The 114,852-nt window shown below is 34.3% G+C and overlaps 7 protein-coding genes, 1 long non-coding RNA gene and 1 pseudogene across 13 annotated transcripts; 5 read left to right on the top strand and 4 right to left on the bottom strand.

The window, feature by feature from the left end:
• The first annotated feature begins 5,396 nt into the window (after window positions 1-5,396).
• On the top strand, window positions 5,397-9,642 carry LOC128226276 (glycine receptor subunit alpha-3-like; annotated as a pseudogene).
• A 6,597-nt stretch (window positions 9,643-16,239) lies between these two features.
• LOC128226275 (uncharacterized) lies at window positions 16,240-17,238 on the top strand. The gene has a single exon (XM_052936156.1). The coding sequence runs from the start codon at window positions 16,240-16,242 to the stop codon at window positions 17,236-17,238; it is 999 nt and encodes a 332-aa protein (XP_052792116.1).
• Window positions 17,239-18,018: 780 nt separating this feature from the next.
• Window positions 18,019-19,753, bottom strand: LOC128226274 (uncharacterized; the record flags this gene model as incomplete). Its single annotated transcript, XM_052936155.1, has 2 exons — window positions 18,019-19,325; window positions 19,522-19,753. Coding segments are annotated over 2 exons (1,254 nt in total), but the record flags the coding sequence as incomplete, so codon positions are not given.
• A 15,064-nt stretch (window positions 19,754-34,817) lies between these two features.
• LOC128227843 (ribosyldihydronicotinamide dehydrogenase [quinone]-like) lies at window positions 34,818-37,503 on the bottom strand. Its single transcript, XM_052938725.1, has 4 exons — window positions 37,001-37,503; window positions 36,601-36,768; window positions 35,991-36,172; window positions 34,818-35,474 (listed from the first exon to the last, which is right to left on the bottom strand). Exons 1-4 carry the CDS (start codon window positions 37,170-37,172, stop codon window positions 35,190-35,192), a joined length of 807 nt encoding a protein of 268 aa, XP_052794685.1. The 5' UTR covers window positions 37,173-37,503; the 3' UTR covers window positions 34,818-35,189.
• A 7,711-nt stretch (window positions 37,504-45,214) lies between these two features.
• LOC128227842 (uncharacterized) lies at window positions 45,215-50,164 on the top strand. 2 transcript variants are annotated; one of them, XR_008259860.1, is made up of 5 exons: window positions 45,215-45,746; window positions 46,380-46,544; window positions 47,419-47,537; window positions 47,862-47,937; window positions 48,264-50,164. It is a non-coding gene; the product is annotated as an uncharacterized LOC128227842 (long non-coding RNA). The 2 variants fall into 2 exon arrangements; XR_008259859.1 differs by lacking the exon at window positions 45,215-45,746 and having other exon boundaries at window positions 45,753-46,544.
• An 8,295-nt stretch (window positions 50,165-58,459) lies between these two features.
• Window positions 58,460-72,468, top strand: LOC128227841 (glycine receptor subunit alpha-2-like). Of its 3 annotated transcripts, XM_052938722.1 has the most exons (10): window positions 58,460-58,568; window positions 58,702-58,838; window positions 65,088-65,152; window positions 66,042-66,109; window positions 66,526-66,752; window positions 68,853-68,935; window positions 69,561-69,710; window positions 70,307-70,537; window positions 70,954-71,114; window positions 71,471-72,468. In XM_052938722.1, exons 2-10 carry the CDS (start codon window positions 58,744-58,746, stop codon window positions 71,642-71,644), a joined length of 1,254 nt encoding a protein of 417 aa, XP_052794682.1. In that variant the 5' UTR covers window positions 58,460-58,568; window positions 58,702-58,743; the 3' UTR covers window positions 71,645-72,468. The 3 variants fall into 3 exon arrangements, with proteins under 3 accessions (XP_052794682.1, XP_052794683.1, XP_052794684.1); XM_052938723.1 differs by lacking the exons at window positions 58,460-58,568; window positions 65,088-65,152 and having other exon boundaries at window positions 58,711-58,838; XM_052938724.1 differs by lacking the exons at window positions 58,460-58,568; window positions 58,702-58,838 and having other exon boundaries at window positions 65,088-65,175.
• A 1,168-nt stretch (window positions 72,469-73,636) lies between these two features.
• Window positions 73,637-76,334, bottom strand: LOC128226272 (ribosyldihydronicotinamide dehydrogenase [quinone]-like). The gene is made up of 4 exons (XM_052936154.1): window positions 76,035-76,334; window positions 75,608-75,775; window positions 74,886-75,067; window positions 73,637-74,160 (listed from the first exon to the last, which is right to left on the bottom strand). The coding sequence occupies exons 1-4, from the start codon at window positions 76,198-76,200 to the stop codon at window positions 73,906-73,908; spliced, it is 771 nt and encodes a 256-aa protein (XP_052792114.1). The 5' UTR covers window positions 76,201-76,334; the 3' UTR covers window positions 73,637-73,905.
• A 7,307-nt stretch (window positions 76,335-83,641) lies between these two features.
• On the top strand, window positions 83,642-99,904 carry LOC128227987 (glycine receptor subunit alpha-2-like). 2 transcript variants are annotated; one of them, XM_052938990.1, is made up of 11 exons: window positions 83,642-83,765; window positions 83,954-84,091; window positions 90,082-90,132; window positions 94,045-94,109; window positions 95,002-95,069; window positions 95,505-95,731; window positions 96,229-96,311; window positions 96,843-96,992; window positions 97,868-98,098; window positions 98,396-98,556; window positions 98,921-99,904. In XM_052938990.1, exons 2-11 carry the CDS (start codon window positions 83,997-83,999, stop codon window positions 99,092-99,094), a joined length of 1,305 nt encoding a protein of 434 aa, XP_052794950.1. In that variant the 5' UTR covers window positions 83,642-83,765; window positions 83,954-83,996; the 3' UTR covers window positions 99,095-99,904. The 2 variants fall into 2 exon arrangements, with proteins under 2 accessions (XP_052794950.1, XP_052794951.1); XM_052938991.1 differs by lacking the exons at window positions 83,642-83,765; window positions 90,082-90,132 and having other exon boundaries at window positions 83,828-84,091.
• Window positions 99,905-102,374: 2,470 nt separating this feature from the next.
• On the bottom strand, window positions 102,375-114,332 carry LOC128229266 (ganglioside GM2 activator-like). 2 transcript variants are annotated; one of them, XM_052941082.1, is made up of 4 exons: window positions 113,792-114,332; window positions 105,218-105,422; window positions 104,319-104,499; window positions 102,375-103,173 (listed from the first exon to the last, which is right to left on the bottom strand). In XM_052941082.1, the coding sequence occupies exons 1-4, from the start codon at window positions 113,910-113,912 to the stop codon at window positions 103,060-103,062; spliced, it is 621 nt and encodes a 206-aa protein (XP_052797042.1). In that variant the 5' UTR covers window positions 113,913-114,332; the 3' UTR covers window positions 102,375-103,059. The 2 variants fall into 2 exon arrangements, with proteins under 2 accessions (XP_052797042.1, XP_052797043.1); XM_052941083.1 differs by having other exon boundaries at window positions 104,325-104,499.
• Between the last annotated feature and the right edge of the window lie 520 nt (window positions 114,333-114,852).

The raw sequence follows: 114,852 nt of genomic DNA, 5'->3' as shown, positions 1-114,852 counted from the left end.
GCTTATATGTGATTTGAATGTTAGAACGGGATCAAACTTCAAAAAAGTGAAACATATCAAATTAATACTCATCTCAACTTAACTCAACTAATCGTTATGACCACCACACGTGGTGACATTCATAATATATACAAATTTAAATTAATAAAAGAAATGACAATACTGTACAAATTAGCAGATAAGCGTTTCACTTTGGCAATGAATACAATTCTGCAGTGCACAAAGCATTATGTCTTTTACCCTCGTACATGTTTTAAAACATAGCTTTATGTCTTAGACATTCAGACACTTATACAATAACATAAACGATCGCCCCAGGAACTATTTGCGGGTCTGCTGTTAGTCAGGAACTATGAGTTCTGTGCCAAGAAGTGCGGGAAAAATGTTTCTCCGTCCATTAATGCTAGTTCATGGGCAAGGTTGAGGTCAAGTTCTGTGACGTCAGCGATGAAACATCACCTATCCCGTTCATTTACACTACATTCACATACGCTGTGTATTTCTACGTTATTAACGTCTTTACCACAGTAGTAACATCGTTGAAAACAGTTTGTTGATTTTTTGCACCAGAGCTTAACAATTAACATTTGGAGGTGTTTGAAATAGTTCGTGCCAAAATTATAATACACTGTTGCTTTGGAAACATTTGGGTGTAACACATTGAAAAGTCTAAAACATTCGTCCGACTTAGTTCTTTCTGCCCACAGCAAAGTTTCTTTAAAACGCACGAGACGGTTCACAGTAGTTTCCCACTGCTTGATGGTATTTGTTCAGGGTATATTAAAGCATGGTAAATAAAGTTATGAAGTTGAAAGGCACATACAATTTTACAGATGTCAGGTATAAAACCTAGAGTTACATTATCATCTTTAACGTACTGGAAGTATCGTCTTAAAATATATTTTATTAGTACATTTAGAGTCAATACATAGAAGTTAATGTAAAAACAACACTTTCATGATTATTACCGACGAATGTAACTTGTTAAGTCCAAGCATGGACTCACAAATATCAGGTCTGGTTGTAAGGTGAAATCCTTGGAATTTCTTAACAATAAAGGATTGAAGTCGATTGATAGTAGAAATGTCACTAGCTGTAATTTTATTCAACAATTCGCTACAATATAGAACAAGTGGATTTAAACCATATGGATGGACCCCTTGCGCCGTCATTGCGTAAAATGTATTTTTTCACTGAAATTCTATTATCCACCGGAAAGCATAAAATAAATATGAAATGATACATGATTTAATAGAAACTTATGTGATTAATCTCAAAATCCTCTCCCCCTAAAATGATCCTATTTTGAATAAGAATAGAAAATTATGAAAACGGTATTTGACTCTACTAATACAATCTTTATATAGTATACATGTGCAATAAATGAGATTTATTACATTATTGCCTATCGAGTAACTGTTTTTGTCCCTCGTATCATAACTAGATAAGAAAACGACATAAAACTAAAAGCTTTTACAGCTTAAATGATAAAGTTTAGAGTGGACTTTTTTTATAGCTGATATGTAATAAGTATATACATATAGTAAGCATGTAATGCAAATGTTCCGATATTTTTCAAGGTGTTTTTTTTATCGAAGCGTGAGTTTAAACTTGATATTTTGCAAAATATTAAAACAAATGTTGTATTCATTTAAAACTATTTAAAAGATTTATAGTATAGCAAGTATTAAGTGCTATATGGCACATGGCATAAACATTATTTATATTATGAAAGGGAAACGTGTTTACGCCCTTCACGTGATTTCGGATACAAGAGGCGTGCAAACGTACCATTATAATATTATGTTCCCAACAGACACTGTTATTATACTTTTTGATTTCGATAGAATTGTAGAAGTCGTATTTATGTTATTCATCAACTATATTTAAGTATGTATGTTGTATTTTTGTGATATTTGACTTTGTTATTCGATAGTTGTGTCATCAAACAAGATTACCCTATGTTACTGGTTGCAGGGTGTCCCTGTAGTCGTCATTGCATTGTAATGCGAAAGAAACTGAAATGATTTCATAAAAGCGTTTCATTGAGTTGATGAATAGCAATATATTGCAAGAACTACAGTCGAAACCCGTTATGTCGATATACATTATGCCGATGTGTGCTTTATTTAGATTTTTTACTAGTCCCAATTTGAACTTTCAACTTTTAGCTTTTTATTTATATTAATGCAAACTGTATGTACATGATTACAACAGTTCAAAGAATAATGAAACAGTCAATGGCAATAACTACAAAAACTATTTGAAATCATAATAACAATATTACAAAACACGTTATGTAACCACATTAATACTAATACTGAGATCAAATGGTAATTCGTATTTCTAAATGACATCATTGCTGTTTTTACGACATGAAATATTCTAAGAAATGTTGGATGGTGGTTGGAAAATGTCATTTGGTCCAATTTAGGATATGTCGAAGGTTCATTATATCGAAGTAGTTATACAGTTCCCTACAACTTCGATATATCAGGTTTTTAAAAATGATCTGTTTTTTGTCCTGAAAAAGACAAGAGTCGTAGTTTTTAATTCATAAATACACGACCTCAAATGTAGAAGAAAATACGAACTCTGGTTCTTGATAGAAACTTTCTAGTTAGTTTTAAATATAACTGAGTGAATACAATGAGTTTGGTTGCGTCTTGCATACTCAATGTGTTTTCGTCTTGGGGAATGGGCATACGGTCTTGATGACTTGGTTAACCTATAAACGGTGTCTTGTCACCGAAAGGTTTTCTGCTATTATGCCCCCTTCGAGGTTATATTGCTTTGCACATGTCGGCCTTTCGATCGGTTGGTAAACCAAACCTTGTCCAATTTATAACTAGAGTACGCTTGGGCCTAAGGTCCCTAAACTTGGTTAAGAGATTGGTCATGAGCAGCAAATGACCCTTATTGATCGAGTTCAGTATGTCGAAGGTCACAGTCGGTTGTGGTGACCTTGAACACAAAACTCTTGAATGATATATACCTGGAGTATGCTTAGTCCTACGATTCTGAACCTGGTCAAAGGTTGGCTATAACCAGCAAATGACCCAATTTATTGTGTGGTCAGTAGGTCAAAGGTCAAAGGTCAAGGTTGTGATGATCTTAAACATCAAAAGCTTGTCCGATTGATAACTAGAATATATTTGAAACTACGATCCTCATACTTGGCAGGGAGGTTAATAATGATTAGCCGATGACCCTTTTCTATTTTGAGATCAGTACGTTGAAAGTCATGGCCACGGTGATCTTGTGCACAAAACGCTTGTCCGATTAATAACTTGAGTATTCCTAGGCCTACGGTTCACAAACTCGGTAGGTCGGTTAGTCATTTTTCTGAAAATGAGTCATATTGATTGTGAGCAGATCAACCTTTAGTGCCACAGTGACCTTGAACACAAGAACCTTAACCGATCAATAAAAAGTGAACGACTTCATTACTCTAAGGACGTTTTTGGGGAAATTACTTATTGGCTGCCATCAATGGGGGCAAAGATGTTTTACAAACATCTCATAATGGTTAAGCGTCCGACAAAGCGAACTCGGGGTCATTTGTCACGAGACTGTGACATCTCATTCCATTTGAATAGCAAGTATTCCTCTTGCATGAAACCACAACGCTAGGGCTTATGGTGTCTGACTTTTATTATTGACTGGTTGTTCTTCATGACGTTTGCACCAGACAAAATCCTGAGTGAGTGAATATCGAACCCGTTCTCCTTGATTATTGTTGTATGTTTTAATGCCGACATAAACCGTAAAGCAATTTTATAATCAAAGCTGTTGCTGGAAAAAATGGGGATCTAGATAGTAATAAATATTACACCTGTTTTGGCTATATATAAAATGATAAGTTCTGTATTTATACATCTTTCAGTCTCTGTTTCAGTTCACATTTAAATATATTAATATCACCAACACTTTGAGATAACCATATATTTTAAAATCCTAGAAATTGTAATATATCTCTAATACTTTTTCACCCATGAATTACAATTTGCCAATCTGTTTTAAATCTCTATACACTGTTTTCAAAACGGCTTTAACATATTTAATATCATCACATTGTAAAATCTTAACCAATATTTAATCCTATTTACAACTCTTTTAGTTAGCAATGGTGTTCGTCAGCGTTTTCCATAAATTAAATTGTTCTGATTTTGGGTTCTACACCCAGTATTTCTTTACAAAACTTCTAATGAACTCCTTCTTACTGAATGCTATCTCGTAGACCCCGTACTTCACAATCGTTGTTTATTCCAGAGCCAAGCACTTTCTGTTGAAAAATTAAGTATGCTATAAAATGTCCGGTTTGAAACAGAGAAGCGTGTCTTTTACAACAGATACAATATGATAAGAATATGTCAAACCGTTTTCACAACATTAAACAGACAAATTATTTATATGTAAAAGATGGTACTTACGAGTCGAACGTGTGGAACTCCATGGCGAATGTAAAATATGTTCAGAAACGACCCTTTTTTACGCGATGATCGCATTGAAATATTTGACATTTCAGGGGGGAAACATAATTTTATACGTAATATTAATTAAATAAGATATTTCATTTAAGGACCTGTTGGGACTACCGCAAACACCCTTAACTATGAAAAGCTGGGTTCATTTGCTGTATTTGCTTTATTTTAACAACCGGAGCATTATAATAATTATTATCATGCCATAATTTGATATTAATCACATACGAAATATAATAATTATTATATTACACGTCCGGTCGGTATCGATAATGTATGATACGTGTCAGAATAGATTTTACCGTGTTGACTAGTGTATAAGGAGGGGGTCAGATAAATCCTGGTGCTTAAACTTTTAGCTGTCTTTGGAACATAGTTACAGTAGTCATAAAATAAAAAAGACGTGTTTTAAAGGTAAATACATTGTTATATTAAACTATAAGCTGGCGGTTTAAAAGCAAGATTATAAAAAACAACCTAAATTGAGCATATTTAATTTTTTACACCACGGTTATACACATAATAGAAAGGAGGGGTTGATCATTCTTCCTTTTCCGTCAAGGCGATCAAGCCCCTTGTCACGAGTCTTCCAGGGGGTGTCATTTCAAGCTCCTCAACCTTTTCATTGAAGCCAGGGTTTTCCACCACATGAGGAGGAGGAGGAGAAGAAGGAGGAGGAGAGGAGGAGGAGGAGGAGGAGGAGGAGAGGAGGATTGTTATCATTAGGGGGGGGGGAAGGAGAAGAAGTTGGTTATGTATAGTACAGAGATATATACGCTATATATGGCACATTTAAACAGCGCTTTGGTTATTCGTTATTTAACAGTCATTGGATACACTTGTCACGTCTGTCACAGGTCATACACACGGTCAGATAATTATAGAAGGCATATGCGGGGACACGAGAAAGACATGTCGGCATCCAAAAATAACGTTGACACTCACGACCATGACTTGAGTGAGAGTAAAACCATTTTTGATCGCGTAAACAATGAAAAAAGAATGAAATGCAACTCTGAACATGTAGATGATCTGTCGAAAGAAGAAGAAGAAGACGAAGACAAAGAAGAAGAAGACGAAGAAGAAGAAGAAGAAGAAGAAGAAGAAGAAGAAGAAGAAGAAGAAGAAGAAGAAGAAGAAGAAGAAGAAGAAGAAGAAGAAGATGATGATGATGATGATGATGAGGAGGAGGAGGAGGAGGAGGAGGATGCGGCGGAGGAGGATGCGGCGGAGGAGGAGGAGGAGGAGGGACATATGACGGCGACCAATCACATGACCTTTATGTCGATCCTTGGAAAGCAGTTGTTGAGACAGCTCAAAAAGATTGTCAGACTTATTTTGAGGAACGCGTTAAATCACTTTTATGTAGAAACCCTAATATGTGCAATGAAGACCACTTTTTCCATGTAGGGGACGCTAAACCCTTCAAGATGCACCCCTCGGGGTGTGCGGGATGATAGTTGGTCACTGGTTTCAAGCGCGTCAAAGTATGCGCAAATTCGCGACATTTCGTAAACAAAACGCGCTCCCATATAGCTCATAAGAGGGAGCTAATCTCGTACATATCTTCGGAACCAATAATGATAGGAGGTTGGTTCTGGTATTGAAATTTACGTCTCTCCATACCCTACGTCACGCGCACGTCGGCGCAGCGCTGACGTTATTACGTCACAATTTCCATTCGCCTATAAGGTTATTTTATACGCTAAATTGCAGCACAAAATGCCCTAAAATGGGCTTGGCAATCTCGAAGATATCTCAGCATCCCTACACGTGACCAGGCTGGGACCAATTTTTCCATGTAAGGGGCGCTAATTTTGAAAATTGTTTGCATAATTTTAAACATATTTGGAATGGCTAGCCTATAAAATACCGCGACCACTTTGTACGGCTTGTTATTACAGTTGTATTTAACCTGTTAATGGATTTAAAGACATTTTTTTTTGGAAACCAGCAAAAATGGATGACAAAGGGGAAAACAATCGCGAAATCAATTTTTAACTTTTGGCACACGGTTTACGAAATAATCACGAACGGATATGCTTCCTGAGACTGTATAGTGCAATCGGCTTTATTTATAAGACTGTGCAATGCTATTATAAGAGATGCATGTCTTTTTCAACAATGACTAGTCTATAAAAGCAGAATCCATGAATGAAAAAAGGAAATGAGCTCCAATAATCACGAACGGATATGCTTCCTGAGACTGTATAGTGCAATCGGCTTTATTTATAAGATTGTGCAATGCTATTATAAGAGATGCATGTCTTTTTCAACAATGACTAGTCTATAAAAGCAGAATCCATGAATGAAAAAGGAAATGAGCTCCAATAATAAGGTAAGGTATAAGGATGTTTTACTCAAAATGACGTAGCATAAGATATAGTTAAGGCGTGAAATACTAACCTCGGACAAATAACTGGGCCAATATGAAACCACCTAATTAATAAATTATATTATTAATCAACTATAACGTCTTTGACGCGACAAGGGGACACTCGTAGTATCAAAACCAGACAATTGACGACTGATTCGATTTTTATTGCCTGTAAGCATTATTGTTAATAAGTACAATTACGCTTGTCACGCCTACAGCCTTTCAACGCTCATAGCGCTTTCATTTAACTTTAAGCTTCATCGTCTTAAAATAACTCATAAACTTGATAAAATTCGGATCAACATAGCACAAACATTGTTAAAACTTGATTAAATTGACGTTTTGCTTGTTTTTCAGAATTGCAGCTACTTTGAAATGCAGCATGAATTTAAGGAAATACCAGTTAGACCACCAGTTTTGTTACATTTAATATGATGGAAAGCTGTAATTATTTTAATACTTCTTTTATATACATATATTTTTCTAAAGGATAATCACATAGATAGTAATGCACTGACCTATGACGGTAATAAATCCTATAAAAGGAAGATTTTTTTTATCAATATTGAACACTGTTTAAACTTTCTACTGGGATCAGGAAAATACTCCAAAATTGTTGTGCCCCTACTTTGTCACTATTGTAAGTTTATTTGTATTTTATACACAGTCAGCACTAATTGTTTCGTTCTTATTTATTATAAGTGGATTTCTATATTAGATGCCACATTAGGTAATCTGATTAGCGCAGCGCAATCGCTTCTCACTAGACGACGAGGGTTCGATACCCGTACTGGCTGAATGTAAGATTGATTTATGTTCTCTAAGCCTGACGAGTGGGTTTTTCTTCAGGTACTCTGGTTGCCCTCACAACAAAAAAAACACACTCTCACGTAACATCGTGCTAACAGGAGAAATTAATATATTGTTTGTCATATATTTTTTACAATCTTTATTGAATGAAAACAATTAAACTTACAACGTCACTTTGAACCATACCTAGTACTAGTATATAAGCTCGATCTTTGAATGTTTTATCCTGTGTTGTTCTTGTTTTGTGGCGTAATTCGCTTAAGAATGTTAATCAGAAGTGTTTATCTTAATTTTCTGTTCTGCACAGACGGGTACAGCACAGACAACCTTGTGTTTGAGTGGAACTCCATTCCGCTGGAGATAGACAGGAGCCTTTTTCTGGCACAGTTCGATCTCGGGGAAATAGAAACTCATAGGTGTGACAAGTCCTATACTGGCGATACGCATGGCAACATAGGTAACGTCAAACAAAGCCTTTTCTTATCTTGATAGAAACCATCAACACCCAACAGTCTCGCAAAAAAGCTTTCCTAGAATAATTTCCATACCCATGAAAACGAACGAAAAACATCCTACGGATGTGTAGAATACCAGCGAGTACGATGCCCATCGTTTGCAAACGTAGTGTGCTTGTTAATGTCTGTCCCTCAGTAGGTGACGCGCTTATTTTCTCTTCATGTTTCTATGATCAAGTTTTATCTTCCACTACCCCTAAAAACACAGATCGATTTAAGAAAACGATATTTAGCGCGTTGTCAATGCCGGCGGTTTTAGTGCAATGTGTTTCTTTTGCCTTATGTATTGTATAGTTTCTTTGATGCTTCCTTTGATAGTTAATCGTTCATTAGAATTTTCAAAATTAATTCGTAAATCCTCCCCTATATTTAAATCACCACTACCTTTGTGTTCAGCAATTTGTTTTATGGGTGGATGTATTTGAATAAAAATCACGGTTGTTATATTCCTATTGTTACTAGTACTAAGACAACTCGGTACGGCCCATACTGAACACGTCATAAGGGTAGATAACTGTACACTTTTTTGGCGATAGTCAACATAAGTTATTACACCCCTTGATGTTTACTTTTCAGTGAACTACACGTGTATAATGATGCAGTTTGAATTGATACGGAACTTTGGCTACTACATAACACAGGTTTATATCCCCTCAATCCTCATTGTGATTCTGTCGTGGGTCTCCTTCTGGCTGGATATTCACGCCGTACCGGCCCGCATCTCTCTCGGCCTTCTTACCGTACTCACCATGACGTGCTCGCTCCTCCCTCCCTAAGGTGTCCTATATCGAAGGTAAGAATGTGCGCTGATCTATATTCTTAAATCCTTACATTTGTACAATCAATACTCAAGGCAATATTGGGTAAATTATGTCTTATTATAAATTGTTGTACAATACGAACATGCATACAACGATAACGTGAACTATGAACTTGACACTAAAGGAAATAGGACGTTATCAAAGAAACAGTATCTCTAATAGAAGAATAATGTGGATGGACCAACAAACAGACAAACAGGATATGAGTATGAACTACGAGTAAATGAAGTGTTACGATACAGAAAGTATACACTTCTTAACACCATTTAAATACTTTGTTAATGCTTTGTTTATGTTGTATGCCTTTATTTCCTGTATTTCATGACTTACCCTTAATTCGAAAAATGCAGCTACATTTCCAAATGACTTATAATATTGTATTGACTTTTGTTTCAGGGATAGATGTTTGGATGGCCGTTTGTATGGTATTTGTCTTTATCGCTCCGATAGAGTTTGCGTTTGTGAATGTGAACACAAGAGTAGGCAAGCGAAGAGACAACCAGACAAAGGAAGAGACAACCAGTCTGGTAAAGAAGGATGGCGAACTGAAAAATGATGTAAGCTATAAAACATTAAGGCATAACCATTACAGTTGGCATGACTTTTCCGTTGTTGATGGTCGTAAGCTGATCTGAAGTCTTTATCTCACGACCAGTTCCATCTTACTTGCAAATTGTCAAAATCTAAAACCATTGTTTATTTAGCTGATTTGTAACAATGTTTGAGCATACTTCAGTAACATGAATACAAAATTGGCTCGTATGTTTTCAAACACCCACGAATACCTATTGGTGTACATGCAAATTCGCCTAATGAATGGAGTAGAGCTGGAACACACCATTATTACAAAAGTATATACGTTGAGCAAATACTACTACTATTTCATTCTATCCGATGTGCATTTCAGACTCCAAATTGCGGTCGATTAAATAATTGGAATGTGTTTGCCTTCAGTCGGAAGAATGCTCGTATAATGGACCGTTTTTCGAGAGTTGCATTTCCTGTTGCATTTATTGTTTTCATCATCGTTTTTTGGAGCGTTTACACAATCTGGCAACCAAGCAAATCTGACGTAGCTTAACAACTACAACAACACGAATTTGTCATGTGGTCAAGATGAATGATTATAACTGAAAACAATGACGAATGCGGTGAAATGATAAATCAAAGACGGCCATTAAACCGGACGTGCGTTAAACAGCCTTTAGCAAGACAATATACGTTGTGCTTACCTTTTATATATTTTTACAGATATATAAAGAAAGGGTGATAACACCAAGAGGATACATACATTGTATATACTTGCCTATCGCTATTGTTTAAATGATTTCTCGCATAACATGAACAATATATTAGTATTGTGTGTACAAAGCTTAATTGGTATTACTAGGATACATGCTGAATAAATGTTCATAAAACCGTGTGTACTTGCTCTGAGCAGAGAAACGTCCAACGTCTGTACGGAACGGTCTGGACGGAACAGTATCATGGACAGAACAGTAGTTAAGATAAAAATGATTTTCAATTACACCTACCCGAGTCACCAATCAGAGTCATAACGTTAAATTCCTGGTTTTTATCAAACAACTCACGTTTTTTCTCTTAAGCTGGTACCTACGTTTTTTTAAACATAGCGGTGAACAAAACAACAACCTAAGTCTGATGTCAGATAATGAGTTAATTCGTAACTCACGTTTTGAAAGGTATCACGCTTTAACTTTCATTCCTTTTTATTCGGCAAAAAAAATTCCTCATGACAAACCGAAGGTGAATGGATGTAATACTTATTTACATTTTATCCCTTATGTCCTTCCAAAGATATATATATATAAACAGCATAAATGAACATATTGATTTTTCGAAACATATTTGTCGACGCTCATTAACGCTGTACCGAAGCCTTTCTTGTCACGATTGTTGTAAATTTATCTTTAACACTATTTATCGAACATCCATTTTAACAGTCATTATTTTCAATAAAAATATGTAATGAACGGAATCGGTCATGCAGTATATTGTTCCATTTCTATCTAGCATCAAGTTATGACTCTCCTTGGGCAAAAAACTGTAACAATACAATGAAAAGCGTAGCGGTACATAGTCGCTCCATTTATCAAAATCACCAATCATAACATTAGATATCAATGAAAGGCTACACCCATGGCCTTATTAGTAATCAATGACGGAAAATCCGTTATCTGGGTAAAATGGATGTTTACAACGGTTATAATGCTATACATGTAGATAAACAAAGATATAGCAATTATATATGATGGTTGTTGTGTTCATTTACTATAGAGGCCCTAAGAGAGTACATGTAATAGCCAGGTATATTACCTAAATCGTCATACAGAACATTGACACTGTCATGAACAATAACCCCACATTTATTATCGACCCTGCTTTTTTGTTCACCATCCGTGTTCAATTATGACAAAATGTTTACAGACTCAAATGTTTGTTTTCAATCATCTATACTCTGCAACTTTAAGACGCAATTGTCTTTGATTAAAATCAGGGCGATAGAAATGTTAACTCAAACGCATACTTCGTGAGAGAGGGGACGCCTATAAAGATTATAACTCAACGACAGATGAAGAAAAACAATACTTGAATTTATAGACGATTACATACCGGTTTCACAGCACTACATTCAAGGATATCATTTCACCAATCACAGTCTGGCATTCATATATTAAAAATACATCAGGCTGTAAATTTGGAATGAATGCCCGCAGAGTTTGATCTTCAGTGTTTCTTTCGAATAAACGTGCTTAACTTTCGACAGTAGCATGATTTTTAAACCTTGTCTGGATTTTTACGAACATTTGTAACTAGACTTTATAATTTTTGAGTCATTCCGTATTAGAAACAGGCCTTCAAGTGTGAATCTAACCAGTATCTAGGTTGTCGAACAGAGGATAAATCGGAATAGACAGCATATAAACAAGCGGTCCATATACGATGGACTACCTCCCTTCGGTTTTAAACGGGTCGAAAGGAAAATAGATTAACCGTACTACTGATTTATGGAAGGGTGTCCATTTGGTTAATGTATGCTGCAATTAACTGTTGTGTGCCTAAGAGGAAATTTGTTACAGTAGCAGTAAAAATATATATTATCTAAGCGATTAAGCTCCTTTAATTTATTTAACACGGAGGGGCGGGTTATCGGTCCACAGTTCGCATCTTCTCCAACTGTACCGTAATAATGTTTGTATTCAGAATTTGGATGAACGGTTTTGCTTAAATTTAATTTGCCCTTGTTACTTTCAATCATTTTGTCAAAATAAAATCAACAACACAAGCTTTCATCTTTTTGTGGATAAGATAATATAAGATAATCTTTATTTAAAGTCGGTTATGATAAACATTAACAACACTAGCTGAGAGCTATTTTCCGACATAATGGATTATCCAATAACAGACAAACAAAAGTACTGAAAATATGCAAGATCATAATATCACATGTTAATTAAAATGTTAAAACATAGGTTATAATGAGATTATAGGCTTCGTTATAAAGAAAAAACAACCAGATACATCAAAAGTTACAAGATAAAACATATTTATGGTTTAAATACTGGTCCAATGCATTAAGTGAAATTTAAATAAAAGCAACAGTAAGACACAAACCATGTAATTCAAACAGCAATACATATTTAAGTGATAAGATAGTTGTTAGCGGCTATTACAAAGCAATTCAACATATAGGACAGATTTTTTACTATATACACAAATAAGATGCTGGAGGTGAACGCTAATCGTTTTCTAAAAAATATATAAGACAAAAAGAAATTAAGACACTGAAGAAATATCACGCATTACGATGCATAGATAAAACATGGGTATAAAAGATCCTATTATCACCACGGTCAGACCTGTGGTGAACTGATTAGCATTCACTGCAAGCATAGGAATATAACCAGACTACAGAAAAGCAATAGCTTTTTGCTAAGAAAAAGATGATGCATTACTTACATACTAAAATATTCTTCTAATAATCAAACAGGAAAGAGGTTATTATATTGGTCATGCACATCATTTGGAGAATATATAAACAGATAACAAAAGCACATAGTTCACATTTCATGCATAAAGCAACTAAGACACATTTCATCTACAGCTATACATTTGTTATACAAGCACAAGCAGTGGTTAGTAAAGCTTACAAGCACATAAGGTAAAAGGTATAACAGAAAAGCTGTTAAACTATACACACATAGAGCATTTACATTTGCTGCCACTCCAGTAGGGATCAGTCTCTTAAACTCTTTGAAATCAGTAGTTGTTCGTAATTCGTTTGGCAGACTGTTCCATACTTGGTTGGCCTCAAAACGAAAGCTTTTCTTACCATAAGTAACTGTATTTACACTTGGAATGTCGAGCATGACTGAAAGAGTAATGTTTAGATTTAACAGAGACAAGTTCTTGTATGTAAATGGGAGATAACTTGTGTAAGCATTTGAAAACTTCAACAGCGATTTGTCTGCTTATATGAAGGGTTGGCATATTTACCCTTTCTAATAGCTGTTTATAACTCGATGTGTAATCATAAAAGACTAATTTCAGAGCTCTATATTGCATTTTTTCTAGTTTTGCAGTGTTTTGTTGATTACAGAAATGCCATACTAAAGGGCAGTAGTTAAAATTGGAACGGACAATACATTTGTAGATAAGTAATTTTGTATCTTGTGTGAGATATATAGACAATCTTGACAAGACATTTATTTGCCGGGCTGATTTCTTACAAATAGTTGCAACATGAGCATCAAAGTTTAACAGTGAATCAATTACTACTCCTAAGAGTTTAACACTTTCTTCACATTGTATTTCTGAGTTTTCAATTCTGAAGGAATCTAGTTTACTTAATGTGGACTTTCCGATACATATTGATTGAAATTTATCAGGATTTGCTTGCATTAGATTATCTTCAAACCACTCGATTAGGATAGCACTTTCAGATTAAAGAACTTGTTTTAGGTTGTTGATGTTGGAATCACAGTGAGATAAAGTATTGTCGTCAGCATAGTTGTAATCTTTGGCTTGATGAATGAAATAAAATATATCATTGATAAAAATATTGAAAATCAACGGTCCCATGATCGATCCCTGTGGTACGCCTTTTGATATATCCATCCACTCAATATGAAAATCGCCCAGTTTTACTCTTTGTTTGCGGTTAGTCAAATAATCATGCACGAGGTCGGCAGCTTTTTCGGAGAGCCCATAGGCTTTAAGTTTTAGGACAATAAGATCGTGGGGGAAGGAAGTCGAAGGCCTTGGATAGGTCCATCAGTTTAGCCGCTACATACTCATGGTTGTCCAGGGCCCTCTTCCAATCCTCAATTAATCGGAGTAGAGTAGTTTGACAACCAAAATATGTTCTAAAAGCTGATAAAAAATTATGAAAAATATTTTCAAAATGAAAACAGAGTTGCTCACTAACCGACTGCTCAAAAACTTTGGATATAGTAGGGAGAATAATGACAGGTCTATAGTTTTTCTTTTGGAATCGGTCTTCTTTTTTAAAAAAGGGTGTAACTTTAGCAAGTTTGAGAGCATTTGGGAAGTTTCCTGTTGCAAAAGATGTGTTGACAATATTTGTAAGGGGTTCTGTCAGTGAATCTGCACCTGCTTTTATAACCCTTGGTGGGAGATTATCCACACCAGTGGCTTTCTTAGAGTCAATACTGCATAACAGTTTATGAACATATTTGTTGTCTACTGGTTTAAAATCAAAAACATTAACATTTGGATTTTCTCTTATGATAGCTTCTATGCTTGGGTGAGTATTGTCTACAATAACAGAACTGTTAATACCAATATTGTTTGCTATATTGACATAAAAATCATTCAGAATATTACAAACAGATTTTGGATCAGATATGAGTGTTATTTTCATTCAATATTACTTTGGCCTCTGATTTTTGAACATTTTTATTTGATAAGGCCACACCAAATTAATATTTCGTTTCGCGGATTAACCGCTCCTATTTTTTTTAAAATGTAAAAAAAAATATTTTTATTTTGTTTGTGCGCCCGCACCTCTATTTTGATCGCCAAGCAGATTTTTTTCAGGTAATAATTTATTAAAAGGCTAAAAATAATCAACTATAATTTTTCTACGCTAGTTTTCGTGTTTTTGTAAAGGGAAGTTACCGATGCGTAGTGTTTTTATACTGTATATCGATCGGTTTAGCATGGGTTTCAATAAATTCAATCAAAATGGCGGCTTCCGGTATAAACAATGTGGCTCGAAGTTTGGATATTAAATCTTATTTTTGACAATTAATATGATTTGAGCTTGCTTGAAGTCATTGTTGATCGTCTCATGCACTAAACGATCATTATTTAAAGCAATCATTATGCAATAAAGCATGTGTATCCGAGACTGGTAGCGATTATATTGCGTAATTAGTGACTCGTTTTAAATCGAAATCGGAATGATCAACTTAGTATTTTATTCAAGTCATAATACAAGGGACCAAAATTTTACCTCGTTACGACGATGCTGAAGATGACAGGTCAACTTAACTGGAACATTAGTCATTGTTTGGTCCAAATTGATGTATCAAGCTCATTTTTGATCAAATTCTGACAAAACAACAGTTTTGAACAAATATCTCTTCACAAATAGCGATATAAACACTGGTCTGGATATCCCTCTGCATAAGTAAGCCTAAAGTTTATCACCTTATATTTTTTTTATTTGCAGCATAATCCGGGAGTGTAATGCACTTGTCAATTGTAACCACTGCTGCGCCCACCCCTCGCCCTTGTTCCAGGGGTATATGTTTTTACCTTTCAGGTGGCCCCGCAGTGCCTAGTGAATGTGGTTTTGTCTTCATATTGAAAATAGTCGGGAATGGGCCTCACATAGGTATTCGGGGTTGCGGGGCCATTTGGCAGGGATTTTACCAGCAGTGTGTCCCTGCAGGTCGGGTATTTTACCCGGGTTTTGAGAGACCGGAAGTCGAAGTCCCCGCTATTCCGGACTCGGGGGGGGGATATACAATTAGCCTAAATAACCAAAATAAATGCTCTCAAAAATACCCTTATTCTTTTTGTTTTAATAAGCACATGTCATTGCATTTCCTGTGATAATAAAAACAAAATTTAGTCTATGTTATATGATGTCTTAATAACTGACTTCAAAACCAGCACTACTCTCGATTGTAGAGCCGTATGCTGATAAGTATGTGCCCAAACCAGACCTAAAGGAATACCCAATGGTATTAACCAAGTTGAGAGATGTCAAATGTGATGACATAAACTATAAAGAACTTACTGACAAATGTGCCGGTATCAGTGTGGACTGTTCCAAACAGCAAGCCGATAATGTCGAAGAAGAGACAAGAGGTCAGGCACAGTCGAAATTGTGGCAAAGGTATAGAGCAGGAAGGGTTACAGCGTCAAAGGCAAAAGCAGTCAGCTCAACAAATAAAGCTTCACCATCCCAGAGTTTGATTAAGGAAATATGCTACCCAGGCGAGAAATGTATTCAGACAAATGCAATGAAATGGGGATGTGACCATGAGACGGATGCTCTACAAAAGTTCATGGAGGAGATAGGGCCATTGCATAAAAACAGCAGGCTACAGAACAGTGGATTTGTAATCAGCCAGGATGTTCCATTCATTGGTGCTTCACCTGATGGAATATTTATTTGTAACTGCTGTGGACCGGCATATGTTGAGGTTAAGTGCCCATTCAATGCTCGCTACGAAGATATTAATGAGGACACTGTTGACTGCTTACAGAGAAGAGATGGCGAGCTTGAACTCAAACCTGAACACAAGTATCAATATCAAGTCCAAACACAACATGGTGTTTCAAAACATGAAGTCGGATACTTTGTTGTGTGGACAGCAAACGACCTGCATGTAGAAGCTATCATGTTCAACATTGAATTGTGGGACAAGATTTGTGCCAGTGCAAAAGACATCATGTATGCTGCAGTTCTTCCAGAACTTGTTGGAAAATTTTACACTAGGTTGCCAACAACAAATTCAGTCGGAATACTTCAGTCTGTAGAAAAAATCACTGCCAGTCAGAACAGTCCGCCTTTGAAAAAATGCACAGACAAACAAGACAACACGGAAGAAGTCTATTGCTATTGTAGCCAAGTGGAACATGGAAAAATGATTGGGTGTGACAATGAAGCCTGTGAGATAGAGTGGTTTCACTATAGATGTGTTAACATTGAAAATGCCCCAAAGGGTAAATGATAATGTCCCGATTGCAGAAAGTTACCATGTTTCAAACGAAAGCGGTTAAATTAAAACAGACCATAGAATTAGAAGGGACTATGTACTTTTGACTTGTATTGAACACTACATGTACATATTATTATAATTCTTATTGTGACTTTAACTTACATAATAAGAACTTGTTGTATTCATGTAAATATATGTTTACTTTATTATCTAGACTGCCTAAAAATGATAACTAAGCCAGTTGTTTATGTTGTTCTTGCTAAATCCAATGGATTTAAATGAGATGCTTTTAATAGCGGGTCTAACCAAACACGCATACCGTACTCATTACTTGTTAATGGTCACTATTATGGTTGATGGTAACCTTATGGTCAATGGTCACCTCAGAGTTAATGGTAACTGCATAATGGTCTCCTCACGGTCAATGGTCACCTCATAGTCAATGGTTACCAAATGGTCAATAATTACCTCATGGTTAAAGGTCACCTAAAGGTCATTGATCCCCTCATGGTCAATGGTTACCTCATGGTTAATGGTCTCCTCATGGTCAATGGTTACCTCACAGTCAATAGTCACCTCATAGTCATTAAGTCTATGGTTACCAAATGGTCAATGATTACCCGATGGTTAAAGGTCACCTAAATGTCAATGATCACCTCATGGTCAATGGTAACCTCATGGTTAATGGTCACCTCATGGTGAGTACAGAATTGGGAAAAAAACAAAAGCTGAACATATGCATATCAGTAAATTTTATATCAGAAAAGCATGTGTAGAATAACTACCCAAACAGTGGGCAATATAATAACGTTAATAACATTATGTATGTACAGAAACTAAACAAAGATGAAACACTTAATTAAAATCTACAACGGAATCATTCAAATTCACAAGTGAACAGCAAACATGAGCAATTTTGTAAATCACTGTGAAATCGCTGTCTTTTGTCATTAGGAAGCGGATTGGAATAGTTCCGTTAAGAAATGAGTATTTCTGCCGCACAGTTCCAATAACAAGTTCAACATGAATGCGAACGTTTGCTATGTTCCTTGTGGTCTCTACATCTGTTGGTGAAAGCTAATTGCGTCCTTTGGTGAATGCAGGAATATTAACCAGTGCACATAAAGTGCCCACACTGTCACGAATGTCAAATCCCCTGTCTGCCAATATCAAATCACCTGGAACTATATTATTTAAAAAGCCGGAATGTTCTGTGATATATTTGTCACTCACTCTACCACCCCAACCTCTAGACAAATAAAGGTAACAGATAAAGGACACTGTTCCTTGGGGAGTAATCCCAATTAGAAATTTGATAGTGTTGTGATGTTTGTACGATGACCAGGTCTCGGCGCGGGCTTTTAGGTTGGACGGCCTTTCGATGAAAACCTCGAAACAGTCTATTATGACACAACAACGCTTGCCAAAATGTTTTCTAAACTGCATTGGCATTGTTTTTTGCAGTGTTTCTCTTTCAGGCCAGTGTATGAACGGTTTCATTCTAGCAAACATTGTGTCATTAACACTGCTGAATATCCTGGAAACAGATGACTGAGAAATGCCAAACTCATATGATAAAAATAACACAGACAAATTAAGTCTTAGTCTCATTAGTGTTAAAATCATCATTCTAAAGTGGTCAAGCACACCTGAAGGCTGTAAATGTGGTTCTAGGTAACTAAACAGTGTCATCAGTAAGGCAAATGTGGATAGTCCTGTAAGATGCTTCACTTTCTCGCAATTGCCTTCAAAGTCTTCCTTTGACAAACGAACAACATTGTCCTTTTTCAACTTTAAGTTCTTTTCGCGCAATCTTCGAATTTCACTGTCCAATGAATTAATGAAGATACCATCCATGTCTGTTTGAGAAGCAACACATTCACATCCTGAATCACTTGATTCAAACGTGCTTTCTTCATCGTTCTGTATTAGCTCAAGGCGTTTACGCTTAGACCTCTCCTGGACTCGCGTATACCGATCTACATGTGGTGTGGCACTGTGCAGTGGTGTTGAGACAACTGGTTCAGGGTTGGATCCTCCAAGCCGCAGAGTGGGACACCAGTCTGGGTTGGTTCTGTCATACAGATCTGCCTTCTTTCCTTCAATTAGAAAAAATAAATAACATAAGTAGAATTTCTTTCTGATAAATCTAATGGATTTCTGGTATGCTTCTGTGTAAAACAATAATTTTGGTTGGCTAGTGAAGCTTCATTTTAGTTTGAAAACAATCTAGTAATAAGTCATTAAAAACGTTTATCTGATAAGATTCTTACAATAATTATTTTCTGTACATACCACTGACAAAATGCTCTGAACAAATCCTCACGTTATCCAAGTTTTTGTTTTTAAAACACTGGTTCATGTTAGCCAACCATTCACGTCTCCGCTCGCTAGACAGTTTCTCACACTCTTCACCCTGATTGCTGACAATTGCAGGCAATCTATAGTATTGAAAGTCCTTTTCACGATCTTTCCTATTTGAACAGCCCAAAACAGCACATTTAATCACCAGTTTGCCGTAGGATGTTTACCAATTGACAGCTATGGTATTGTATTTGTGCACTGTACTGTATCTATGCGGAAGCGTTATTGCGCAGTTGCCTCCAAGATGGCCGACTTCCGATTATTGCGTAATCGGAAATTCCTCTATAGGAATGACGTCACCATTACGTCATATGTACTTCCGTTGTGTGGAAAATTCTCAATAAAAAAATTGTTCTTATGATTGATAGACATGTTTTCACATGCTCAATACACTGTAAATCAAAAATATCATTATTCCTGAAACTTTTATACCTTAAGTATCTATTATTGCTTGATTTATCATTTAGAGTAGAGATTAAAGCATAAACCGCTGCCCTATAGTTGAAAGGTCATTTTGGAAGAACTGTCATGGCGGACGGTGCAATTTTTAGAGTTTGTTTTTCAAGTGGAGCGATTTTTCTTAGGAATAAGTTGACCCCCATTTTTATTGGCTTAAAATGTAATTTAAAGCTTGTACTTTAAGAATATATATGGTTATCATAGCCTGCATTCGCTCGAAATGCCTTTAAATGTTGTCTAAAAATTATAATTTTACATTGAATTATATAGGGAATAACAATGGTGGTGTGTAACCTATAGTTTTATGACCCACTGGCCATGTGGTGTTTCAAAGCAAATGATCATGTCACTAATTGACATAACGCGCGCTGTCAGTCAAACTAGCCGGCCAATACCCGACCGACCAATCAGCGTCCAAATAAGGCGTGGCTTATCAGTCGCCCTTTGTTATCCGCCATGACCTCCGACAATCTGCACATCAGTTGTATAATACTCTCTTTTTTCTAAATATTTATTACAAATGAGTTCTTTATGATTGAGAGAAAGATTAAACAAATAACGAGCGCCAAAAACACTGACATTAACACAATTGCATTGATTTTGACTTCCTCTGCATTTCTTTTACATACATAATAATAAATGAGTATTAAAACTGCACTCTCACAGATTGACCGTTTTGACTACTTTTTTGTCTTGGAATGAGCCAATTTTGCGTAATATTCTGGAATTCAATGATATAAGACTGCTGACAAATGATCAGATCACAATTGTTCATATTTAGGTTTGAAAATTGATGTTTTATGGCTAAAAGCGTTACAATAATACTTAAGTTTTAAAAAATCTAAATATTTTGGCAGTTTTCAAAACAGTTGAGATCTGTTATACTGTGAGGTGTCTTATATGACTGAAATGAAGGCATTGATGCCGAATTCATCAGATGAGACCAAACTTAAAAAAATGTTAAAATTGTCAATCTTTAAAGAGCATCTTTATTTCAACTCCCTCATACTCCCTCATACCAATGGGAAGATTAGGGTAAACTGCTTTTAATGAAAAGGACGTTCATAATAGGAATCAAACTATGAAGAAAGTAAGCTAACAATTAGAGCCATTTTCAATAAAATTAAGATCAAAACAAATCTGGTTTCTTCAAAATTATAACTAAATGCAATTTTAATAAAATGCAATTAGAAAACTTAAAATTGATGAATATTTTTGTTGTGTTTAAAAAGTAATCGGTCTCTTTTGACGCCTTATCTTAGATATGATCTTCTTTTATCAAAATTCATCAAAGCAGATGTCACAGATAATATAAAATCGTTTGAATACAATTTTAAGTGAGATAAACCTGCTGGATATTTGTTTACTTATTTTATTCATTTATTTATTTACCATTATTCAATTCATGCATAATATGATAATAATATTTTCCGCAGCTTGTCGATGAAATTAATTAATAATTTTAATAATTCGTGTTTCGTAGATTTATGACACACTGGCCATGTGGTTATGAAAACAAATGATCTCCGCGCGACATGCACTTATTGAAAAGGCCATAAAAGTACCCGAGAAAAAGACAGTGATGACACTGCTTAATTATATTAGGTGCCACCTTTCAATATAAAAACAACATATATTAGTTATGCACCAAATTTCTTCGGTCACCCATCAATTGAAACAGTCGTCTGTGGACTTAACTGAAAAATGTATTAGTTAATTCCTACGATTTACTAGAAGTGATATAGCCTTATGTGTTTATATATACGAGGGAACCGATGTTTCAAACGACCCAATTTTCAATTCTCCAGTCTGTTATGAACTATTTCAGTGTATTTTAAGTTTGAAGTCGTCTGTTTACTAAGACACCGATTATGTGTTGCGTTGTGGAAATCGCTTATATGTTCAAAGGCTGTCGTATTCTATATGTATACTAAATATAAACTGTAAAAGAAATATCAATAAATTAATAAATAGAAATTTTATTTAAAATTGCCATATTGCAAAGCAATTTTCATAAGATTCCGATGTTGGATCGACATGGTAGTGTTTATTCATAATCTTATTACTCATTTACATTTCTCACAATTAACTTGCCATATTGCAAAGCAAAGTGACAAGTAGGAATTATATTCATAAGATTCCGATGTTGGATCGACATGGTAGTGTTTATTCATAATCTTATTACTCATTTACATTTCTCACAATTAACTTCTCGTCATTAACTTCTCATAATTATCATCTCAAATGCCCATATCAACTAATATCGGTCATGCGTTAACAGTAATAAACGTTTTTTCACACCTTATCAAATTGAGTTTCAACTGTCATTGCAATTTTTACAACTTGCGAAAATTTTAATACCTAGCAAATGTTTGTTGGCGCCACACTGGAGTGCGCGCCTATTATGGAATAGGAATTTATTTTAGTTAGTGGTAGGAGCGGTTTTTAAGTTGATTGACAGTTGGGTTTTACTGTTATTTTATTATGATTAAAAAATGCAAATGGATGGCGATTGCATGGGTGTTAAAAATGTTATTTATGGTTGAATAGATTGTCTTCAATTTATCTTCAAAACATTATATCGGAAGAACGACAAATAAGTTTAATAACTGTTCCCGTTTCGTTTACCTTTTCCGATTGGTTAACTGTAATATCATGTGCCGGAAATGTAAATATTCGGAGGAGTTCCGAATGAAATGTAAAATGTGTGGACCGGTAATTATGTGAATGGGAATAATTATGTTTTATGTTGTTTTGTTATGTTTACTGCATTAATAAACCATGAGGTAAGCTGTTTTCTTTAATTTAATCGATATTGGAATTAAATGTTCACCTAACTTTATTTGTTAATGTGTTGAAGGTGACATTAGTAAAATTTTATTACGATTGCCCCCGAGTTGTTTTATTTTTAGAACACTACACATATCCGGATGTTGCTATTTTTAGAACCAAAAGGTATTTCCCCGCTATTCATAGGTCATAATGGAATTTCTACATCGTCGATTTATAGTTGGAAACTCGGTGAAGTTTTGTCATGAATATACGTTTATAATAAGTAAACACTAAAAGTGCACACTGACAGTGAATTATACGCGTAAGAGAAGATTTTCTGTCGAATTTTTTTTTTCAACAATCAGCATGGAACTGGGATATTTGTATCAAAGGGCTATTCATGTAAGTATCCTTGACTAGTTGTGTAAGTTTATGTGTTCATTTTTATTTGCTAAATGTTAAGACAGAATTTTAATATTTCTACATGTTCTATAAATATACATGTTACATACTTTACATCTACTTATAATGCACCAGTCAATTGTAACCACGCCCCCCCCCCCCCCCAGGCCCGAGGAATAGCTGGGACTTTGACTTTCTATCCAGCCATCCCCGGGTAAAATCCTCGTCCTGCGGGGACGAACTGTTGGTCAAATCCTCGCCATATGCCCCGTACCCCAGGGAGCCTAGGTAAGGCATATTCCCTGCTAGATTTTGCTCATAGACAAAACCACCGCATTCACCCGGCACTGCGAGGCCACCTGAAAGGTAAAAACACAGCCCATTTTTCCGGATTTCCCCGGCATATCCCCAGACCTGGGGGGCCGTGGTTACAATTGACTGGTGCATTATGTGCATGTTACATATTTTTAAATGTACTTATGTACATCATTTATGTATATGATATGAGTATGTAATCTTTTATTTGATTGTTTTATCTTAGAAAAATATTAGACTTAAAAATACCCATTATTTGTTTTCAAACTGCATATTTTCAAAATAAACCTGTATTAAAAGATGTACATGGTTTCGGACTGTAAGCCACAACAGCTTGGACACAAGCGACATTCATTTGCTTGGTGTAGGTCTCGTTGAACGCCATACTGTTGTGAATCATTATCAACCAAATGCACAACAACTACACATTTGTGTCTACCAACCCTTACTCTTGGCTAAAACGGATATTAGTGCAGAATGTATAATTAATACATGTGCATTTGTGTTTTACGGTTGTAGTTTCTGTTGGTTGATAATCAGAAGTCTAATTTCTTTCAGGCAGGAAAAGGACTGAATATTACTATTATATGAAGAATTCCAGCCTGCATTAAATACTTTGTTGGATCATTGAGACAGATTTGACATCCATGTCTATCCACAAGCCAGTCACATCTGATAGAGATGATGTGATTATTTCATATAAAACATATTTGATTTGGTGTTTGTTGTTTTATAAACTCACTGTTTTCAATAATCCAGTGGTGGTGGTGATGGTGGTGGTGGTGTTGATGAATTTTATTGATAAATTTAGTAATTTTCTTTATATTATATACATGTATGTATCAGCTTATTGTTGTTGTTTTTAAATAATGTTGAGAAATATTAAACTGTTTATATTTTATTTTGTATATGTATGGCAGTATTATTATCTATACATATTAGTTAGAAAGTACTTTTTTTTTCTTTTACAGCACTAAACATTCTAGATGGGTAAAGAACCTGAAGGGGCATGAAAACCAAATCAGCATTGACTCAGCATTGAGTAATTTTCAACTGTGCACACACTACAAGTACAAACGCATGGGAACAAACCAAACTTCAAATGTTGAAGAGTGAAGAATTATTGTGAAAAATTCTAAATGTTAGAATACCATTGACTAAATAAAACAAATAGACATCGATTACCAACAGAGACTGTTTACATGTTAAAATATTAAAAAGACATTAGTTGAGAACTTTCACTCTGACATTTTTGGAGGGGCATTACCGCCTACTTAGTGTTCTTGTTTCTTTACATATTTTAATTTAAAAGTACATTCATTGTTTTTAAATCTAAATTCTGAGTTAGTATCACAAGTAAAATTTATTTATTTGAATGATTACATTTTATGAATAAGTCCAATTAAGCTTTTTACAAGAAAAAGGTTGATTTTTAAGCATTTTATTAGTTATAAAAATGTATAGTTACATGACATTATGTATATTTCCTTCAAAACTGAACGGTAAACTATCATAAATTGCCTTTTAAATTGTTCATTAGACATCATAGAAAATATTTAAAATGATTTCAGCAGGTTGTCTTGTTATTAACTATTTTTTATGAATTTATAAAACTGTTATATATTTTCAAACATCGAAATACTGCTCTGTTCCGAAGACTCACAAGATCAATCAAAATGATTTTTTCCATGTGTATCAATAATATGTTCAGTTGAACTTTATTTTTCTGTTAACTAAAGTTTATTTTACCAGAAACTGTTGTGTTTATTTCATAATCTCTGATAATGTGAAAAAAAAATCAAATATAGACAAAATATTTTTAATTCACAGTAAAAAATCTTCAAAATTCGGATAAAAGTCCCATAGTGTACCATGATAATAACTATGTTGTCGGTAAAGCTTTATAAAAGTGTGTATTACTTATACCTTTATTCAGTTTAAATAATTATGGCCTTTAAGGATTTGTGTTTTCATATAGATTTCCTGTTATATTGAGCTTTGTCAATTTTTGTTGTTGTTTTGTATTATGTACAATTACTACTTCTATTTCCTAACTTTTGTCTCATTTGTCAAATTGAATTGTTACATATTTAAGTGAAAAAACACACACACTATTTTTAAAGATGCACTCTTACTCCCAAATAAGACTTATGATAATTAATATTATTGTTTTCATTTTTCAAAATGGGTTGATAGATGTTTCTAATGAAGGATCTTGAGTTCAATTTGCTAATTAATAAGAATGAACATAAAACATGGTATTTCTGCCTTGTGATACTATAGTAGACCACAGTAAATCTTTTAGCAATCACCAATCATTTTATATTTGTCATGCTTTCTGCTATTATAAACAGGGTGACAAGCTTGTTATCAGTAAACGATATTTCAGTAAATGGATTATTTAGTAAGTAGTTATTGTTTTTTCATTCAATTTGATATGTGTTATAAATACAATTATATGTATTGATTTCAAATAAGAGTTTCACTTTAAAGATGCTCATTTAAAGATAATGAACAGACACACAAAAACTAGACACATTTGATACTAATTATATGATTGATTATTGTTTTATATAGGTGACCTCTAATTTGTTTTGGAGATATTCATAAATGGGTGTTATTCTTTATTGTCTTCAGTTTCTTATACATTTAAGGATTTTTATAATTGCTTTTCTGGTATATATTACAATGTAATTTAATGCAAATGAAAACACACTTTAAACTAGACACATTTGATACTAATGATATAAATGATTATTGTTTACATGTACTCTGATTTGTTATGAAGATATTCATAAAGGGGTGTTCTTCATGTTATTATACATTTTGGACTTGATTTAGTATTGCTTTTCTGCTATATATTCATTTAATGCACAAAGAAATAATTTTAAGTGTTCAGTATCACTTTCACACATTGTTTACTATTATTTTTTTTGCATATTTGGCCTATTTATGCTTATATGTGCATTGTTGTATTTCAAAACCTTTGTGAAAAATAGAAACAGTATTATTTCTTTCATACATAGTCTGATACATATTCAGTTTGAATGCGTTATTTTCATCATATTTGAAAAAATTGCCATTGTCCAATAAGACACATGCTGTTTTTGTGTTAATATCAACTAAAACATCCATTTTCAACTCTTCTTTACTATGTAAATGAAGAAGTTATCATAATAACTCCATTGACTAGATTTTTATGCAATTTTACATTACATTTTAGTATTATTAAACAGCTAAAAACAAGGCATGTTATGTTATAAATGCATTTCATCTAGTAAACAATGTTCACTTTTTATATAACAGTTCAATAATTATGTTCTATTTATGTTTGCGACTTTACAGTTCAATAACTATGTTCTATTTATGTTTGCAACTTTCGGACGAAATGATAATGTTTATCAAAGTACTACACAAATTGTTAAATTGTTATTTCATATCACTTATTCTTCCCTACAAGTTGTCATTCCAGCATGGTGACGTTGCCCCCTCCCCCTATATGATTAGAACTGCAGTGTACATGAACAATAACTCTATTTCAGCGTATTGCAAGAGTTATTCCCTTTGTATCTTTTCCTGTCCGGAGCATAACTAGAAAACTACTTTTTTGGAATTTCATTAAACATCATTCAATGGTATTTAACACAACGAGAGGAAGTGCAGTGCACAATGACTATAGCTGTTTTTAAGCTTATTACATAATTATTGCCCTTTGCCGCTTTTTCTTGACCAGAGCATTACTTTAAAACTACTTATGGTATTGAAATAAAACTTGGTATATGGGTATGTGGCAATGACAAAAAGTATAGTGCACAAGCACCCTAATTCTGTCTTGTTCATTAATGTACCCTACCCCTAATGAAATGTTCAACTTGAAAATCTTCAATTTCAATGCTTTTGCCTATGTTGTTATGCAGAATACTACAAATATTTTGAGAATTTCATAGATGCGGTTCAATGCACCATAATATGCTTGTTGGCCTTGACATTCCTTGTTTTTCAACATATAACAAGTGCATAAACTATTAAACGGCGCCCTTTGATGCTTTGCATCAATGGTCTTTCTTGTTTATTTTGGAACACGCGTTCGGGAAAAGTGTGAAATTATGACCTCGAGGGAGCCATAAGGTTATGTGCACGATTTGTATACTTGGGACCGAGGATATTGCTCGACTGCTCGACATAATTAGGTTTCGATGCAGCGTGTGTATATTCTATATGAAAATGGAAGGAACAAGTTCGAGACCAAGCTCCGACTTCGAGGGAATGCCGGTTCTCGAACGAGGGATCGCAGTTTCACTGTAAGTCCTAACATTTAGGAGTGAACCCCTCCACCCATAACCTATATGCCCCATTGGTATATTCAGCATATACGGGGAAACTAAACACTAAGCATGTACGGGAAACACAACATGTCCGTGTATCCGTTTTGTACGGGTAATGTTACTTGTATATTTCCGAACATCCATAATATACGGGATTTGTACACGCCAGTATATTCATCATGTACGGGAAACTAAACATTCCCGGGCCCTAGCCGTGAATTTATCCACCCAGCATTGTCGAATTCAATTATTTTGTATCATATAGATGTCATTGTAATTTCTTCAACGGCTGTTAAAACACATAAAAGCGTTAATATTTCTACAAAACGTGACTCCTGTTACTTTGAAACACGGAAAAACGAATAAGTCAATGGTATATGTAATAATGTTGATCGTATCATATAGCTGTCAAATGTAACACTACTCAGCATTGTCAAATCTTATTCTTCTGTATCATAAAGATATTCTTGTTTCTCAAAGTAACACGGAAAAATGTATACACGTCAATGGTATAAATGTTGTTCGTATAATATATGCTGTCAAATGATAACAAATTTCCAAACTTTTTTGCAACATGGGTGTACGGGAAAAAGTACATTTCCGTATATCAATAGTGTTCGGGAATTGTTACTTTTCCGTACACTCACCGTGTACGGGAACTTGTATATTTCCTTACATCCATAATATACGGGAATTGTACACGCCCGTATATTCATCGTGTACGGGAATTGTTACTATTCCGTACACTCAATGTGTAAGATATTCAGCACATTCTATCAACCCTTCCAGTGTTGAAAGATGACCTAGATAACTGAATACTCATACTATTACTATATTCAATCAGGTACTCGTGAATACATTAAAGTTCCGGAAATACAATTCAATTCCAAAATGTTATAATTTTATCTACACTAACCTTTGTTACATTTTTCGATGCCAAAAAGGTTTTTTCTAAAGCAATTACTGTTTAGTATATTTATTATTGATTATATGATTAGCCTGAACATGTTGTTGCACACGTTACTTTTTCCTCACAGAAAAACAAATTCGTGTCAATATGGAGCGAATTACTCTACTGGACAATGAAACCATCACTGACATGACGGATTCTAACGTAATTAGCCGACTGTGCACTGACGTAGTCTCAGTCAATGAATACATCTCCTAGTGAAAGACAGTAAGCGTAACAATTTAATCCATAGTAATCAATACATATAATACATGCTTTATTTATAATGTGTTGCAATGAAATTAATTACTTAAATTCCATTTTTTAAACGCTATGTAATTGTTACCTTTCCAAACTTTTACCATTCCGAGGAGAGATTTAAACACATTTATGCTTACTTCTCAATTCTGTAATGTTCTTTAATTGCTAATAGAACTAATTTTTGATATCGCATACTTACAAATATTGACTACCATGATTGCTTTGTTAATATATGTCTACTTACTATCATGTGTGTATTTGAACTAATTATATTATCAAAATCAATACTGGTTTAACCAAACGTATATTATTGATCGGTTTATTGGACCAGATCAACGAGCCAAAATGACTAACCATAGGTGATTTCCTTTAAGTAATGATCTCATTACTAAAATCCTATTCATTAAGAGCGAATTCCGAAAAATATTTCCAGACCAGGAGGCCAACGCAGCAGTGGCGTGTCCGTCAGTGTTCCAGGACGACTTCCACTACAGTGTTAATGGGACATGTGGCCAGGGGATCGAACACTGGGAATCTTGCCAGGATACCACCAGGATGACCTTCAACTACACCCTCTGTGACACACAGATAGCTTATTCTAGTAAACAAATACTTGTCCCTTTAAAGGTTGTACACCTTTTTTTTATAAACAGTAAGCAAAATGGACCTTTCTCATACAATATGTGCTGACGTCCTCAAAGCAGTGTAATTACGTCAGGCTAAACTCAATATCACCGACGTTGTTGTCTTTCTTGCAATAGTTTATCCCGAAAATTCATTTGCATACTCATTGCCTAGGTGGAGGAAGCGTCGTGTGCATGGTGTCCATGGATTCTAACGGCGTTGTCCTAACTACAGTCTGGAATGAAGATGCTGGAACGACGCAGTACCAGTTCACATGCTTTGTTAGTATATTTAGTTACTTATTATTCCTAGAATATAAATTCCACTTCCAGCCAACGAAATCGCTCATCGGTCTAAAATATAAACCGTACTTATGGCAGACATTACGTCGCCATGCTGTTAAATGCGTTTATACACAGGTTTATAATCTTGACATTGAGACATAACGGGTAAAATCTTAAAGACTACGAAAAGGCTCGATCGCTCTCCACTTCTAAATAAGTATGGCTTTACCTTATCTATTCTTACTAACACATACCATTTTAGAAAAGTCATATCTGCTTGTTGTTAACAAACTTCAATTAGTAGGATGAGCGAATAATGGTCTTTCTATTCAACGTACTGAGTACTTAGTTTTTATTAAAGGTATGACGTAGAAAAACCATTAGAAAAGCAAATGTTTGGCACAATTACCAAAAACAATGCACAATGCGTTTGTTAAACCTGGCGATTATGCCTATGATCAGCTACTAGATACTATGCTATCTATTACATTATATATCTATCATTTTGTTATAATTTGTAGATGAACTACATTTAATTTTACAGATGGCAGTGCAAAACTCGATGGGTCAGTTAGAAGTATCTTAGTCTCCAAACAGTTGCACGGAAATCAGACCCCTATTGACGTTCCAAGTCATGAGGATGGTACTACAGGAGTAATCATGATCCTCAGCCCACATTCTACCTGTAAGTGTTTAAATGTCCTATTCAGTTACATTTTACAAGTCTGAAAGCATATCATGTTAATGGAAATCTTTGTTTAAGGTGGTAAAATACTAGTTGTCCGAAAGAAATGAGCTATGTTTTTTCTATTTTAAAAATCAGATTAGTATATTTGAACTTCATTGAGGTATTGCTCTATAGATGTAATTATGCTATACTATTGCAATCAATACAGTTATCTCTCTTTGTGTTTTTCAGCTGCCTGTGGTATGTAGTATCAACGATTCTCAAGAAATGTCAAATAACTTGCTTATTGTTTTGCACTGACTTGAATGATTCAAACGCGAAATAAATCACAACAATTTATAAAAATGGGTAAAGAATACGAAAATGATCAAAATATTACATAAACCTTAAACCATTAATTACCCAGACCCTACCACAACAAGCACATCCACCACAAGTAGTACGACCACATCCACTACCTCTTCCACAACATCTTCAACCACATCAAGCACCACATCTTGTACATTTACGAAAACGACGACTCCAGCGCAAACTTCCACTACTGCTTCGCTAACAACCACCGAGAAACCATCGAACACTCTTCTAATAGTGGTGATTGCTTTAAACGTTGTCGGAGGACACCTGTTGTTGTAGTCAATCACCAACGCCTGAACGTAAGTATCGCTGGTGACAATATCCATACATATTTATTTCCATACCAGAATAATACAGATATCTTCTTCTACTGCTACTGCCACTTCCACTTTCACTACTGCTTCATCACAACCATTGTTGTTTTTATTATTATTATTTTATTATTTTATTATTATCATTATCATTATTATTATTATTATTATTATTATTATTATTATTATTATTATTATTATTATTATAAGAAGAAGTAGTAGTAGTAGTAGTAGTAGTAGTAGTAGTAGTAGTAGTAGTAGTAGTAGTAGTAGTAGTAGTAGTAGTAGTAGTAGTAGTAGTAGAAGTATTATTATTATTATTATTATTATTATTATTATTATTATTATTATCAGAAACATTATTAATTATCATAAATAATGATAATTGATCTTAATCAGTTTTTTGTTTATTTCCTGACATCAATTTATAGCTGACCTTGTCATCGAAGCGATGCCACATAAACTAATTGGTTACTCAGTTGCCGCATCAGAAATAGGACCGAGCGAAACAGCCATAACAGACGACAATAGACCGACAACAACCTTTCATCTGACAACTAGTTTTCAAACTTTTCACGATAAGAAAGCTAACTGAAAATTCACCATGTCGAGGTCCAAATCTGTCCACACTCACGGATCTAATAGGGAACCAACATCACACGAACGTGCTCGACTATTAATACACAGTGGACTTAGCCGAGATGTGGACCAAGGAGTGTCTTTATTCGGAAAACCTGTTCGAAGTCCTACTTCGCTAGAATTTCCCTGAAATAATTTTTCTCGAATTTCTCACTGTGTAATAGGCTCATCAGCTGAATATGTTAGATATCGCCCAATATCTTGAGGATGAGACAATAAAGTCGTAGGAAAATGCGGAAGGAAAACATATCTCCACTTAAAACAATCACTGTATCAAGTATAGAAAGCAAAAATAACGCAATTGAGGATAAAATTAACATGCGGCTGAAGAACTGGAAAAATTTCAAACTCGGAATTAAACTCTTAGTATTTTCTTTATGTCTTCAGCAACTTACGAAACAAAACTTCAAATTCAGGATACAAGGATGAAAAAAACGTTACTGACAGGCAAGAGGAGTTTAACGAAAGAAGCAAATATTGTTTTTATAAATTTTCACAAAGAAGAAGTTAACGAACTCATCGCTCAAACAAAGAAACCGACCGTTTTCAAAACTGAAGGGAAAACCATCTCGAATACATCGAAGTCTGAGGAAGACTTCATTTTAACATATTTACCTGATTGCGTAATATCAGGAATGACAACAGTTAACGACGTGACTCTTCCTGATATCCCCACTAGTGTCGGCATGCATAACACTGAGGGTCGGGTTGTCGGGCCTCCACAGTTCGCATCTTCCCCAACTGTACCGTAGTAATGTTTGTATTAAGAATTGTAGCATGTTTGCTTAAATATAATTTGCTGTTGTTTAAAACAAGGGTAAGTTTTCACGCATTTGTCATTTTGTATGAACACAATAAACAACAGTGTCTTTTTGACTTTATAGCTTATTTTCAAATAGTCAATACATGATATATATTGTTTAAATGCAAAGTAATAACCAAACCATCCTAAGTAAGTTAGCGCTTTACTGTGATAAGTCCTTCAAGTAACGTGATTCCTTAATACATTATAACCATTTGCTATGTTTTCCCTCTGTGTATTGTTGACTGTATCATAAACTGTAATGTTTAACCTTAAATCTGTAGATCCTTAGGACATACGAGATGTACAAATATTCTTGATTCTTTTGTGGTTTTTTGTTGTTGTTATACCCCCGACAAACGAAGTTTGAAGGGGGTATATTTAAGTCACCCTGTGGTCGGTCGGTCGGTCGGTCGGTCCGTCGGTTTGTCGGTCGGTCCGTTGCAATTTACCTTGTCCGGAGCATAACTAAAATGCTAATGGATGGAATTGGATTAAACTCCATACAATGATAGAGCATAATGAGAGGAAGTGCAGTGTACAATAACCATAACTCTATTCTTGCTTATTACTGAGTTATTGCCCTTTGTTACTTTTTTGTCCGGAGTATAACTTGAAAAGTACTGAATGGAATTCATTGACACTTCATACAATAGTAAAGCACAATGAAAGTAAGGGCAGTGTTCAAGAACCATAACTCTACTTTAGCTTATTACTGAGTTATTGCCCTTTATTTGTTTTTTGCTGTCAATTTTATTTCCAGACATTAACTTGCAAACTACTGGATGGAATTTATTAAAACTTCATACAATGGTAAAGCACAATGAAAGAAAGTGAAGTGCACAAGGACCATAACTCTATTTCAGCTTATTACAGAGTTACTGCCCTTTGTTACTTTTTTCTTGTGCGGAGCATAACTTGAAAACTATTGGATGGAATTTAATAAAACTTCATACAGTGATAGATCATAATGAGAGGGAGTGCAGTATAGAGGAACAGCAATTCTATTTCAGCTTATTACAGAGTTACTGCCCTTTGTTACTTTTTCTTGTGCGGAGCATAACTTGAAAACTATTGGATGGTATTTAATAAAGCTTCATACAGTGCTAGATCATACTGAGAGGGAGTGCAGTGTACAGGAACCGCAATTTTGTTTCAGCTTATTACAGAGTTACTGCCCTTTGTTACCTTTTCTTATCCGGAGCATAACTTGAAAACTATTGTATGGAATTTAATGAAACTTCATACAGTGATAGATCATAATATAAGGGAGTGCAGTGTACATCAACCGCATTTCTATTTCAGTTAATTACAGAGTTACTGCCCTTTGTTACTTTTTCTTGTCCGGAGCATAACTTGAAAAATATTGTATGGAATTTAATAAAACTTCATACAGTGATAGATCATAATGAGAGGGAGTGCAGTGTACAGGAACCGCAATTCTATTTCAGCTAATTACAGAGTTACTGCCCTTTGTTACTTTTTCTTGTCCGGAGCATAACTTGAAAACTGTTGGATGGAATTAAATAAATCTTCATACAGTGATAGATCATAATAAGAGGAAGTGTACTGAACAGGAACCGCAATTATATTTCAGTCAATTACAGAGTTATTGCCCTTTGTTACTTTTTTTGTCCGGAGCATAACTTGAACACTACCGGATGGAATGTAACAAAACATCAAAAAATGGTACAGCACAATGAGAAGGAGTTCAGTGTACATGAATCACTACACTATTTTAGCAAATTACAGAGTCACAGTAATTTCAGTTTTTCTGTTTTGTTTTTTTTTGTCAAACTTTTGTCCGGACAGTAACTTGAAAACTACTAGATGGAATAGCATAAAACTTCATAAAATGATAAATTATAATGAGAGGCGGCGTTCGGGGGTATTAATCACCTTCAGTGATAGCTCTAGTTTGTTTTGTATTATTAATATCCGTATACAGTTAGCCACAAAGTTGTATGTACCACGCGGCATGAACCTTGCGGCTGTTTTAATCAACGAGGAGCAGTACATGTATATGTATACATATGTGTGTGTATGTTTATATATGTATATATTTGTGTGTATGGAAATACATATAGATTTATATATCACCGAAGTCATTACCTTTTCATATTATATCTTAATACCGATAACAATCTTGTTATTGTTATACACAGTCGCACAATATTTATATCAAACGTATGATTTATTTATTAATCGAACTTATGTTGTAATTGTCACATGCCATGTCTTTTGTTACTATACATATTGTTGCAACGATGAGCTTTTTATGCTTAAAATGAATATAATTTCTGTTCTGTTCGGTTCTGTTCTGTTTATGTTTAAAATGTTTTTTTAACATGTGCAATAGGCATGATAAACTCTGATATTTATCACAAGTGTAAATGCGCCTTGTTTAAATCATCTCATTTTGTTTTCATATGATTGAAATCTTTTCCCATATTCTGCCCAGCTGTTGGTCCAAGTGTAGCATCTTTATGCTCTTGTACGTACATTTCTGATAGTTTAAAACCCAAATGTGGATCAAAGTTGTCAATATGAACAAATGGTAATGGGTCCTCTTTCCAAATATCTCGCAATCGTTCTCTCCAGCCATCAAGCATCCGTTTCCTGTCATCACTAGCGATCTCACCTGGGGCGTAGAATATTTGAGGGGCTAGCACTTGTAAACCTGTCACGCGAAGAGAATTCTGAAATGTTACAAATACATAAACTTAATTGAGTATGTTGGTTTAAAATCAAATTCCAGCACATGTATTTCCTCTGCATTTCCTCTAAATGTTAAAAATTGAGAGAATCATTTCAGTGATTGCAACTGTATATCACTGATGTATCTTGACGCGTTTTTGCCAAATCATATGGTTTTTGATTGTTAAGTCAAAATATTATTACAAATTCATCGCTTGACATCGGACGTATGTGAAGCGAAATACTCAATGTCTTGCTTAAAACAATCCATCAGTCGATTTATTTAATAGGATTTTTAGCGTGACGTCGTAAATGGAAAGCGTTGAAAATGTGAGCGCCGTGTATACCGAAATTATAAGGAAATGGCACTGTAAATAATCAAATTAGAGTTCTATGATTTAAATTGATAATAACATTCACTGTCATTCAAACCAAAATAAAAACATGTAATATCTTCTGAATTATATGTAGTATTTTAATTAATGCATTATTAGATAATTTCTATGGAAGGTTATTACGTGAATTGGCCAGAGAAGTACGTCCATATCTCCAAACACGCCAGTGTTTGAAAAGTATGACGCAGAACCACCAGTTGTGAACGACAGAACAAGTTTCTTGTTGACAAACGGCCCATGGTCATACCATTTCATATTGGTTGTGTCAAAACACACACGTTCCGCAAAGCACTTGTCTATCCAACCTTGAATTAGAAAAGCCAAAAATTTCATTATTTGATATAAGGAAACACTTATATTTTTTTCAAAAGCATGAAAAGTTGTCAAACTTAACGAATAATGTTTTACGAAATGATCGAACAACTCGTTATGGTAATCCATGCGCTTTGGTAAACATTGTAGAAAAAGTATATCGTCCTGTATAGATTATACGTGTTTGCATTCATTGGAGTAATTTCCTTGTTGGTCGAATGCTTAACACCTACCAATGTATGTATACGAATACAATTTTTATACCTAGAAGCATGCTAAAATCAAATATCCGAGGCAGTCATAAAAATATACTAAAAAGGTTTAGTTATCAATAGAAGGTGCTCAGTAAGCATGACTGCACAATGCCCTTTTAAATTCAATATTTTTCTTCTGAGCATTAACATTCGTGTTGCTAACCCACCTTTCAATATTGCTGGTAATCCTAGCCAGTACATCGGAAATTGAAGAATGATCAAATCTGCTTGCAATATTTTCTTCATTTCTCTATCTAAATCGTCTGCAAGTTGCCCAGTGTCTGCTGCGTGACTTAGCTCGTTTTGAAAATTAAAATAATTGGGGTCCTTTAAGTCTAAAAAAGAAAAAGTTAACCAGAATATTCAACCCAGCTAACAAGAATAATATAAATGAGTTAGAGAACGTATCAGTACCACTTTTTAGCATATAACTGTATACAACTTCTGGTGTATTTTAGTCGTTCAAACAGTGTTCATAATTGATAACTTTAATCGTAGGCAACGACAAAATAGTTAACAAATAGTTCCTAATTACAATTTTTTAGACATTATGGTTTTTTTACATACCTTTAAATATGTTTCTTGAAGCCACCGGGTCAAACTTCATGGCGTACAGATCAGAGACATACACGTCATGTCCATCTTCCTCCAGCGCAGACACCGCAACGTCTCTTAGAGCGCCGTTAAATGACTTCGGTTCTTGGTGAGCGTACACTATTAACACGTTTTTCTTTTCCATTTGTAGTTATGAAGTTAAGCACTTCTTCAATCGTAGAATTTTCTATTTAATGTATATTTTCTATTTCACTTTATTAAGACTTAATCCAGCGTGTTTTATGCATGTAAACAAGCGACATGTTTACACTATCCACACTATCGATCGCGTATTTTTGCTTGATATTTAAAAGGTTAATGGCGTGATAAACAAGATATAAGGAGATTAATGTCGCTTTGATAAAACATAAATGCCACGCTTTAGTGATGACCTATAATTCCTTCTTGTTGAGATAAATAAAGCTTAAACAGAATATTTCGATTTGAGACGCTTTCAAATGTCTTTTCTAAAGTGATTAAATTATGTAGATTTCATTGCATAATAATACTGAATAGAATTAAGCTTGCATACAAAACAGCAACAAAAAATCAAGTTTGACAAAGATTTACAAAAACAACAACAACGTATTAATCATTTGAATTATGCATACATTATTTAAGGTATAACTACATTGACAAGTGATGAAAATATTTAAACTTGATTATAACAATAAACAAGACGTATAAAGCTTATCGTTTAAATACACAAACTGATTAGGAATACATCTTTTGAATGTTTTACATACATGTACTTTAAAAACGTTGTAAATCAAACCTCAATGTTAATTATAAAAAAATGGATATTTCTTCAAAGCTGTCAGACCAAATAATCTAAAACATTCAAAACATCTTAGTTAGCATCATATGGTTTTTACATGACATACGCATATATACGGCTGATGTTGCCCGGCGTCTTCGTCGTACACGTTGTCGCAGTTTTATTTCCGCTCTTTATCTTACTTATTTGTGATAGAAACTTTACCAAACTTGGTAAATAAAATGTGGTAAAAAAGCCAGAGCAAATTCTATCGTAAGTCAGATTGCACTATTCACTCTAGATCTTTGAAACTTGATTCATCAACTTTTAACCACATTATGTCCGCTCTCGAACCTGAGCATTCTTTTGGGCGACTACCCCAACATCTATTCATAGACGTATTTTGATGCATCAGTCTGTCTTTGTTGTTTTGTCGCACTTGTGCATCGCGTTCAGGGTATAAGGCTTTTACATCGGTCCTCTTAACAGGATATTAGTTTTTTTGCTTTGTCAGATATTTTTCCGCGTAGAGAAAAACAAAACGCATTAAAGCTACACTCTCACAGATTGAACATTTTGACATTTTTTTTTGTCTTGAAACGAGCAATTTTTTGCGAAAATCCATGGAAACAAGTTATATAAGACTGCTGACAAAAATTAGATCGCAGATTTTTAAATTTAAGTTCAAAAATTGATGTTTTATGCATTAAGCCATAAATATTAATTTTCGAACGGAAATATGAAAATCTACGATCTGATTTATTGTCAATAATCTTATATCATTGGTTTACAGATATTTACGCAAACATTTGCTCTTTCCAAGACAAAAAATAAAAAAAAGTTGTAAAAATGGTATATCTGTGAGAGTGCAGCTTTAATAGTCATTTCTAAATAATACATGAATACAATTCTATGCTTGTTAAAAAGAAAATCTAAGCGCAGAAACACCCACACCGACACGCAGTTGCACACGGTCCCCACGTACACGCACACACGCACGCACGCACACGCACACGCACACGCACACGCACACACACACGCACACACACACACACACACACACCAATAACCCCAACACTGACATACAATGTGTTTATGAAAATAACAAATGACAATTTGTTACTCAATTAAAAGTACCTTTATATTAATATATGCCCGAAAATGGCTCTACCAATACACGGACGCCAAATGTATTTGCCAACCCGTTCTCGTGTATTTGTATACCCCCCCCCCCAACACACACTCGCATGCACGCACGCACGCACGCACGCACGCACGCACGCACGCACTCTCTCACACACACACACACACACACACACACACACACCTGACGAACACACACACATTGCTACTCTTTATTGAGAGGAACGATATTATGGATGCAAGAAAAAACTGACGCCGGAAAATTACACATTGTTAAAGATTAAGTATACTCAAGAAGCAGTCTTTGAAATATCCACTTGTCTGAAGCCCAGGACGATTAAAAATGCAGTAAGGCAATTAGAAATTCCAACTCATCTGCCCGAACGGGCATGTCGTGTTGATAGAAAAAATATAAACAGAACTAAACATCTAAATGTATTTCTCAATTACTATTTAAACCTGTTAAGTTGTATCTATTGTTTCATGGTATTAATATTTATGCAATAAAATTTCATTCAATTAAAGCGGAAACAAAATGTACAATAAAATGATGACAACGAGCTTTCTACGTCGTCACGTTTATCTTGTGGTGAAAGATTCGTTCCTACTGTAGTATGCAGACGAGCGTTTCTGAGATTGTGTTTTACTGATGTCTTCTCTTGAAGACGATCGTATTTGATATGTTGTATGGTAAGATATCGTAATAATGTCTCATATGTAAATCAGTGTAATATCATATAATGATTTATATACCAAGACAGCTGTTTGACATTTGCAGTGGTTCTCAAATCTAAGCCATTCTAATTTTTCAAAAATTCTTGAGATATGAAGTCCTGGTAGGTTTGAAAGGAACTTATGCAGCTAGTATTTGTAGCAGAGTTATTATTTTCACAGTGTCACACGCATAGTTACTTGGTATTTGGACTGCATTTTTTGGCCAGCCGAGCGATTGGTCCCTAGGGTGATCTCTTGGATTGAGAATCATAAAAAATGTGTTTTAGTACTATACGATGCTTGCTGAGCGATTGCACCTTGGAGATAACTTCCTTCTGAACATGCATGCGACGTATAGAGTTGTTTTATCAAAAAAATATTGTAGATTTGAGCTCGTTTCCACACATATGTCTCAACCCGAAATCTGCTAACCTTCATAACTTGTGAATGATAAAGAATGTATGAAATTTTCAAAATATTTAATGTATAAAAATAAACGACCAAAAGTTGATTATTTGTTTATTACGTGTATCATAGAGTACTAAAACACATTTTTTTTATGATTCTCCGTCCAAGAGATCACCCCAGGGACCAATCGCTCGACTGGCCAAAAAATGCAGTCCAAATACCAAGTAACTGTGGTCACAGGCTGCAACCTTAGTCAAACGTTGGAAGTTTATATGAGGTATTCATCAGTATGCTCATTTGACTGAAATTAAAATGTTGTTTTCTTTAAAATGGATTTCTTTGCATTCATTTTCTCGCAAATAAGGAAAAATTGCAACATCCATGAAAAGAATGAATCGATAACATTTTCAAGCAGTTTCTTTGAAAATAATTCATTGATAAGAACATCATTTACATATAAATTGAGAGCAATTGCATTCTTAGCTTTTCATTTGATCATAACAAAATGCATATGATTTTCAATGGATGCATTGGTTTAAACAATATTTATTTCGTTATAATAGTTTAGTTTAACTAATTTGAGCATAATCAACGTTAACAAAGACCAAATATGTAATGCATATAAACAACGAATATGTTAATTATGCACAAAACAATAGTGTAAACAGAATTGAGAAGAAAGCCTTAAGGTTTATACTATGTCTTGCTTCTGTAGGTCATTTACGCTGCTTAGGCTGGTGCGCAAGTTGCGGTGACTCGAATAAATATAATCTAATAGTCGCATTGTGTAAACTATGGTATGTAAAACAAGTTGTTTTAGTCTGAAATCATTTAGTTTGAAGAAGGAAAAGATAACGATAGAATAAAAGGAAGCTGAACGAGAGAGGTGGTACAGGCACTGGTCAGATCGGGATTGGGATAAGGTTTGTTATAATGTGAATTAAAAAACGTTTGGATTGGCGTATGTAGTTCTGGGCGCTACCAAAGATAAGTTTGTTCTTTTGATATCAGGCTTCCTTCGACCCAAAGAGTAACAGCTGAAGAGACTATTGCCCAACGGTGGATAACTGAAAAATCAGATGATTTCTTTGGACGCTATATAATGGACAGGTGAAGAAAAAGTGAAAGGTGTCCTCAATTTCACCGCATTGACAATTAGGACTGTTTACAATATTTTTTGAGAATAGATGTTCATTAAGATTGCTACAGTGCAGACGTAACCTCGCGTGATTGACACAGGATTTGCGGTCACCTTCGTAGTAGAAGTCAGGAACTTGTTTTGTGTTCTTGTTAAGTTTGTATTTGAAAGAAGGTACGGATGGCGATGAACGAATTTCTTCCGGGAGTGCGTTCCATGCGGATATAGTTGATGGCAGAAATGAACTCGTCAACAACTGTGATTTGCATGAAATGTTCCGAAGGTTAACTGCATTTCGAAGGTTATACGAGGTAGTATCGCCAACTCTTGTTGGAATTAGTGAAGTTAGATATGCTGGTGCAAGGGAGTGAAACATCTTGTAAAATAGGATAAGTTTATGTTTACGTCGCCTTTCTTTGAGTGGTTCGATTCCAGTTTCAACATAAAGATTGGTTAGAGATACTAGTCGAGTTGCACCCGATATAATTCTGGCCGCCTCATGTTGTACTTTTTCTAAGTCATCCTCATCAGCTTGAGTCAGATTATTCCAGACAACATCGGCATATTCCAACAAAGGCCTAATAAATGTGAAATACAGAACCTCAAGCGATTTACGATCAAGAACGTATTTGAATGATCGCATGAAGTGAATTCGCTGCCAAGCCTTCTGTTTGATGGATTGAATATGATCGTGCCAGGAGCATGTGCTAGAAAGAGTGACGCCCAAGTGTTTATGAGTTGTAACTTCGGATAGTTGGGTATTATTCATGAATATTGAGGGGTGCCCTTGCCTATTAGACTTCCTAGTGAAAAGTAGCGATTTGGTTTTCGCAGGATTAAATGTAACAAGCCATCTGTCAGCCCACATATGGATTTTTTCTAGGTCATCAGTAAGTTGCTGCGCGGCAAGCACGGATGGATGCATTGCCAAACTGTTTGTTTTGCAATTCTCTGGTGTTAAAGTTATTTGCAATATACGTTCAATTTCTAGTGCATTTGCGTGTTTTGAATTATAAGTTATTTATTTTGCCATTGAAAATTAGTTTGTTTCTAGCATTCCCGTATCTTTAAATGTTGCAGCAATTTCCGGCCAAATCAGAGGAGATTGATCGATACTTCATAAATGCAGCAGTTTCTTATTCCAATATTCAAGTCTATTTCTTGTCTCTGGCGGTTGGAAGCTTAAAAGTAAAAAGGTCTTATTGACAACCTTGCGATTCTTTTGAGGGTAGAAAAAATCTACGCGTCGTTTTTCACAAATTTCGGATTTTGTAAACGTTAAAACTGATGAAAGCTGAACATACTCAAATATTTGTTAATCCTATTATTTGTTGGGTTTTTATAAATAGATAACCGTTTGATACTGAACACTTATTACTTGATATAACATCTCGGGCGATACAATGAAAAGGACGAGCCACTAAGGTGGCACCCTAAACAAAGTATCTATAGCGAATCTATAATTCCAAAAAAAAAAATCATGAAATTAACCTTAGTTTTCCATTAAATGTGTAAAAAGGCTTCAATATAAAAACGGGACATTTTCATACAATATATGTTTAGTGGAAATCTCTTCAAACTGCGTTGGATAATCCTTGACAGAATAACGATGCACTGAAACTAAAGTGTACAAATATGATATGAAAAGAATCTATTGGTGGGCGAATGATAAATTGTTAAATACAATAAAACAGGGAAGTCGTTTCAAGATATTTAAACAGGTAGCCAGTACATGCATTTAAATACATAACCGATAGGTTTATGGTTTAGGCCAGGCAAATTTAATCTTGACCTTTTTAGGCTTTTTTTTAAGAAAAGGAGAAGGTTACAGTAGATTGATATTTTTTTCAAAACTACTGTAATTTCAAAACTAACGAATAATGCTCTTAAAATGTGTAAAACTTACGTATTATATTTTGTGTGTGTTTGTTTTTAAAAATTAAGGATATTTGATTGCTTCAGTGTAAGATCTTAATATAGTTCACTGAATGGTGCGGTGTTCACGAGGTCAAATATATTCCTATTTAACACTTACACAAACACTTTTTTCTTTTTATTATTTGCCTTAAATTGGAATTCAAGACGTTTTATCACAAGTTATTAGAAAACGCGAGATTTGTATAACCTAGTAACGTCATTTCGGAAATTACGTCGTCGATACTGTGTCCCAGCCCTGGGAGCGTTTATATTTGATTTGAATGTTAGAACGGGTTAGAATTTAAAACAGTGAAGAATATCAAATCGATACTTTCTCTGTTTATAACCCTAAAATATCATTTTTATTTGACTGATATTTTATTAACCACCAGAAACATAGAATAAATATATAGAGGATATTTGTTTATTTCAGTTTTCAGCTTCGCCACTCGTGAAAATATGTTCTTCCATGGCACTCGTGAAATGAAATACGATCTTACACGGAAAATAACAAATTTTCTGTTTCTTTTATGCTTATTTTCCGATTTTATCGATTTTTTTTTATTTTCTAAACTACCCCCTTTGATGAAAAGGGTGTTATTTACGCCGCTACCCGTGGGGCGCCCCTCATGCAAAATTATTGCTGTCAATTTTCTATTTCCGGTTTGTTGAGAAAGATTTTTTTGATATTTTTTTTTATAGTTTTATAGTGTAAAGATTTCATGAACAGTTTTCAATGACGTTTTAAAAGTGCACCAATGTTCCAAAAAATAACGAAAACACTTTTATTTTAAGCGTGGTATGAATACATAACCAAATTACTACGCTGACATTTATTGAATGAAAACTTGAAAGGTCGAATGTTTTATTAAAACAATTTCGGATAATAATTGAATATCAAACATGTTTCTTAGTTTAAAGGGACTGTACACCAGTTTGACACCAAAAAAGGTTTTTTTCTGTAACGAATCTCATGACAATTATTTAATAGAATGTGTTTCGCTTTGATATCATAAGTGTAAAAAAAATACCAATATGTAAAAAAAAATGTGTCGGAGACCGGGTTCGAACCCGTGTCGCCAAAATTGCAGTTCAGTGTTGTATCCACTGTGCTGCGAAGGCTTACTATAACCGAATGGTATATTTAAGCTATATACCTAACTTGGTAATATCACGTGATAACATCGACTAGCCAATCACGCATTAGAATGAATTATACTAGGTAGACATACCCAGTAATCTTTTTAATGGAAAAATACTAAATAACTGTTAAATTTAAATAAATTAAAAACTATGTAGTAAGTTTTAATGCATTGCACACATTAATACCAATTTTATGTCAGTTTTCGACAATTTTCTTTTTTTCTTGCAAATTGATCATCTGGTGCACTGTTGCTTTAAGAGTGTGTTTTATAGATATTCAGTCATATCAATTTGATATTTTCACTGTTGATATTTCACTAATAAAACTCCCTATTTCATCGAAAAGCATGAAAGAAAAAAAAATGATACATGATTTAATAGGAATTTATCTGATTAATCTCAAAATAACTTAAAATTATCTCCCCCTTAAATGATCATGTTTTGAATAAGAATAGAAAAATATGAGAATAGTATTTGACTCTACTTAATATACACTTTTTATTTAGTGTACATGTACCATAAATGAGATTTATTACATTATTGCGTATTGAGTTACTGTTTTTGTCTCTCGTATCATAACTATATTAGAAAGCGACATAAAACTAAAAGCTTTTACAGTCGAAATGATAATGTTTAGAGAGGAATTTATTTCAAAGCTGATATGTATGTAGGCAAAGAGTTTTACTGCACATAATTATATATTATAAGAATTCAATGGAAATGTTCTGATGCTTTTCATAATGTTTTTTTTTTATCGCAGCGAGAGTTTAAATTATATTTTGCAAAATATTAAAACAAATATTTTATTCATATAAAAGTCCGATTTATAGTATACCAAGTGTTATGTCAGTTTTTGCACATGGCATAAACATGAGTTATAATTTGCTATGAAAGGAAAACGTGTTTACGCCCTTTGCGTGATTTCGGATACAAGAGGCGTGCAAACTTATTATTAGTGCATATGTGGATGGGAACGCGATTTTGATCATTGTGGCGCTAACGTGAATAACGAGAAAAAGCGAGAATCAAATCGCGCACTCTTTTCCCCTTGATTTTTCATGGTATTTTCGAGCTTAAAACTTAGTTATTTGTTGTCAACATAAAAAAAAACGTCAATTTCAGCAATAAACCCTCTGCAACACTATTTATTGACGTTTAGTTGATCATAACCTTTGAACGTGTGTTTAATTTACCGAAAGAGTTGGTCAGCTGTTCGGCTTTTGGACTTTGGTAACTACGTTTGTATGACGGTAAGGTGCAAACATTTCTGGTCGATGATGTGAGGCGTTTTTGAAATAAAAACAGTATTATTTTATTTTTTTGAAACGAAAGAACATTGATCAGAATATGCTTGATCATGAAATGGTTGTTTATAACCGATATTTGTTAACATTCTGACAAACAACGTAGTAACCGAGACACCGTTTCCCAGTTTATCACGAGGAACATCCGGTGTTAAACTTCAACGTTTCTTGGTTTAAATTGTGGAATATCAAGTGGTAAGTACAAATAAAATGTTATTTAATCATTAATGATTATTTTTAATCAGTATAACACAATCTACAAGCTTGATAAGTAATTTGACAGTACTTTCACATGGCAATCAAAGTAATTGTCAAAACCCGGAAGTGAATTCTGCGAATTGTTTTGTTGTTAGCAACCGATAATGACCGCCAAGGTTAAATGTTAAACGTTGTCACAGGCCTCGACGGTACCTTATGAAAAAGAATATATTCAAAATGATGATCCAGATTTTGCAAATGAACAACTTTAACTTGACAATCTTTATTATAAATGAATTTGTGCAGTCTTCTCAAAGTCAAAATATAAAAGATTCAGATGAAAGGTCAATTTTATGTTTGATAAATAATGATGATTTTGATTGTGAAATGAACAAGAGTCTGATAGTGGACATGATGTTTCTGAGACTAATTTCAACGACATAAAAAAATGTAAAATAATTATGATGGTACTCTGAGAACTGAAGATGTCAAGGAGATTCAAAATGTAAACAAACTGCAGTGTGCATACTACTATCATTTGAATGTTACTGAATAACGGTTCGGATCACCTGTTTTCATAAAGTAAAATACTATTTGATTTTTTATTTGCTATCATTATTGTCTTTGAAGGTGCTGAACCATGTAGCCAAGATGTGCACTACCACTACTCATGGGATTTTGCCCAGCAAGTCCACTATCCACATCATGCCAACAAGTTGGGCCGATATATTTCGCCACCCCACAGAAGTGTCATGTGGTTCGCATGTGTGCCTTAGGTTCAGCTATGTTTTTATGGTAAGATGTCACTCTGAATTAAACATGGAGTAACAGAATAAGACAGATCTTATACAATAATGATGTACCTGTAAAAATTGTCTTTCCAAGTCAGAATTAATTTTTTAGGTTAGATTTTTTATGTTGTCAGCTTTGTATTCCTGTTCAAAAACTTTTACCTTGGCCATACTTAGAAATCCTTTTAAAAGATTCAACGTAAACAAGTTAAACACTCTTGATCTTAGCTTGGATTTTAAAAATGAATTTTAATTAGAAATAAAGATCTGTAAAAGTAATACAGCTATCTGTTAGTGTCATTTTGGGTTGTCTACATTATCTTCTTGCTGACTATTTCAGTACAATTTTATTATTATTTGTGAAATCAATTAAAGGGGCTATACACCATATGATGAAATAGCGGGAAAAAAAGAAGAAAATTGTCGAAAACTGACATAAACTTGGTATCAATGAGTACAATGCATTGAAACTAACTACATGTAACTGAAGTACCACATAGTTTACAATTATATATTTGCAGTTTTTTCGTATTGTACCATTAAAAAAGATTACTAGGTATGTATACCTAGTAGAATTCATTTGTATGCGTGATTGGCTTGTCGATGTTATCACCTGATATTACCAAGTTAGGTATATAGCTTAGATATTCCAAAGGTTTAGAGTAAGCCTTCGTAGCACAGTAGATACAACATTGGACTGCAATTTTGGTGAATCCGGATCGAACATTTACATTTTGGTATTTTTTTTACAATTATGATATCAAAGAGTAAAACATTTTATTAAATAATTGTCCTGAGATTTGTTACAGAAAAAAACTGTTTTTGGTGCCAATCTGGTGTATAGTCCCTTTAACAATAGTTAACATTTATTTGTACAGGAAAGTAGACATTTTATCTGGTGGACGAGGACGAATTGCCGGGGAAAGGAAGTGACAGTGTCGTGAGCCTGGCCCACCACTATTTTCAGCACTATGGTGTCGGTGAAAAACATGCTGAGGTATTTAGTGCTTCACCCATTTAAATTATCTATAGAATTTTAATGGATTAAAGGTTCTAACAGCTTATGCAAACTTTATCCTTATTGCTGAGAAGAGATTATGAGAATCAATAGTGAATATAAAAGATGATGAAACTTAACATATTTTACACCATGAAACACATTCTTACTCAGATTTTTTTTTCCATTTCACATTCGATGATTGATAACGATTGGATATTTGGATTCAACCATGGCTTTTGAAATGTGTCCATCAATATAACATTGCTTTCTTCATGTACTGCATATAGCTTAAAAAAGAAAAAAATGTATTAAATTTTCCAGGTTTATTTCGATAATGCTGTCGGCCAAAACAAGAACAATGCTGTGCTTTGGTATGCCATGTGACCTGTAATGACAGGTAAGTTTTCTTATCTGTTAATAATTGTTTGTCTGATTTTTTAGGACAAATGCACTGTCTTTTGAAATCAATCACATCATTGATATCTGCGATTGGTGCTTTAATTTTAAAGGATGCAGAACTGGATGAAGTTAAAGTGTAGTTGGCAGTAATTTGATATGAGGAATATGTTAACTAAATAAACATATGTTAACACTCCATTATTGTAAGATTTATATGTCTTGAAAACTTTATTATACCCTAGTTAAAATCATTTGCTTAGTTATATTTTTTGTGAATATAGATAAGTTTTATTTACACTAAACAGATCTTCCAACAATTTTCAGGATTGCATGAGAGTGTAACACTAAACACTATGTTGGCTGGGCACACCAAATTTGCTCCTGACTGTCACTTCGGCAACTGGAAGGTCCAGTGGCGATGTTGTAATGCCGAGAATCTTCAAGAAATTGCCCACACTGTTTTCACCTCTTCAAAGTCCGGCCACAACATCCCACACTTGGTTTATGACCCTCAACAGCCAATCACAGTTCACAGTTGGAAATCATTCCTAGATACATATTTCAAAACTCTAAAGAATATTACCAAATACCACCATTTCTATGTATCAAAACATAAACCAGGAGTTTAGTATGCAAAGAGTTTGTAGATTCCTCAGAAATTGAAGTTATTCTTTTGAGGATGAGTCCAGAATGTGGTGTTTTGCCTGAAATAAAGCACGCAACGTGCCTAGATGCTGAACGTCAATCGTACCTTCAATATTCTTTTGGTCCATTCTTTAGATCTGAGTCATCAAGATCTGCAGTATGCCCTAAACCAACTGTGTAAAGTCGAAGTTTACTCATTTGTTGGTGAAATGTCGATTGTAGATCAAATGTTTGTGGCAAATATGAAAGTCATTGAAAGAAATGAGTAAAAAATGGCTTATCACATGTAACCATAGCAACAGGCTGTTGTTTTATGTAGTTCTTTTATGTCATTTTGTACATATAATGAGCAATGTGTACTCTTTGTGTCTATGAATTAGTTTATGTGTTAGCTATAACAGACAGTTAAGTTAGTATTTCGGCATGGACACTGCATTTAAAATAAGAACATTTTTAGTGGACATTGTTTTCAAACTGGCTTACCAATGTGTAACAGAATGATCCATATCTTTTGATTTCTTTGTACAAAAATGACTAGAAACTTTAGTTTTTATACCTAAGATACTTGCTATCATTTACATGCCAATAACTTAAAACGCATTGTATATTGAGAACACATTATTTGTGGCAGACTTTGAAAATGATTGGAAATAGCATTTTCATTAGTAACCATAGCAACCGATTTTTGCTTTGACCTTTGTGGCCAATTTCTATGTCATTATAGACATTAGCAATGTGTACTTGCTATTTTAATGTTGAAGTTTATGTAACACTAGTAAAGATAAGTGATATATTTAAACAGGTATCTTGACATATATATAATATTTAAAATAAGAACAGTTTTGTTCACATTGTTTTTTATCCCTGTATTTCATAATGTTTCATATGTTTTATAACTTTTGTGAAATTTAACGTGAAACTTTAGAGTTAATTTCTGTAAATACTTAGTATCATAAAGATGTCAATAACTTATAAATAAAAAAAAATTGGTAATTTCAAAAATGATTGGTAATAGCATTTTCATAAGTAACCATAGCAACTGAATTTTGCTTTGACCTTTGTTGTAAGTTTCTTTATCATTATGGACATTAGCAATGTATACTTGTTATTTTCCTTTTGTAGTGAATGTGATACTAGTAAAGATAGTTTTATATATTAATATTTTGACTTGTGTACTTCATTCAAAATAAGAACAGATTTAGCGAACATTTCGTTCAAATTGTGTTAAAGCTCTCTGTTACGAAATGTTCCATATCCATTGTTGTTGTTTTAATATTTGACTGACTAGTTCAGATTTTATTTCTGCAATTGCTTGGTATCATAAAAATGTCAATAACTTAAAACACAACTTTATGAAAAACATTATTTTTTGAGAAACATTTAGAAAATGAGTGAAAATGGCATTATCAATAGTTACCATAGCAACCAAATGCACTTATGAACTTTTCGTTAACTTTTGTAATCAAACTATGAGTGCTTATTGTTTCTATGCTAAAACTTATATGTTACATGTAAATAGTCCTTGACATGATACTTATCTGACATGGATATTTCATTCTAAATAAACACATTAGACCATACATTTTGTTCATTTCGATTTCTACACCCGTGTTACGAAAAGTACTATATTTTTTTAGTTTTTGTGAATTTTGACTTGAAACTTTGGATTTTTGTTCTAGAAATACTTGGCATCATAAAGGTTACAATATCTCAAAATGTCATTTTTGGGCCAGAATGATCATATTCCCATTCCCATCCACATATTATGTTTCCAACAGACACTGTATTAAAACGTTTTGAATTCTACAGAATTGTAAAATTCGTATTTTTGTTATTCATAAACTTAATTTCAGTATGTATGTTGTATTTTTGTGCTATTTGGCTTTGTTCTTCGATAATTGTGTCATCAGACAAGATTACCTGATGTTATTGGTTGCAGGGGTCGCAATTGCATTCAAATGCGAAAAAACTGAAATGTTTTCATAAAATGCTTTTCATTGAACTGAAGAATAGCAATTACTATTGCAAGAGCTACAGTCGAAACCATTTTATTGATACATATTATGCCGATTTTCGCTTTATTTAGACTTTGTCCTAGTCCCTATTTGAACTTTCAACTCTCAATCTTTTTATTTATATTAATGCAAATTGTATGTACATGATTACAACAGTTCAAACAATAATAACACAGTCAATGGTAACATATATATAAACTATTTGAATGGACAAGTGTCTTAGTTTTTAATTTATAAATACACGACCTCAAATGTAAAATTCTTTGTGAAAGTGAATGAAAAGACGAACTCTGGTCCTTGATAGGAACTTTCTAGTTCAATATAACTGTATACAATGCGTTGGGTTGCGTCCTGCATACTTAATGTGTTTTCGTCTTGAAGAAAAGGGCATATGGTCTTGATGACATAAAGCTTATCCTATGTGCGGTGTCTTGTTACCGAAACTGATATTATGCCCCCTTCGAGGAAACGGGGTTATATTGCTTTGCACCTGTCGGCTGATCGATCGGTCGATAAACCAAACCTTGTCCAATTAATCACAAGAGTACGCCTATGGTCCCAAAACTTGGTTAAGAGGTTGGACTTAAGCAGCAGATGACCCTTATTGATTGAGTTCAGTAGGCCGAAGGTCACAGTCGTGGTGACATTGAACACAAAAAGCTTGATCGATACAAACCTGGAGTAAATTCGAAAAAGTCGAATTAGTTTTATATTATTCAGCAAATACATTTGTCAAACAACATATTTTTGTCTGTGAATAGTGCTTATCTGATCAGAACACCAATTCCGAAAGGAATATACATTAACGAGAAAATAACGCGACCATTACAACAACTAAGTACAATTTATATGGGTGTCTCGTCAGTTGCTCGATTTGCCAAGGGCAATTTAAGAATCGCTGTTCATATGTAGCATTGACATGTCTTTGTGATTTCTTCGCGTTTTCAAACTATCGGTATTTTGATTACGGTGATGGTTCACTTCTGAAAGTAAATCTTCGTTTACGGCTGAAAATGAAATATTTATTTTTTCTTGATAAGGTTCCCTGCGGCTGGAATTATATTGCTTAAGTAAACGCCAACAACAACGAGATGTGTTGATGTATTTCAGGCGGCCCGATCTGGCTAAAATGCATATAAAATACAGAGACAATTCAAAAAGTCAAATTCGTTCCTTAAGTAAACTAATGACCCTTAAAACAAACCCTTTAATACCATTTACCTAGATTACGCTTTTAATTTTCTTTGTTCAAAACACTAGCTGTTAAAAACTGGTATGTTTTTGTATTTACAAATAAAAGAATAATCTTTCTCATATCTCGTAAAAAATATTTCATTTCGACTTCAATATATGGCAGATTGGTGTTCATTTACTCAAAACACTTTAGTTATTAAAACTGGTATGTATTTGTTTTTGCAAATGAGACCATAATCTTTCTCATACCTCGTAAAATATCTTCCGTATCGACTTCCGAATATAAGATGTACTTTGACTAGTAGCATCTTAGTTTTAAATGCATAATACGATACAAAACACTCTAAACATTTTTGACAAAACAGCCGGTGCGTAAATTAAATTAAAAGTAGGGTAATAATAGTTGTTTAATAGTTTATTCAAATGCTTACAGGTAATAGGCCCATGAGCGTACATCAATGGAATTCATAATATACATGATTATATACAAATCGGTCAATCGATCGTTGGTCACAATATATATGAATACATGTATACTTATTCATTCTAACAAGGTACAAACGAAACACAAATTATACATAGACATATAGATATATAGTATATAATATAATCATAGTGAGGAAAGATTGGCTACAATTTCATTATATCATTATTAAGTGTTATATAACATCATTATAAACAGAACACGGAGTTTCTAAATTAAAACGCCTTATGAATAAACATTCCTAATTTTCTTTGAATAGTCTTATTTGTTTTTGTACACTGTTCAAGAAATTTGAGTATTTTTGATATATTTCAATAGTATTTATGTATGTATTATCTTCTTAAATAAGTATATAAAGTACATTCAAACAAGGCATGAAATTCATCTTTTAGTATATGGTAAACTTAACATTTCCTTTCATTAACATATATATATAGGAGTAGGTTTGGGCCATCTACCGGCCTCAATTTCTAATCAGTGTGACGAAAGTCTAAGTCTCGTCAATGCTTTCCAAAATTAAACTATATTTACATCACATGAAAATAGTTTTAACTTAAAGTCTGCGAACAATGCTCTTTTGGCTCTAGATGGATTATTAAGTTCTGCATACCATTTTTTGTATATATATACATCGTACGTCTTTCAGTCTCTGTTTCAATTCGCATATAAATATATTAACATCATCAACACTTTATATAACCATACATCTTATTATCCTAGCTATTGTAATATATCTCTAATACTTTATGTCTTAAGACTTAAGTCTTAAATCTCTATACATTATTCTATAAATAGCTTTAACATATTTCATCTAATCACACTGTTAAATCTTCAACCACTACTTTATCACATTAACAGCCCTTCTAGTTAGTATGGTGTTCATCCAAGTTCGCCTTAAACAAAATTATTCTGAGTTTGGGTTCTTACACCCAGTATTTCTTAACAAAATTTAAAATGAAGTCTTCTTTACTTAATGCTACCTTTTAAACTCCATTCTTTACAACCGTAGTTTAAAACAGGATATATTAGTTTGTCAAATAAAGAAAATAAAGGCTGATTGATAAACCCGGAAATTTAATGAAGTCTGAATTAAGTTTGTACAAAGCATTCATAGTTCGTCGTGACAAAGTGCAAAACGTTATACTAAATGACCCACCAGTGGTAAAGACTATTCCTAGATAAGTTATTTTATTCACAATTTCAAAATTATGCCTTTGATACAAATATTTTATATTTCGCCTAATGATTCCGCATCTAAAAACAATGATGTAAAATATGTTATTCTAAACACGTCTTGATCAGGTTCGAAATATCAGACGATATGATGGAGATATTATCACATCCATCATGCCATTCACAAGAATACAATTTCATATTAGCAATACGGGATACCGTTAAATATTTCAGGATGCCGCTGTTACAAATCACGGCGAGATTTTGGGAAGACACACCTTGACATTGAAAAAATCGACATAAATACAGTAACAGCAAATTTTTGAACATTTGAAGGGGTATATTTAACAACAAAAAGTCCTTTTTCTGTTACACAGGGGAGTATCACGTGATCACTATAGTACATTGGCCGTACAAGATGGCGAATAATTCGACCGCATCAACACATAAATTCGGCGTTTACGGATGGTAAATATAAAGGTAAGATCTTAAGAATAGGCGCAGAGTATCCGCATTGTAACACAGTTTACTCGCGTGTGATTTGTTTTTCGAAGGTTTGCTTAGTTTAAGCCTGAAACTCGATACAGATTTTATTTCTGTGAGTACATTGTCCGTATCAGTCTGATTTCCGTGTGTTTTAGGGCAAAAAGCAGGAATATGAAACAAAAGTCTACAAAATATTGATTAAATTTGCAAATATTTACTTCGTTGTAAGATTCAAGTGATAGTTCCGTGTTAAACAAAAGTTCAGGACAATTTTCAAAGCGAGTACATTGTCCGTACAAAATATATATGAGTACATTGTCTGGACGATTTTTTAATTAACCTATAAGTGACATTCACATTACTTTTTCTTTATTATGAAATGATTTCTTTAAAACAAATAAGTTTGATAATCAGATTTAAATGTGTTCTTTATTATTTCACGATCTGATCACTATTCATTCACCACAATGGTACGTAAATGTTTCAAATATACATGTCATCGTATACGTATGCCTGTTTAAAAATTAAAAAGGCTTTCATTGTCGGAATTAATTTCTTAAGATAAGTTTATATCAGAAAGACCCCAATACATACCCCATGTAGGATGAGTCACGCGCAACAACGCGCCACTTTTTATTTCATTTATTGTATGGTTTATGAAATATAATTATATTTTGCCATTTCAATAAAGCGCAATCAAATATATATGTTTGCAGGACTTTTAATAAAAATTGAACATAAATAATCGTTAAAAACGCTTTTTTAGGTATTCAAAATTATTACGCTCTATGACGTAAGTAAACAATGTCGCAAGAAAAAATAGCAATTGTGTTTTTCCGATCGGGTCGGTTTTTTCTACACTGAAAACGCCTAAAAGATATTTATATTATAAGTATTTATCATGCGTTTCCGGTAGGGCCAGAAAAATGCGACCCGAGGGCACCTGCATTAGCCGGTAACGAGGCTTGCCGAGTGTCCGAGGGTCTGAATTTTTAATCTGGACCGGAAAAAACATGATTTTATCTTTTTCTTGCATATAAGTAAATTTATCAATTTGTGGAGAAAATGACGTTGAAAACGAACTTTTGTACTATTACACCAAAAGCGCGTGCTGACGTCACAGAGCGCAGTGCTTTTAAATAACTTAATCTAGCCTTTTTTAACGATTATTTATGTCAATTTTAATTAGAAGTCTAGAAAACATATATAATTATTTGATTGTGCTTTATTGGAATGGCGTAATATATCTTTCATAAACCATACAAAAAATGGGAAAAGAAGTTGCGCGGGGGTTTTGCGCGTTACTCATTTTACATGAGGTATGTAAGATGGGGTTTTCCCGCACTGGTCACTTGACCGGAAACACACGTCAGGTATGCAAGAATACGACACATGCAATATCGACACAATATGCGAAAGGAGACAAGAGGGGTTCGCCTAAGTCTGATCATTTTTTTGTTAATCCAACGTATTTTTGGTGTGTTTTTAAATTCATTGCCACCATCTATCATAAACATGCAAATGTGTAATAAACCAATTGAAATTAATTTCAGGAGTCTAGAAAAGAATTGATGTGCCAGCATTGTGGGAAGGTATTTCAAAGCAGATCGGGGCTAAACGAACACGAGCACGTCCATGATGGAAAGGCGCCATACCATTGCTGTGGAAAGCCGTTCTTCAGCAAATCAAAAATGCAGAGACATTGGTTTGCACTTTAAAGAGCATATTAATCTAGATGTAGTAAATTTAACGTTTATTGATGTGGTGCCATGCAATGCCATATATTTGCCATATAATTTTACAGGATCATATTTATGCATATAGTTTATTGTTCACATTGTTATTTGATCCCACTTTACAACACCACTAGAAAAGTGTTGTGCATGAACTGTTAATGTGCAACTATAAATTTACAAAATAGTGATAAATAGTCTGTGATGAATAAAATCAAAATAAATACATATTATAGTTTCTTTTTATTCACCTATTCGTCGGTTAACACAAACTGAATATATCAAAAAGCAATGTACTATTATGCTTGTGGTGAAAAAAGAAGACATCACACGTAAAATATTTGACGGTTTCGAATGGCTTACATACACGTGACAACACAGCGACAACGATAACTTCAATAAAATTGTCAAACTAACATATTATACATTGATTCTAATTCTCACTATTACAGTTCAGGCAATTTAATTTGTATTTTGGTGGCGAAACCTTGTAGAGAGGGGAACGGAATGGTGATTTCAAAGGAGATAGAACTGGTGTCATTCCTTGGAGAATTACTTGTGTATGGCATTTTGCTGAAGAAAACAATTTTGCTGGGGAAAAATGTTTTCCGCTTTTTTGTTTCACGGTTTAAATCATTTTGCATGCCTCGTTTAGTGGTATTTCTTCCAGTTTGATTTTGTTTGGGTCTATGGAGCGAAAGTGTGGACTTCTTCTGTCGCATTCTGAAATAAAATGCAAAGCATTGTACGCCTATGCATCGTTTTACTAAACAAGATCAAACGATAACCCTCGTATGTTGTTTCAAAGTCGAAAACTGAACGTAAATAAAACAATGTAGAAGTATAAATGTTGTTGTTGGACATGCGTATACTTTATCGTGCAATATGTGTACCAAAGTTTGGCTGAATATATAACCGGTTCTTAAGGAGTCGCAGTCAACGAGCAGCCAGACTCTCAACCCACAAACAGACGAACTAATACAAATCATTTTAATAGATGGCATGGATTTACATGTACTATACATTAAATTAGCAACACAAATGAGTATGCCAATCATAGACGGTGGAATTATTCTTAATTAAGCATCTTTTCAATAACTTTACATAATGGATGGAGGTATAATATATTTATAAACTCAAAATACTAAATTTCTAGAGAAAAAATCGAATTTATGGCATGTTTTGTACTGTTTTCTTACTGTATGTATATTATACTATAATTAAAATGCATAGTACATTTAATATCATACAATAAGTGTTCTCCGTTCACTTTGCACATCGAAAGTTGTTTAAAGAGGTAAAGGGGTTTATTATAATAGGGAACATTTCTATTAAAATACACATCGAAGAAATTTAATAATAAAGAGATAAAATAGTGCTTACTTACACGAAATATTAATCCGACTCTCTTCAGAACTCGTCTGGAAAGCGTTTTAAGTAGGCCGGACAGACATGTAGTGCAGCATAATCTACAAAGAAGGGAACAGTATAAAATTATTAATGAGAAATGCTTTAAGCATGAAATCGTTCGGACAATGCACTCATAAATATTTCATAATAAAGAAAAAAGTAATGTAAATGTCACTTATAGGTTAATTAAAAAATCGTCCGGACAATGTACTCATATATATTTTGTACGGACAATGTACTCGCTTTGAAAATTGTCCAGAACTTTTGTTTAACACGGAACTATCACTTGAAACTTACAACGAAGTAAATATTTGCAAATTTAATCAATATTTTGTAGACTTTTGTTTCATATTCCTGCTTTTTGCCCTAAAACACACGGAAATCAGACTGATACGGACAATGTACTCTCAGAAATAAAATCTGTATCGAGTTTCAGGCTTAAACTAAGAAAACCTTCCAAAAACAAATCACACGCGAGTAAACTGTGTTACAATGCGGATACTCTGCGCCTATTCTAAAGACCTTACCTTAACATTTTCCATCCGTAAACGCCGAATTTATGTGTTGATGCGGTCGAATTATTCGCCATCTTGTACGGCCAATGTACTATAGTGATCACGTGATACTCTCCTGTGTGTTATTACAGTGTGTGTTTTCGTATTCACAAATGATTGGAAGGCTGCACTATTTTATCATATGTTTTATTCTCGTTTAATATTCCCTTAGAATATTCATTGAATGAATCGCATTTGGCTTAAATGATAAAACCCCCGAAAAAAACATGTTTTATGTACAGCTAAAAAGCGATATTTTTTCACGTTTTTATTCGAGAAAGAATATGTGGGCACTTGGCTATTTATTAAAGGCTAATATTTAAGAATTATATGATTTTTTGTTTTTATCATTGAAGTCAAATGGATTAAACATGTTAATACAATAAAATATAAAACATATTTCAATCTATTTTGTTGGCGTTAAACGTTCAATAAAAGTTAAATATATACATATATATTGGTATAAACGAAAACAAAAATTCAATTTTAATGTATACAGAGTTTGAGCATAATCAAAGTGTTATCTGGCAAAAGAACGTGAAAAAAGAAATGTGATATCTATGCTTAAAACAAACAAAACATCAATTCAGAATTGAATAGGAACCTTATAAGCGTTATCAATGTTTCGCTTCTCTGATATTTTTTATGATAAAGATTTATGTAAGATTTTCTACTATTTCCAATAAGTGCAAGAAATCCCAAGAAAATCTTTGATTTCTGTGGTCTAGTGTATTTTGCTGAAGCATTAGTAATGGCTTTTCAGATAAATAATGATGTTAATAATAAAAGAGAAATCTTCCTCGCTGCAGATTGCAATTCTCATCAAACGGATATTGTCAGAGCGCGAGTAGATTTCTACTTGACTGGTCGTATCGTTTCGGATGAAAGTGTTGAGCATTTGCTCTGGTGTACGAGGAAATTTACATGACCAAGTGGTAAGTATTAATTGTCTTTTTAATGAATGCAGTGTCTTTACTGAAATGTTTATATGATATACCCTATATTAATGCATGGCAAAATTCACATTATTTAATAAAATAATAAATGTATTTGAATATATATCTACAGTTAAAAACCAAGACCTTCAACCATAGTGAGCACTAGTGGAATATGCTGACGTTACTTCTCTCGTGCTTTATGGTTGCGGCACCAGTTTCCCGAGCAGAACAATTCCGAAGAAATACTTCAAACCCATCTGGTTCAAGGTTGGTTACTCCTGTTAAAGCATCTGCTGCTACTCCTATTACATTTCTACTGCTGGTACCACTATAGTAATGACAATTAACATGACGCTGCTTGAAAGTCAAACTCGCGGTCGATACCCGACTGATTAGGCGGGGCTTATAAATTGCGCGTTGCAATTCGCCATGACTTCCGACAATCTGCACTAAATAAAAGTACAGTAATTGCTCGGTTTTCCATATATTTAACTCAACATATGTTTCTTAAAACTGAGAGATGTCTAAATGTAGACACGTATAGTTAGTCTTAAAACAAGAAATATTATTATGGGTATTAGTGTATAATATTAACGATATCTTGCAATTAATTTTTATTTTGAAATTTGTCTTTGTCTCCTCCTTGTCAAGTTGTGCGAAAAGTTTTAAATTCGAAGCAAATGCTTTTGCTTTTAAGTTCGTTTGGACATCATGTAAGTGAAAAAGACAATTCAGTTGATTTGGGTTAATATTTTTGTTAAATTTAGATACAAAATCTAATATCATATAACTAAAGCTCACAAGATGTTTATACGTATACAATGTAGATAAACAAAATCATCTTCGTAACTGATACAAGTAAATGTCTTTATAATAGCTATGATCATTTCTTACTCATATGTTGCTTGTAAAACAGTTTTGCATTGACTAAAATACGGATATTAAATCATTGAAAAATCATTACGGTAGTTATATCAATAATGAAATGAAATTGTATAAAAAGGTGATTCTTAACGGAGAAAGGAAGAAAAACAGCAACAGCAATTTGATCAAAACAAACGACGTAAATTGTTTACTGTTTACTGTTTAAAATAAATACATGTTATGTTTCCATTGGTTTGAGTTTTACAATAGAGACTGTCTTTCTATTGTAACAACTTTCCGATGTTTTTAGAAATAAATTATTTAAAGCCTAGACATAATTTCTATCTAAATCAGACATTGCATTCAAATAACAAAGTTCAAATATATATTGTATGAAGGCCTCCGGCCCATATTCAGATATGCATACATAAATACATATAAACAACGTGGAGTTGACCAAGCATAGAATTCACAAAATATTAGTTGTTGATATGGCATCATACATGTTAATTAACTATTGATAAACTGTCTTTAATTTTGTCTGCATAATACAAATACAAAGCTAATGTTTGCAAAACTTGTTCATTTTTTGTAGCTATTAATAGAAAGAACTTGTGACGACTTGGGTAATCATAATACCTAGATGGTATATACACTTTTCTTATATCTTTATACAATGGACATTCGATAACAAAATGATATTCATCTTCAACAACATTTTTACAATATAAACAAAATCTATGGTCCCTATCCATTCCGGTATGCCTACCTGTTTCAAAGCAAGGCGATGCGATGAACATCTAAAATTTGCTAAACATTTATGAAATTTATCAACTGTAACACAATTGACATATAATTCTGCTTTTAAACATGATTTTATATGTATGTAAAATTTATTAAGTTTCATATTTTCAGAACAAGCTTGACTCCATAATTGTAGATGTTGATCTTTTAATCTCGTTACATATTCTTTAAGAAAGGCACTTTCATTTACTACATGCTGTGACTCCCAAAACCATTATCCAAAACCATTTCTAATCAGATTCATACGCAATACACTAACCCAATTTTCATGACCTAGACTATCATACAATTTTAACATATTGTAACACAACTTTACATATCTATCATCAGGAAGTTTCAAAACTTTTAACCAATATTTAAGACAAAGTTTCGAAACATATATATGTAAAGGTAAACAACCTAGATCATCTAACACAGCATCATTACACGCTTAAGAAGATACATTTAAATACCTTTTACATGCATATAATTGGACATTTTTATAGCATTCATTGAAGTCATTCCCCAAATTTCAGCACCATATAACATTATAGGTGATAGTTTTGTATCAAACATTTTAAAAAACACTGAAGACTTAACAAAAGGTAATGATGCAATGCCTTTAAAAAGACAATGTAAAGCTTTCTTAGCCTTTAGAGCAGAATTCTCTGCCATCTCATACCATGACAATGTACAGCTAAAATATAAACCCACATAAGTAAACCCTGATACAACAACTATGTTTTCAGAGCAACATCATCTGCAAACGTAAGTAAAAACACTTCAATATCAGAAGGGGACAGCTGAACACCATGCGCACCAGTTTGTTCAATATAACTATACAACTCATTAATAAAGAGTGAGAACAATACTGGACTTAAATTACACCCCTGTCTTAAACTACTTGGGCAGTCAAAACACTCTCCATCCTTGCATCTAATACACCTTTTGACATCTTTATAAATTGATTGAATAGCATCCAATAGCCTTCCTTTAACATTTTGTCTAAATAAGCTTGTATATAATTTTGACATATCCACAGAATCAAATTAAAATCTATAAAAGCAACATATAACTCCTTACCCTTTGTACTTAAATACTTGCTAATAACAGAATATAAAGCAAGAGCATTATCAGTTGTATTATAACCGTATCTAAATCCTGCTTGCGACTCCGAGATGGAGTTATAAACTTGAGTATAATAGGTAAGTCTTGTATTTAAAATGCTTATATATATTTTGCTAAATACATCAACAAGGGCTATACCCCTGTATTTATCAGGATTACTTCCCTTTTTGTGCACTGGTATAACAATAGATAGCATCCAGCTTCTCGGGAACTGACCTGATGTAAATATTTGGTAATAGATACGTAATATATATGGCAATAAATAAAAAAGACCATATTTCAAATGTGCAGACAATAGCTCTCCGGCTGAAGCTTTATTTAACTTTAAGTCATTCACTGCCTTTATTACCTCATCAGATTCAATCCTGGAGTTTAAGATGACATTATTTACACCATCCACTTTATTAAAGAAGTTGTCAATAATAGGGGTTACATTTTCAGTGTCAGTATCAGATTGGAATAAAGTTCTAAAATGCCACAGCCATTCATCGCCACTTACATCAGGATCAGCTCTTTGTCTGCCAGTTAAACGCTTAATTGTACTCCAAATATGTTTAGGATTTGGCATGGAGTTCTCTAAATCTAAACCAATGCGCTTCTGACATAGTTATTTCTTAGATTTACAAACACACCTATATTTAGACCTTGCTACCTTATAATCACACAGATCAGCCATACTTTTTGTTGATCTATACAACCTTAGACTACGTAAAGCGTTTCGTTTAAGTTCTTTACATGCATTGTCAAACCAGTTCAAACCTACTTTACGTTTACTCGGTTTCCTTATTTGCTTAACAAAATCTTTCGATACATTTAAAATACATTTTTGGAAGTCTTCGACTAAAGTACTAGTATCAAAATCCTCTAATTCTTACATATCATCAACAGCTTTGAATTCACCATTAAGTGTAATTATAACAACAATTAATATTTAATTTGATGTTAAATTTGCTGTTATTGCTATGTGCTATGTTTAACCATGTCCCATGCATTTTTTCATCTGATCGTCAAGCATAACTTTTGTATTGATATTTTCTGCTTCTGCATACGTGTCGGAGGGCCCTTACTAAGGGGTCACGGGACACTGTAGGCGTAGCATTATCGCTATTGGCGTGATGTAAATTTCACCATAAGCATTTCTTTACTGTCGCCTATAAGTTGTAAGATAGTCGTTATCATCATTGTAATACCGTTTTTGACGTTTATTCAACGGCGCTATGTATCAATGTTTTGGTTTCACATGTACATTAGACAACTTTTATCCCATTAAAAAAGATATTACTTTCAAATTTATACATCAGTAAGGTACTATCTTGCAAGCTTATTTATTGGAACAAAGTACAAGATCTATAAAACAATAGGCATTGCCCAGCGCTTATAAATATACTATGATAAAAAACAAATACACAAAAAGACAAAAAAGACAGGAAATAAAGAGGTTTCTGCTATAGTGTTCTCAATTTAAATGATATTGATTCTTGCCAATCATAAAACTTCCGCCTGAGTAAAATTGGTTAATTAGTAACCTTGCCAGATATTAAGCTGTCAAACAGTTTGTTTTATATTTGATACTTAAAAAGTTGTTTGAACAACATAAGATGGTTAATAGTGAGCAAAATTAAATAACGACGATTTGCAGGAAAATAGTGTGCATCCTTTATGCATTCAATCATAAAACTAATATGCACCCGTATCGACCAAATTGCCTCATGCATAAAACATGCCTAAAAAAATTAGCGTTGCCATTTAAATAAGTATTCTATATTTAACATGAGACGAAGAGTAAGCGCCCCCCCCCCCCGCCCGTTATTTTGAAGTGACAGTTAATCGTGTTCGTCGAGTAGTACCTACAAACATCCTCCCATCTTACAAAATTGTCCATTTGCATTGTGATATGGCAGACCTCTCATTAGAATTATATTTTTTTGTATATATAGTAAAGCAGTTATGTAAACAATTGCTAAAACATCTTCCTACACTTTGTTTTTTCTTATTGATCAAGTGCTGACGTTCAAGATAATAAAATGCATCTTTCTGCACAGGTTGTATCCAAACAAGAATTACTGCTCAGTCCTTAGAGTTATTGTAAAATAAAGTAGATTGTGGAGAAGAACTAAGTGTCATAACGATGTTTTTTAGACATAGAATGGAAAATATTGAGGCCAACCCAGATTTTGTTTCACTGCAATGTTTTTGGCTGGCAGGCGTATCCCTGAAGTTTTTGTTGCAATATCAATAAATCACTCAACACTACATGTTGGGATAACTCGAAGCTGTCAGCTTTAAGAGGACTGCTATTATGGGGTGGTTGAAGGTTAAAAACTCACAAAGTCAAGTTTCTGTTAACGTACAAACATCATGCACACATTAATGGTCTTATTCTTAAATTACACTAATTTATTTGAAAGGTTGCCAAAGCACCTATGAATAAAATCATTTACCAAAATCGTAAATCTACTGTGATCTTTGTAAACAATCGAAATCATATGAAAACAAAAACAAAATAATAGCGGAGTTCACGCCCTCTTTTAACACTAATATAGGATACCACCCCCGCTTTTAAGACTAATACAGGATACCACAGCCTCATTTAACACTAATACAGAAGACCACAGCCTCATTTAACACTAATACAGAAGACCACAGACTCTTCTTATCCAGATACAGAAGACCACACCCTCTTTAATTCTGATACAGAAGACAACCCCTCTTTAAGCAATCATAAAGAGTACCACACCCTTTTTTACACTAATACAGAAGATCACACCCTCTTTTAACACTAATACAGGAGACCACACCCTCTTTTAACACTAATACAGGAGACCACACCCTCTTTTTACTCGAATACGCAATACCACTCCCTCTTTAAACACGAATACACAAAACCACACCCTCTTTTAACACTAATACAGAAGACCACACCCTCTTTTTACACTAATACAGAATACCACACCCTCTTTTTACACTAAACAGAGTACCACAGCCTCATTTTACACTAATACAGAAGACCACGCCTTCTTTTAACACTAATACAGAAGACCACACCCTCTTTTAACACTAATACAGAATATCACATCCCCTCTTAACACTAATACAGGAGACCACACCCTCATTTATCACTACCACGCCATCACTTAGCACCAGTACAGGAGACCACACTTTTTTGTGGCGGATCCTTATTCTAGTTGTAACCCACTCGACTATTTATCAAGGGGTCGTAGGTTCGATTCCCCGTCGCATCACTAAACAGTCTTCCGGGTGGGACGTTAAATTGGGGTCCCGTGTTACAGTGCTATACACTTGTACACGTTAAAGAACCAGGTCAGCTCTTACCTGGATTACATTCTGTCTGTGCACTGTGCGCCAAAATCCTAAAATGACTAAAAAATTTAACAGAGCAATCGCCGAATTGGAAAGTCCCGAGTGCAAGAATAAATAATCTTACACACCATCATCACCACACCTTCATTTAGCACAAACCACGCAACCATTTAACACCAACACAGGAGACCGGGCCCTCATTCAACACTAATACCAACTCATAAATTTACTAAACTAACAGGAACAAGACAAGACAAAACATCCACGAATAAAACAACATCCGAACAATAATTTATATCATTTACAGATTTTATTATTTTTATTTGACATGTTTATGCCAGAATTCTTTAGAAATATGTGTACACGTAGATACGTTTATACTACTAAGCTCTAGTAACAAATCCAGTTGAAATGTTGCAGACAACAAGTCTTGGATGAGCTGTTTAAGAATTACGACCCAAGAATACCTCCAAACTTCGAAGAAGGTATCCATCAGTTTTTGACAAGGGTAAAACAAACATCTTAAATTTACTTTGATTATTAAGTCTACGGAATATTGCAAATTTTGTTTAGATTTTTAAATGAAATGAGTTAATTAATTTCAAAATCGCATAATTAACCACATGGCCAGGTCCATCAGCCACACAATAAAGTTCAACGCTGTTTAAAGGCACACGTCTGTATATACTCTTACGGAAAAGCACACAACGTCAGGTGCCTTAATGTTGTTTCGTTGCATTGAATTAACAATTCAACATAAATTTACTTTAGACATAATGTACACCAATGGAGCGTGCATTGTCACTTAAGCAAATTGTATTTTAGTACCTTTGCAGAAACAGATCAAAGGTTTGCTAATTGACGCAGCGTTCATCTACAGTTAAATATTTAGCATGCATGTGGTGATTATTTAGTCTGTGTCTCTGCATATTATATTAAACTATACTTGTTTTAACAGGATGGGTATTTTCATTTTAACTATGATATTGTTGAATGATTAAGCAGATCTGAATTATACCTGGTGTTTGTGTTTAAACATAATTCTAAAGTTTGAAAAAAAAATCTATTACAACACAAGTCCTTAAAGATTCTTCCTAAGCATGGAGCTGTCTAATGTCACTGTCATTTGAATTACTTCATTTGGTCTTTAAAGGGGTATCCTTTTTGTGTTTCGTTCTCCTGATTTTGAAAGCAGTGAGCAACTGTTACGCCCTGAAAAGGGGTGTACTTTGCCTCGGCCATGGCGTCTCAAGTGCACACAGCTGGCAAATTAAATGTGCATGAGTGCATACATTGCAGATATACGTACTTTCATGACAAATGGCCAACAGTTCGGGAATACCAAAGTCAACGTCAGTGGTTATTTATTTTCAGATTTTCCAGTCAGTGTATTTGTACAGTTACACATAACAAACATTGATGGCATTAGCGAATCCAATATGGTAATAACACAATTGTTTTATCTGAAATCATTCTAAGTGATTGGTACAATTAATATGGACATCATTTGTTATAATCTAAACCAACTTTAACTAATTTAGTGTCCGTGATGGTATAGTAGTTACGTTATACAAACAAATTGCAAAGCAGTGGATACAGACTAACGTTTGTTACTATATTAGACCATGGCTCTATTGTCAAGTGTGTAATAATCACTTAATTTAATGCTCTAACAAAGTACAATAACCAAGCAACATTAATTTATGATTACACACAAAGTTATAACTCGTATAAACCAGTAGGTATAATGACGAAAGAAACACCGAAAAAATGATTTACCCAAAATATATACACATGTATGACAAATTAAAAGTGCTAGATCAATAGGATAAGTGACCAATATGCTCCTTTAATTCAGGAGTTTTCCATCGGAACATTTCTCCGGCAAACATGGAACGACTCAAGGCTATCTTACAATGCATTACCCAATCTGAAGGCATTAGAACTTGACACGAGGATGATGGAGAAAGTCTGGGTTCCGGATCTCTTCATTGTTAACGAGAAGGAGGCCTCGGTCCATATGGTCACTGTACCCAACAGGCTCATGCACGTATTCCCGAGCGGCAAGGTCCACTACAGTGTCAGGTTACTCAAATAAAATAAATTCAGTAACGATGTCAATATTTATCGATACTCCTTATAACATTCAAAAAGCTACGACTAAGTGACTACATTTTTAAAAAAGGTATTGCTTTCCAGTGAATCCCGGTTCGCCTTCACATTGTTCTTAAAGTGTTATACAAGCTCATGTTATAAAGAGGTTGAATGTAATAAGTTTATAGGCGAAATCAATCGTAAAGAGTCTTAAATGAATCTTGATGAAAACCGAGGGGAATAGAAAAATAAGTGTTATTAATTTGGTGCTTTCTTATTGGCCTAGTTATTTGTCCGAGGTCAGTTGTATTGGCCCGAGCCCGAAGAGCGAAGGCCAACACTGCTGACCGAGGACAAATAAATTGGTCGGTATGAAATCAACAATTTAATAAGTATTTTATTAATTAACTTTTCTGTTTGATACGACATTTTGGTTAAAACATTCTAGTAACTTGCCTTAAGTTAATATTGAAGCTTATCTATCGATTTTTAGTTCATGGCTTCTGCTTTCCTAGACTAGTCTTTGTCATTTGACATGCATCCTTTTAGTGACATTGCACATACTTATGAATAAAGCACTGTACAGTTTAAGGAAGTCTTCATTTCGTAAATCGTTTGCCAAAAGTTCAACTGTTATATCAAACCATACAAAGAAGTTAAAGAATTAAAAAGGCTTGTGATTCCAAAAGGTTTTAAACAAGGCACACAATTCTTAAAACAGTCGATAAAATGGAAAAATGGCCGCCTTTTAAAATAATCCAGCATCTTTCTCATATAAGGGCGAGTTTTGACAGCCAATTATAATTATCCATTTCTCTAATCCAGTATTTGGCTAGTTTATTAGCCAATTAAAATAGCAGAAACTCTATTGGCCGACTTTGGTCGATATTGGGCGAGTTTTGGCATATACTGTCGTCAATTGTCTAGTATAAGTACCACGATTGTCCCCGTATCGCGTCAAAGACGTAATAGTTGATTAATAATATAATGTTTTAATTAGGTTGTTTCATATTGGCCCATTTATTTGTCCGAGGTTAGTATTTCATTCATTAACTATTACTTATGCTACGTCATTTTGAGTAAAACATCCAAATACTATACCTGATTATTGGAGCTAATTTCCTTTTTTCATTCAGAGATTCTGCTTTTCTTTACTAGTCTTTGCTGAATATGACATGAAACACTTAAAGTGACATTGCACAGACTTATAGATAAAGTCGATTGCACTATACAGTCTAAGGAAGCATATCTTTTCGTGATTATTTCGTAAACCGTTTGCCAAAAGTTCAAAAGTTCGTCGTCCATTTTGGTCGGTTTCCAAATAATATTTGTCATACAATCCACCAACAGGTTTAATACAACTGTAATAACAAACCGTACAAAGTAGTTGCGTAATTTTATAGGCTAGTTATTCCAAATAAGCTTCAAAAGAGTCGGTTAAACGGATAACAAAATGGCTGCCTTTTAAATAATTGACAACATTCTTATATTAGTGCGAGATTCGACAGCCAATGAAAATGATCCATTTTTCAATCCCTGAATACTCATATTGGCCGACTTTGGTCGATATTGGGCGAGTTTTGGCATATATTGTCTAGTATATGTACCACGATTGTCCCCGTGTCGCGTTAAATACGTAATAATTGATTAATACTTAAGCAGAAAATGGAAATATGTTGGCTTGTGTTAAGACTCTACATAACTTCACCTAATACGAGTAGTCAAAACGTCCTCCTCAAATTATTATGGTTCATTTAGTAAACTACACACCAGCTATAACATTGCGAGATGAAAGCAATGTTTATATATCCTAGTGCATATAGATTTATCACTTGCTGTTGTAAAACAAGCTAATTTGATTAACATTTCATCAATATACATTACCTATACTTATGTAATTACAGGCACTTATCTGTTACAGTCAGGGCCCCCTCAAAATAGTTTTGGATTCGATTTTTATTGCCTGTAAACATTATTGTAAATAAGTACAATTACGCTTGTCACGCTTAGGCATTTCAACGCTTTTAGCGCTTGCATTTATTTTTAACAATCATCGTCTTAAAATAACGGGACATTTTGCTTGTTTTTCAGAATTACAGCTACTTTGAAATGCAGCATGAATTTAAGGAAATACCCGTTAGACCACCAGTTTTGTTACATTATGATGGAAAGCTGTAATTGTTTTAATACTTCTTTTATATACGTATATTTGTCTTAAGTATAATCATATAGATATATATGTACTGACCTATGACGATAAAACATTCTATAAAAGGAAGATTTCATATAAAAATCGTTCACTGTTTAAACACTCTTCTGGGATCAGGAAATTGCTCAAAAACTGTGCCCCCACTTTGTAAATATTGTAATTTTATTAGTATTTCATACGTAGTCAGGACTAATTGTTTTCGTTCTAATTTATTGATCAATTAGTGGAATTTGATATCCTATGTTAAATTAGGTAATATGATAAGCGCAGCGCAATCGCGTCTCACTAGACGACGCGGATTCGATACCCGTACTGGCTGAATGAATGATTGATTCATGTTCTCTAAGCCTGACGAGTGGGTTTCCTCCGGGTACTCTGGTTGCCCTCACAACAAAAAAACGCACTCTCACGTAACATCGTGCTAACAGATGAAATTAATATATTGTTTGTTATATTTTTTTACAATCGTTGTTGAATGAAAATAATTAAACTAACAACGTCGCGTTGAAACATACAGAGTATATAAGCTCGATCTTTTAATGTTTTATCCTGTGGTGTTCTTGTTTTGTGGCGTGTGTTTATCCGCACAGACGGGTACAGCACAGACAACCTTGTGTTTGAGTGGAACCCCATTCCGCTGGAGATAGACAGGAGCCTTTCCCTGGCACAGTTCGATCTCGGGGAAATAGAAACTCGCAGGTGTGACAAGTCCTATATTGGCGATACGGATGGCAACATAGGTAACGTCAAACAAATCTTTTCTTATCTTGATAGAAACCATTAACACCCAACAGTCCCAAAAAAACTTTCCGAGAATAGTTTGCATACCCATGAAAACGAAGGAAAAACATCCTACGGATGTGTAGAATACCAACGAGTATGACGTCCATCGTTTGCAAAAGTGGTATGCTGGTTAATGTCTGTCCCTCAGTAGATAATATGCTTATTTTGTATTCATGTTTCTCTGATCATTAGTTTTATCTACCACCACCCCTAAAATACACAAATCGATTTAAAAAACGATATTAAGCACGTTGTCAATGCCGGCGGTATCAGTGCAATGTGTTTCTTTTGCGGGTTTGTGAGTTACCTAGTTTATTGTATAGTGTCTTTGATGCTTCCTTTTATATTTAATCGTTCATTAGAATTTCCAAAATTATTTGATAAATTATTCCTTATATCTAAATGAACACTACCTTGTTCTGTGTTCTGCAAATTTTATCATGTGTCATGTATCGGTACAGTCCATACTAAAACGTCATAAGGGTAGATAACTGTAAATTATTATGGCGATAGACGAGATAGGTTGCTACACCTCTTGCTGTTTACTTTTCAGTGAACTACACGTGTATACTGATGCAGTTCGAATTGATCCGGAACTTTGGCTATTACATAACGCAGATTTACATCCCCTCAATCCTCATTGTGATTCTGTCGTGGGTCTCCTTCTGGCTGGACATTGACGCCGTACCGGCCCGCATCTCTCTCGGCCTTCTTACCGTACTCACCATGACAACGCAAAGCGCAGGGGCTCGCTCCTCCCTCCCTAAGGTGTCCTATATCAAAGGTAAGAATGTGTGCTGATCCATTTTCTTAAATCCTTACATGTGTACAATCATTTCTCAAGACAATATTGGGTAAACTATTTCTTATTATAAATTGTTGTACAATATGAACATGCATACAACGATAACGTGAACTATGAACTTGACACTAAAGGAATTAGGACGTTATCAAAGAAACAGTAATTCTAATAGAAAAACAATGTGGATGGACCAACAAACATGATATGAGTATGAACTACGAGTAAATTAAGCGTCACTATACAGAAAATAAAAACTTCTTACCACCATATAAATACTTTGTTAATGCTTTGTTAATGTTGTATGCATTTATTTCCTAAATTTCGTGACTTACCCTTATTTCGAAAAATGCAGCTACATTTCTAAATGACTTATAATATTGTATTGATTTTTGTTTCAGGGATAGATGTTTGGATGGCCGTTTGTATGGTATTTGTCTTTATCGCTCTGATTGAGTTTGCGTTTGTGAATGTGAACACAAGAGTAGGCAAGAGAAGAGACACCAAGACAAAGAAAGAGACAACCAGTCTGGTAAAGAAGGATGGCGAACTGAAAAATGATGTAAGCTATTAAACATTATTGCATAACAATTACAGTTGGCATGACTTTTCCGTTGTTGATGGCCGTAAGCTGATCTGAAGTCTTTATCTCACGACCAGTTCCATCTTACTTGCAAATTGTCAAAATCTAAAACCATTGTTTATTTAGCTGTTTTGTAACAATGTTTGAGCATACTTCAGTAACATGAATACAAAATTGCCTCGTATGTTTTTAAACACCCACGAAAATCCTATTGGTGTACATGCAAATTCGCCTAATGAATGGAGTAGAGTTAGAACACAATATTATTACAAAAGTATATACGTTGAACAAGTAAAATACTGCTACTATATCATTATATCCGATGTGCATTTCAGACTCCAAATGATGGTCGATTAAATCGTTGGAATGTGTTTGTCTCCAGTCGGAATAATGCTCGTATAATGGACCGTTTTTCGAGAGTTGCATTTCCTGTTGCATTTATTGTTTTCAACATCGTTTATTGGAGCGTTTACACATTCTGGCAACCAAGCAAATCTGACGTAGCTTAACAACTACAACAACACGAATTTGTCATCTGGTCAAGATCGAAGATGAATGATTATAACTGAAAACAATGACGAAGGTGGTGCAAAGATAAATCAAAGACCGCCATTAAACCGGACGTGCGTTAAACAGCCTTTTGCAAGACAATATACGTTGTGCTTAGCTTTTCTATTTTCTTACATATATATAAAGAAAGGGTGATAACCTCAAGAAGATACATACATTGTAAATACTTGCCTATAGCTATTGTTTAAATGTTTTCTCGCATGGTATGACGAAAAGAATAGTATTGTGTGAACAAAGCTTTATTGGTATTGCTAGGATATATGCTGAACAGATGTTCATAAAACCGCGTGTACTTGCTCTGAGCAGAGAAACGTCCAACGTCTGGACGGAACAGAAACATTGGACCGAACAGTAGTTAAGATAACAATAATTTCCAATTACACCAATCCGACGCATTACGTTAAATTCTGGGTTTTGATTACACAACTCACGTTGTTTCTCTTAAGTTGGTAGCTACGTTTTTTTAAACATAGCGGTGAACAAAAAAAGACCTTTGTCTGATGTCAAAAAATGATTAAATTCGTAACTCACGTTTTGAAAGGTATCACGCTTTTACTTTCATTACTTTTGTTCGGAAAAACATTTCCTCATGACAAACCGAAATTGAATGGATGTAATACTTATTTATCGTCGTTATGGGTCTTTTCTTTATATTATATCCCTCATGTCCTTCCAAAGATATATATAAACAGCATAAATGAATATATTGAATTTTTATATTTGTATATTTGTCGACGCTCATAAACCTTGTCACGAAGCCTTTCATTGATGATTGTTGTAAATCTATATGTAACATTATTAGTTGAACATCCATTTTAACAGTCAGTCATGCAGTATATTGTTCCATTTCTATCTAGCATCAAGTTATGACTCATCGCTGGGTGAAAATTTGTAACAATACAATGAAAAGCGTAGCGGTACATAGTCGCTCCATTTATTAAAATTACATATCATTAAAGGTAACATCCATGACCGAATTAGTAATCTTCAATTACGGAAGATCCGTTATCTGGGTAAAATGGATGTTTACAACGATTATAATGCTATACATATAGATAAACAAAGATATAGCAATTATATATAATGGCTGTTGTGTTCATTTACTATAGAAACCCTAAGAGAGTACATGTAATAGCCAGGTATATTACCTAAATCGTCATACAGAACATTGACACTGTCATGAACAACAACATCACATTTATTACCGACCCTGCTTTTTTGTTCACCATCCGTGTTCAATTAGGACAAAGTGTTTACAGACACAAATGTTTGTTTTCAATTATCTATTTTCTGAATGCTACTGTAAAACGCAATGTCCTTGGATCAAACTCAAGACGATGAAAATGTTAACTCCAGCGCATACTTCGTGAGAGAGAGAGAGGATGCCTGTAAAGATTATTATTCAACGACAGATAAAAAAACACCAGGCTGTAAATTTCGAATGAATGCCCGCATATCCTTCAAGGGTGATTCTAACCAGTATCTAGGTTGTTGAAGAGAAGATGATTTTAAAATCGAAATAAACAGCATATAAACAAGCGGTCCATGTACGATGGACTACCTCCCATTGGTTTTAAACGTGTCGAAAGGAAAATAGATAAACCGTCTACTCGATCATTATACGGAAGGGTATAAATTTGGTAAATGTATGCTGCAATTAACTGTTGTCTGCCTATTTGTTATGGACTTACCAATGAAAGTAAGAAATTTGTTACGGTAGCACTCAAAATATATATTATTTAAGCGATTAAGCTCCTTCAATTTATTTTACACGGAGGGCGGGTTTTCGGACCTCCACAATTCGCATCTACTCCAACTGTACCGTAATAATGTTTGTATTCAGAATTTGGATGAACAGGTTTGCTAAATTTTATTTTGCCCGTGTTACAAACAAGCGCAAGTGCTCATGCTTTCATCGTTTTAATCATTTGTTAAAATATAATCAACAACACAAGCTTTTATCATTTTAACTATTTGCGAAAACACAATCGACAACACACGCGCCATCATTCTTATCGTTTTTGTAAAAACTCAATCAACAACAGCGGCTTATTGATACTAAAGTTCTTCTTCCAAAATATACAGTCAGTGCATAACTTGGTTTCTAGCATTTGCCCAGCGCAATATGCAATATTTATCCAAAGTGTGAATAAGCCTTGTAAAAATCATATCATTTTGTTTTCATATGATTGAAATATTTTCACATATACTGACCAGCTGTTGGTCCAAGTGTATCATCTTTATAGTCTTGTACATACTTTTCTGATAGTTCAAAACCAAAATTTGGATCAAAGTTGTCAATATGAACCAATTGAAATGGGTCCTCTTTCCAAATATCTCGCAACCGTATTCTCCAGTTAGCAAGCATTTGTTTCCTGTCATCGCAAGCGATGTCACCGGGGGCGTAGAATATTTGAGGGACTAACACTTGTAAACCGGTCACGCGAAGAGAATTCTGAAATGTTGCAAATACATAATTAGATTCACATACTTGAGTGTTATGGTTAACACAACATTTCCAACAAATGCATAAAATTTTGAAAACTGACCGAATTCTTTTGTAACCGGATTGGTGTCACTGATCGTTGAAATTGTAAGCGCTATAAAGTGTATAACGTCTGTGTTCAACGCTGTGAATCATGGACTTAGTGATAATGATATAACTATAATACCTATCGCATACTCATTTATAGATGCACTATTACTCCCAAATAAGATTTAACAAAGGTAATACAATTGTTTTACAAATATATCAAAAAGGATGAACTCATGTCTAAAACAATGATCTTCATGAAGGATACCGAATTTAATTTACAAAGAAATGTGCAGAAAACACGGTATTGCTACCTTATGAGACCATAGTAGATCGCAATAAATCTTAGCATTCACAAATCATTAAATATTTTTAAGTTTTCAGCTATTAAAAACACGGTTATAATATTGTTAATAGTAATTAATATTTTCCATAAAAAGATTATTTAAACAGTAGTTGAGGGTATATCACTTAAAATTTATGTTTGTTTTAAATGTGTATGTATTGATTTTGTGAATAGGGGTGTCACTTTAAAACGTAATTAAATTTTGAATTGAATGACCACTCGTGTAATTCCTCCCGTTCACGACATGGTATCCACGAACCCTTTACTTTAATATAAGATATTGAACATGTAAAGTTATTACGTGAATTGGCCAGAGAAGTACGTCCATATCTCCAAAAACACCAGTGTTTGAAAAGTATGACGCAGAACCACCAGTTGTGAACGACAGGATAAGTTTCTTGTTTACGAACAGTCCATGGTCGAACCATTTCATTTTGGCTGCGTCATAACACACCCGGTCCGGAAAGCACTTTTCTAGCCATCCTTAAACGGGAAAGCAAAATATTTCATAAGTTAGAATTAGAAACAACTTAAATATGGTATATTTTAAAAAGTATGAAAAATATCAAATATTCTAAAAGGTAGACGAACAATGTATCACTAAAAGACCAAACTACATATCCAAGTAATCCATGCTTTTGTAGACAAAGTACAAAAACAACATACCGTTCCGTACAGGTTCGCCAGTCCTACTTGTTAGCTTTTAGCAATATCGTATAAGCGCTTAATTGATTCAATGATTGAATTTAATTATGGAAGATCGTATTACGATCGCACTGTATGGAGTATACGTGTTTGACTTCGTTATATTATTGCCCGGTTTGGTCGAATGCTCTACACATGTCTTAACGTATGAGAATTTAGTTTCTTTACTCAGAATCAGGTTTAGACGTTATTATCAGAGGCTGTTATAACAATAATACTGAACTACTTCAATACAAATGGAATCGGGCTCACATCAGAAAAACACACAGTTTCCGTTCAACAGTAGGGTTTTCACTTACATTTATGTTATTAACCCACCTTTCAATATTGCTGGTAATCCCAGCCAGTACATCGGAAACTGAAGAATGATCAAATCTGCTTGCAATATTTTCTTTATTTCCATATCTAAATCGTCTGCAAGTTTCCCAGTTTCTGCTGCGTGACTTAGTTCTTTTTGGAAATTGAAATGTTCGGGGTCCTTCAAGTCTTAAAAAGACGGAATAGTATTTCAACAAAAACAATCAACACAGCTAACAACAATTAGTGAAAAGAGTTTCAAAAAAGTATTTTTTAAACTAAAACTGTTTATAGCTTATGTTGCGTAGAGTTAAAGATCGATAACTTTAACATAAGGCAAACGTAGCAAAACAATTAACGATTGTCTAATGTGCATGTACAAATACTATCCAATTTATGTCTTATTACCATTGTTTCTAGACCTTATTGCATACTTCCATACTTTAAAATATGTTTCTTGAAGCCATCGGGTCAAACTTCATGGCGTACAGATCAGAGACATACACGTCATGTCCATCTTCCTCCAGCGTAGACACTGCAACGTCTCTCAGAGCGCCGTTAAATGACTTCGGTTCTTGGTGCGCGTACACTATCAACACGTTTTTCTTTTCCATTTGTAGTTCTGACGTGTTGCACTTTTTAAAACTAATATGTTCTCCTTATTCAGCAACAAACTCCGTAAAGTTGCAACTTCTTTTTTACAGGTGCTGCCTAATTTTTATGTAGTACCCGACTGAAGACGTATGAAAACGCTGAAATAAATCAGATTCAGCTGCAAACATTTAAAGATTATGTTGTTTTTACGAGTACGTTTTCCTAAATAGCAAAACAAATATACGTTCAAAAAATTTCACATTTTAATCCATATCCAAATTCATTTTTTTTTAAAGACAGCAGTTGCTTTTATTAGAATTTCGCAAAAACAACAACAACAGATAAGACATTTCGACTTTGATATACATATGTAAATACACATCCAGTTGTTCCTGTAGAACACGCATATTTGCGGTCACGTTACCTCCATTTTATGGTATGTTTTGAGCTTTACTTCCGATAGTGTTATTTTTTATATGTTGGTGAGTTTTTAGATGTGTTATCGTTCATTTCAGTTTCCTTCTAAGATGCGTCAATCTAAAGCCAGATTACTAGATAGAGCCTTCAATGTTGATTAGGAAAAATGGATGTCAGTGTACAGGTCCCAATATCTATCTTGAGGGACAGGACACTTGGAGTCTTACTGGGACATAATTTGAACAAGCTAGGTGAAGTGCCACTACATATCAGTTATCAAATGGCTTTGCCTTGCAGTTTCAGAGAAGAAGACTTTCAAAGTTTTACTTTCGAAGTATATTAGAAAGCCTTCGACTCCCGGGGCGGGTTGAGATCCGACCACTGGGACATAATTTGACGATACTTGGTAAAAGGTCACTAGATGAAGCTTCATACAAAATAAAATGGTCTGGGATTTCCAAATTTCCAATTTCAGAAAAGAAGATTTTCAAAAATATTACTTTGTAAATAAAAAAAAACAAAACTAAACATCACGGAGCGGGGCTTCTTTTAACCTTTCGTCATAATCAAAATTATCTAAGTAAAGGACTACTCCATAAGATGCATGCACAATATCAAGGCACTGTGCCTATTGGTTTCAAATATTTTACTATATAAGTATATAGACAATCTGAGATCCCCGCGGCCGCAACAGTTTTGACCAAAGGGCAAAATTTGAAGATCTAGGAAATGCGGTATATCTTACCAGTTAGTTAATTGTTCATTTATCTGTTACGCATTAAACACTTTAGAGATTAATTTTTAAATTCAAGCCGCGATTTAAATATATATATATATATATATATATATTTAAACAAAACATATTTTGGCATTGTTGTTTTTCAAAGCCATCATACTATGCGAACATGCAAAAGGTATCCGCTAATTTGCATTATGGGCGGACTTGTCACGCCATTCAATTTGGCAGCTGCAAATTGACATGGTTACCGGTCAGATTCGAAGTCGATAATCACTTGTCACTGTAGACACCAACAATAATGTTAACCAGTAGACCAATGATATGACCGACTTAAACCAACACAATAACCAAATTGTGATGCTGAGCTGAAATCAAATATCACCGTGCTAAGAACGACCAAATGGTATGGAAGTTTGATCATGTTTAATAAATATTACATAAATAGCTTGAAGGTTAATTAGTTTGGGTTAACCAGTATTTAGAATAATAGCTCCATGAACGTGAGCATTAAATCAGATTAATCGCGAAACATTAAGTGTGCTCAAGTATGATGAAGAAAAACGCGTTACATAGATAGACATTCCATAGAATCCATGACCCAAAACGGACTTTCTGAGTTTTCTTTTGAGCAGTCGTTTGGAAGAATGGAAATGCATGTATTGGTCGCTTCCGATCTCTCTCACAGAAATATTGATTTCAAAGTTCATATTTTATTTCCAAGTGATGTAAGATCGGAGTGAACAGCATGTCAAGCAGATGAAAACGAACTTTTCTGTACAGGTATATCTGAATTATCCTTTGTTTTCCCCCAGTAAACACATTTGTCTTAATTAAGTTTGTGTTATGTTTTCCCTGCTTAAAACATTTCGGAAATCCGAGTTCAAAAGAGCAATGTTCTATCGCATAAGTTTTACATATAATAGCAAGCCAAACTGATTTTATTGATATTTATATGTCTGTCTGTCTGTCTGTCTATTTGTCTGCCTGTCTGCCTGCCTGTCTGCCCGCCCGCCCGCCCGCCTTGCCTAGCTGCCTGAACGCCCGCCCGCCTGCCCGCCTGCCTGCACGCCCACCGCCTGCCTTGACCGCCCGCCCGCCCGTCCGCCCGCCCGCCCGCCTGTCCTGCCTGCCTGCCTGCCTGCCCGCCCGCCCGCCCGCCCGCCCGCCCGCCCGCCTGCTTTGCCTGCCCGCCTGCCTGCTTTGCCTGCCCTGCCTGCCCGCCTGCCTGCCTGTCTGTCAAAGGTTATATGACTGGAAATGATTATTATTCGGATTCCTTTGCCTGACATCAGAACCAATCTGGGGCGCTTACTACGATACGACACAAATTTATTCGACCAAGGTATGTGGCTATAGATAAGAGTTCGATCTTAAACGGAGGATAACAGTTCTTTGGCACTAACCTGTGTGTTAAACATATCGACGAGCCACTATCCCAGGTAAAATCTTGGACAACATTGTTAGGACAAAGAAATATTGCAGGTACCTTGTGTCTTCCGTATCAGGTTATTCAGGTTCTACACATGCCTAGATTGAGAAGCCGTGTTTGAAAGTGCGAACTATGATGGAGAAAACAGAAGGCTTATTTTACCCAATCTCATTGGAATCATATCGTGGCATTCGTTTCTTTTCATTACGCTGTGTACGTAAGCCAAAGCGCAATGTCGTGAAGCGATTACTTAATTTAATGAAATTGCTGTCCACTGTTATTGTGAACTAATTTGTGTTATGTGAAGTTAATAAATATCTCACTCTATAGCTCGTCTATTCCCCCCCCCCCCCAAAAAAAAAGTCATTGCCATAAGTGTGCTTAAAGTTTACTTATAACTAAAATAATAAAGATCTGTATCTAGATAAATGGCGTAAATAAAATGATAAATGACATGTAAAACAGAAGATAAAATCAAATCAAACCAACACAGCAGAAGTTTAATCATATCCACACCTGTGTATAATACGGCGTTCACACAGTGCCGATTATGGCTCCCGTTTGAGATCAGACAGCGCTACGACACGAAAAGCGAAAAAGTCGGATTACTATCCTCAATGATCTGGAATGTCCTATCATTGTCTGAACGCATGTTCGTCACAGAGTCCTACGGATCGGGAATGGTCCGGAGAGGTCGGCCAAGCACTCCCGACAGTTAGGTGCGTCCCGTAACATTCGGGAAACTCAGCCGATTTTGTCTAGTCGGATTACAATCGTGACTATGTCGTGACAGATTCTGCTGTATCGGATCAAAATCGTAACAATGTCCTGTGTTGTCTGGTCAGTGTCCTGTGGAACGGGCATGATCTGGAGAAATTTTGCATTGCCGTTTCTTGCCGATTGAGTCCAGATTGCGTCCAGATCCGTCAGCGTCGGTTCATTTTACTGGTCACTGTCTGATCTCTGTCGGATCGCATTCGGGAGAATCGGGACGCTGTCGGGACAGATTCGGTCGTTTTTTTACCATGACAAAGATACAAATCGGATCAGAATCGGATTGAGAACGGGATAATCGGGACGAATTCTGCTGGAAACGGCTGGATCGGGACGCCTCCTGAACAGTATCTGATTGTTGTCGTGATTAAATAAATATTTTTACAAATTTTAATAAAAAAGTTTGAATTTCCAGCCACGAATCACAGGATCTTGATCAGACTTTTGACACATTTTAATCGGGAATGGTCCTATCAAGGACGGCACTAAAAATCCTGAATGTGTGACTTAGGCTTAACCTTGTATTTTTAACCTTAGAATGGTGTGCAAAATGCAACTTAATTTAATCATGTGGCCATACATCATTGTCTTCATACACTGTATAGGTCCGTTATTTATGTCACGCAATATCGTGCTTGGTCCAATTAAGGTAAACAATATAGCTTAGTTAGAAGCGCTTCAAGACCAGAGTCAGGGAGTCAGAGTCAAGCCCTACATAATGCACATAATTTATGTAAATGTACAATGTTTAACTTTTATTTTTAAGATAAATGTATTGTATCATAAACTGTTATGACAATATGCATTCATTTTACTTGTCATATTCCATATGACATATATTAACATCCATGTTTAAATTATAGTTTTACTTATAATTTTAATTATATTTATTTGATAAAGTATCATTGATAAACCAGTTGATGTGCAATATATTTATTAATACAAATTTTATTATAGATTTTGCGCAAAACAACTTTGAAGGTTATTTCATTCAGCAAATAATGCTGTGTTTTGATTTCGATAATGTCTAATTTACATGTATGTTTTTTTTAAAGTTTATATAAAGTTTATTTCCAAACACATCTAGACAAAAATGTTCATGAAAATACATAATATAATTACGAAACATGTTTCTCAACATAGTCATGGTTCAATACATTCATACAAGCTTCTGATCAACATTATAAATATACCAAATCATGCGACTAAATGATATAGCATCTATATAGTAACATTTAAGCGTGAAGTAGGTTGTGTTGACAATTAATATTACCCGTAATACAATAAATACCCCTCTCTTAATTACATTGGCTTATACACATAAATGGCAAGGTTTCTGTTTTGTTATTACTCAACAATCGTGAAATAATACCGTGCAGGACAAATATATTATCAAACGTGTCCATATTCTTTCTTAAGCCAGCTGGTGCTTCTATGTTTACAGAATGTTTTTCAGCACACTTATTTAATCCATCATTTAAAACCATTGTAAACAGATTTCCCGTTATAATTACTAGCGATGTTGACATCACCCTTTTAAGAAGGGGTATTATACCCCTTATATTAGACCACTTTTCTGGGGAAAAAAATCATATCAAACAATTTATTAAATAAATCACACATAACATTTGTATTTTTTTTTCATTCATTGAATCATATTTGAAAAAAAATCATTCAGGAGATGATCAAGTCCAGCAGCTTTTCCATTATTCAGTTTTCTACATGCTTTTTCTATTTCATCTACTTGTATTTGAACATTCAATTCAGTAACATAAAATATATTTCTACATTCAAATACCTATCATTTTAATACAAAATGGCTTCATCTGGTCGAAAATATTGTGAATCCGGGTCATTTATTGACTTGAAATGTAAACAATTTTCCAAAGAAACTTAACTATGTTTTCCCGTTATAATTACTAACAATGTTGACATCAACCTTTTTATGAAGGGGTATAGGATATCCATCAGACCATTTTTCTGGGAAATAACTCATATCAAATAATTTATTGAATAAATCTACATGCTTTTTCTGTTTCATCTACTTGTATTGGAACATTCAATTCAGTAACATAAAATATATTTCTACATTGAAATACCTATCGTTTAAATATAAAATGTTTTCATCTGGTTAAAAAATTGTGAATCCGGGTCATTTATTGACTTAAAGTAGTCTAAAATTTCAGCATTTAATTAGCACAGAGCCTTAATGCATTCTCCAATGCCTCTTCACATTTTAAGTCAAGCTTTTTTTAACGTTTTGGTTTCATTTTTATCATACGAAAAAATATTTTTCCTGATAATATTTTTATAATTCATTCTAGCATGTACCATAGCAATGTGTTTTATCTCATGGATAATTTCTATATACATTTAAAAATCTATGCTACTGTTGTTTATAACTATAACAATCATCATCAAAATATCTTCATCTTTAAAATCCAGCTTATTGTATCTTTTTTGTATATTTGGCTGTAAACTTATCCGTTTTCAGAAACTTTACACTCAGGCAGGAAATACACATTTAAGTCCAGGATTTATTATAACATATAACAGTCAATCAGACAGGCTTATCGTCAATATATGTTGTTGCTGTTCGCTTCTGGTAACCGAAACTCTTTCAACCGAATGCTGTCAACTACAAAGATCATTGTCCAAGACACAATCATGTTACATGTTGTTTCCATACGCTGTAAACTTGTTTATATAATATTCTATATTGCCGGGCTGACTTACTGTCTAAGCAAAGTGTTAAGGACGAATATCTAGCATTATCTACCTTGTCAAAGTGACATGTCAGCTGAAAATGATCGTGTTGAATCCTTTACAAATCGTATAATCTTAACGTCAGTTTAGTCTTACATTTACTCTGCGTGTGGTACATCAGACTATACAAACAGGGCAATGTTTACAAACACCATTGGTCCGGGGTTGTAACTCAACTCTCGAATCCGCACATCTGGATTTTCCAGTTTAGTAGTATTAGTATATCACTGAAGATAAAAGTGTATTTGTTATCGATAAGCGATACTAATGAAATGTCATGATGTACAGAATCTGATTTAATCAATATTAAAAGAACAACTCTTTTTTTTGTGTCTGAGTCTAAAATAATAAAGGATCGTATCATGTCAATTAAGAACAGAAATTTAAACAATGAGGTTTAAAACTAGTTTCTTTTCGGGCACCGTTCGACGAATTGTTTCCTTTCGGTAACGAATTAAACGAAAAAGGAGATTTAAAACAAAGCCTAAAATACCAAAATATATACTATGCTGGAATTTACACATTCAAAACATTGGTTGTAATAAAAATAAAAGACAAATTTATATTTAATCTCATAGAAAATTTCTCTTCCGTTCCTACTTCAGATATAGGATGTCCTGTTGACAAAATAACATCATAGTTTCAAACGATATAAAATAAAACCACCACACACACAATTGACTATACAGCATGATTGATAATAAAGATAAAATAAGGGTAATAAGACAGACTATGTTTTAATCATCTATCTAGATCAGTTTCTCAATATCAGACGGTATAAAAGATATATTAAAGAGTTCATTTGCATTCAATAGGACACAATGTCATATTAGCAAGACGACATAAAATTAGGAATGCCATTGCTACAAAACACGAATTTTAGAGGAGACAGACCATCATAACTTAAATAATATTTCTCTGATAATAGAATTATTTTCTTTCTTTTGATATATACCTATTAAATATTTATTGAATGAAAAACACTAGTTTAAGGTTTAGTAAAAGTTGAATATGTATTAGTTTTAACGGTACATTTGTATTATGGTAAATGCATGTAAATTGAGTAGTACGTGAAAAAAGACATGTGTTATACGCACTAAACAAAACAACTACGAAATAATTGAAAAGAACCTTTTAAGCATAGACTATGTCTCGCTTCTGCGTTATTCAAATGTTGTATTAATGATATAGAATTACAAGATTTACCACCATGTCCACTTAGTATAAGAAATCCCTAGAAAATCTTTGATTTTTGTGGCTTAATGTATTTCGCAGAAGCGTTATTAGTTTCTTCTCGGAAGATTAGTAATTCAGTAATTATAAAAGAGAAATCTTTCTCGCAACAGATTGCAGTATTCATCAAACTGATATTGTAAGTGCGCGCATATTCAAGTCGATTTCTTCTCGTTTAGGACGAAGCTGTGGTGTATGAGGAATTTTACATGGCCAGCATATTGCTGGTAAGTACTAGTTTCCTTTTTAATAAATAAAGGCCTTTATTATAAATTACATTGCAATTCAGTGACACATTGCTATTTTGTTATTTTGTCTGCCTATTATTAAAATGTGTATATGATAATGCACTATATTAATGTATAAGAAATTCGCATTATTTAATAAAACAACAAATGTATTTGAATATTAACAGAGTTAAAACCAAGATCGTCTAACTTAATGAGAATTAATGGAATATGTGGACGTTACTTCTACCGTGCTTTCTGGCCGCGGCAACAGTTACCCGAGCTGAGCAATTCGAAACAAGCACTTCAAAACCACCTGGTTCAAGGTTGGTGACTTTTACTATTAATACTGCTGCTGATACCACTACTATACTAATATCAATATCATCATAAGCTTTCTTTAGAACCACCTGAAATTTGTAAGAGTGTCATCATCATCAGCACAACAACCGTTTTTAGGCATGTATTCAACGACGCTATGCAAATATCGATATAATATAAATTAGAGATGAAAAGTTATTGCTTTCAAACTAATTTGGGAGACACAAATTGTACCTTAATAAGGTACGTAGGTACGGCATGTAACATCTGTTTAATGAACAGGTAAGCTACTTTATTGAAATACTATGTAAGATGTGTAAAACAATGGACAATATTTACAAGGACAAGCCCAGCTTTCAAATCGTACTTAAAAATGACGGAAAAAGTCAAGACGTTTTCTAATATGTTCTCAATTTAAATGAGAAGATTGACGCCAATCATAAAACTACCGCGTGTTAAGATAGAAAAACGCGATATGATGCAAATTATTGAAGATTTTTTTATGTAAAAATATTAACTATTAACGATTGAGTATCGTGTGTAACAAAAAAAGAAAAATGTTTTTGATCAACAAATACTTGCTATATATATATATATATTAAAAATACTGAATTAATATTTGGTCGCCTTAAATATATACTTGTAATGTTTGACGGCACCCAGTAAATGTATAAAAATAGACAATATTTACAAACAGCATAATATTGCAACGTTTGTCACGCCGTCTAGTGTTGTATAGTGTTGCTTTGTAAAAATAGTATTGTAAATTATACGTGTGCGAAAGAGCAAACGCTCTGCACCAAGCCCCCCCCCCCCCCCCGCCCCATGTGATTTCTTATAGATAGTAATTTTCAAGATCAGACCGTCTTCGTCTATCAAGGAAAATAAGTCACTTGTATGTTTAAAGGCCAAAAAACGTTTAATGATACTTGGATTTAATACATAGTTAGCAAATATGTAAACACTCGCTTCAACATCTGCTTACACTTTTGTACTTTTTGGTGATCAAGTGTTCAAGAATTAAGATAATAAAATACAGCTTGCTGTACACGTTGTATCAAACAAGAATTACTTCTCAGTCCTTAGAGTCATTGTAATGTATAGAAGGATGCGGAAAATGACTAAGTGCCATAGCAATGTTCTTAGAAGAGGACTAGATACTATGGATGTCAGCTCGGATTTGGTTTCACTACGATGTGGCTAGCATCGTTGGGTTGACTGGAAACGGTCACGTATAATAGAATTTCTATACTGGGGCGAGTTGCATGTGTGTGTTGGCTCAATGACATCCCTTGGATAACGATTGTGTGTTAAAAGGTTAAATAACTTGTAATTATCGATGTTGAAATAACTATTTAAGGATTAAAATTCGACATGTTGCAATTTATTGGGGTATGGTATGCAATGGGGCTGTTCAAAATGGGTGCGAGTCCGAAGGTAAACCTCGTTTCCGCATATCACCCTACGCTCGAGTCGGAATGAACCTATCTTACACTCTCGGCCATGGAAGATACTTATAGTACATGTCTCAATGACTTTACTTATTCATGTTCTCCACAATACTATTATCAAAAATTAGGATGTTCATTTAAAGAATTACTTTGTTAAGGTCTTATTAATATCAATTAAAAGTACAATTGAACATGATACTACTTAATTGCATTAAGTGTCAACTAAGTGTAAATTTGTAACATGTGCAAAACAAACAATTGTATCGGATCATATTAAAGTTATATTATACATATAATTTCAATATATAATTCAAATTATATTACACTGATATTATCAATTTAAAAAAAGACAAATGAATGTGCAATCTTTAAATATGACATTATTTATATGTATTGTTAATTTTATCAATCTTTAAGCAGTATATATTGCTCTTCTTTATTTTTTTCCATCTCAAACGTATGCATGTGTACACATTCGGTAACATTCGAAGCCACAGTCTACATAAATACTACAATTTACTTAAGTTTACTACAATTCACTTTTATTCCGCTCATATTCGCACTTTAAAATGCTAAAAAGTTATCTGCTTTTTCCACACCTTTCAATTTTGATAATATTATCAGTGTGTTGTTCAATTTGATGAATCAAGCGCTGGGACTCCAAGACGGTACCCAGAGCAACACGGATACAGCGTAGGACAGCTGTGAGAAGCAGCTCATCTTTCTAGTTTGGAATGTTAACGGTTTATGTTCAAAACTTGATGATAATGACTTTCTAGATATTATATTAAAGTATGACGTATTGTTACTTACTGAAACTTGGAATCATAAACACAAAAATGTTAATATAGAAAATTACGAAGTTTTCTCCTGTCCGAGACCAAAATATAATAAAAAAGCCAAACGTTATAGTGGGGGTGTCGTCATATATTATAAAACTAAATTTAGTGGTCATATAGAGTTAATTAATTTAGATGAAAAAGGAATTGTTTGGATAAAGCTAAAAAAACGTATTTTGGATCATTAAATGATATATATATATATATATATATATATATATATATATATATATATATATGTTGTTGCTATATACCGCCTGAGGATTCTAGTGTATATAAAAAACGAAATTCTCCATTATTTGAGTTCGATTTTTTTGATAAGCTTGAAGATGATATCCGTCTTTATTCCCAATTAGGTGATATTATAGTTTGTGGTGACTTAAATGCTAGAGTAGGTCAAAGATTAGATTCTGTTGAAAATATTAATCTTCACCGTTATGTTGATTTGCCTGACGATAATGACGTACCCGTTGGTTTACCGTTACGACAATCATTTGATGAATCGTCAAATAATTTTAGAAATAAATGATTATCACTGTGCAAGCAATCTAGTTTATACATTATGAATGGCCGTATTGAACCTGGGCATTTTACTTGCTATAATCAAATCCGTAATAATGTATCAGCAAGTGTTGTTGACTATGTTATATGCAATAGTAATCTGTATTCGTTGTTTAATAACATGGTTGTTAAACAGTGATCAGAATTTTCGGACCATTGTCCTATTTCGTTTACGTTACAGTTGAACTATAACAGTATGTGTAATAATGTCCAAGATGTTGTGTACGATAAAATTGTATGGGGAAATTGTAACGTAGACTCTTTGAATGATGCTTTAGACAATAGCAAAATTCACTTTGATAAATTAGTAAATGATTTACTTTCAAATACTATAAATGTTACGACGTGTATAGATAACATGTCAGATATTATATTTGATATTTCGTCCCGTCTTCATGGTCGACAATTCTATAATAACTCATCTAAACCTAAAAAAGTTAAAAAGTCGGGCTGGTTCAATGGTAACTGTAAACGATATAAAGATGAGTTCTACAGATGTAAACGTTTATTTGATTCAAACCCGACTGCTGAAAATAAGATTATATTTTTAAATGCTCGCAGATTGTATTGTAAAACTAAACGGTCTGCAAAGTATGATTTTTACAACAAAGAAAAACAGACGTTATCTTTGTTAAGTAAACAGAATCCACGTAAATTCTGGAAATATATTAAGAAATATAAAAAGGCAAAAAGTGCTAATTCTATTGAGATAGAAATCAATGAATATTTTGATCATTTTACGAATGTATTCAATTCCCCGCATCCTAGCACTTTTGATGATGAGGATGACGATTATTCAAATGAAGAAGTGAATATTGAAATGTTAGATTGTCCGTTTTCCGTTGAGGAAATATGCAAAACTATATCCATGTTAAACAGACATAAAAGTGCTGATATCACAAACAATGTTGCTGATTTTTTTATTGATAGCAAAAAATTTATTGCACCATATTTAGTTCAATTATTTAACCATATTTATGATACGGGCGAATACCCTGAGTCGTGGACAAAGGGCATAATTGTTCCAATCTTTAAGAAAGGAGATAGAACCGATCCCTCCAACTATCGTGGTATCACTCTTGTCAATATAATGGCTAAAATATTTTCTCTTACTCTACGTAATAGAATAAATGATTGGTGTGAAAATGGAAATATTTTTAATGACACACAATTCGGATTTAGAGATAACCACAGCACTTCAGATTGTATATTTATATTGCATAGTATTATTCAGAAGGTTTTAATGAATAAATCAAAATTGTATTGTGCCTTCATTGATTATGAAAAGGCGTTTGACACAGTTAATCACGAGGCTTTATGGATAAAACTATTAAAATCTGGTGTGAGTTGCAAAATGTTAAGAATGATCAAATCAATATATATGAATGTCAAATCGTGTGTACGCAACTGTAGAAATATGGAAATATCTGATTTTTGTTTTATGTTTCTCTTGGTGTAAAACAAGGTGAACCACTTTCTCCATTATTATTTATTTTATTTATCAATGATATTAGTGAGTCGATTGATTTTGAAAACTTAACCGCTAAAGATATAGAATTGTTGTCTGTATATATGTTGCTGTTTGCAGATGATATTGCTCTTTTCACTACAGACCCCAATAGCTTGCAAGCATTGTTAGATAATGTTTATACTTATTCTCATAAATGGGGTCTGCAAATTAATGTAAATAAGACAAAAGTGTGTATATTTAAAAAACGTAAATCCAGACACATGTTTGTGTGGACAGTGAACGGTGAAATCATTGACCGTGTTGACTCGTTTACATATCTTGGAATTAAATTCCATTACACTGGGAATATGAAATATGTTGTACAAACATTGCATGAACAAGCACTCAAAGCCTATCATAGTCTGTTGTCTATATTTAGCAAAGTTCATCTGGATGTTAAATCTAAACTAAAACTATTTGATTCACTCATTTCCCCCATTCTGATGTATGGCTGTGAAATATGGGGCATTTATAATTATTAAGAAGTTGATAGATTACATCTTAAATTTTGCAAACACCTGCTGGGTGTCAAACCTCAGACTTCGAGTGCATCAGTTCTTGGAGAACTGGGTAGATATCCATTGTTTGTTAAATGTAAGGAACGTGCACTAAGGTATTGGTTAAAAATAATGAAAAATACTGATAACCCTATATATATGTTTTATTCAGAACAGTTACAAGTTCACTTAAATAGAAATAATTCTTGGGCTTTTGCTTTAAAAACATTGTTAGACAACATGGGATTCAGTGATACCTTCACAGCTTTCAATAATGATGTTAATTACTTACCTCTGTTCAAACAAAGATTGTATGACCAGTATAAACAGGAGTGGAACACAACTGTAGCTAGCCAGTCAAAACTAGATTTTTATAGACTATTTAAAAGTGAGCTTAAATTTGAAAAATATATTGATGTTATTAATAATGATTATATTAGAAAAGAAATGTCGAAATTACGTTTGTTTTCTCACTCTTTGGAAATTGAAACGGGCAGATATCTAAATATTGATAGAAAAGCTAGACTTTGTAAATGTTGTAATTTGAGAGTAGTAGAATCCGAATACCATTTTATTTTATGCTGCCCACTTTATCGTAATTTAAGACTAAAATATTGTATAAATGTAGCAGTCCCGACTATACAAAAGTTTATTAAGTTAATGTCGTGTGAAAAATCAAAAACAATTAGAAATGTTTCTAAATATATTCATCATGCTATGCTAAATAGACAAGAACAGCTTGATAATATACCTGCTTCTTAACTGTTGCTTAATATCTATCTATATGTTCTTTAAAAACATGTACTCCTTATAACTATATATGTAATTGTGTTGTAAAAAATATCATTCGGCCGTCTGTACAATGTTAAATATGTTTAATGGCCAAAGGTATTGTTATATGCCGATTTGTCAATAAACTTTGAAGTTGAAGTTGATGAAAATACTGTAACTGTAACTGCCTGGCTCGTTATATGGTTGTTTGTAGGTTTTGTTGTCTGCTCCGGACAACGCCCGATTCAGTCTCAAGTAACACTTTCTATCCTCCATAATGACGTCTCCTATTGATTCCGTTTTGCGTTGTCGGTCACTTGTTAACCGCCCAACAACCTTGTTTATGTCTACTTGTCTACGCTCTAGATCGGAGATGTTCATCCGAATCCAGGACCAGCTTCCACTTCGGAAGACTAAGTAGGTTGATCATCTCTTTCATCTTCTTACATCGACTTAATCAACAGTGCACTCAGCGTTGTCCATCTCAATATTCAGAGTCTACGGTCGAAACTTGATCTCTTAGAGATCAAACTTCAAAACTTTGATATTCTTATTTTTTTCTGAAACGTGACTTTCCCCTGACATTTCCACGGAAAAAAAATAAAAAATGCTAATTTTACCCATCCATTCCGTTGTGACAGAGATAGGCATTGAGGCGAGGTCGCAATTTACGTTCGTGGTGGTATCACAGCTACCGAAAGGACTGACTTGTCTGTTAGCGGTATAGAGGCCATATGGATAGAAATTAAACTAAACAGGAAAAAGATATTGGTTGGTGGCTTTTATCGCCCCCAAACACTAACAATAATCACTGGAACCTTATGGAAAACAGCTTTGATCAAACATACAACCAAGCTGCCGACGACATCCTTATTGCAGGAGATTTCAATATTAACCAATCAATTCCATCAAACAACTTTTCAATCTAATTCATTCTTACAACGCACATCATGTGATAAATAATCCCACTCACTTCACAGAACACTCAAACAGTATTGTTGATGTATTCATGGTAAAGCATGCATAAAACGTAATCTCCAGCTTCGTATCAGATCCTTTCACCTCAGCTCTAACAATATATCACTGTCAAATAGCCTGCGTACTCAAATTTACAAAATTCAAAACAAGCAATTATAAACGCCACATTTGGCTTTACGACACGGGAAACTATTCGAAATAAATTGCAAGCAACAAGCTGGGAAACAACTCTGAACTCAAACATCATCGATCAAACACCATCCAGTATATCAAATAAACTTATCTCAGCAGCTTTACATACAAAACCAAATAAACACGTAACAATAAGACTTACATCATGGAAAAATACACAAATTAGCTAAACGGCATAACACTGAGACAACTTGGTCAAATTTTAGGAGGTTAAGAAATAATGTGATATTCTCAGTTCGAAAGGCAAAAGAAGAACATGGAAACAAGTCAATTAAGTTGATACTAGCAATATCTCATCCAAAAATAGTTAAAATTAGTAAAAAGCTCAACATAAACATAAAATGCAACTCTACCAACAATAATAGAAAACGATTCCACTGCTTCAACAGATCAAAAGAAAACTGAAAAGCTTAACTTGTTTTTGTAAACAATCAACACTTCCAGAAGAAAAAGTTCAACAGCTTCCTCACTTACGAGATGATACGTCCATCTTAACAGACATCTTCATCTCTCCTGGAGATGTCTTAGACGCGATCACATCTATCGATCTTTCAAAGGCCTGTGGACTCAACCTTGACAGTCCTCGACTTATACGAGAAGGTGCACCTTGCTACCCCTTTATCCATCTACTTTAGTAAATTAATAAGCTAATCCGTTTCTCCGTCGTCATGGAAACTTGCAAATGTCACTCCGATCTTTAAAAAAAGGAGACCCGTCTTATCCAGCCAACTACCGTCCATTCTCTTTGCTCAGCTGTCTTGGAAAGCTGATGGAGCGCTGTATTCACAAGGTTCTTTATAACTACCTCGAAAGTAGATAAATCGGATCCTATATTCAGTCCGGCTTCATCAGAGGCGACTTAACAAACTTTCGTGTTTATACAATGACGTCGGCAAAGCTCTTGACGATGGCAAAGAAGTTCATGCAGTCTTCTGTGGTTTTTCTAAAGCGTTCGACGGGGTTTGACATCGAGGTCTCCTTCTCAAACTATCTGCTCTTGGTATATCTGGCTCGTTGGTTCTCTTCCTATCTATCATCTCGTCAATAACGTGTGATATATGGTCCGTCGTCATATTAGTCTTCTACTAACGCCGATGTCACCAAGGGGTCAATTTTCGGACCACTTCTCTTTCTCGTTTATATCAACGACAACATAACGGACAATGCCAATATTCGCTTATTTTCTGACGATACAAGTTTATACATTGTGGCTGACCATCTGACACAGCTAGCACTGTTATAAACAGATCTTCAGATGGTCTACTCCTGGTCCCGAACATGGCTTGTTTCCTTCAATCCAGACAAGTGTAAGTCTGTGATATTTTCTAGAAAACACAATAAGCCTGTACATCCTAAACTTCACATGGACCATATTCCAATCGAACACGTCGAGTCACAAAAACATCTTAGTATAACCATTTCATACTGCCAAATGGCCAAAGCACATCACTCTATTGTTGGGCAAAGCTTGGCAACGCATCGGTCTGTTTAGGTCCTTAAAATATCACATTGATCGTCCCTCTTTAGAAAAGATATGCATGTTTTTCATTTGACTGTTTTTAGAATATGGTGACTACCCTATGAGACAACTGCACAAATCATTAGACATCTGATATAGAGTCTGTGCAAGGTGCCCGTATAGTTCATGTGCAATTAAGTATTGTAATATCAACTCAATGCTCGCTGAACTAAAACGGGAGTTCCTAGAAAACAGACGTAGAAAACACAAACTCCTTATCTTTTACAAAATAAACCACTCACTTTCTCCTAAATATTTGTCAGATCTTATTCTCATTCAAGAACAAACACGACACAACCTTCAAACTGCCAACAACTATAATAGCAAGAACACAACTCTACCAAAAGTATTTCCTTCCAGCAACTATACGTGAATGGAATAAACTTCCATACACCATCAGAAATCTACCCTCTTTGATTTCATTAAAGCTATTTCTTAATTCAAACATGTCCAAACATATACCAATATTTAGCTTCCGGTCATGCAATGCACACCAGACTAAGACTTGGCTGTAGCTCACTTAGGTTTGACCTCCATCGACGATCAATAGTTGATTCCACATTGTGTCGTTGTGGATCCGTCGAAACTCTTATTTCACTGATCACTGCTTGTAGACATTCGTCGCCGCTTCGTGAGCAACATGCCATTTGCACCTATTTATCAAAATCTTCTCTACGGAAATGAGCTTTCATTTGAGCAAAACAAAGTATTATTTTCACTTGTGAAATCGAACATAATTGCCTCGAGGCGGTTCGGTTTGCAATGAGCAGCATCAAATGACGACACACCCTCCCTGGAGCATTGGGCTGAACACGCCTACCCCCTCATCGGTGTGCGACCAATATTTTCCTTTTTTATCATTTTAAGATAACATTTAGTGGAAAAAAATCAATAAATTATACTAATTGACAACGTAGCATATGCCATGTCTCATCTTTTTTTCTTATGCACTTTATCTAAAAAGAGGAGCAGAATTAATATAAATTATATCTTGTTTTCTAATCCTCGAACACATTGTGATGCATTTCATCTCTATACATATAACGTATGTATGTTTGTATGCTAATTGTTTAAACTAACGTACATACCACCATGCACGTATGAAAGCATTAAGGGACAATGCCCTTGCAATACACTTTAAAGGCCGCGAAAGACGTTGTGAAAACATATTGAATGAATGAATGAAAAGGATTAGATTGCGCAGGAAATTACTCTCAGTGTTTGGTATAAAATTTTATATCAAAGTCATTAAATAACCAAAAACAGACAAAGATAACGATTTCTGTCAGAAATTCGGTAGTGTCTAAAACTGTTAAAGATAGGAGCGTCACCACGCATATGCCCAAAGTCCGGTAAGTCGAATTTGATCATAATTTACCTTTACACAACCAAGGAAATCTTGAAATACTGTACATTTTTCTTGTGCTCAATCCATAACCTTTACTGTGATATACAACACTTTACATTTCTTTGACAAAATAAGAAGAAATCAAGCACAATAAGTTAACAGTCGAACATTTAGGCTATCATTTACAAAAAATAAGGTTATTTGATATGTTTTTGCCAAAAATAATTGTAACTGTTATGTACACGTAGTTGCAGTTATACATGAAGTTCAAGTTTCAGTTGTGTTGTTGCAGACAACAAGTCTTGGATGATCTGTTGAAGAATTACGACCCAAGAATACTTCCAAACTTTGAAGAAGGTAAGCATCAATTTTCGAGAAGATTAACACACAAACATCATGAATTTGCTGTGTTGATGAGAAAAATTTAAAGTGTTAAAAAAAAAGGTTTAATAACAAAAATTTTACAATATAAACCACAGCCGCAATCCCATCAGCCACATATTTGGACAAACCTAGTCAAGGAGGAACACAATTAAGTGACTCAATGTTGTTTCGTTGCAATCTATTAATAATCTTATCAGAAGTAAGATGACACTTTCTTTTAATAAATCATAAAACTACTTTTTTCAAACGAACACACCTAAAATTTTAACAATTTACTTTTGGACATAATATCTACGAATGAGGCATGAATTGTCGCTTAAGCAAATTATATTTCTTTTTTTGCAGAAACATATCAAACGCTTGACTAATTGACGCAGCTTTTACTTACAGTAAATTATTTAGCATGCGTGTGGTGATTATTTTGTTTCTGTTTCTGCATATTATATATAATTATAATTGCTATAACAGACAGGGTGTTATTATTTCAACAATGAGTATGTTGATTGCTTGAGCAGATTTGAACTTTAGCTGGTATTTGTTTTTAAACATGTTTCAAAAGTTTGAAAACTAACAATAACAACACAACTCCTTTAAGACTTTCGCTAAACATGGAGTTGCATAATATCACTGTCATTTGAATGACTCCATTTGCTCTTTGTGCTTTTTGTGTTTCGTTCTCCTGATTTTGAAAGCAGTAAACATCTGATACGCCCAAAGAGTACTTTACCGCGGCTATGGTGTCTCAATTGCACACGACTGGCAAATTAATTGTGCATACGTGCATGCATAACAGATAGACGTAATTTGATGACGAGTTGTAGTTCGGGAATACCAAACTCAACGTCAGTTGTTATTTTATTTTCAGATTTCCCAGTCAGTGTGCTTGTTCAGCTACACATAACAAACATTGATGACATTAGCGAATCCAATATGGTAATCTGAAATGATTCTAAGAGATTAGTAAAATTAATCTGGACATTATTTGCTATAACTATATACATATCCATCTAAACCCTCTTTAACAAAGCTTGTGTACGTTCGGTAGTTTAGTAGCTACGTTATACAAACAACTTGTAAAGAAGTTAATTAAGACTAAAGTTTGTTACTGTATAAGACCAGGGTCTTGTCGTCAAGGGTATACTAACTACTTAAAGTAATGCTTCAACATATTCAAAACACAATAATAAAACAACAATAGTTTATAATTATGCACAAAGTTCTATTTTTTAACTCGTACACCAGTATATATATGACATAAACACGAGATTGCAATAAACAACGAAACAATATTTTCCCTAAAATCATGTACGACACATTGGAATGACTAAATAAATAGGATAAGTGACCTATATGCTCCTTTAATTTTAGGAGTTTTCCATCGGAACATTTCTCCGGCAGACGTGGAACGATTCAAGGCTTTCTTACAATGCATTGCCCAATCTGAAGGCATTAGAACTTGACACGAGGATGATGGAGAAAGTCTGGGTTCCGGATCTCTTCATTGTAAATGAGAAGAAGGCCTCGGTCCATATGGTCACTGTACCCAACAAGCTTATGCACGTTTACCCGAGCGGCAAGGTCCACTACAGTGTCAGGTTACTCAAATAAAATAAATGAAGTAGCGATATCAATATTTATCGATATTCCTTGCAGTATTTAATAAGCTTAGACTTAGGGACAACAATTTAAAACCGGTATTGCTTTCCAATGAATCCCTGTTCGCCTTCGCATCAATCTTAAAATGTCATACAAGCTAGAGTATGTTATAATGAGCCCATGCATTCCTGTTACGTAATTAGAGAAACTAGCAAAGAAATCGTAAAAAGACATTATCGCATAAGGACTGTTAAGTGCTTCCATGCTCATCTGTACTTCTCTTTTTTGTTATTATTCCATTTAAGTGTTAATTGAGGTTATGTTTATTGATTCATCGAACGGTAACGCCAAACGTTTGCAAACTGCATTTTATTAGATATAGAATTCGTTGTTTAAATTCTTTTCACATTAAACGTCATTAAGAAATGCATGTTTGATCGGCATACAACCAACATTGTTAAAACATGACTGAATTTTGACATTTTGTTGTTTTCAGAATTACAGCTACTTTGAAATGCAGCATGAATTTAAGGAAATACCCGTTAGACCACCAGTTTTGTAACATTATGATGGAAAGCTGTAATTATTTTAATTTGTTTGTTATAGATGTTTATTGTTCTTAAGTATACTGTTATAAACTTGTCTGTGTCTTCCTATAATACTATTGTCATTGTATTCGTACATCATACGCAGTCAGGACTTGTTTTTGTTCTAGTGTATTGATAAATATGCTAATTTAAATATCGGATGTCACATAAGATAATCCGGTTAGCACAGATGTTAACACTGCCGCTTCTTACTAAGCGACGCGGGGTCGATTCCCGGCCTGCCGCGCAATTGGTTTCATCCGGGTTCTCTGGTTCCCCTAAAACATAAGACCACACGCTCGCTAAATATTATGTCAACGCGAGAAATTAATAAAATGTTGTTATTTTTGTTTCAATATCGTTGTAAAATAAATAAGGCTAAACATAAAATGTCACATTGATACAAACCAAGTACATGATCTCGATCTGTGAATGTGTTATCCTGTGGTGAACTTGTTTTGTTGCGTCATTCGTTAGGGACTGTTTACTATAAATGTTTATCTTAATTTTCTGTTTTGCACAGACGGGTACACCACAGATAACCTTGTATTTGAGTGGAACCCGATTCCTCTAGAGATAGACAGGAGCCTTTCCCTGGCACAGTTTGATATCGGGGAAATAGAAACTCGCAGGTGTGACAAGTCCTATATTGGCGATACTGATGGTAACACAGGTAACGTCAAACAAAACCTTTTCTAATCTTGATAGAAACTATCAATACCCAACAGTTTTCCTAAAAAACTTTCCAAGACTAGCTTTTATACCCATTATAACGACAGAAACATATTGCTTGAACTTGAGTACCACAAACGATAATCATGGCCATTGTTTGCAAACTGGTGTGTTTGTTAGTTTGTTTGCCTATTGGTTAGCGATTCACCCTTTAAGAAGAACAGTCCCTAGAATTGTTTGTATGCATATTTAGTCCAGCACGTTTCTTGGTATACTTGTGTCGGGGATGTTTGTAGTTATTCTTCATGCATGGCCATTAATCATGCATGGATCATTTTCATTTTCAATTATTAAGGTCATTTCAAGTTTATATACCACCTGTATGTAAAAGCTCTATTAGGAATTAAAAGATGAGCGACACTCAGTGCATTTCGGTGGAAGAGTGGCAACATTTTTAAGCAAAATATAAAGCAATATTATGATACCAAATTGTTCGGAAAATAGCTTTTATTACTTGTGGTAGTAAGTTATATGTTCATTTTGTCTTCCTGTTTCTCTGTTAATCTACCACCACCCCAATATGTACAAATTGATTTTAAAAGCGATGTATAACACGTTGTCAATGCGGGCAGTGTATCAGCGCATTTTTTGTAAGTTACCTTATTTTAAATTTCATAAACGAATTGGTATATTAACCTTTTTGTTGGACAAGTCTTTATTTGAATACACATAACGGAACTGCCGACTTTATGCTATTTATATTCCACCTGAATTGCACACTAGTACTAGAACAACTACTGAAAATGGGAGATAACTGTATATAATTTTGGCTATAGTCGAACATGGTTATAACACCTCTTGATGTTTACTTTTCAGTGAACTTCACATGTATAATGATGCAGTTCGAATTGATCCGGAACTTCGGCTATTATATAACGCAGATTTACATCCCCTCAATCCTCATTGTGATTCTGTCGTGGGTCTCCTTCTGGCTGGACATTGACGCCGTACCGGCCCGCATTTCTCTCGGCCTTCTTACCGTACTCACCATGACAACACAAAGCGCAGGGGCTCGCTCTTCCCTCCCTAAGGTGTCCTATATCAAAGGTAAGATTATCGGAAGATTGATTCCATTGACTCATAGCATTTATACATTCGTAAAGTAATTTGAACACAAACGTGTTCTGATTCGACATAACGGATTTTTTATTCAATAATGAGATTACTTTAAGATCGAGTAATTGTGCAGCCGTTTCCGGTTTTGGTTGTGTAATGACTGTTTTGTTATTGTCGATTTTTGTGGGGGGGGGGGGGTTTGGCAATGCATGACATTCCTTTAATTCAAATTAAATGTTGAAGCTACATTTCCAAATGATTTGTTTATTTTATGGCATTTTGTTACAGGTATAGATGTTTGGATGGCCGTTTGTATGTTATTTGTCTTCATCGCTTTGATTGAGTTTGCGTTTGTGAATGTGAACACAAGAGTAGGCAAGCGACATCAACAGACAAAGAAAATGCAAACCAATCTAGCCAAGGAGGCAGATGGCGAACAGGAAGATAATGTAAGTTATATTTATACTATCTTGACTAACACAGTTGCCATGACTGTCCCGCTGCTGATCTGATGGCTTTATCGCACAATCAGTCCTTCTTTATTTGCAAATAGTCAAAGTCTAAAAGCATTGTGTGCATGCCTTAAGTGGCGCTAATAGGGCCGTTATGTAACAATCTTTGAACATACTGAAGTTAAATGCAATCAAAATTTGCACGTATGTTTTCAAACACCCTTGAGTGCAACATACTATTGGTATACAAGCAAGTTCGCCTTATATATATGGAGTAGCTCTTAAACACAATGGTATGGTTTATATATTTTAAACAAGTGAAATACAATTACTATTTCATTATATCCGATGTGCATTTCAGACTCCAAATGAAGGTCGATTAAATCATTGGAACGTGTTTGCCTCCAGTCGGAAGAATGCTCGTATAATGGACCGTTTTTCGAGAGTTGCATTTCCTGTCGCATTTATTGTTTTCAATATCGTTTATTGGAGCGTTTACACATTCTGGCAACCGAGCAAGTCTGACGTAGCTTAAGGCCTAAAAGAACTCGAATGTGTCAAGTGGTCAAGATCGACGATGAATGATAATAACTGAAAACAATGACAAAGGCGGTGCAAAAAGAAAGAAAAGACGACCATTGCAAGACAATATACGTTGTGCTTAGCTTAAATTAAAAGTAGCGGTCTATTATATTATAGATGGCGTGAGACCACAGTTATTTTTACTATATGTTTCATATAGACACTAACCTGGCTTTTGACTTTATACACATCCCAATTGAAAAACAAGGACATGGTATCTCTAGAACAATTCAAGACACAAAATATAATCACAAGAAAACACCATGTTGACCATTGACCCGACTGTCAAAATTGAGTTCAAATAAATAACCCTTCCGCCAAGGAGTCAATCGGCTACAAACAACTAATTTTCAGACTTCCACAAGCTATGATTTTTCCAATATTTACACTGAAAACTATCAATTTCTGCAATTGAGTGTCAAATTCAGTCAAGTTCTCTACAAAAAGAACATTTTTTGCTTCTTTTTCATTCAATTTTAATAAAATATTGATACTTGAACACAAGCACTCTTTTTTCTGTATTCACATCCGGATCTTGGTCAACGGGAGGCAGATAACTGTGGTCTTGAGCCAGATATAAACAAAGGGCGATAACCCCAAGTGGATGATATAAACATTGTTTATACTTGTCTGCCACTGTTGGAGAATGTTTAAATGTTTAAGTGTTTTCTCGCATAGCATGGAAAATAGAATAGTAGTGTGTTTACAAAGTTGAATTGGTATTTGTGTAAAAATAAAGGACCTTTAAAGGGTTATAAAAACATGAGTATTTGCACTTAGAAGAGAAATGTCCAACGTCGGATAAAAATCATTCAAAATACAATTACCGAGTCATAACGTTTTAGGACGGGTTTGGATTGTATACGCTACGTTCATTTCTTAAACGCTGGTAGCTAAGTATTTTTAAAAAAAAAATAGTGGTGATCAAAATAACGTTAGCGTTATTCTGCTTGCAGATACTGAAGTCAATCGTAACAAACGTTATTAAAGGTTTCACGGTTTAGCTTTCATACCTCTTGCTTGGCAAATTACTGCTAGTGCTTCATGACAACTTGAACGTGAATAGGTGAAATATTTAATTATTGTCCTTGTGTTTTCTTAATCTTTTATCCATCATTTTCTTTCAAAGATATGTGCAAACAGCATTCATAAAACATACGTTCTTGAAGTATATTTGTCGACGCTAATTAATGCTCTATCGAAGCTGTAGACAAAACGATACAAATGCCTTACGTGTCGTGAAGGTTTTAAATTACATACATGTGTATACATTGAGTTAAGCATTGTTATTTAGATGTATTTTATATCCAAACGAAAATGAAAACATCTGGGTATTCAGTTGTGTTTAAGGGAACCTTATTTATACAACACCTGGATAACTTGAAGATGTATATCTAATTAGGTTTGTCTTTTCATCTAAAATATTAGGAAATGTTTCCTATTTTTTGTTTCATCAGTACAACCTATTTACCGACACTTATGTTTGTAATTCCTATGTTCTATTCTCTGGCTGCTTCTGTGAAGCGCAATGTCCCTGGCATTGGAAATGTGCACTCCCACGTATACTTAGCGAGACACACAATGTCTAAGATATCATTTAGCAAATCACAGTCTAGCATTCATTTAATAAACAAACATCTGTGTTAGGCTATACGTGTTAATGAATGCCCGGAAAGTTTTATCTACAGTTTTCCGTTCCGCTTAATTTGCTTAACCTTCGACAGTAGCATGCTTTTTAAACATTGCCCGTATTAGTACGTCCACCGGTTACTCGTCTTTAAGCATTTTGAGTCACTTCGTACTAGGAACACGCATTCACAAATGAAGACTATACTTTCGAATGGATACTAGTGTGGAGGACCCCTTTGCTCGTGGAAATGGAGGTTTGTTTTGTCTTGAGACATACTGAATAATTTCGAAGAAAATTCACAGGGAGAAAATTCAGTATGATAAGATTGATAATAAATGCATAATTTAAGAACGAGTTTACGTGCCAAACTTCATTAACAGTGTACTGAACCAATAATACGCTCATTTTAGATAGTAGAAATTATTGTAGAAAATATAAAAAAACATTCCCGACAACAAATTGCAAGTCATCCTTTTTTTATTTTATTAAAAATGTTGCTCTGTTTGAACGATTTTTTATATGAATTATTTTCTCTTTCTTGAGTGGTAAAAAAATCAATAATCCCCCGCTAAAAGATAAACGGCAAAAACCTGGAGCAATTTCAATATTGATAAAACATTGCTTATTTTCAGAGAAAAATACTAGTTTTCCTATTGTAAGCTTCACTTGACCCCAAGTTTAATTTGTATAAAACATCAACAAAATAAGAATTGCTAACCAAGGATTATACAAGGTGGGCTAATAATTGGTACGGGTGAAAAAGTGCTCACCAACCCCTATTTGAAATTTTGTCCAAGAGACGGTAAATCGGAATAGCTAGTATAAGAAACGAGTGGGTCGAATGCGATGGACTACCTCCCTTTGGCCTTTAACGTGTCAAAAGCAACGCCCGCCGAGCATCCGGCAATAACCAATCAGGTATTTTGTTACGCAGCCTCTTGCTCTACCAGTAGCATATCTGGTCGACAATGCTTTATTGCAATTTCATGTAAACACTTTTTATCTATAACAACGACTGAAACAATGAAATAAAATTAATTCGTTGGCTGTAAATGAGGCCGTTCCAAATGCAGCACAGCGCGGCATGAAACACTCAAATAGTTTCCTTAGAAAATAGATAGAGCCTTCTTGAACCATTTGTAATAGGTTGATACGAGCTATTTTGATATGTTTTATGTTTTAACACCTGTGTATGGTACTTCACATAATTGTTTTCCTCTTAAAAACCCGTAAATATGTTGCAAAATTAAACTTTAACAATTTGTTGTGTTTACGAGCTCTCTAACCCTAGCTCTGCGGTAGGTAGGGAAGAAACTTGCAATTATTTCATCGAAGGTTTGTTCAATATTAGATCTTCTTTATATGGTTGACGGCACGGATGTGGAGATTTGTGCAGAATCAAATTGCCAACTGAGATGGTCACATATTTTTTGCTTGTGAATGTTTGTTAAACATAAATAGGGTTTTTTTTGTACATGACCGTGCGAAGTTTTCGATGGAATATATGTAAAAGATGCATTATAACAATGAAATCATGTAAACAGCTAGAAACAGAACAACAAAAACTAGTTTATTACAACATCATTATCACTGGCCTATGTAAAACAATAATATAATTGAGTGAATTCTGAACAAACATTTGTGTGGTTGGTATAATACACTGGATGACTTTATAAACGCAATACATGTACTTTGAAAATTACTTCTGCGAACAAATGTCCACCCAAATGGTGTGTGTTTTTAAGTCACTCAGTGTAGTGTTCAGTTGTAAGACAGTGTTCAAAATAAGTTAAATGATCTCCAAAGTAGTTCAAAGTAGTTTTGCACTCATTTACATTGTGCCTGTATGTATACACTCCATAACATATGTAGTATTTACGTCATTACGTATCCAGCGGAGGGTTTCGTCCGAGAAACATTTCATTTTAATTAAAATAACCCGTAAAATGAATTAGGACTCCATGTTCACTCGTGTGCGGGAAAGATCACTAAGGCTCACCCACGTGTTTTCCGTGACACAACAAGAAGAATCAATCCCACTGCTCTGTTCAATCAGGAGAAAATCTCAATTTTAAATGAAAACACATCATAAGTCGATGAATAGTTCATTTGTGAATTTCACCCGCTTTCATCTCTTTGTTTTCCATCTTCAACAATATCATATGTGTGCCATTTACACTGTTATATGTGCCAACTTATCACCAAGTTAAGTTTACGCAAAATGAACTCAAAATATGCAATTTTATTAAATCATAACTTGTAAGTCAAACAATAGTTTTCCTTCAAATCTATATTTTAAACAGCCATCCGCGATATCTTTTCTTGACTGAGAACTCCAGTTGAAGACACCCTAGTTCTGTTGACTCTGAATCTAAAACTCGAAGTTTTAACCCGTAATCTCCCTGAAGAAGAAAGAAACAGAAGCGTTATTGAAACAATAGTTGTAGTTCAATATATTAACAACAACAATAACAAAACGATTAGTCCTTTTTTAACATTGTTAAGGATTAGATAAATTTGTTAACAAAAATAATTATCGAACAATATAGTATCTCATAAGCCAGGTTTGCTGAATGTGCAATACATCAAGAGCTTTGTCGTTCCGGCTTCTATGAATATAATAAAGTCGTGGTGAGCCTAACAAAACAAGCGACGTTCAGGACCTACACCAAATGAATTTATTTATGTTTGTTCGTCTTGCATTTTGTTTATTTTTCTTTCAAAAGACATCAAAGGCGTGATTTTGAATAGAATTAAAGTAAATCTTATCGCCAACGCACAATAGAACACAAAAGCACTTGAACGCCTCCTTTCTCGCCAAGTACACTTGACACAAGATTCGATCATGTGAGGCCGGACCTTACGACATAAGAATTGTTTTCAGATTTTTGTTCAACCTCGGTGGTCCAATTACTTTGGCAAATATGTTTCGCAAAATTGGATACTACAATGTCAAAATTGTCACAATTTGGTATCATCCGCTCGCAAAAGATTACATCGGATTTAAACGGTTTTGAGTAGCGGTTTTATTTTGCCCTTTAAGATCAAATATTCTTCACCGAATAGACATATTAACACTGTAGATAGCTCCGTATTTGTCAATGCAAGTATGTGGGTGTCAATCAAACATCACTCTGTCCCAATTACATCGTCAGTACGGCAATCTTCTGCTTCACTAAGTCTGTGTGCTCCCTTGTCAGATGTCATCAACGATAAATGGGACATATTGTACAGCTCCTTCGTTTACTTAGGCGACTTTTGATTTCTTTTTGAATATCAGGGCCGTATTTTTAAATCCCGTTTTACTATAGCAAATCATTCTTTCTTGAAGTCAGAAATACTACACAATGTTATAAAATGTGCAAATCTATCTAAGAGTACCTTCTATTTTTGTTCAACGCTTAAATCAATTTTAATTTAAGAAATTAAAATGTCAAAACCAGGTATAACGAGCCCCACATGAACCTCCTGTCTCACATTTTCTTGGGTAGACAAGCATTGTGGTGCATGGTTTTGATATTAAATAATAACAAGAAGTACTGCTTACTCTTACACGAATAAATGCGCGCGCAAATCCGCGAATTTTAGGAATATTGAGAGGAAGGTTTTTCACGTTGAACTCCCCGGACTTGAAGGGACAGCTACATTGAAGGCCGTATTGGCGTAGCGACCTCGGACATCCTGCGTACTCGTAATGTTTCAGGTTATCACAAATATCATGGTAGGTACTGAAAAATAACATATTACAGATAATTAACTTAATTTCTGAAGGATGATTCTTGATTAAAGCTGCACTCTCACAGATTTACCGTTTTTACAACTTGTTTTTTTTTTGACTCGGGAAGAGCAATTTTTTGCGTAGATATCTGCAAACCAATGATATAAGATTGCTGACAAAAAGTCAGATCGTAGATTTTCATATTTCCGTTCGTAAATTAATGTTTAAAGGCTTAAACCGTAACTAACGGTTACTAATGGTTTAAGAAAAATGCATACAACATCAATTTTTGAACTAAAATATAAAAATCTGCGATCTATTTTTTTGACAGCAGTCTTATATAACTGGTTTCCATGGATTTTAACAAAAAATGGCTCGTTCCAAGACAAAAAATAAAAATGTCAAAACGTTCAATCTGTGAAAGTGCAGCTTTAACAAGTGTTTGAATGTTTTAATACTTAGAATTCTATATCCTACTTATCAATTCATCAAAATGTGTTTATTTAGCAAATTTGTAATATAAATATTTAAAACTGTGTGTACTTCTACAACTGCATTTCATTGTATGCTATTTTGTACGGCTATGATGTTGTTATCACTTTAATGCTAATACAATTTATGTTATGCTATGTCTTTTTAACATTCCAGTTTACATAATATACCTTCTTTAGCCAAAGGGGGAGCTTTAAAAATAAATTAAAAAACACATAGTATTCGGTTTTACATACCATGATCCTAGACTGCTGTCAAAGCAGGGCAATGGGAATGGAATTCCAATGAAGTATTTCACGAGCCCGAGCTCAAAGGAGATATCACGTGGTAGGTCATATGTTATGTTGCCCCGAAACGACACGTACAACGTCCCAGGAGTTACTATGGGGACGGGATGCGCCTTTACGTCGTAAAACTGTAATGGTCGGTCAACCTCTGATCCTGAAAAGAACGCAATATGCACATAAACTAATGACAGTATCGAATCTGGTGTAAATGTTTCTACGCATAATGTAATTGCCTGCTATAAAATTATATTAAAATTGTAGATATGGACAGAACAATTAATATGTTAGAAGACTGGAAAAAAATATTTGTTTAAATATATCATGCACGGGCGGGTCCAGGATTTGACGTTAAGAAGGTGGATGTAACTTTTGGGCGCAGTTCAGAGACCCCCCCCCCCCTCCCCAGTCCTATTCTCCTAATCATTTTTTATCGAATTTTAATTTGAAGGGAGGGGTCCTCCCCAAAGAGAAAAAGGAGGCTTAGTCTAAAATATTGTATTTTGGTATCTTCTAATCATATCCTTTCTACCATTCACTTGAACAATTCTAGAGAGGGGTAGGGGTAGAGGAATATAGGTGTTCTCTAGGACGCTATCAACATGTTTTAGATATAAGTGTATAAAATATCCTTGTTTTTTTATTCTTCAAACTATTTAAAAGTGATGACACAAAAATTCGATTATTTTCAAGATTCTATTTATATCGCTAAAATCAAAACAAACACATATTCCTGTGTGTACTCTTCTGACAAAAACTGTACAATAATTGAGTCTGACTGAATATCAGCACACCTAAGCCACGATCCTCGACGAAAGCCGTAGCCGAGACATCGGTAGTAATTGTTATCTTGCCGTTTGTCAGTTATTGCCCATTTAAGCCACGAGATAGTCGAATAACGAGGAAATAACTTACATTATCTTACGATCTGAACATTATAATAATTATATCAAACGATACTACAATCAGTAAACTACCATTTCATTAATAAAATGTGCCATTTTACTTGGGAGGTCCAACGTTTTCGTCTCTAAATTAGCTTTAAACAGATCAGTTTTCTTCTATGCCAAAGATGAGCGAATAAGCGAAACAGCAAACAGAAACGCGAGCTAAAGTCGGTTCAAATAACTTCAAGAGCTGCTGTTTTAATAGTGGGAGTTCACTAAATAAACAGTCGCTGGCTTTGACAATAGAACCTAAAAAAGCGAAATAGGTCCCGCTAATGCGTGAATGTAAATAGTACATACGTGTAGGGCAATCTATTGAACTTTTTCTAGGGCGGACGATACGTTTGACCACAGTGACGATGATTGATGCATTACAGCAATGCTATCGCTTAGAATGTATCTTAAATAGTATATCAACAATAGACAAATACATTATACTTTGACGGTGCGGTCTATGGTGTGGATATGATGTCTTTTAAACGATTATAGCTTCCCTTATCGCCAACATTATCGCCACAATGGCCCGCCACTAAATTGTTAGGTTTAGCATTTTAGCATTCTCTCATCATTATTCATAACCTAAATCATCATTTTCATTTTTGATTCTCAATATCATTCAGAAATAAATTTAAATTGGACCCATGCGTTCGATGTAGCTAGGTGGCAATCTTGAACTATTCAGATTTTACTGACAAGGCGACAGAAACAAATAAGAACAGTCGGCTATCTATTGTGCTTATCATATGTTTTGATAAAATTATTTTCGCTATTTCAGCATTTCACATATAGATTGATGTATTGATTTACGTGTACCAAGAGAACAATTTGTTCCGAATATTCAGGCAGCTGATAAATTCCACGACGTTGTTTTTAATCTTAATTTTACGAGTTTCGATATGAATTAATGCAGCCCGTATTCACTGGTTTTCAAAAAGAAAATTGATATAAACTTATGAAATTTACAATTTAAGACCTCCTTGAGATGATGATCATACAATCAGCGTTTCTTTCTTCTCTAATTCTTTAATTCCTCCAATAGAAAGATAATGAAGATAAACGATCCATTGCTTTACATCATTGAATTAATCGACTCATAAACAGTTATCACTTAACATGCTTTCTCACCCTCCGACAATAACAACATTAAGTGTCAAAACAAACGCCGGTGGATGATATTGAAGGTCTTACTGAAAGCGACACTGACATCAGTGTTACTGCCACAACTGACATACAATTACTTATCTTACTGCGATGGAAGACCCCACAGAGTGCGAGTGTCACCAAATGCCAAGGATAGTGACCTGATATCAAATGCTAATGATAATAGGTATCTTAGCTTCCTTATATAAACAATATGATATGGAAATGCAGCTTGATATGATTTACTGTATAAACAGTGTAACTTCATAAAAATCTAATATATTTATGTATAAATAAAATAGTTATCTTTACTTTAATTTACTTTTACAAGTCAAAATTGTTAGTATTGCTTTCTTTATTATATAATGGCCACAATATCAATTAGAACAGTTGACCATCATTTCATTTTGCCAGCGATAGTTTGTGTCAGGAAATAATGACCATTCCTCAATTGGCTGATTGTCAATCGTGAACGATAACTGCTGTGTGTCAAAGACGACCTAGCTGAAGACACACAACATACTTAACGTCAGAGAATGCTACTTTATGAATGAACGGGGGCTGGATGCCTTTCATATCTGCCAGACGTGGCCGAGGCGTGTGAACGTGGCTGGCACCAACCATACCCACCGGCGGTGCCACTGATTGCCACGTTCCCGATCGCCGGGCATTCATAAATAAGCCTGCTCTGTTGATACAGCGAGCCATGTGAGGTTTTGACAGTTTCTGCTTCTCCAGATGTTCCATCGGGGAGGCACAAACACACACGGGGAAAATAGACAGGTATACTTAGCAAGAATGGTGATATACCGCAATGTCTCGTAAACAAAGCACCATGTGCAACTATATGTCTGTCCGCGAATCCCGTTTTGTTATGCTTGAAACGATTTCGAAGCTTTTTATTCAGCGAAATATTACTTTATATCCGGAACAGGAAACAAGTGTCAGCACACCTGTGACGATCTTAGAGCCACATACCTTCAGTTTTGCTGGCGATGTATTACACCTTTGTGGAACTGTTTTTTACACATTTTTTACATTTTTCACTCAGGTTTTCAAAAGAAGTTGTTTTTTTTAAAGATAAGGGAGCTTATTGTTATTACAAACAAAAGCAAGCTCAGATGTCATACATTTGATGAATTGATATTAATGATGTGTGTTTTTATGTATTAAAAATGTGCAATTTTGGGAAACGCGGCATCCCGCAATGTTCGCTGAACAATTGTTCTTAAATTACTATATTCAAATATTGATACCAATTAGCGCTAGTATTCAAGCTCATTTTGTTTTTTCAATATGTTTCAAACTGTCCAATGTAAGATCATACTGAAATTACCAAACGTAATCGTAATATTACGTCGTTGCCGTCAGTCTTTTTTTAAAAATAATTTTGGGGAACAATTTGATCAAAAAGGTTAGTTTTCACCGATGTACGTGTATATGAATGAAATTCAGATTCCGTAAAGCTTGGCCTATGTTGATAATGTGCCATTTAACATGTTTATCGTATTTTGTGAAACTTAATGCGAACTTTTGTTTTATCGTCACGCCTTTCCATCAGGCATACACGCTTGATAATAACGAAAACAAATGTCAGTACTCTGATTTATATATGTACTAAGCTGATTCCAGGCCGACTTTATATGTACACTCAAATATGTTTTCTGTAAGATCTTCAATTTTACAAAAATAACGAACTTGCAATACTGACTTATAATATATTTGGTACACAATAAATCCATATATGTTTAGCGCTTGTCAATAACTAGGTATGACAATTGATATAATTTTGAAACGTACGATTATGACCTCACGTTCACGACAAACGACTTCACACTAGAATTGTGTGTGCTTGTCCATATGCTTTTTAATACATTGATATTTTTCTCATCGTAAATGTCCGGCATCAGTTCATTTGACAAAATAATCATTTAGCGAAACAAGGATTGTCTTATTGATTAAGTATAAATTGATGTGTTATTATTTGTTTCAAATACTTTTAAAACAAAGCAAAAATACTTGTGATGCTTAGCATATGTGTAGTTTATTTTAACGTTAATTCAAATTGAACATCAAATTGCAGATACAAACAAAATGAAACACAGAGCGAAAAGAACGCTTTATTTCGAACTGTAAACGCCACTTCACATTTAAACCAACTTCATATTTTGAAATAGGAACGAAAAAAGTTACAAACTGAATTTGATAACATCGTGGGATTGAATCTTAACAGACATAAAAATGTTGTTGTTTTTTCAGGAATTAAATAGATATGCTTTTAAACCTATGACCAGCCAATATGATATGGGACAGGCAATTATCGATCATTAGGTTATACGAGATTCAAATACGAAAATCAAAGATGCAAAACCGTTTCCGCACTCTGATGATAGAATGCAAGGCGGAGAGAAACTATATCAGTGTTCTCACGGCGAGATCAATCTTTGTTCGAATTCTGAGTGTAGGTGTGAATCAGTAAAAACTTAATTTCCCTGGCATTTCTGGATCATTGCACGAACACGTAAATAGCACTGACTGACCTAGCGTTGACTTGTTTACTTGGAGGATCTGAAATAGTCTTTTTCGGAAGCTGATTATCCACTTATGTTTGTCAAAGTAACAGTTACTATGTGACTGTTCGTGTTTGTTTCATTCTAAATTCAAATTACGACTTCTAAAGTTTCGGGCGGCAATAAAATGCAATAGCTATGAATGAAATATATTTAAAAATTCAGCACTCCATGTTGATAAGACTTAAATAAAACGGTTGAATCGGAAATAAACATGGTATGTGTTAAATTCAGTCTCTTCGCCGAGAAATTTTTAATTGCATTTATATTGAATGATATTCTCACCGGGGGGGGGGGGCAAATTTACCCCAACTACAAACTTTGGGCAAATTGACCCCCCACCCCTCACCCCAAGGGTAGGTTTTCCCCAGTTGGTAGTTGCATTTATATGCAAGTTTACCCCCGATGATGAGTCTCGTCATATAAAGGGCGTATGTATTGCAGATGACAGATATAACTTATGATTTGATTATTGATTTCAGCAAAAACACAAAATCATGTCAATCATTAAACACTGAATTATTGTTTGCATGTTCATCACTTCTTAATTGCATAGCTTAATTTCGTAATGATAATGAATTCAAGCGTATTGGAATCAACAAGACGATATTGTTCCATAATCACATGGACGCTGACTCAGATCGCCAACTGGCTTACTTAATGAAGCATTTGAAAATAATAAAGATGAAATTATATCGGTAGATATATAATTGGTTAAAGCGGATACTTCTCAGAAAGTGGCAGAGGTAATCTGTGACCCAGGGTGATAAATCATGGGAGAATCAATGGGTGATTATCGACTTGTCGAGGAGTGACGCATGATGACATACCCTTACATATTTAGTCATACTCATCACACTGGATTTAATAATGTCAAGAACAAGCGATGTTGGTAATATTCTGAATGCCAAAACACTACCAAAACTGACAAATGTACGATATGGTCTTCTTTTAGAGTAAGGATTTGTGTAGTGTAGGGTTTCGTACAGTAAAAGGTTTTGTGTAGTGTACGGTTTTGTGTATGTTAATGTTTTGTGTATGTTAAGGTTTTGTGTAGGGTAAAGCTGTTGTGTCAGGTTTTTATGTAGGGTAAGGTGTTGTGTAGGGTAAAGTTTTGTGTAGGGTAACGTGTTGTGTAAGACAAGGTGTTGTGAAGTGTAAGGGTTTGTGTAGGGTAAGGTTTTGTGTAGGGTAAGGTGTTGTGTAGGGTAAATATTTGTGTAGGGTAAATATTTGTGAATTGTTATGTGTTGTGTAGGGTAAAGTTTGTGTAGGGTAAGGTGTTGTGAAGGGTAATGTGTTGTGTAGGGTAAGGTGTTGTGTAGGGGAAGGTGTTGTGTAGGGTAATGTGTTGTGTAGGGTAAGGTGTTGTGTAGGATAAGGTGTTGTGTTGGGTAATGTGTTGTGTAGGGTAAGGTGTTGTGTAGGGTAAGGTGTTGTGTAGGGTAACGTGTTGTGTAGGGTAAAGTTTTGTGTAGAGGAAGGTGTTGTGTAGGGGAAGGTGTTGTGTAGGGGAAGGTGTTGTGTAGGGTAAGGTGTTGTGTAGGGGAAGGTGTTGTGTAGGGTAAGGTGTGTAGGGTAAGGTGTGTAGGGTAAGATGTGTAGTGTAAGGTGTTTTGTAGCATAAGGTGTTGTGTAGCGTAAGGTGTTGTGTAACATAAGGTGTTGTGTAGCGTAAGGTGTTGTGTAGCGTAAGGTGTTGTGTAGAGTAAGGTGTTGTGTAGCGTAAGGTGTTGTGGAGCGTAAGGTGTTGTGTAGCATAAGGTGTTGTGTAGCATAAGGTGTTGTGTAGCGTAAGGTGTTGTGTAGCATAAGGTGTTGTGTAGCGTAAGGTGTTGTGTACCGTAAGGTGTTGTGTAGCATAATGTGTTGTGTAGCGTAAGGCGTTGTGCAGCGTAAGGTGGTGTGTAGCATTTAGTGTAGGGAAAGGTGTTTTGAAAGGAAAGGTTTTGTGTATGGTAAGGTGCCGTGTAGGGTAAGGTGTTGTGTAAGGTGAGGTGCTGTGTAGTGTTAGTTTTTTTTTAAGGTTATGATGTTGTGTATGGTAAAGTGTTGTGTAGGGTAAGGTGTTGTGTAAGGTGAGGTGCTGTGTAGGGTAAGGTGTTTTGTGTTTTGTATGGTAAGGTGTTATGTAGGGAACAGTTATGTGTAGGGTAAGGTGTTGTGTAGGGTACAGTTCTGTGTAAGGTGTTGTGTAGTGTAAGGTTATGTACATGGAAAAAAGTTTAACTCCGAATAAAATAGTTACTGGTTTCGATGACCGATCCATGGTGGTATCCCAATGTGGTTATATCATTGAAAAACGATGATAAGTGACGGTTTTGTCTTTTGTTCGTTAAGTTCCTTTAATCGATTTGTCATTTTAATATGGTATCGGAAACTAAATTAGAAAAGTTGAAGTAGATTTATGTGCTTTTTCGTGTAATTTCTATTGCATCATTAATACAACCAGTTTGCAGTTCTGTTTGAGTTAATTTGATTAAACTGAATTAAAACTTGATGTTAATGTATTGCGTGGATAAATCTATAAAATACATCTTAATAATTTTATCATTTTGATGTATCAGTTTTGCAGGTTATAAATCCACGCGTGTCAAACTGAATCGACATTTCGACCTTACACCGAGGTTGACATTTCCAAGTGCCAGGTTGACATCTAGAAGGTGCCACTTGAGCCTGATACCTACATACACCGGTGACAGAAATGTCATAGTTGAAACGCACATGCCAAGCTATAATTAAATTAGGAAAGTTGAACAGAGGAAGACTATCAATGGTGCAAATTGTATGTTAAAAAAGGTTACAAGTTTCATCTTAATATTGACAATCTTTCATTATAAGGTCGCATTCACTTGTACATTGCTCTATAAAAGTATCAAAGAATTTGATATGTTATAACATTTCGAAATGTATTGTTTTTACAATAAACAAGTCGAACTTAATATACGGCGATAAGGATTAAGTTTTTTTCTTTCTAACGCGCTAATATATTTTAATGAACACCACCGGGTGCAATACTATCCCGCAAATTCATGTTTTATTGCGTGACGCACGACAAACAAGCAGCACGCGAGGTGTTGAAACCACCGGCACGTGTTCCGCATACCGATCTTGCGTAAAACCATTCATATTTTTTTGCCACGTTAACGTGTCAAAACCTGACATGAACAGAAATTCCAACATCGTATCTTGTATCTTTACAATTCAACCAAATATTTTGCCGACAGTCGATCATATAATGATATACGCGGGTATGAAACCAAGAAACGCGCGCGTGCCACAGTCATTGTTCGTATCAACAATCATCGAGGGCGCATAAACAAATCTCCTAGATGTTTTAAACCTATACCGACATAGATAACCAAGCGATCGTGTGTAACAAACAGGCAATTGTGATTAAATAAATAAAACCGACAAAGATGATACAACATTTCTGTCCGACAAGGATCTTCTTCACGGTCACTCGAAAAATGTTCCCTCAATATTAAAAACAGATATGAAAAAAACAACGTAATCAAAGGATAACAACATTGTAGAATCCAATAGACATAAAATGCTCTGTAAGTTTCATGACATAGGAATTGTTGAAAAATTGTGAAATTAATACAAAAATTCCCGTACAAAAATCGTAGTAGGATATTGTTGCAATAGTTTTACTATTACTAAACCTGATTTAAAGAATTAAATCATTTTAACAACTTATACAATAATTCAAAGCACCCAAAGAAAGGAAAGTATGGCGAAAAACTAATCTAAAATAATATAAAAGCGGTTTATAAAGACATTATTATCTATGAAAGTAAATGTATTGTTATAACTTTTTTTCTAATATTAACTATTCATTGGCAATTATTAGATTCATTTCTTACCACAGTCTGCAAACTTGAGTCCTGGCTTTTCTCTTTTTCTTCTTCCTTTTCCACATATCACAGCAGGAATGCTGGCCAAGACTATCAATGTCCATAGTAATGTCACATTCACCCTCGGCATTATCACGATGTCGGGAATAGTTTGTTTAAACTAATAGTTTTAAACTTTCTTTTGTTTTTTATCAAGTCATTTTAAACGATGAGCATATCAATGCCATTTCGAAAATAATTCTGAATATTGTCAAATTATTTCTTTCAATTTTTAGTTACAATATTTCAATGTCGGAATATGTTGAAATAATAGTTTTAATTAATTAGCAAAACATTTTTTTAATTATATGTTCAGCAATCCCAACCATTTCAAAAGTCAAAATAATTATGACTTGCCACGTTATCGAACACCAGTTTAAAAATCAGCCTGTTTTTTTAAGTCCAGGTAAAACGCAACCATCAAGGTTTAGTCCATTAACTGAGCTCAATGGAATATAACAAGGCAAATATTTACGTATATTGTCGGCACTCGACCCCACACATAGCTCACTGCCAGTGTCTAGCGTCAACCATTCTTTCATGGCACGGACACCACACAGGCTTGATCAGTTTTCAGCGCAGGCTCTTTAAACCCTATCCACACTGACCATTCTGTGTCTGACAACAAGACGGATTGAGATGCCGTGGAGAATAATTACCTCTCACTAACTGACAATTACCTTTGCGAAAAAACTAAACTTTTCAATAACGCTATAAAGGGCACTAGCGAATCTCTATTCATTTAACTGGCTTGAAAACGTCAGTGCGATTTCATTTCGCAGTCGATTTCACAAAATTATTGGACGATTTTTCACAAAATTAACTTGCAATCCAAAAATGCTTAAGCCTTTTGACATCACCTGTTTATTAATTTGTTTATATCAGTAGTTTGGAAGACACACCTTAGTTTGGTTTCGAAAAAAAGGAGATAAAATAGTTGTCGTGTCTCCAGATAAAGTCTTGCAATATAATTTCCCATACGGAAACAATAAGGCATTTAAATACACGTACGAAGTGACATTAACATTATC

The sequence above is a fragment of the Mya arenaria genome, chromosome 3, assembly GCF_026914265.1.
Source record: "Mya arenaria isolate MELC-2E11 chromosome 3, ASM2691426v1".
Classification (NCBI taxonomy): Eukaryota; Metazoa; Mollusca; class Bivalvia; order Myida; family Myidae; genus Mya; species Mya arenaria.
The sequence above is the reverse complement of the archived record's forward strand: the minus strand, read 5'-3'. Positions and strand labels throughout refer to the sequence as shown.

Coding starts and splice junctions, on each gene's coding strand:
- LOC128226275 (XM_052936156.1), top strand. CDS start 16,240: ATGGTATTAACCAAGTTGAGAGATGTCAAATGTGATGACATAAACTAT.
- LOC128227843 (XM_052938725.1), bottom strand. CDS start 37,172: ATGGAAAAGAAAAACGTGTTAATAGTGTACGCTCACCAAGAACCGAAG. Junction 36,769..37,000: donor TTCAAGAAACATATTTAAAG/GTATGTAAAAAA, acceptor TTTCTTTTTTAG/ACTTAAAGGACCCCAATTAT. Junction 36,173..36,600: donor ATTACCAGCAATATTGAAAG/GTGGGTTAGCAA, acceptor TTCTAATTCAAG/GTTGGATAGACAAGTGCTTT.
- LOC128227841 (XM_052938722.1), top strand. CDS start 58,744: ATGCTGACGTTACTTCTCTCGTGCTTTATGGTTGCGGCACCAGTTTCC. Junction 65,153..66,041: donor ACCTCCAAACTTCGAAGAAG/GTATCCATCAGT, acceptor ATTTATTTTCAG/ATTTTCCAGTCAGTGTATTT. Junction 66,110..66,525: donor GCATTAGCGAATCCAATATG/GTAATAACACAA, acceptor CCTTTAATTCAG/GAGTTTTCCATCGGAACATT.
- LOC128226272 (XM_052936154.1), bottom strand. CDS start 76,200: ATGGAAAAGAAAAACGTGTTGATAGTGTACGCGCACCAAGAACCGAAG. Junction 75,776..76,034: donor GATGGCTTCAAGAAACATAT/TTTAAAGTATGG, acceptor CGTCTTTTTAAG/ACTTGAAGGACCCCGAACAT. Junction 74,161..74,885: donor TACTTCTCTGGCCAATTCAC/GTAATAACTTTA, acceptor GCAACATTTCAG/AATTCTCTTCGCGTGACCGG.
- LOC128227987 (XM_052938990.1), top strand. CDS start 83,997: ATGTGGACGTTACTTCTACCGTGCTTTCTGGCCGCGGCAACAGTTACC. Junction 95,732..96,228: donor AAGGTCCACTACAGTGTCAG/GTTACTCAAATA, acceptor TGTTGTTTTCAG/AATTACAGCTACTTTGAAAT. Junction 96,312..96,842: donor TAACATTATGATGGAAAGCT/GTAATTATTTTA, acceptor TGTTTTGCACAG/ACGGGTACACCACAGATAAC.
- LOC128229266 (XM_052941082.1), bottom strand. CDS start 113,912: ATGCCGAGGGTGAATGTGACATTACTATGGACATTGATAGTCTTGGCC. Junction 104,500..105,217: donor GACAGCAGTCTAGGATCATG/GTATGTAAAACC, acceptor GTTATTTTTCAG/TACCTACCATGATATTTGTG. Junction 103,174..104,318: donor GCGCATTTATTCGTGTAAGA/GTAAGCAGTACT, acceptor TTTCTTCTTCAG/GGAGATTACGGGTTAAAACT.